At 46.5% G+C, this 114,860-nt stretch overlaps 1 protein-coding gene across 3 annotated transcripts, besides 4 other annotated features; it reads left to right on the top strand.

The window, feature by feature from the left end:
• Positions 1-5,190: 5,190 nt before the first annotated feature.
• On the top strand, positions 5,191-109,548 carry Fgfr2 (fibroblast growth factor receptor 2). Of its 3 annotated transcripts, NM_010207.2 has the most exons (18): positions 5,191-6,205; positions 9,933-10,250; positions 29,355-29,621; positions 30,722-30,799; positions 43,207-43,376; positions 52,878-53,001; positions 70,826-71,016; positions 73,436-73,580; positions 75,625-75,827; positions 86,619-86,770; positions 89,237-89,358; positions 91,524-91,634; positions 94,134-94,324; positions 99,060-99,182; positions 100,317-100,387; positions 102,123-102,260; positions 104,191-104,296; positions 107,876-109,548. In NM_010207.2, exons 2-18 carry the CDS (start codon positions 10,085-10,087, stop codon positions 108,038-108,040), a joined length of 2,523 nt encoding a protein of 840 aa, NP_034337.2. In that variant the 5' UTR covers positions 5,191-6,205; positions 9,933-10,084; the 3' UTR covers positions 108,041-109,548. The 3 variants fall into 3 exon arrangements, with proteins under 3 accessions (NP_034337.2, NP_001334567.1, NP_963895.2); NM_001347638.1 differs by lacking the exons at positions 29,355-29,621; positions 30,722-30,799 and having other exon boundaries at positions 75,625-75,821; NM_201601.2 differs by lacking the exons at positions 29,355-29,621; positions 30,722-30,799; positions 73,436-73,580 and adding an exon at positions 72,094-72,241.
• Positions 5,325-6,125: a DNAseI hypersensitive site, noted in NCBI's record as "the nucleotide coordinates are approximate for this feature". NCBI's record gives the evidence for it as "EXISTENCE:in vivo cleavage assay evidence [ECO:0001075][PMID:19047043]".
• Positions 5,633-5,858: a promoter, noted in NCBI's record as "-86 to +139 promoter fragment". NCBI's record gives its function as "strong core promoter" and the evidence as "EXISTENCE:reporter gene assay evidence [ECO:0000049][PMID:19047043]".
• Positions 5,634-5,659: a protein binding site, noted in NCBI's record as "-80 to -68". NCBI's record gives the evidence for it as "EXISTENCE:protein binding evidence [ECO:0000024][PMID:19047043]".
• Positions 5,774-5,793: a protein binding site, noted in NCBI's record as "+57 to +64". NCBI's record gives the evidence for it as "EXISTENCE:protein binding evidence [ECO:0000024][PMID:12944911]".
• Positions 109,549-114,860: the final 5,312 nt, after the last annotated feature.

The following is a 114,860-nucleotide window of genomic DNA, read 5'->3' as shown; positions in this document are numbered from 1 at the left end:
GCCCAGATGGGAATGGGTAGGAAGGAACCTGAGGTCCTCCTGGAGGAGGAGGCAGTAAACAAGGGCCTGGCCCACAATTCAGCGCAGCGTTACGTAGCAAAAGCCTCTCGCATCTGTGTTTTGTTCACCATGGTAGCACTAGCCACACATGCTAGTGCTACTAAACTGGAGCACAGGGCTCCAGGTGGGGACGGATGTTGCAGGTGGGAACTAAAGGAGGAATTGCATATGATAATTTGTTTAAATGCTGGTTACAAGCACATGCATAACTTCTCTGCAGTCTGCTGAAGGGGTGTGGGGTGGACTGCTGTAGAGGAGGTTGTTCCAATGTGCTGGGGGTGAGAAGGATGATGGTGGTGGTGGTGATGGTGATGATGATCGTGGAAGGTCCTGGAGGCTTGCAGGCCGGGAATGACATGCCATACATTGCTCCTAACCATCGATGGGCCGGGATTGGAGGTGTTTTTCTGGGAGAGGCTTATTTTGAGTAGAAGGGTCAAGAGCAGTGCTCGCAGACAGCTGTCTGTTCTTCCACACAGATGCCAAGTTCCTGTAATACATCATGCCCTTCAGTGACAGGTAAATGACAACCTCTCAGTTTCTTCGGGCCTCAAGGTGTAAGGCAGCATGTTCAGAGACCTGCCAGCGATCATCATAAGCTTATCTTTTAGACTAGAGGAGCGGGGGTGGGGGCACCTTAATTATGCAAATAGTACGGAGCACAGCGCCATACGAATCCCAGCCCATTTGACAACCATGCATGTGGACTCAAGCCAAATAGGCTAAGGGACGAGGATAGAAGAAGAAAGTCACACCCGGGTGCCTGGACCTAATGTGATTTCTGTTGTCCCATGGTCCTTGTCAACCACCAAGGGACTTATGGCATCCTAACTGTGCATGCGGCTGCCTTAACTAAGTAGCGAGCCAACTGGTTCCCTTCTCAGATTCAGGTTAGCAGATGGCAGGAATTTGTCCTTGTCCATTGGGCACAAGGCAGAAGGGGGCAGTGTTGAGATGAGAGTCCGCACCATCTACCTATGGTGTTTCCTCTACATTTTAAAATTATGAACTTATTCAAATATCCAGCAAGGGTAGGAGAATGTGCAACCCTGTTGTGTGGACTCCAGCGAGAAGAGGTACATCAGTTTTGCTGGATCTTTGTGTTTATGCTGTTTCCCCCCTTGCAGGGTGCTCCACAGGGCCAAATATATCCTTATGTGTGCCTTCTACACAGCCCCATAAAGTCCTTCCAATATCCCCAGGGATTTAGAAACAGCAGGTACTGACAGGAACAGAGCTGCCTTAGTCCCCTCTGGAAACCATGTTCTGTGTAACCAAGGCTGTGCGAAGGCCGACCTCTTGGGTGTTTCTCATTGGGCCGTTCTGCTGGGGTGGGAGGGTGTTTTGGCAGTGGTGGCTCCAGAATATATTAATGGAGGCTCTTACTAATTCTTAGTAATAGCACAGTAATGATAGGGCAGCCACAAGCTCAATCCTTGATGGTCCTGCGAGATGGGAATGGTTGGTGATTATCATAGGACACACACATGGCTTCTCCCATGTGCCAACGTTTCTGGGAACCCCTGGGAGTAGCCTGGTGTTTGTCCTGTCCTCATCTGTTCATGCTTTTTGGAGTCTGTGTGACAGCTATGACATAGAGGAGCTCCTCTGCTACCTATGGAGCAAACAGATGACTCAAGGAACTGAAGTACCAGTTCACACTGCTCCAGCTCACACTGCTCCAGCTCACACTGCTCCAGTTCACACAGCTCCAGTTCACACATGCTAGGACCTAACAGAGAAGTGGGAGCTGCCACACGGCCTCCCACTATTGAAGAGTACAACCCCTCGGCATTAAAGGGAGATGCTCCTACTCGGAGGACATTACTCTTCGTACGCCAGAGTCTCATGGAGCCCAGCTCTCTACGTGAGGCTGTCCTTGAACCTCTGACTCTCTCGTCTCTACCTCCTGAGTGCTGGGATTACAGGTATTCACCACTATGTTTGGCCATGACCCTATAGTCCCTATATCTCCTATATTCCCAGGGAAGTAGGTTCATATATATTTTAGAATCCTGGATGACATTCAGTGTGAATATGGGGAGGGACACACACACACACACACACACACACACACACACACACACACGGCATTTCACTAGGGTATATGTGTATGTGTATATGAATATATATTTGAAATGCCACAAACTGATTGGGTTCCTTTCTCATCCTGGAGCACGTTGCCTGGCTGTGGACCATGAGCTTGAACTCAGCCGTGCCTAGGACCTTATAGAGATGTCATGTAAAGACAGAAAGCCTGGAGCCAGGCCCACACTGGCAGTCCTACACAGCCTTTGTTCAACCAGCTTTTCCACAGGGTGAAGGAGACACAACCCATTAAAACACAAATGTCTAAAATTAAACATCCGAATCTCAACAGAGAGCGACCCAGCGGCCCCTTTCCTCCTCTTCTCTCCCAGGGATGCGCTGACCGTTTGCTCCTCAGGATGGATAGGATGGCTGGTTTCTGCTGCCCTCAGTTCCCTTTCATTCCACTGACATATCATTCCTAGAGGGGTGGGGGAGGGGGCGTCATGAGGCCTTCTGGGGAAAGAGAAAAGGGCGACTACTCAAGACATTTTATAAAAGGGCGAAATTGGGAAGAAAGGAGGCCCCGTAGGGGGTGGAGGGTGGAGAATGTGGCCTTGTCTGGGGTTTCTTTCAGCTGAAACCTGCCGCCTAGCTGCCTTCAGTTCAAACTGTCACCTTGAGTTCTTGCTGGCTTTTCTGCCCTCACCCCCAAAACCTCAACAGATCGGGCCCTATTTACCTATTCACACTCGGCCGTGGAAACTCATTAATAGGCTTATTAGTAACAGCATTCACGGGAGGCCATTGACAAAAGGGGTTCCAGCCACTTGAAGAAGGGAGAGGGGCTAAAAATCCTGCAAAGAGATGATTTTCTCATTCAGACGCCTGGCTGGGAGGAAAGCTTTCCTGGACCACTGAGGTCACTTGAAGTCTAAATGATGCAAAATGAATTTTTTTATTTTTCAAAAATTCAAAGCATGCTTTAAAAAAATTTTTTTTAAACTTAAAATTTTCCTATTGTGGATTTGTGGCTTTCCTAACTTGGGGGAAAAAAAAAGGTGCTCTTTGGCAATCAGGGCCTTTGGACGGTGGCTACCTTTTCATCTTCATACAGAACAAATTCTGCACGCTGCCTCTGACGTTAGTTAAAGAAGGTGTTTTTGTTTTCAGCGGAAGGGCTTCCCTCCTATTCAGCATCTATAAAGCTAGAGATGAATGGGGTGGGGGAGACAGGGACAGCGGCTTCCTGGGCCATTAATTTATGTGAGAATGTGTTAACCTCATTTTCAATGGCTGGTGGGCCCACTGCAGTAGGGAAAGAGCTCTGTCCTGAGACACGGAGTTTCTCATCAGTGGGGATCATAAAGATAGAAGTGCCAGCCTGGAGCAGGACCATTCCCTTGTGACTTCAGGTTAGGGAATGAGCACACATTGACACTGAATGGCTCAGTGTCAACCTGGCTGAGGTGTTCCCACCCAGGCCACAGAACTCATTCAAAACACACCCCTTTCCACTAGACATAAACAGATCATTTCGTTTGGAAATCCGGCTGTTATTTTTGTTGTTGTTGAGTTTTCAAATTCTAATTTCATAAGTATTTGCCTGAGGCATTGAACATGGATTTGCTACCCCTTGCTTTTTAGTGATGTGCATATAAGTTTCCCAGGCTATGCTGTGAACAAAGATGATCTGATCATGTGGGGCCTGAGGAATCGTGTGTGTAAATGGCATAAGGTAGAGTATTAGGGATTCTGGTACGTCTCCTCTTTCAAACCTGTGTCCCAGGTGGACTTTACTGTCTGGCTTTGTTTGTCTTTAGGCACCAGAGAGAGTCTAAGGCTTTTCTGAACTTAGTGACCTATTTGAGCCAGGATCTTATATAGCCCAGGGCTGACACAAACTCAGCATGTACCTGAAACCATTTTCAAGCTCCCGAACTTCTCTTTATCCTGCGAGGTCTGGGACCTCAATAATTGACCCAATAATTAAGATTCAATTTATTTAGACAAAATGTAGCTGGCTTCAAACTTACTATGTAGACCAAGTTGGCCCCCAAACACAAGGCAATCCTCCTGCCTCACACTTCTGAGTGCTAGAGTTACAATTTATATGGCCTTGACTTTAAACACAACTGCTCAAGGGATGAAAGAGAGAAAGGGAGTGCGTACTGAAAGATAAATGATCTCAAGGTAGTCTAGTGGGAGAGACAAATGGGAGATGCCAATCATTACAGCCCGGCCTGACATTTAGTTAAAGAATCCTGCTTTGCAACAGAAGAGTGTAAGAGTCAGGGAGAGAATCCAATTTGCTCACGGTCAGATGACTTGGTTTTTGGTAGAGTGAGTGTGTTTTCTGTTTCTGATTCTTTGTTTCTTTCTCTGTTTCTTTCTTAGGTGGCATGGAGATCAGGCCTTGTACATGCAAGGCAAGCGTTCTACTACTAGGCTACATCTCCAACACCTCTCTAGACTCTTTCAAGTTTCTTCCCCCTCTCATTAATTAATTAATTAATTAATTTTCATTTTATTTGATTGGTATGGATGTTTGCCTGCATGTCTGTCTGCACATTGTGCATGCAGTATCTCTGAAGGCCAGAAGAGGGCGTCGGGACTCCTGGAACTGGACTTAGAGGTGATTGTGAGCAAGCCAAGTGGATGCTGGGAATTGAACCAATCTCTGGCAGTATTCTTAAACTACGGAGCCATTTCTCCAGCCCTACTTTCTTTTAAATATTTATTTCTATTTTTAAACTATATGCCTGTATCTTTGTGTTCACGAGTGCAGTTTCCTAAGGAGACCAGAGGCTTTGGATGACTCTGCAACTGGGGTTACAGGCCATTGTGAGGGACTGATATTTAGCCAGCAACTGGCTTTTGGCCTTTAAGAAGGCAGGAAGCACTCTGAACTGCTGATCCATCTCCAGCCCTCCTTTGGATTTCTTTATGTTAACCTACATTGATACTATTAAAGATGTTTTCTGTTGTAGATTGCCTTTTCCCATGGCAGCCACATTAAAGGGCTCATCCAGCAGCCGGTTGTGTTAACCTCTCCGATCTTCAGTTTTCTTGTCAGAATCTGGTTCTGTTACTCTGCAGGCAGATGTGCGGATAAGTACAATTACCTATTCACGTGTTCCCTTCCTAAAGGAGGGTTTCCCAAACACTCGTCCCCTGTCTATTGTTCAGAGGAACAAGACAACGCAACATCTCCCACGAACATCCGCTGCTTCCACCCTCAAAGCTTCATGACATGAAATGTCTGGCCCCAGTATGCTGCAGACCTATTCTAAGGTGTCTGAAGTTGCACAGCATTCTGTCATTTGTTTCCTAACTTGACATAAAACAACGTAACGCATCCACTGTGCACCAAAGCTGGCTAGGAACTGGGGCAGTGGCGTACAGAGGCCGTTCACCAACAGGGTTCCGAGAGGTCATCTGTGCACCCCTGCGGGCAGCGCGGCGGGGCCCCTCGCCTGCCTGGCGGGTGTCTCTTTGCGGCTGCTAGGCTTCGGGGGCAGCGCGGGGCTCGGGACTGCCCCAGCGCGAGGCGCTGATTGGCAGAGCGGGCGCCGCCGTCCAGGAAACGGCTCGGGTTTCAGCGGGGGGCGTGACCCGCCCGAGGAGGCTGCGGCGGCGGCGCGGGCGGCGAGGGGAGAGAGCCGGGAGAGGCGAGCGGCGGCGGCGGCAGGCGCGGAACGGGCGCACGGACGATCGAACGCGCGGCCGCCAGAGCTCCGGCGCGGGGGCTGCCTGTGTGTTCCTGGCCCGGCGTGGCGACTGCTCTCCGGGCTGGCGGGGGCCGGGCGTGAGCCCCCGGGCCTCAGCGTTCCTGAGCGCTGCGAGTGTTCACTACTCGCCAGCAAAGTTTGGAGTAGGCAACGCCAAGCTCCAGTCCTTTCTTCTGCTGCTGCCCAGATCCGAGAGCAGCTCCGGTGTCATGTCCTAGCTGTTCTGCGATCCCCGGCGCGCGTGAAGCCTCGGAACCTTGGCGCCGGCTGCTACCCAAGGAATCGTTCTCTTTTTGGAGTTTTCCTCCGAGATCATCGCCTGCTCCATCCCGATCCACTCTGGGCTCCGGCGCAGCACCGAGCGCAGAGGAGCGCTGCCATTCAAGGTAATCGTCGTGCCGAACGCCTCTGGGAGCTTCGCCAGCCGGGAAAGTGGGTGCCGTGGGAGGATGCGGGGGCGCAGGATCCCCGGGAGGAAGGCGCGGGTAAACCTATTTGGGGGCGCACCCTGTCAGTCTCTGACTGTATTGGTGATGGAGGAGTGGATGAATGCGGATGGCTGGCTTTGGGGGAGTTCTTTCAGCACCTCCATCCCAATGCTGACATCTGCCTCTGCCGCTGGCACCCCTTTCCTGTCAGACTCCGGCGGGCACAGTCCTGCCTACTGGGCGCGTTCCTTTGAGCTCAGAGCCGGCGCGCCGTGGGGCCGCCTGCCAGTGGCACAGCCCATAGGCGGTTCGGGAAGGGCATCTTTGGGGTGCCTGGTCCTTGGATTCTGGAAGCTCCAGCCTGGTACTACACAAACCCTTATGAGAGATCCTTTCTTGGGAAGAAACTGCTGGAGTGTGGTCAGGCAACATCCCCAAAGGGATGGAGATGCCGGGACGACACCTTTAGGGAGGCAGTGGCTCTGGTCCGGGATTCCGGTGCTGGCCATCCCTCACCAGCCACAGCGGTTGGCGCAGGAGGGATCGCCGCGCGCCTGGGGCTAGGGGGCGAACTGGACCGACTTTTCCTAGTTCGCCTAGCTGCTCCGACCGCTGCCGCGCCGAGATGTTGAAAGCACAGGCGAGTTCTAACTTGCGCGCTCATTCTTTCAGCGCGGGGGAATCGGTCGAGGGCCCTGCGTGGCGCTGGCTTCCACCCTCGCGGCCAGGGGGCAGGCGCGGGAGGCCGGCTTCGGCTCCGTGCCCCTGCAAACTTCCCAAGACCTTCCTTCTCCCCCCCACCTCACCCCCCAGTTCAATAAAATCTACCCTTAAAGGCAGACTTGCTTTCAAATCCACGGCACCCATTATGTGTTTGGTGTGAAACGCTATCAACATTTAAAACTCTATTGTCCCAAGCGTCCCAAATCCCTGTAAATCTTCCACCAGCCTGGACTCATTTTCATCTGAAAAGCCTGTTTAGTTTGAATAGAAAAGCAATCAGGCGCCCCTCTCGCTCTCGTTGGAATGTCAATTAAAATGCAGATTTCTCAGAGCTCTTTAGCGCCCCAAGAAGTGGGACAAAACAGGATATTTCAGGCTGACAAATGAAAGAAATGCTACAATGAAGTGGGGTGGCGATGTGCACCCCAAACTGCTTGGAGTACCCACTGAAAGAGTAGGTCAGGGATTATGGTCTTACTTACGACAGCTTATATTTTTGGGGTTTCGTTGTGTTTAGGGCCCCCCCTTGGTGTCCCCCCCCCCCATGAGCCCATGACAGCTCCCTTCCCTATTCAGCCCCGTGGAGAAGTAAGGGAGCCTTGAACCAGGGTAGAGAGGCTACATTTAGTATTAACCTGGGAGTGTTGACTTCTCCCAGGAGTAATCCACTTGAGAACAAAATGCCAATTGCTCTGCCCGCTGAGGTATCCTGGAACTACCCTTTAAGGTAGCAGTACCCGTCGCACCGCCCCCCTCCCCCAAGGGCTTGCCTTAAATTAACCTGCCTTCTTGCAGGACAGGGGAGAGTGTGTAAACGTGTATAACACTGCGCAAGCTCACCAGCCGGGCCCTTTCGGCCGGGTCCCTTTGCCTGTCTTTGGAGGCAGACTTGTGTGGAGATGACCCCAAGGGGCGGGTGGCCGTGAAGAGCCATCCGTCAGAGTGAGGGTGAGGACTCCTCCCTCGTAGGCTGAGAAGAGAGTATCCTTTCAGGGGGAAAAATAAACACGCTGGGGCTTTCTCTGGGGTTCAGCCTCCAGGAAGGATTATGGTATTGAAGGCAGGAAGCTGGGATTGTGGCCGCCAGCAGCATGCTGGGCCTGTGTTCCCAACACGGAGCCTTGGGACCTAATTATCCTGCCTAGGAGGTCGCTCAGCACTTTTGTCCACTCCGGTGAGGAGCTGTGCAGACCTGCTGCCGTCACTTCTCGCCTTACAGAGGTTTGAGGAGGGGGCTCCTGTGGGGGCTGGGACTTCGAAGAACGAACGTTCAAGTTGAGTCAGCCTGGGGCACTGGCCATCTTCCTCATTCAGCTGGAGCTGAGGTACTCCTGGGTAGTGGCTAGTAGAGACAGTGGGCCCAGCACTCTGCTTCAAGACCTACTGGGACCTGAGATTGCAAAGTTGCTGGAGAGGGGAGTTTACCTGCATTCTGAAAGTTCTTAGGAAATCAACGAGAATGTTTGTGCACTTTCCTTTGACTGGTATGTAGAAATAGACAAGGAATTATCTTTTGTGACTCTTGGCTTTAAGAAGAAAGAAGACTTGGGGGAACAAAAATCCTTCCAGCCAACTAAAAACACTGGGCACCTAACTGCTCATATACCCCTGGCTTTTGTTGTTAGCTATACCATTCTACCTGTGCTTAAAAAAACAACCAAACAGCAGCTTCCTATTCCCCTCTTGGAGATGGTACGTCCTCTCTGCCTTAGTCTCAGTGAAGGCTGAAAGGAACAGATTTTAGGACGGAGGTTCTGGCAGTGTCGAAATCCTGTGTCATAATTGAAAGCATCAAAAGCGCACGGGATTAGAATTCTTTTTCTCTTTCTCTCTTTTTCATTAAAACGCTCACCCATCCCCAGTCTCATAAAATGGGCATCCCAGCATCCAAAGCCCATGGTTTTGTGCGATCCTTTCCTGCCATTGGTTTCAGCAGATTCTCTAAAGCTCGTGCATTCTGACTCAAAGATTAGTCACTGAAGACACTGAACAAACATAAAGTTATTTGTACTGTGGTAAGCTTTTTTTTTTGGGAAATTCTCTGCTTTGGATCTAGTAAATTGAGTGCCCCCTTGTAACTGATACTTGGGAGGTTTAGCCAATAGGTTAGCGTATTGAAAGTTCCCAGGCCAATCACATACCAGGGCAGCTTGTACGTATCATCACCATTACTAATAAAATCTTGAATTATTCATCAAGGGTTGTATCTTTACCCCTTTGACGTCGGTTGCAGATATTTAGTTAGTATGCCTGTACACTGCCTTGTAGTCAGTGGAAGGGAATTCAGGCTTTGAATCCCCCGGTTGGATTAAACTCACTCTTTGTAAGTGGCTGCTTGGCGGAAGATTGAAATACACGCCTGCATTCGAAAATGAATTCTGACAAGTGTAAACTGGTGGGAATGTTTTTGAAGCCTTCCTGAGATTCTTTGATTCTGTTGGTCTCCTTTCTTTCTGAGAACCGTTCTGAAGCGAGGACGTGCCGCTCAGCTCAGCTGAAATGCGGTTCTCAGAGCAGACCCTTCCTCCAGTCAGCGTCTTAAAGGCCAGCTGGAATAAGAGACGTTAATGAGGCTGGCCATGCCAAGCCCAGCGTTTTAAACTCAGGTTTTTCTGCAGTTGCCCTTGAAAGGAATGAAGGTCAAGTTGCTTCAGCAACCTTGCAGCTTTGATAGTGGACGGAAGGGCACGCTGCAGAGCTGGGTGGCTGGGTCCTACAGTGATGGTTTATCTTGCGTCTCTTAAAAGTAAGCTTAAAAAAAAAAAGATTAGCCTACTGCAGCTTGTGGACTAGCCTGGAAACACCTGGGACGCTGAGGTGAGGATGGAAGGCTTTTCCGATAATGAGAAAGAATGTGTTTGCGAATGTATTGAGAGGCTGAGAAATGGTTTTATCCCATCTGGGTTTAAGCAAGTTGGCACTGGGGGAAAAAACTGAATCTGGCTGAATCTCTCTCTTTCAGTGGCAGCCACAGCAGCAGCAGCAGCAGCAGTGGGAGCAGGAACAGCAGTAACAACAGCAACAGCAGCACAGCCGCCTCAGAGCTTTGGCTCCTGAGCCCCCTGTGGGCTGAAGGCATTGCAGGTAGCCCATGGTCTCAGAAGAAGTGTGCAGATGGGATTACCGTCCACGTGGAGATATGGAAGAGGACCAGGGATTGGCACTGTGACCATGGTCAGCTGGGGGCGCTTCATCTGCCTGGTCTTGGTCACCATGGCAACCTTGTCCCTGGCCCGGCCCTCCTTCAGTTTAGTTGAGGATACCACTTTAGAACCAGAAGGTAAGTTCATGCGTGCCATTTTAAGGGTACCAAGTCGTTTTGGGGATGTGTCTGGGGGAAGTGGTCTTTAAGTGGGAGGCCTGTTTCAGCCGGCTGCCATATGAGTAGTCTCTCTCCGCATCATATCGGAGCTTAGAAGGGAGGGTCTTGTCTCCCAGGCATGAGTGGAGTGGTTTGGTTTGCTCTGTTCTTTGTGCTTGGGTGAGGGAAGCAGTGGCAGTTCTTGTTTAGCCAGTGCCTTACAGCACTCTGGAGGGGACGTACCTTGGCAGGGTGACTGTGGCCTTCTGCAGTTGCTCTCTAGATTGAGGGAAAAGCCTTGAATCACACTATCTTTTGGCTAAAGGAAATAGGCAGCCTCTGAAAGCTGACTTTTTTTTTCTTTTTCCGCATTGTTTAAGAGAAAAGAAGGTTCTGAAGTTGAGCATGGAGAGCCGTGCCATGCTGGATCGGTTTTTAAGCTGGTGTAAGCTCTTTGTGCTTTCACCCGGCATCACAGAGTGGGCAGGTTTCATGTTGGGAAGATTGGAAAGTGAATTTGCCAAGAGTCTTCCCCCATCTGGGGAAAAGCCAGATTTCACTAGTGTGTTTGGCTTTGCACACTTGGTTGCAAATGTGAGAAGCTAGTTGTGAGGAGGACGTGGCTGAAATCCGGAGCTGGGCAAAGCGCTGGTCCTTCTCCCAGGTCCTTCAGAGACGTGGTCTGTGGCCAAGCCTCTCTCCTTGGTGCCGCACGGGAATCTGTCATCAGGAGGGAATATTGGTAGGCGAGTTATTTTTTGAGTGGTAATCCGAGCGTGACACTGCAGATCGCAGCACTCATCGCCACTTAATGAACGTGTTTGCTGAGGGCCCACCTGGTGCCGGCTGGCTTTGGAGTCCGTCACGGTCCTGAGTGCTGGCAGGTCAGCTGAGTTGCTGTGGCTATGCACACTGAATCAGGGTCCTGATTCATCCAGATCATCCAGAGGGGGATTGTAGGAGGGACAGGACCCCTCCCCCAAGGGTGACCTCAAGGAGGGCTATGTACCCATCTGAGAGGAGGGCTTGAGAAATGGGTCCCCAGTAAGATCCACCCAGACAGACACTCTCCCTGGCTTTGTGTGTATGTCGGGCCACACAGATGCCTGGAAATGTTATAAATTACCAGGTATCTTTGGAAAGGAAATGAGGTAGGAGTTTTGTGCATGAGGTGTGTTCAACATACAGCCTCACGTCCTTTTCCGGAACCACCTCTCTGTGACTTATCCTGTGACGTCAGGGAGAGTGTAATCTGCAACAGTGACATGTTTTCAAAGGGCTTAATGTGAGGGGGAAAGGATTGGGTTTCTGAAAGTCTGGTCTGCACTTCTTTAATTTTGTTAATAATTAAAATGGATGTCCCCCTAATTGCCGGTTGTCCCTGGAGTGTGTGGCTCAGCACTAACTAAGGAAGCTGAGCTAGGATTTCCTACAGCGTGGGCTTCAGAAACAGCCCCGGTTAGGAAAGAATTGTCATTTTTCATTTGGACTCTCGGGGCAGTGTTGCTGTGAGTTGATTTCAGTTGCAGAGTATAAAATGGTCCTGGAGGGTTTCCTGGACTGCATCTAATTACCTCAGAAAGGTTACAAGATGTTTGTACTCGCAAGGAGGAGGCAGGTGGGGGAGAGGAAGGACAGTGGGCTGGAGTCCCCCAAATGGCTCTTTGTGTAAGAACCGATATCCAACAATGCTCACATTGTTGAAAGCAGATCCCACCACCTGGGGACCTGTAGGTACATGTAAGGTTAGGGAGGGAGGCTGAGAAGTCTCCGAAGTTGTAGGTCACACTTTGCCAATGCCCCTGGGTACACTTTGCTAGGCTCAGAGTTTGCATGAGGTTCGAATCACATATAGAGTTGGGAGACGCTAAGAAAAAGAAAAGAAAAAGAAAAAAGGAAAAAAGGAAAATGTCTCAAGGTGTGGAGTTTCACCAGAGCAAGCTTGGGAAATGCAGAGAAACCCCAGAGCCTTGATTGGTGGGATCTCTTTATCAATAGTCACTGAACAGTAGTACCATCCCCAGATGCCTTCTGAGGACCAGCTCAAGAGATTTAGTTTTCACCAGTGACCTGGACAGAAAGCAGAAAGCACAGCTCCTGGCATTGATGGTGGCCTTGGCCATCCCCATCCCCAGCAAGCTGGGGACAAGGGGGTGCACAGTTCTCAGTGCAGCAAACACGGTACCCTGAGATGAATGTTGCTTTTGGATGGAGGAGGTGGTGATGCTGGATTTCGGCAGGGTCTGTGCTCACTCTCCTTGTCTGTTAGACCAACATTGCCACTGACATCCAGGCCATCAAGCTAGAGGCTAGGCTCCATGCTAGGCTCTGGTGTCTAATGTGTGCATATGTGCATCTCTCCAGCCGCCATATTTGATGCAGCCAGGACTTCAGCTAACACTGAGTTCAGCTTCTGTCTCCTGAAGCTTTACCATGGAAGGCATCCGTTTGCTAATTTAGAAGCTCAGTTTAGATAATGTCTATTGGGCCGGACAAATATGTAATCAGGAAGTTCCTAGAAAGAGCCTGTGCCTCACTACTAAGGAGCCCTTTTGACCCTCTAGGGAGATGTTATGTTCAGTCATGTAGTTCTGTGCAGTGTATGTAGCCATGCAATGTATGTCCTCACCCCGAATCCTATCCTGTCCGTGTGTCTCTGGACACTTTCTCAAGTGGCAGCAGCAGGATTGGGTCAAGTCAGTTGACCTAAGAAGGCAGTCATCTCTGTAAGATTTTCCTCGGTATTTCAGAATAGAAATGATTGTATCCAGCTGGTCATCCCTGTGACAAAGGACAACAGTATCAACAGTTGGGGACTTCGGAGGGGTGGTCCCGATTCTAAGTACTGTTCTGTTGATTCAAATCCTGAATGTTCCCAGTGTAGTCAAGCTTGATTACTGCCAGTCTCGGCTCTTACTTTCAGATTCCCCCTGACGTTGTCACCTGCTCTGGTTAATTAAGTCATTGTTGACATTAAGGGAATCTGTTTACCCCAGCCCAGTAGGAGCTAAAATAAAAGGGCTTTCCCAAACCCAAACCCTTAATTACTTTCCCACCCTCTGCTAAGTGCAAAGGGACGGCCTGGGGGTGGGGTGGGGGTGGGAGTGAGGGAGTAATTTACATGCCTTAAAAAACACCCACCATTTCTTGGGCAGTCTTCTGGGTTGATGCTGTTCCGGATTGAAGTGAGCCAGCGAAAACCTCGTGAGTGTGAGGTCTACGTGGAGACCTGCTGAAGGGTTCCCCCCCCCTCACCACCACCACCACAGGGTAGTTCAAGTCCTTTGTCAGAGAGTATCCTACATGCTGTGGTCTCAGCCCCCCACATTTAATTGCCAGTTAGAAGAAGAGAAAAGAAATATCTGCGTGGTGCAAGTGGATGATTTAACAGGAGTCTTGTGTTTCCTATTATCTGCATTTTTTGTTCCTCAGTGTGAGTGTGAATATTTAAGAGTTGACTGTAACTTGATAGTTTCGCTGAGGAACAAGGGCTTATTCTTGGTCAATTAAACCAAATGCAGGCGCATGCTGTTAAACACACAATGAAGTACACATTCTTTATTAGAATATAGTGTATTTCACAATTCATGGGCAAGGAACTGTGTTTAATATTACTTCTAGAGCAAAAATCTGGCCAGCCCAGAAAATTGGCATTTATATAACTCTTTCTTGCTGGCTTCCACTGATCTGAATAGAGCAAGTTTGTGTGTGTGTGTGTGTGTGTGTGTGTGTGTGTGTGTGTACCTGTCTGTCTATGTTGCCTGTTTATTTCAATCAGTTAAAAGACTAAATAACTTACTTAAAAAAAAATAGCCACCCCTTCTCAGATAGCCTCTAAAGACTTTATGCTGTTTTTAAGCCTTATTTTTAAATTATTTTAAATTGGGGTCTGTGTAGGCCTGTGCACATGAGTGCAGGTCCCCCTGGAGGCCAGAGGTTTTTGATGCTAGCCCGGGAGTTGGTTCTGGAAGTGAATGTGGATCCTCTGCAAGAACAATATAGACTTACAAAAACTGAGCTATCTCTTCTGCTCCAATACAGTTCAACATTTTTTCTTTTTTCTTTTTCTTTTTTTCTGTTGAGGGTGAGAATTCAAACAACCAAGCATTCCAATATGAGATGTTTCCAATATCTGATTTAATGAATAATCACATGGTTATGAAATAACTGGGGTAGTGTTTAAACAGGAAGGGGATGTTTAATGTTCACATTCTCTGTGGAGTGCGTGCAGTAGCCCCGTGCCTGCAGTAGCCCTGTGCCACACTTATAGACAGTTTGGCTACTTACATAGTTAGGGTGGTCATGAAAAGACAACTAAGTCCCTTTCATCAGGCTCCGTCTTAACTTTTCCATTTCTGATTGAATCCCTGGGATCGATCCAGCAGGGTGTCTTGTCTTGGTCAGCAGCTAGGAGTTATTTTGGGGGAAGGGATGCTGCAGGCTATTTTACAGATAATTATGGGTTTCCTGTGCAGAACTGTCCCTGTAGGGGCTGGAGCAAGTGATGATTCTGTGATTAAGAGCACTTCCTCCTTTTGCAGAGGACCAGTGTTGGGTCCCCAACACCCACAGGGAAGTACTCCTGATTGTCTTTATCTCCAGGTGCTGGGGGCCAGCGCCTCTGACCTACTGTTGCCTGCAGGTGCCCTTCTCATGTGGGCTGCCCTTGCCCTTACTGTCTTTGTGGCTTCGTAGAGAATGATGGGAAAAAATTCCAAGATGGTAGTCCCACTGGTGACTAAAGGTGTTTAGTAGTAGCTTTTTCTTAAAATACAGTTGGTGAGCAAGATAGTGGTGCACACCTTTAATCCCAACACTAGGGAGGCAGAAGCGGGTGGTTCTTTGAGATTGAGGCTAGCCTGGTCTACAGAGTGAGTGCCAGGACTACACACACACACACACGCACACACACACCCCAGAAAGCTTGAAGTTGTAGTTTTACGAAAGTGTATTTAACCGTCAGGACTAACTATGATCTTTCTTTTGGGCTGGTAGCTGATGGTTTGGTTTTTTTTTTTTTAGATGGGCATCTCCCACAGCCTGGCTTGGGATTTGCCTTGTAGCTCAGGTCGGTCTAGAACTTTCAATCCCCCTACCTCAACTTCCACTCCTAATTGTCCGGCATCCTTGAAGAGCATGTGTCTTGATTTTCTGTAATTTTGAAAAACTTGGCCTCGGATTTTATGGCTTACTTATCTTTATGTGTATCTTTATGTGTTTTGCCTGCATGTATGTATGTGTACCATGTATATGTTTAGTGCTTGCAGAGACCAGAAGAGGACTTGCGGTCCCCTGGAAATAGAGTTATCTACGTGGTTTTGAGCTAGCACCCAGTGGTCTTCACTTCCCCCGTGGCTCTCCAGCCCTTGGATTAAATGTGGAATGTGCTGTTTGCTTGCTTGAAGCCACCATAGGCAGTGACAGGCTTTGTGGACTTTCTACACTCTGAGAATAAATGAAAGTCCACTTGCTTGCTCTTGGCTGGGTCAAGTCAGGGAGCTAAACTATCACATACCTCCTCTTTAACTTCTTGTCCAACTAAAGAATCATGAATCCCAAGCCGTTTCTGGACAGAGAGAATTCCAGGTTATGGTGACCATGTTTTATGAGGATGTTAAAAATAGCTCCTAAGGAGGATGCTGACAGATTCAGGAAGGAGAACCCGGCCTCATGTTTATTTGGGTGTTATTTATGTAGCATGTTCCTGAGACATCTCAATCCTGAGCACTAAGGAAGTCAACACATTGTTTCCTAACCCTGGAACTTGTTTTTCACTTCTTATACCTGACAGTTTACAAATACTGGTTCCCCCCCCCCCCCATGTGTGGCCAAGTGTTTTAAAGGTATCTAACACCGAAAATGGCCAATTTGGTGTGCTGTTATAGATCAAAAGGAGATCTTTGAGACTAGAGATCTCTGTCAAGTTTATTCTCTTTGGAAACCCTTCAAGTTCACATTGAGAGCTGACAGTTGGCTAGCCCTAGAGTCATGTGGCTTGCTTCAAGCCGCCTCTCCCCCATTCCACCTCAACCCCTTGGACTGCCACTAAGACTGTTGCTTAGCTGATTGTAGCAGGTACCTTGCTGAATGTGTAACCTGTATAGATTATGTGTTTCAGATTTAAAACCACTCAGGTCTTTAAAGACTAAGGGATCTGATCCGACATTTGACTTAAAATTTTAAGTAGAAACTAAGTAAAGTTGTTTTGAATAGTATGTGTTGTGTTTTCTGGAGGTACAGTCTCATAGGAAATCGCCCTTGGGTGCTGAGTTTGAATGTGCCTACTATCTACTTGACCTTAGTCAAGTGAGATAACCTGGTTGAAATTCCAAGATAATATCTGTCTAAATTGCACAGATTGAATACACACTGGACTGTAGTTCCTGGCCCAGTGTAGGCGCAGGGTAAGTGCTGATTTCCTCCCACCCCACACCTTTGTCAAACTAAATAAAACCCACATCTCAAAGACCTAATATGATGCTTGCCTTGTAATCTATAATGATAAATGTCAGATTTTCAGACCTTAGGCCTTCCTTTATCCAACTCTTTTTTTGCCCTCGGGTTTTTGCAAGCCCCCTGGTGTTTAGACATGTGACCCTTTATCTGCTTACAGTCTAGGTGTTCAAGGTTGACTTTTTTTTTTTTTCTTCTGTTAAGGAAGTCAACCGTAGCCACCCAGCACATAGTGAGAATATGTCATGGTCATGGGTATATTTTGGCAGGAGAGTCCTCTGTTTGAGGTTTTCAAATAATCGATGTAGGCCAGTGAAGGGTGGTAGAGAGGTTGGTGTGAGCTTGGTTGGGTGTGTTGGGTGTGAGCTTGGTTGGGTGTGTTGGATGTGTTATAGTGTGCTGTGCCCTGTCCAAGCCAGTGAAGAACCCATCCACCATTGCAGGTGTTGCTTGTCTTTTGCCATCTTCTCCTGTAATGCCACCATCCATTTGCCTGCCAGGGGAGCTAGGTGCTGGGCTTCCGGTGGGCTGTATGGCAGGGAGTTCACAGAACTGTGCTGGGGTCCAGACTAGTGGAAGAGCTGGACATTCATGTGCATGGTTCCTCTAAGAGGGGCTTGTGATGGCAGAGGCTCAGGGTGAGATCGTGTCCTTCAACTCAGTCCTTGGGCTAATGATGGTTTCCATGAAGACACCTTAGCTCCTGCTCTTTGCTCCGTGCCTTGTGATAAGATGCTGAAGGTGCAGATGCTGAGAGCGCCAGGCCTTTATTAAGTGCCTGTAAGCGGCTCACATGTGCTAGGGATGTTGACAAATTGCCCCTTCCCAACAAACAGGCAGATCCCAGGATCCCATTTCATGAATAAAATTTTTGCAATTCTTAGAGATGCTGTGGTTTCCGGACACCTTCACAGTGACCACACACCCACCCTTTAGGTGAACTAATTGGTGGAAGATGGATTTCACAGCTCATTCCTCCTTCCTCAGCAAGAGGATAGATATTTGATGGAGTGTTAGGCACCCCTCTTGTTTTTTTTTTTTTTTTCACCCCTACTTTGGACTTTAAACTTCAGAGGACAGGCTGGTTGGTTCTGTTTCTCCTTCACCTCCCCACACCCACTTCCTTAAGTCCTTTGAAGAAGAGTTTCAGGCAATAAAAATTTTCTAGCACTTATATTCTGTAGTTCTGGTGCGATGTAGGGAGTTGGTCCATACCCTCTGCTACCGTGGGGACCAGTGGGACACAGCACAGAGTCCTAGACGCTGACTTATGCTGAGTCACTGGAGAAAAGCTCAGAACAAGAAGGGCCACCTTGCTCCTGCCTGACTGTTCCTCATCGTTAGGTCTTCCTTTCCTCGGATCCTCCAGACCTTAGCTTCATTGAGTTGCTGTTTTGATAGCATTTCAAGCTTCTCCTTTCAGCATTTCTTCCTTTTTGCAACAAGGTGGGAAATCAAAGGCCACCTGGACTGGACTACCTGGAACTCCTTCAGGCTGTGGTCATGAAAAGGACAGGTGTGGAGGCCTTTCCGGGAACTTTTTTCTCCAGAGATTAGGGACTCACCTATCTTCTCTCCATCTCTATCTCCTCCCCTCTCCCCCAGGAGGAAAAAGAAAAGAAAAAAATTCCAAGAACGAGAAGTGTGGCCCTAGGGGCAAAAGAAGCCAGGAAATGAAGCCGTTTTAAAAGCCAGCAAAGCTCACTTTGGTGACTTTAAAAAAAAAAAAAGTGACCTCTGGTCGCAGCTGGGTATGGAGGTGACAGTGACTGACTAGGATACTGATCTTTGTAGAGGTCATTTGTGAAATGGGTGGGGATGCTCAGAGACAGCAGGTATGAAGTAAGGCAAGGTCACTGCTGAAGGGAAAGACCCACCCACATCAGCTTCCCTCAGAGCTGTACAGCCTTTGCATATAACGACCACTTCCCAGGCTGGTAGAGAGAAGATGGCATCTCTAGATGTGCTTTTCTAGTCTCAGGGTAATTAGTTCCCTTTGAGTCAGTTTCCCAACTTATTGGCTGATTGGTTGACCTAGAGTCTCATGTAGCCCTTGAACGTCCAATTCTTCTGTCTCTACCTCCTGAGTGCTGGAATTACAGGCAGGCACCACTTTAGCCAGTTCCCATCTCATCTTTGTTGTAGAAAAGTGTTCACCCTTGAAGGGGTGGCCAGTCTGAGGAAGCTGCACCGCGCTGTAGCTTCCCCTTGACGTCTCTTTCCTGGCACTTCACTCTGATGGCTTTCTTGCCTAGCCATCATGGAGGCAAGGAAATGGCCAGGGCTGAGAGGCCAGAAAACCCCTGCTTCTCTTGGGCAGAGTAATGATGACTTCCCTGCCTGGCACAGTGACACACCTTGTCCTCGGGAAGCCACAATGTTTGGGCACCTCGCCTGGATCTTCCTAGACTCAGTGGCTGAGTCTGAAGGGAGCCACTTTTCAGATTTGCTTGCTTTCTGAAAGCCTTCCCTCCAGGCAAAGCTGAGGTCTGTGGGGCAGGAGAGGAAGGTTAACCATGGTGCTGCCATCTTAATTTGGAACTTCCAAGCAGATGTGGCTTTCAGTCCTCCTGGATGGCATCCCCAGGCAGAGGCAGAGAGTCCTGTGTCCATCCGTCCGTCCGTCCCCCCCAACGCAAAACACTACAGAAAAGTGATCCTTCTGGCTCTGGCCTACCTTTCTAGGTCCTGTGGTGTTAACCAGCTGGGATGGTGTGGCCCCCCGCTCCAGAACGATCCCTGCCCTCTCCTGAAAGCAGCTTTCTGTGAGGTCATTGCTGTCCAGCAACTTGCGGACCATTCCTCCAGCAGAGATTCCCTTCCAGCTTCCATGCAGGCCTGAGCTAACTGAGCCCCAGCAACAGGATCAAACCCATTCCAAGAGGAAGGCCATCTGTTCCTCAGCCTCCAGCTGCTGGCCCTTCATTTGCAATTGGCTGGGAAGCTTTGGAGGGGTCAGGTCCTGGGGACACATCTGCAGTCTCTGAATGGTGTTATAACTGGGGTCCTGCTGAGCAGAGAAAGGCCAAGCCCTTTAAATAAACTTGCTGAACAATACCCCCCCAAAGGTGTAGAGTCAGAGAAGCAGGAGGCAGCTTTGCCCTTTAGCTAACTCTTAACCTTGGTTTTGTAGCCAGGGCACTTGAAAACTATTTCTTTATTCAGAAAGTACTTACCAAGCGGAGAAGGGAGGGGCTGCTCTGAACAAGGAAAATGTCATATAGGATTTGGGCATCGATCTGCCCCTTAAGGGAATTAGAGGGCAAATATCTCCACTTGAGTGTATGCCATTTATTGAATATTTACCTCAGTGTCAAAGAGGTGAGCTTGTTCCAGATGCAGCTTGTAAAGAGCCACAGGCAGCATGAAGTCCTCTCGAACTTGCCTCTGGAATGCAGTTCAGCCTTGGGAACACCAGCCAATCTCCCTAGTTCATTGCAAGCAGGTCCCCAAGCTGTAGCTGCTTTAGGTCCTGTGGTTCTTGGGCCTGTCTGTAGTTTGGTGTTAGGGCCCTTATTTCCTGCATCCGGGGGCCTATGATAACTTAGCCTAATGCTCTAGGGACTTTCTATAGGGACCAGGCTGTAATCGGGCGTGTGACTTCATTGAGTGGATGAATGGCAGTTATGCAGGTGTTGTCCACCTTGGTTTTATTGACAGGGTCTCTCCCTGACTGGGAACTTACCACATAGGTTAAGCTGGCTGGTGAGCAGGCTCCCTGGAGATGTCTCTGTCTCATTCACTACATCTAGGTTTTTTTGTTTGTTTGTTTTTGTTTTTTTGGTTTTTTTTGTTTTTGTTTTTTTGTTTTTTTTTTTTTTTGGTGGGTTCTGAGGAATTAAAGTGATGCTTGCAAGGCAAGAACTTTATGGACTGAGCTATCTGTCAGCTATCTGTCAGCCCAGCCCCCAGAGGTACAATAACCTGTGGGCCCTTTGGCTCACTGGTTTCTTGAAGCAGGTATTAGGCCTGGTCTGTATGAGACGGAGCCTTCAGGACCTGCAGATGTTTAGTTCCACTTGAGAACTTTGCAGGAATCCTCGCTCAGGGAAGGCGTGTATATAAGATGTGACAGATTTATTCACTTGAAAGAAAGCCCTGGTTTGGAGTCAGAGGCATGCAAGTGGATATTCTCATGGGGCCATCTTAACCCTCTGCTGACTCATCTACTGACCTGTTAGAATCAGGCTGTGACCCATAAAACCAAGCCCCAGGTGGCTCCCGGCTGGGTGAATATGTCTGCAGAGCTTCAGGTAGAGCATTTGCCCTACTGTGCACAGAGTGTTTCCTCTCAGTGTGCTCCTCACATCAGGGTCAGTGAGGGACTTAACAGAAAGCCTTGGGTTCCCTCTTTGTGCCACCGTTTGCCAGTAGCTGGCCTTTCTGGTGTCTCAGGGACAGAGGGGGCCGTTCAGTACGACCACGTTCATTTTGGACAGCAGCAAGCCTTAAGCTTTGGTCTTTGGACAAAGGGTTTCTGAGCTGGCGGTGCCATCCTCAGCTGGGAGCCCAGGAGCACCCAGCCAGAGCACTCAGGCCATTCAGGAGGCTGACCCTGGGTGGAGGTCCTTATGCACGATAAACCTCGGTCATTGCGTTCATTTTCCTTCCTCCCACCTTCTCAGAATGTCTCCACGAGACAGTTGGGTGAGAATGAATATGTCTGCGTGTTCTACGTGGATAAAACATAGGCTGTGACATCATGGGGATGGGGTGACGGCATGTGTCATAATGGGAAACTGGAAATCTTATAGAAGAGACATTTAGGTTTTGAAAACTGCACAGGAGCCTCTCAGGTAGAGAAACAGTTTAGGTACAGGGAACAGGGACAGGGGACAGAGGACAGACATACCGTCTGGCTAGGCAAGCCACCATGTGAATGAACGGGGGGAAGAGGGGAAACTGGGGGAATGTGGTACTCGGTAATGATGTAAAGATTTCCTAGAGAGACACTCATTATAGGTTGGGTACATTCCATTCAGGCCTTTGCCTCTTTAGGAGCCCCTATAGCATTCCTTGATGTTGTAGCTACGAGGAGCAGCAACCTGGCCCCAAAAGAGATTCAACAGACTTTCCCAGTGGCTTTTGTCTGCCTGTGGATCCAGCCCTAGATGGCAAGGTTTGGGACTAGTGTGTCCTAAGGAGTCCTGCAGACCTTGGGGAGCCTGTGCTTTCTCTTGCAAGTGCGCCTTCAGGACGCAGGAGGCCTGGGCCTGGCTGGCCAGACCTCGGATACAGACGCCTCTTTGTGCCTCTGAGCCACGAGTGCTGGGTACTTTGACATAACTTGTAATGCCAGTTTCTACTTCCTGGGTGCTATGGAATCTAATGGCTGAGTTCTCTGGGACATGCTCTCTCAGAACAAAAGGTTCCATTTTCCAGTTCTTGCTCAAGCAAAGCATCAACAGCTAGGGGATTTGTGTAGCTGCGCAGATTTGATCTCTCCTCGCGTCTTGGTGGCCCAGTGGGAATTTCAGTCTTGGGAGTGTATGAATTGAGTGCGTATGTTGTGACCAGGCGCCTCTGTCATTTGGACACTATCGTCGCATGACAGGATTGGGGGGGAGAGAGGTGCGGGTGGGTAAGGAGCTAAGCTGCCGCCGCTTTGAGTCTAGGTACCGGGTGACACAATGATTCTTAGGCCCTTTTGCCTTTTCTGCATTTTTATTTTCTCCTGGGCTCAGGCATAATTTGTTTCAAACTGGAGGGCTGTCCACCCTGTTTCTCAAAGCCAAACCTAAATTACGAGGGGTGTGCCTAAATATGAAATATGTAATGGTTCCCATATTGAAACATTTGCTACCTTCTAGTCCTCTCCGATGGGCGGCTTGAGCCAGCCCAGAGTTTCTGGGGCTGTCCGACTACTGCAGCTGAGGTAGCTATTGGTGGGGGTGATGCTAACAGGAACGTGTCTGAAGAGATGCTCCAGCTATTGGTTGTAAACAAAGAGCCTGGGCAGCCTGCTCACCTCTCTCCTCTCCCTAGCCTCACCATCCTGCCCTCCCCCACCCCCTTTTTTTATGCAGCCGTATTTCTTGAGGTTGAAAACTTCCATCTTTGTCCTGTATGGGTGTTGGCCCCCTCCTCTCTTTCAGGATGAGTTGTACAGAGGCCTTATAAGGATGCTATCAGGATGTGCAAGTTGGCACACTGGTAAAGGGGAAACTTTGAAAGAGTAGGAGCTGCAGCAGCCAGCTCTGGGATGTCGTCTTTGTGTCTGGGGACAAGGCTAGCTAGGCCGCTCTTCTTCCTGACTCCACCAAAGGACCCCATTGTCCTTAATATCTTTTATACTGAACTCTGGTGCCAGCTCCATGCTGACAGTGCCATGCAAAAATATGTACAGGAGAGGCTCTTCCAAGGTCCCAGTCTTGCCAGGTGTCACCGGTTTCTAAAAGCCTAGGTGGACATTCCAGTACCATGTGCCCTGCATTCTGGGTGTCCTTGATTTGAAGTTACAAAGAACCTTTCAAGTTCTGTACCCTGTTCTATGGCCAGTGACCACAGCTCACCAGGCCCATGGAGTGGCAGGGCATCTTTATGGCTCGGAGGGCAGAGTGGGTCAACCCTTTGCCACTCACCTGTTATGAACCCAGTGTCCTGTGACTTTGCAGTGACATTTGGCAGCTCGATCCCCATTCTCCGTCAAGACTTTTGGCAGTCCTGTGGCTTTGCTGTTTATTTGTCTTGTATTAGATGGCACTGTCTGGGAGAACGCCGGGCCATGGTATTGTCCTCGTCCCAGGGTTCCTGTGCAGTCCTACTGGGCTAGAGGAGTGCTGGGAGGTGGGGACAGCTTAGCTGGGCAGCCCCGTCCCTTGACAGGACATGCCTGCTGAAGCTGTGCCTTCTCCTCCACCCTCCTCCTCCCCTTTCCCTCCTGCCTCCTCTCTCCTCTTCTCTCCTCATCGTCCCCTTTCTTCCTTGTACGTCCCTCTTCTGGGTGAATCTACTCTGATTCTGCTTTGTCCTTTCCAGAAGAATGTGTTTTGGGATCTGATTGTGCCCTGTGGGGAGCCCCCCTAAGTGGGGCTGTTTGAGGTACCCCACTGTATCTTTAACTCAGATCCTTTAGACGCTGACTAAAGAAGTCATTCTGGGGACACCCTAGAAGTGGCTTGGTGTGGTGCGAGGTGATTTGTTGCCCCAGAGGTGGTTGGCAGAAGTGGCTCCTTCTCCCTGCGATGGTGGGAAGCTGCCATGTGATCTGTGGGAGACGATTGGCCAGGGCAGGACTTGGACGCCCATCTGTTCTCTGTTTGCAGTTGGGCGCCATTTCAGAAACCACAGGGGAAAAGTTTATAGGCAAACATGATAAAAAGTGACAGTCTGAAGTGCTGCTATCGCTGGCTTGGCAACTTAAAGCATTACCTGAAGCAGCTTCTAACTTCCAGACGCTCTAGCTGCAACGGGAACCCCAAGATGGCCATCCTGTGGGCGCTGGGGAAGATTTCGTTTGTGCGCAGTGAGGTGTCTTAGTCTCGGCCCCATCTACTTCTTGAAGGCTCCCTTTCTAGGGTGACTTCACGAATAGCAAGGTGTCATACCCCTCCCCCCTAGCTTACAGGAAGGTAAATACAAGCTGTCACTAGTGACATCAGGTGAGGTCCCACCCAGAGGTTGTGACCTACTTGGATCTGTAGAAGGACTTGGAGAAGGGTCAGGAAGATTCTGCCTCAGTTTCCCTTTCGCCTGGGTCTGAAGCCCCTCTCATTTCTAAATCCCTATTACCTCCCAGGGAATAGTGGCTTGAGGAATCTTTGGGAAGAAAGAGGGCTCATGGCAGGGTAACAGTCAGCCACGTGTGCGGAATTTTAAAGACAGAATCTCACTACATAGCCCAGGCTGGCTTTGACTGCCCTCACTCAGTAGCTTAGTAGGCGGTAAACTCTGAAGCCGATGCAGGCTTTGAACTTATGATCTTCCTAACCCACCATGTGCCACCATACCCCACCACTGTTGATGTTTTCATTATTGGATTTGATGCTGTGAAGGAACCCCTTTATCTTTTGGTTTGTTTGTTTTCTGAGTATCAGAGTAGTCAGCTCACTGAAAATATGACCAGTATATAGGAAACTGCTGGCATGTCTCAAGGGTTTGTAACCTGTGGGTAGAAACACAGCTAAGCCTCCACACAGGAGAGCCTCTGGCCACTGTTGTGTTTGTCGCAGGTAGAAACAGCTGAGCAGAGCCTTCCCAGAAAGTAAACATGTCGCCTTGTTTGTTCAGAGAGTTTAGGTAACAATGACAGTGTATGGCCCAGCTCCCATGCATCTTTCCAAGTTTCCATTTAATTATGAAAAATGTATGAGAACAGACTTTCTGTCTGCGGAAACCCCTGAAAGAGCATTTGGTGCCTCTGCTCGTAGCTTCTGGAACTTTCTCCCCACTGTGCTGTGCAGAGTGCAGAGGGTGGAACTTGGAAGCGTGTGCTCCGGTAAGCCACGGCATCAGAAATGTTAAATCCAGGAAATGTTGATATTGCTATAAAAGAGACTGTTTGGATTTCCCAGGGAGTTCCTTGTCCTGTGTCAATTGTCACGTGTTACACAGAGCAGCTTGGCAGAGTCGGGCAAGGAGTGGCCTGTGTGGAGAGGCCATCTGAGTGGGAGAGACAGGTGGGGTGTGGCGAGCACAGTCCTTGGTGCCTTGGCCCCTTATAGGACACTATGAGGTGGTTACAATATGGAGTTGTAACACCACAGGACTCTTAAGAGCAGGCAGTGATTGGGAGGAGCCAGTCCCGAAGCCTGGTGAAGGATTTAGGCACAGAAGAGAAGCCTTTAGCTCTCAAGTCTCCAGGGCTAGGCGGGAGCAGGATGGCATCTTTTCAGCATGCCACTTGGGTTCCATGTTCTTAGTGCCCTGGTCCGTGATGTATCTCATGTGTGATCCATTTGCAGGGAGCTACCAACTGCATCTGTGTCCTGGGATGCTGTTGGGTTGGCTTTTTCTTCTCACCCCCTTATTATAATCCTGCTCTCTCCTGTTTCTTCCCCCTCTACGGTATTTGACCTTCTCCTTTCTTTCTGCCCTTTCTTTTCCTGTATTCACCCAATCTCCCTACTCCCTAGGATCACCAAGGAGGAGGTAACATTGCTTTCTGCTGACGCTGCTGACCCCTAAGTGGGGCCTCTTGAGAGAAGGTCACTAGGGAGTTGTGCATTCTGCCTATCCAAGGCAGATACCTTGGAGGAGGCCTTGGCGTTAGGATGGCTTGATTTCATAGATACTTATCTTTCTGACGTGCTTGCAGATGATACTCTATACTGTCCCCAAAGCCAGTCGTCTTCCTGGGAAACTAGAGAGTTTCCCATTTTGCCCATGCCAACCTGGCCTCACCATTGACTGAGTGAGATGGGAGCCCATCAGTGAAAGTCTTGAGATTAAAAATCCAGTTGTTTCTGAAGACAGTGGAGCACCACAGTTATAGCTTGAGAACAACGGCGGATGACTGACATTGGTTGTGGCTGGAAGATCAAGTATACAGCCGGTGGCTCCCAGGCACCTCCCGTATAATGCCTTCTTGTATGTTGGTGGTTGGGGATCTTGTGGCTGAGAGGCTATGCAGGGCAGAGAGGAAATGAGCCCAGTGTCCCTGTACCCAGGGCAGTGTCCCTTTACCAAACATCCAGTGTCCTGTCCTACCTGAGACCCCTCTTCTTCTGTGTTCCTCACAGCATGGTGATACAGTATGGTAGAATTGGTCCAGCATGGTCCAGTAGTGCAGCTAAATTTCAATGAGTCTTGGTCCTTTGTTGATGTTGGGTGGAGGAAGGGTTTCTCCGTGGATGGTGTAGACTTTAAGGCTCCATCATTCTTAACATTGTACGAATCTTTGGTTTAAAGATGTTAAGACCAGACTGGCAGATGGTATGAGACTTAGGTTCAAATGGAACCCCCCTTTCCCCTCCTTATTTCTCTTCCTCATCCTTAAAAATATGAACCCTTTGTTTTACTTGTTGTTGCTGTTGTTCATTATTCTCAGTGTTAGTGTGTGTGTGTGTGTGTGTGTGTGTGTGTGTGTGATGTGTGAGTGCATGTAGACAAATCAGCCATGCTGTGTAAAGGTCAGAGTGCAGTCTGGTAGAGTCAATTCCTTCTTCCTCTTCTACCTTTTTAAGGGTTTCTGGGAACCAAACTTGGCTTTAGGCAAGCATGCCTTCCTCCTCGGAGCCATCATTCCAGAACTGCCTCTCCCTCATTCACTTAGCCACTCAGGTCAGCTGCCTCTTGGTTTAAATGGGCAGGGAAAGGCCTGAGCTGAGACCCTTCCAACTGAATTCTCAATGTCTTTCAAACTTGGTTCTGTGTAGTGCCACAGGGTGTCTGCTACTTCTTGGAGGAGACTCCTATCCCCTCCTGCAACAGAAGCTGAAACACCTTCGGTGAGGGGCCACGCTATCAGTGTTTGGGGCTTGTAGACCATGAGATTTTTTTTTTTTTTTCAATGACTCTGGTCTGCCCGTATAACACAAAAGCAGCCCTAGACAATACATACCCAAGTATGTATTGAGTATGGCACTGCTCCAAGAAGTCTTTGTTTACAAAAGCAAGTGGCTGACTTGTCCCTCAGGCCATGCTTTGCTGGCTCCTGCTGCCCACGGGGCCTTCGCCCACCGTTTCCACATGAACGGCTACCTACCTGCCTCACCCTTAAGACTCCCTTACACACTTCCTATTTTCTCTGAGGTTTTTCTTCACTTTCATTTGCCCCACTGCAATGGAGGGTCCACCAGGGCAGGGATATGGCTACCCTCCTGTTGCTTCCTGAGTGTACAGAACAAAGCTTGGCCTGTGGTAGGTATGCAATAAACAGAGGGCACATGAGATAAACAAGCCCTTGAAACCTTACCTGGCTGTCAGTTGGGTTTGCTTTCTGCCCCTGCTTTGTGTGTGTGTGTGTGTGTGTGTGTGTGTGTGTGTGTGTGTGTGTGGTTGTGGTGGGGTTTGTGTTCCATCAACTTCTGTTTTCTTCCCTATGTGGGTTTTACTTTTGTGTTCCTGTACTGTTAACATCTGTGCCCCTCTTGGCTGTGTGCATTTGAAGTGGGGGTCCCCTGTGAGAAGCCTCAGGCCCCTTGTGTTGGCTGCTGCTGCGCTTCTTGGACCAGATGTTTATTAAATAGCAGGACTGAAACATGAATTGACTGTATTCTAGTCGTGAGAGAATTTGTTCTTTGGAGTGGGCTCTGGGCAGAATAATCGCCTTGTGATGCTGCTGCCCAGATCTGGAACCTGCCCAGTGTGGGGAAGGAAGCATTGTGTTTTCCAGGCTTGGGACTCTGGGTACCATTCACAGCTCTCACTGTGGGATGAAAGCTTATTTCATGAGCCCTCGTGGCCACCTCTGGCCCTGAGCAAGGTCAGGAGCTTCCTTCCTCTCACTTTTTTTGGGAGAAGCTGGGAGGTTGGATCATAGTTGGTTTCATTCTGCCCTGTCTTTAGAGGAAGGCAATGTCTGCCTTCTCTGTGTACAGCAAAGATATCCAGTGTAGGGATGGGCGTGGGCACAATGACCTATCAGAACTGAGCTTTCTGATGTGAAGGTTTCCTCTGGAAGTCAGGACACCCATAGGCAATGTGTCTATTTCAGTGTTTGGAGGTATAGGGTAGGCAGATGGACTTTAGAGTGGGAGAGACCCCTTTAGTTTCCAGCCAGGTGACTGATGCAGAGTGATGGATCATGGAGGGCCATGGTTGACCTGGGCATCAGAGGAGGAACTGGGCTAAACGGGAGTGAGAGGGAGGACCTTGTGTTCATAAAGAAGAGCAGGATGCTTGACGGAGATCAGGGACTCTGGGGTAGTGGTGGGTTGGTGGGCAGGATGGATCTGGCTCCACCAGTGGAATGCTGGGTAGTAGTACATGCTACTTATCCAGTACATGTAGTCTATGTGTATACATGGCTGGTTTATGGTATAGGGCCATTAAGTGCCAGTAATTCCTTACTTTTCTTTCTTTGGACGTTAAAGGACCCCCAGCATCTGTCATTTTGAGGAAGATGGAATGTCCCAGCTCGCCCAGAACAGATCTAGCTCAGTCCTGATCGGGCCCCAAGAGCACATAAAAACAATCAAGCCAATAGCTGCCTCTTCCCAAGTGGTGAAGAGTAATTTTGTAGATGGGTCTGTTTGCCCCTTGAATTTGAGACATTTTATTTATATTGAAAAGCTTGGTTCTGTGAGAACAGGCAAAGTGAAATATGAATAAGTAGCTAAGTCAGTGTGAGAACGTGTATGTACGTGTGCATGTATCACATATACAGTCATGCTGGATGGCTAGCTTGGAAATCAACTTTACAGTTTTCTTGTGGATTTTTCTTCCACTTTAGGGTTTGGTTGGTTTTTAAAGCCCTATTTCCAGTATGTGGAAATGAGCCAACCCAGGACAGCTTCCGCTGGATCGTGGACAGCTTCTATGGCCATCGTTTTCACTGCTGTCAGTCAAGTCTGGGTTCAGGTTGCTTCCTGGCTTCTGGGGTATGGGGAGAGATGGACACCTCCTGGGGCCATTTGTAAGACAAGCGCCTCCTGGGGAAGAACTGGCCTCCACTGACTGTTGTCGGACCTTCTCTCTTTTCCCTCTTTCCCATCTGCCTCTGTCTTCTCTCTCCCACCTCTTCTGCAGAGCCACCAACCAAATACCAAATCTCCCAACCAGAAGCGTACGTGGTTGCCCCCGGGGAATCGCTAGAGTTGCAGTGCATGTTGAAAGATGCCGCCGTGATCAGTTGGACTAAGGATGGGGTGCACTTGGGGCCCAACAATAGGACAGTGCTTATTGGGGAGTATCTCCAGATAAAAGGTGCCACACCTAGAGACTCCGGCCTCTATGCTTGTACTGCAGCTAGGACGGTAGACAGTGAAACTTGGTACTTCATGGTGAATGTCACAGGTGAGTTGGCTTCTGAGTGTGACCCTCTATCTCTTCTGTAGATGTTTTCTGATTGGAAATTATTACAGTTTTTTTTTCTTTTTTCTTTTTTTTTTTTTTTTTGGCCAAGTGAAGTCACTAGTGACCTGCTTTCATAGACTGCCAGGCACCAGTGTCAAGTTTGTTCTTCATTCATTTGAGACAAGGTTGCCCAGGCTGGATTTAAACTCCTGGGCTCATGTCAGTTTCCCATCCTCCTCCCAAGAGCTAGACCACAGGGCTAGGCTAGTGTACCTGGCTGATCTATTTCTGAAATTCCTCACTGGGACCTGGTGTACCACACAGTTTACAAGTGACAGAGATCTGAGGAGCAGAAGCCCACAGACTTCCCACTCCCACACTGCCCAGCATTCTTGTCTCTTACAGTAGAGAATTGAAATGCGGGGAGCCAGAGTTTAGGTCCTTTACTAAGCTCTCAAGTCTCTCTCCTCGTTCTTTCCTTCCATATAGTGAAGGAGATGATCAGCACCAGGCCTCCTATGTTGGCCAAGTCGGGAATTCTGCCTTCAGAAAGTTAGTTAGCAGTCAGAAGGCCCACATAGGAAACTGTCTTGTTAGGTTGTCATTTCTGTCTTGAAGGAAACCCTAAAAGCTAAAAAGGGGAAATAAATCAAGGTTTGGCTATTACAGAGTCAAAATTTGTCAGAGGTGGCCATGGAGAGATGGCTCAGTGGTTGGAGCACTGGCTGTTCAATTTCCAGCACCCACAGGGCAGCTCACAACTGTCCCTAACTACAGTTTCAAGGGATCTGACATGCTCACACCGAAATATGTGCAAGCAAAACACCAATGTGCATAAAGTAAAAATAAATAAGTCATTTAGAAAATTGTTGGGGACTTGAGTACTGTTTGAGGCTTAAAAAAACCCCCGAGAAAGCAGAAAACCCTGAAAATCAGAGACCGACTCCTGGTAGACGGACACTTCCTGACACTGCCCGGTCTCTGACATTCCTCCTGGGTGGTCGAGCTCACTGAGGAGGTTGATCACTCGGAGAGCTCACTCGGCCGCAGGTGACCTTTGCCTTTGCAATGCATCCACGCGTGTGTTCTTTTGAATGCAGATGCCATCTCATCTGGAGATGATGAGGACGACACAGATAGCTCCGAAGACGTTGTCAGTGAGAACAGGAGCAACCAGAGTAAGTAACCTGCCTCCGAAGGTCCCCGAGAGGAGTGACGGGGAGTCCTGCCTGTCACCTGTCTCCTGTCGACTCCCCCGTATGCAGTGCTGTGTCCTTGGCCCTCACTGTTCCCCGCTCTGTCTCCTGTCCCTATTTTCCAACTTGCAAATAAACTGTTGCTGTCCACCGTCTCGCCACTTGTCTGTTCTTCTTGTGTCAAGAGCTCTCTCTTCCAAACAAACACTACTTCTGTCCCTGGTCTTACTGTCTTCTTTGGTCTCTCCGTATTCATAGATAGACCACTACTAGAACTGTGACCATCTTGGTTTTCTTCATAAGTCCCGTCATGCCTTTCCTGACTTAGGGTTGATTGATTGCCTTCCTCCGCTCCCTGGAGTATTTCATTATTATTTGTTGATTTATTCATTTATGGAAACAAGGTGTCAACTTTGTTGCTCAGGCTGGACTTGTATTCCTAGCTCCTGGGATCCTTCCATGAGCCTCTGGAGTACTGGGCCCACAGGTGTGAACCACCTTGTTGACTGATTTATTTTGGAAAGTCCTCCATGGGCTTGTGGTTGGAGGCCAGAGTTGCTCCTTATACTCAGCATATGGCTTAACAATGAATTATCTGTTACAGAACACAAATTTCTGGGGGCGTAGGGACCCTTGCCTTTGCAATATTGCCTCTTACTGAGGGCAGAAAGTATGTCTTACTTTGAGGATGTTGGTGAGAAAGGGAGTGAATGCCAGCGTGTTGTAAGGCAGTGGGCACCAGGCGCTCACTCTTGACGTCGCTGACTTGCTGGATAAGAAATGGCTGGCTGCTGGGAGCTGCCAGCCTAAGTTCCAGTCTTGACTCACTATTTCTCAGTTGCTCATTTGCTATCTGTGCGTCAGATGGGAAGGGCAGCCGTGCCTTCTGGGAAGTTAGAGGTATTAAAGGACAGCATGCTTCGATGATTTGAGTGCTCGTGAATGCTTGTTCCACAAAGAAGCAAAACACAGAGTTAGTTATGTTCTTTAGGTAGGGCTGCACTGTTCTAGAGAGAAGCTGTATTGGTAACCGATTTTGTTTGTTTGTTAACTTTGTACATTCAGTGTTATTGTGAAAAGATTTTTTTGTCATAAGTAAATTTAAATGAGTCATAAATAATAACAGTTTGTTATTAAAATGAGCCTATGGTGGTGTACCTTGATGGGTAAATAGTGCTTTACCTAGCATGCCCAAAGCCCTGCTTTCAACCCCCAACGTTCCCTAAGCTGAGCATGGCGGCACATGCCTGTAGTCTCAGGACTCCAGAGATGGAGGCAGGAGGACTGGAAAGAAAGCAGCTCACAGTAATATTAAGAGATTTTATTCTTAAATAAAATACTTCTTTTTAAAAAGTTTATTTTATTTATACATATGCATTTGCCTCTCTGTGTGTATGAGCACTGCATACATTGCATTGCATACCCTGGAACCGGATTTATGGACAATTGTAAGCTGATTTAGGTGGGTGCTGAGATTAGAACTTTGTTCCTCTATACAGAACATCTTGAACTCTTAACCACTGAGCCATCTTGCCAGTCCATAATAGAGCACTTCTTAAATAAAATATCACATACTTTCCCCAGCCCTAAGTGCAGCATCTCCCATTGTCAACAACATCTAAGACCACTGAAGAACCCATATTGGCTCAGCCTTAGAGCCCAAAGCCTGTGGCCATTGGGGTTCACGGTAGGCCCTGGGACTTATGGAAATGAAAAAGGACATGTGTCTATCATTGTGGTACTACACGAATTTTATCATCCTAAACATTGTTGAGAATCACATTCACACACACACTTCTGGCCAACCCTTAGGCACCACAGTCTTTCTGTAGCTTTGCTTGTTCAGAAATATCATATGTTAGATTTATAGACCACGTAGGCTTTTCAGATTGGCGTCTTCCCTCTAGTGCTACACATTAGCCTTTTCTGAAGCTTCCATAGACTTCAGCTAATTTTTTCTTAGTACTGAAAAGCACCCTCTGGTTTGTGTATACATGGTTTATGCAGCCCCCCACTGGAAGATATCTCTCTTAGCTGTTGCCTAGGTTTGGCAGTCACAAGTAGCGAGATGCTGTAAACTAGGTGTGGGCTTCTCTAGCTGTACATTTCCTCTTTCCCCCCTGGAACATGACAATTAAATGCTGTGGTAAGTTCAGAGTCATTGGAAGCTTTCCAAACCACTCTTCAAAGCAGCCATGACATTCTTGGTTGCTACCATCCATGACCGGGAGTGTCCCTTGCTTGGCATCCTTGGTACCATTTTGTGATGCCAGTGCTATGGGTTTTTTTGCCATTCTAGAATGCATTTCTCCCTATGACTAAAGATGGGAAGCATCTTTTTATGTGCCTGATTGCTATCTCCACTCACTTTGGTGAGTGCCTGACAAAGGCTTTGGCTTATTTTTTAATTGGGTTGTTTGTTTTCTTATTGTTGAGTTTCAAGAGCTCATTGTATATTTTGGATAGCAGTCCTTTTTCTCTTTTCAAATCCTCTCTCCTGGTGTGTGAATACCTTTGTTCCAACAGTGTCTTGCAGAACAAGCAGTTTTGAATTCACAGGACGTTCTGCTTATCGGCTCTCACGAGTCCCCTCGTGCCATTGGTGTCGAAGTCAGGAGCAAAGCCAAGGGTGATGCGGTTGCGCCTCATGTGTTCTGTGTTTCATGTTTATTTCCCAGTTGTGCTCAGTTTGCTCTGTGTCTAGATTTATTTTCTGTTGCCTCTGAATGTTCAGTTATTCCTGTACCACTTAATGAAAGTGCCACCACTTAGCCTGTGATAACTAAGGGAGAGAATGTTGTTAGGTCTTGGGATGAATATTGTCACTCCACCGAATATTTGGCTTTGTCCTTAAGTCTCTCAACTGTTTGGGCATGAAGAGAAATAATGTGACTAGTATAATTTTTGCTCTAGGGAGAGTGAAACTCAGGAATGTGGTTTTCAAAGTGTGCCTGGACCAGCAGTGTTAGCATCACCTGGGACCTCCCTAGAGATGCACATTCTTTAAGCTTGTCCTTAGAACAAGATGTGGGATGTGTGTGTCTGTCCATCTGTCCATGTGTCCATATGAGTGTGTATTTATGTTTCATTTTATATTAAGATGTGAGAACTTCTGGGATAGGGGTACACACACACACACACAATTTGCTCCAAACAGGCACATACTACCAGCCATGTTCATAAAAATCAAGACAGTAAGGGAAAGTGTGTGCCACTGTGAGTTGGGACAGCCTTGCAAAGACTTGTTCCTGTTCTTACTGTCCTCTGATAACTGAAGACTTAGCAGAGCGTGTTGTTCATAGTTACTGTTCATTGGCTCTGCCTAAAGCAGGAGGTGGAACCTTCCCGATCCAGCTTTGGAGGCCACTGGTGCTGGCTGCTGGCTCAGGCACTGCCTTCAGGAACCCTCAATACAGTCTTGTTATAGTGACCAGAAACCTATCTCAGGGCGCAAAGGGGGATGTCCAGCCACTTGCAGCCTCGTATCCATAGGCATTCCAGGTCCCCACAGGCGTGGCATGATATGTTTGTGTAGTTGTTTATAGCTCTCAAATGATACTGCATGTAAGTGCCTCCATGTTTGATTGAGACATCATGTTCTACCCACTTGGTCTTGCTGGCACACCTGGGAACTGTTTTGTGTTGGGTCAAGTATACTACGTCACCAGGAGTCCACGGGATGTCATGCTGTGTAAGAGTGGGTATAGATTATGTAACAACCAAGGCCAAGTGATAACAATCTCCTGATGATTCATAGTTTGCCTGATGGGGACTTCCAGGGCTTCTGCTATGAACAAGTCTAGCTGCCCAGCATCTGTACAGAAGGGCCAGGCAGGAGAACACTATGTAATGGGTGCCACGCCATCGACAGGTTACCACACTTTCACCTTGCAACTCGGGTTTTGGTAATTAGCTCTGGACTGACACTAGCTCTGTCCCTGAGATGGGTGCTGTGTGGTGATTAAGGGCTGGGGTTAGCTGTACCAGGGAGATGCTGCTGCAGGGAGGGGCCTGTGAAACAGTAGATGCTATTTAAAGTGATAGCAGTTCTTAGCTGGCTACTTGGCCTCTGCCATCTGTTAGTGTGATTAGGCTGGTCTGATTCACAGGTGCAGCCTGGGGCAGCTGAGATTAAGCAGCTGTGGCCTGGGGGTGGGGGGTGGAGTGGGGTGGGGGACCGACAAAGAATGTCAGGGCTAGGAACTTGGCAAGGTGGGGAAGGGGATGTGACTGTTGGAACTTTTGTTTTGTTTCCTCCTGCCACCTCAGGTGTCAAATACCTGGGCTGACCTGATTGCTAGAGAAAATGAGGAAGTTCTGAATTCTTTGCATTTTCAGCCACCTGGAAACATCCTTGTGTCCACACAGATTCCCCTGGAGCCTCTGTTGTCTGGAGATGCCACTTAGGGTGTGTGTTCGAATATTCGCCTTAAGTAAAGTTAGCCTAAGACTGGGTGGACTGTGGTCTTGGGGCTTGTGAGCATAGGTTCCCTGCTTCCCTTTGGGACACTTCATGTGCTAAGTCTGTATCTTCTAGCTTGAAAAATGTCATATAGGTCATCCCTTCTGCCAGATTGCCAGATAGTCATTTGTCAGTGTCGGAAAGCAAGCTGCCCTGATGCGCAGAGGTTGTCAGTCCCGAGTATCATATAGAAAGCATGGTGACCAAACCTGAGCACAAAAGCAACACACGAAGAATTAAGAGGGCTGGAAGATGGTTCAGTGGGTGCCTGCCACCAAGCTTGGCGACCTGAGTTATTCCTGGAACCTATTCAGTGGAAAGAGATAAAGCACTCCTACAGTCAGTGTCTTAGGGTTACTGTTGCTGTGATAAAACAGTGGGACTAAAAGGGACGTGGGGAGGACAGAGTTTATCTGGCTCACAGTTCCCTATAGGGTCTCATCATCAACCGAAGTGAGGGCAGGAGCTGAGCCAGAGGCCATTGGAGGGCTGCTGCTTATTGGCTTGCTCCCCCATGGCTTGCTCAGCCTGCTTCCTTATAGAACCAGGAACACTAGCCTGGGGGTTGGGGGTGGGTGGGACCACACAGAATGGGTTGGGCCTTTCCCCATCAATCAACCAGTAATTAACAAAATACCCTACAGGCTTGCCCACAGCGGGGGTGGGGGAGGTGGGGAGGTGGGGGGGTGGGGGTTCTTATGGAGGCTTTTTCTTAATTGAGGTTCTCTCCTTTCAGAAGACTCAAGGTTGTGTCAAGTTGGCATAAAACTATCTAGCACTATGTGCATGAATGTACACACACACACACACACACACACACACACACACACACACACACACACACTGTGCATTCCTGCATGGGCTGACCAGATGGATAGGGCTCCCTTCCCCTTTTAAGTTAAGTCTTCCCATCCCAGGTGTGAAGGGCGTCTGTCCCCAGGTCACATTTAAGCAGCTGATTAGCTAATGACCTCACACCTTGCCATCGCCTGTTCCTGAGTGCAGGAATCCTGTGACTCCATCCTAAGCGGATGCTCAACTTGTTTTCTCTGGACCGGATGTTTGATGCAGTGGTTTGTAATGTATTCAGGTTGAGGGCATACAAGTTTCTCCATTTGTGCATCAGCATGGAATGGGTTGCTTACCTAGTTCTTGCCTTCCCTGGGGATTTAAGTATTCCCATAGATTACCTGGCAGCAGATTCGTGGAGATTTATTATTGTTATTGTTATTATTATTATTATTAAAGTATTTCCTCAAGCTTGTGTTGAAAGGGATTGCTTTCTGGAGATTCTGAGAGTTAGTTCTTGGGTAGATCATGCTTCACTAAGTTTGTCTCTCTTACTTAAGTGCAGGGGCTCCGACAGCAGGGCAAGATTCCCGTTGTTGGAGTGGTCCTTTCCAGTAGCAAGGGATTTTCCATTTCGTTTTCATCCCTGTTGAGACCTGCAAATGCCATGTGCTCCACATCAGAGAGAAAGGCAGTCTTCTTTTCTTCTTTTTCCTGGGGGAAGGCTTTGGAGGGACTAGGGATGTGGTCTGAGGTCCCGGATTCTTTGACTGGTAACCCGGTTGCTGCTAACAGTCCTGAACCATCTCTGTTCTGATGATTGTGGGTTTTTTTTTTTTTTTTAAAAAACAAAAGTGCGTAGGCTGCCGAACATTCTGGAAATTCCTCCTAACTGAAACCTCATCAGTAGGTCTGTTCGGGTGCCTTATCACAAAGGGTGCTGATGGTGAGCCTGGAACAGCTAGCTCTTCTCAGCCCCGCCTGGCCAGCTGCAGGGTTGCTGGGATGCCTTGTCTTGCAGAAGATCCTGAGAATTCCATGGAGGCAGCCTCCAGGAGACTCTAGTCATTTTCTCTTGTGAGTGATATCACACCTCTTCCCTCCCCCCAGCCCACCATGTGTTTCTGATTAACCACCTCACTGGTCAGTGAGCTATTTGATAGAGATTTCTAGAAGCCAGGCTGTGGTGGTTTGAACAGAAATGCTCCCCAAGGCTCATGTATTTGAACACTCAGTCACCAGGGAATGGCACTGTTTGAGAAGGACTAGGAGGTGTGGCTTTGTTGGAAGAGGTGTATCACTGAGATGGGCTTTGAGGCTTCAAAAGCCCATGCCTGGTTGTGTCTTTTTCTCTTTGCCTGTGGATCAGGATATAGAACTTCTGATCCACTTCTCTAGCACCATGTCTGCCTGTGTGCTACCATGCTGCTTCCCATCGTGATGATAATGGACTAACAGATCTCTGACACTGTAAGCTAGCCCTTGGTTAAATGCTTTCTCTTATAAAAGCTGCCTTGGTCATGGTGTCTCTTCACAGCAATAGAACACTCACTAAGACAGTACTCCTTTTTAAGTGACACTCCCAGTTTGACTCTGCTAGATTTGGCTTCTCTCAGTTCATATCAAACTGAAGTAGATGAATGTCGGTCTAGTGCAAGGATAGTGACATTAAAACAAAACAAAACCAAACAAACACATCAGGGGGCACAGCATTCAGATGTCCCGATTAGTGATATTTTTAAAAGCCCTAATTATAGACTTAAGGCAAGGGCCTTAGTGAGGCTTTAGGGAGTCGGAGAGACTTGATCTAAGAGCTGAAACAGCCTGTGCGCTTTAAAAATTCTGCATCAATAAAAATACAGTTGGCAGTCGTCAGCGTCCCCGGCTCACATAAATCTTGAACTTTTGACTTAATTACTGTGGGAGAGTTCACAGGGCAGCCTGCTGTGGATAAAGAGCATTGCTAAGGGAGCTGGGGACTCCGGGCTAGCCTTGGCCTGGCCTCTGGCTTTGTGACCTTGATCAAATCACTTAACCTTTCTGGTGACATTGATCCTGTTGGCCATCAAGCCAGATGGAGGAACATTGTAATATGATTCTCTGTTTTTCCTTTAAAATATTGGGCTGTGCTTGCGTTTTGGTTCTGGACAGAACAGCCAGTAAACCTTAGATGTCAGTACTTGGCCGTGTAAGTGGTTTTTACAGGGGCAGGCCCAGCAGCTTATGTTTTATCATTAAGTTTAAATTGCAGGGTCAAAAAAAAAAAAAAAACCCTGTAGTCCTACCATTTGTTGACAAAAATCAATACCTGCATAGCACACAGAAGCCTGGAAAGAATACTGGAACCTTATCAAAACAGCTTCCTTGGTTTAGAGTAAAGGTTTGCCCAGGCATCCATACTCTCGCTTTGCCTTAGAGGCTGGCAGCAACTCAAGCTGTGACCTATTTCATTCTATTCTTGCTAGCTGATGACCATCAGCAGGTGCACTGAAGAGGGACAGACACCCATTGTGGACAATGCAGCAGCCCATATAGAGGAGGAAAGATGGACCTCCATGGTAGGACAGAGTGATTAAGGATGACCATGGAGCTCTTGGGGGACTCGGAGTAGAGTTAGGGTCACTCTGTACTCAGTTGCATCTTAACAGAGTGAAAGGCTGCCTGGGCTGCCCTCCGAGAGGTGATTGGTACTGGAACAGGGGTGAATGGCTCTAAGGAGGTCAGCTGCATCTCTGTGATGGGATTTTATTTGCTTCTTATGACATATCTCTCTGTTCTATTGATTTGCTTGTTAGTATTATTTTGTGACTAACGGGACCTTTTTCTTTCGCTGTGTATGCCGTGAGAAGATAGATAGATATGGATGTCAGAGCCAAAGGGAAGTCTTGTTCACTCACAGGTGACTTGGTTCTGCTTCACTTTTGGTGCTGGGGGAGGTGTCTACCCTGCAGTCACATGACTTTGTGTGCGTTCTGTGTACCCCTAAGACGATGCCGAGGGCAGGAGAGAAAACAGCTGCTCTTGTTCCTGGTATCAGACAGCCTTGTGTGCTCTTGGCTTGCAGATTCATTTCCAGTAAGGTTGTTGAATAACCTGTGTGTGACCATCCGCTAGGTACCAGGATTGTCTCTGCTTCTGCAGGTTCCTACCCTGGTGCAGCAGTTCCTGCTCCGTGGAAGTTTTGCAATGCTCCCAAGCTTTGGGAGGGTAGAGGCTGTCTTGCCTTCTCCCAGATGCCCGGCTCTTGTGTCTCTGGTTGTCTGTTCTAGTTACTTGGTTGCTGGAAGAGTCTGCAGGGAGTCCCCAGTATTGGACCTGCAATTCCAGTATTAGGGAGGATGAAGCAGGATCTTGAGTTTGAGGCTAGCCTGGGCTACATAACAAGACAGTATGAACGGACAGGAGGCTGCTGCGGCAGGAAGCACAATAGGATGCTTGTATGGGAATATTCTTTTTCTAGATCGCGTAGCTCCTTTAAGTTCATATCTGGGAGAGTGATAAAATAAAAATAATGCTATTGTTATAAATAATAAAATAGTTTAATCTCTTCTTCAAGCATCATGTTTAGTGTTTAAAAAAATGCACTCTTGGGCTGGTGAGATGGCTCAGTGGGTAAGAGTACCCGACTGCTCTTCCAAAGGTCCTGAGTTCAATTCCCAGCAACCACATGGTGGCTCACAACCATCCGTAACAAGATCTGACGCCCTCTTCTGGTGTGTCTGAAGACAGCTACAGTGTACTTCCATATAATAAATAAATAAAAAAAAATGCACTCTTGCCATCTTAAAAGGAGGTTTGGTTGCAAAGGCCTTTGTCCTAATGTAGCTCTCAATAGAGAATTGCACTGGCCAGAAAGCCAGGTGCCCAGCAGAGCGTTGGGATGGCCCTTCCCTGGTATACAGGTATCTTGAACAATATGACCTTTCAGCTACTGGGGGGACTGTTGTGAACTTCGGTTCCAGCTACAGACTGGTTGCAATTGGATTTCATCGTGCCCCAACCCACCTTGGGTCTCTGTGACTGAGGTGAGAAGCCATGCCCACTGTGGTGTGCGGCCAGTGTCTGTCTTGTGTGAGCAGATTTTTCTAGATACAGTTCCACTCCAGGGAGGCACCTACTTGCTAGAAATCCCTGCAGCATTCTTTCATCCTATTCTCTAAGCCATTCTTTGGCTACCAGGACAAAGGCGTTGGTTGCCAGTGTGCTGTAGACACAAGTCAGGACAGTGCAGCTGGGGGGCAGTCCCCTGCGGTAGTGCAGACTTGTTGATGGCTTCGAGTGGAAAAGAACATTGCTAGTTCCTGAGGCCAGCCCCTACTTTTTGATCTCAGAGAGCATGAAAATCATGCCTTATAGTTTGTAAACACCTATTTGTTGGCTTCCTTTATGGTTTTTTTGTTTTTTGTTTTTTTTGTTTTAAAAGGGCATTCCAGAGCTCAGCCCAGCAGTAATTGATGCTATCTGAAAGAGTGACTGCATTAATATTTAGCTAATTCATGTGAATAGGCCATTGTGTTTACTTAAACAAATGACATGAGTCCAGACACCTGACAGCATGAGGTATGCTTTCCATTTAGGTCAGATTTGTTAAAGTCTTTGTGTAGGGACAAAGCTTATTATTTATTTGGGGATCTCAATGGCTGCTTTCAGTGGCTTTGGGTGGATTTTTCTAAGTAGAAGCTTTTAAAATGGAAGATGATTGAAATTGTTTCAGGGTATGCCAGGTCCTTGGGGTCTTGTGATAAGTGGGAGTCCAGTGGTCCCCCCATGGTGAACTCTCAAAAGAATAGATGTGTTTACAAGCATTCAATACCCAGGCCACAAGGTCCGCTCATAGATGCAGATCACAGTTGCATTTCACAAATGCACCGGGATTGATAAGAAATGGTACAGATTCTTTTCTTCTTTCATGGCCTCTTTCTCACCCTCTCCGTTCCCCACCCCTGCCCTCCCTCCCCTCTCCTCTCCTCCTCCTGTTTTTCTTCTGCTCTAAATGGGTAAGCAACTGTGGTTTTTTTTGCACAGTCTTGGTGTCATGAGTTTGCCACCGAAATCCCGCCACCTTGACACTTGGGAATTCGTGAAGAAGATGCCGTGTGCCCTTGATAAGAAATCTCAGCTCTGCCTCCTATAGCAGGTGTTAAGAGCAAGGCATAGGTGCAGTTATTCCAGAAAGTGATTGTAACAGGAGAGCTGTTCAGGTTGACACCCCTCTCCCCAAATATGCTCCCTGACTGTGGCCACTTTGCCTCTGGTTTGTAGAGTATGCGTGCGGCTCCTGCAGACCCTTATCATGTGGAAAGTATAATCGTTGCCCAATATTTCAGTGGAAGTTCTGGACAATACTGAAGGTTAAAGTGTTCACCCTAACTGACTATCTCAGATGTTCTAGCTTTTAGTGTCTACAAGGTGGCATAGCAGGCTTGACTTCTTGGTGAACCTGGTCTGTAACAGCTAGGAAGACTGGGATAAGGACTGAGATTCAGGCATCAGACTAATCTTGGTTATTTGTCAGTTGCAAGCCTCTTGGTGTTGCGACTATTGGCAGGTAATGTCAGTTTGCTCGACCTGCAGCAGGTATGGCAATAGCTTCCTTGGGATTGCTGTTCTGATGTTGTGAGGAGTCTGGTACATGCTAAATATGCACAAGCTCTTAGAACAGTGCTTGGCAAACAAACACTGGGTCACTAGCAGCCTCGAGCTATTAGTCCAGGCTTGAGAATTTATAGCAGCGTTCTGGATGGAGGCTGTGGCACCTGTGTATAAGGTGCACTGTGCTTGTTATTTGGTCATGGAAAGATCTACCTCTTTTTCTGGGCTTCATAAGTCACTTGTACCTGTGACTGTGAGGGTCATTTAGGGGACTTAGCTTTTGATTAGTTGCCTCTTAATAAGCCTAGGCATGGCGTTAGGATTATAGTGCTCATAACCACCACCGGAAAAAAAAAAGTTCTCTTTCATTAAATAAAAAACATTAAGATATACTTATCAATACAGTATTTTGATTTCTCACATAAGGTGCAAGGAAATTAATGATGGCTTCCTCGATATTTTACCACGTTAAGATGAGAACTTATACTATCATCAATTGCCCTTTATAAGACTGCTTGGGCTGGGCGTGGTGGCGCACGCCTTTAATCCCAGCACTCGGGAGGCAGAGGCAGGCGGATTTCTGAGTTCGAGGCCAGCCTGGTCTACAGAGTGAGTTCCAGGACAGCCAGGGCTATACAGAGAAACCCTGTCTCAAAAAAACAACAACAACAAAAAAAAAACCAACCAACCAAACAAACAAACAAAAAAGACTGCTTGGGGCGGGTTAGAATGTGAGCAAAGCGAGTCAGTGGGTGAAGAACTTGCTCTGTAAGTATGAGGGTCTGAGTGTGATCCCCAGAACCCATTAGAAAAAGCCAGATACCATGGCATGTGCTTGTCAACCCAGTGCTGGGGAAATGGAAGCGTAGAGGTCCCTGGGAGCTCAGTGGCGGGCCAGCCTCACCTACCTGGGAAGTTCCAGGCCAGTGAGAGACCCTGTCTAAAAAAAGAATGTATTTATTTATTTTTTATTTTTTGGCACTTGAGGAACAGGCACCCGCAGTTGACCTCTGACCTCACACACATGCGCATGCACCCGAACACACATGAACACCCCTCTACCCGTGCCCACACAGAAAGAGAGTTCTGATCTGTAAGCTGATATGCTCCCTGAGGACAGTTTATTTTTACAGTGTGTATATTTGACCATTTTAATAGGCGCGGTGATCTAAAATGATGTATTTTTGGAGGGCTGAGCCCTTGTTATTACATGGGCTGTTTCTGTGAATATAAAGTAGCATTTTAAAGCATGATTTGACATGGAATTATTTCTTGGCACCAGACAGGAGCAAGAGAGAAGGTGCTTCCCAAGTTTTTTTCCCTGTTAATAGGCAGAACCCAATAAGCAGCCCCCCCCCCCCCCCCCCCGGGGACCTTCTGCTAGGCCAGCTGGACCAGACTTCTGAAAATATTTTCCTAACATAAATATTATCCAAAGAGTCAAAAGAAAATCAGATCCTTCCCTGTACAGCAAAGCAGCCCCACCTTTGTGGAGTTGATGAGGCTGTTCCTTCATGGACCTGTATTTCATTGTCTTCTGACTCAGGAGCACCGTACTGGACCAACACCGAGAAGATGGAGAAGCGGCTCCACGCTGTCCCTGCCGCCAACACTGTGAAGTTCCGCTGTCCGGCTGGGGGGAATCCAACGCCCACAATGAGGTGGTTAAAAAACGGGAAGGAGTTTAAGCAGGAGCATCGCATTGGAGGCTATAAGGTAGGACTGAGCTTCTAAGCCCTGTATTTCCAAATGTTTATTTTTTTTAAAGTCCTCTGGAGTTGGCAGGACCAGAGGGAATATGTGTTTTTAAAAAGACACAATTATTGTAATTGATCACGTCACTGTCTGATACGTTTAAAAGATCGCCCTGGACGCCCCTGTAATTTTAAAGTTAGTCCCCGTTTGCATTCTTCTTTACACGAGGAGAGTTTAATAACCAGGGGGTCGAAAGTTGAGGGTCTGTTTTCTATATGCTTTATGGCCTGTAAAACCTGAACTGGTGTAGCCAGCCTGTGAGGGTGGAATTGTAGTAAGAGGCAATAGCCTGGATTAGAGGAGGGACGTATGAACTGGTATTAGTTAGCAAGGGAAATGCTGGCCAGTGACAGAAGCAGCCCCTGATTCTCCATCACCAAAGATGTTCAATGGCCCATCAGAGAACGGCCTAAAATTTAGCCTCATCCCTCACTGAGGAGCTGAGTGACAGCATCTCTGTGACATCCTGGGATGCTAAGAATGGATTTGTTCCTTCATTCAGTGTCATTGATCGAGCATCCCTAGGGGTGTTCCTTAGGCTCTTGTCCATCCATTCAGCATCTTTGATTAAGTATCCTTCTATAGGACACTGCCTAAGCACGGAGAGAGCTAAGGACTAGATGTGGCCTCGAGTCAGAGGGGACTTGGTATGGCAGAGATGGCAACTTGAGAGCTAGCAGGTAGATAAAGATAAGGATGAAGTCACAAGCACATGCTGTAAGCAATGGGCATGCAAGGAAGTGTGGTCTCAGCACAATGGGATAGCTAGGCAAGGTGGCACACACCTTTAGTGTGAGACCTCAGGAAGGGGAGGCAGGCAGATCTGTTTGGGGATTAGTTGGAAAGTTGTGGTGGTGGTGGTGGTGGTGGTGGGAGTGGCGGTGGTTTTGACTTGGTTTGGTTTGAAATGAAGAGATGGAATTTTCAATTTATTTAGTCTGGCTAGAATTACTTTACAAGTGTTTCAAGAGACCGTGTTCCTGCGCATTTGGAAGGGCGAGGCTGCTTCAGGTTGTGGCTTTACAGTCAGTGCCTCACAGTTTTGCCACCATTCCAAGCGCAGCCTAGTGGGGTCTTTCCTCTAGGTTTCTCCCAGACCGTGCCACGGTTTTAGTTAGGGCTGGGTTCTCCCTTAAAGGACTCTCTGGGGAAGGAACCGTTCATTTGTCATTAGGATTCACGCTCATGCTTCTTGCCACATGGGCCAGAGCAGAGCGGTGACACTGTAGCAGCTGTCATCTCCAGGGTGAGCAGGCAGAGGAGGGAGGTCAGAAGAATAGGTACCTCGCAGCCTCTGCGACCTCACCGTGGGAGCAGCGTTCCAGCTATTCCCCTCTTCCCTTTAATTAAACAGGTCCCCAGGGAGGAGCTGAGCCAGGGGCATGAATGCCAAGAGTATCACTAAGAGCCATCTTAGAAGCTTCCCGCGTGGGCAAAGAGAAGGCACCGATGCCCAGTTTCTAAAAGCCAGGTGGGAGAGGCGCTCTTGGAGGCAGCCTTGGGGTGTGCGGAAGAGCGGTCTCTCCCCGTGTTTAACCTGGCACTGTGGCACCCAGCCCCCGTGCCACCCTGCCGAACTTACGTGAGCTTCCTCCCACCTGTCGGATACCTGGGACTGGCTGAGCAGGCTTTCATCTTTAAAGGACTATTTGCTTCTGTAGTAACCTTTAAAAATGAATGTGTAGAGAGGCCCAAACCCAGAAGAAGACGGGGAAAGCCTGTAAGTCTTTGTCTGGGTTGGGGAAGTTGAGCGTAAGAGCAGAGAAGGACAGGTCTGCAGGACCTCAGACATGGGAACTCTTCAGTCCTCTACCGCCATTTCTCCATGTTGTTAGAAGCAGGCCCTGCTCTTCTTAGTTCAGTCCTTAGACAGTGGCATTGCAAGGTAGACTCTAAAATAAGTAAAATTAACAAATAAGCAAAGATTTCATTAGGTATGGCAGCTTAGAAAGGGGGGGGGGTCACTTAGACCTCCCCCCGCCCCCCATCTCCCAGACTGACGGACCACTCTGGCTTGCAGGGAAACTCAGAATAATGTAGTTTCAACGATTTGCTTACGTACTGTTTTACTGTGAGAATGGCGGTCAGGACCCTGGTAGTTAACTAATTCTGCTCAGGCAGACATCTCTTAAGCAGGTACCAAGCGAGCCTGCGGGTCTCCAGAGACTCCTGGTCTTAAAATAAATGGGCCATACATCATTATTATGGATAAGGAACATTTTGCAAATGTGAATGAGTGATTACAATTTCGGAGCTGTTAGACACCAGGCTTAATGAGGGAATGCCCTTGATTTTTAACAGGTGCAGGTAGCGTTAATTACCCGTGACAACGTTGTGCTAATTAAGAGTACCCAGGAGGACCTCCCACCCCACCCGGGGAAGATGGTTGTAGCCTATGAGGACACATGCTCAGGCTGTTTTGTATTTTTAAGATTTATCTGTTTGTTTTATGTGTATGAGTATCACCTGCATGTATATTTGTACACACATGTGTGCCTGGTGCCCTCAGAGGACAGAAGAAGGTGTTAGAACCCTGGAACTGGAATTGTAGTTGTGAGCCACCATGTGGAATGCTGGGGGGTCTTCTGCAAGACCAGCAAATGTTCTTAACCACGGAGCCATCTCTCCAACCCTCCCACCGACCCTGGGAGTTTTGGCTAATTCGTGTTTGAGCTGTTTCTAGAAGGAAGGAGAAAGGAATTTGGATGCCTAGGGACACAATTCTAACTCTAAAGGACATTTTGATGCTTGAGAAATGAAGGATAGAGAGATGGCTCAGTTGGTAAAGTGCTTGCTGTGACCCAAGTTCAAGACTAGAATCTGTTAAAAAAAGGGGGGGGGGGGCAGGGCAGATATCACAGTGTGTACCTAAGGTCCCAGGACTGGAGTTCAATGGCCAGCTAGTCTTGCCAAGTCAGGTTTGGTGAGAAAGAGATCTTGTCTCAGAGTAAGGTAAAGGGAGATACCCAAATTTGACCTTTGGCCTCCATTCATATGCACACAGAAACACACTCCCCAGAAAATAAAGGAAAGAGGGTGGAAAGGATGAAGGGAGAGCTGGCCTTTGGAATGTGCGGCCCTGGCCTTGGTGCTCGCCTGATCTTTTCCTAGTGCATGCAGAAGGGGGCTGTGGCCTGGTGGCCCCTGAGGTGACCTGTCCAATGCAAATGATTGTGCAATAGAGATTTTCACATCAGGGCAATAATGTTGACCCTGGTAGGACATTCATTGTGGTGATACTGGACATTTAGAAATTCTGTGGAGCCCCTGGGCTTTCTGGGAATTAGGAAAGTCATAGCTTTCAGCGTGGCAAACATAATCCATAAAGCCTAATTCCTGCTGCAGATGCATTAAACCCTCCAGGGTTCCTAGGTTGTGATGGCTTCACGTGGTTCGTGGCACAAGGTTAGGTATCTTAGTCTCTGTGTGGGGTTCTCTTTTGATATTTTCTTCATTGCTGAGTGAACTCCTAAAGAAAATGTCCCTGCAAACATTTGACCTGAGGTGCTGTGTGTAGGCTGTAGTTTTGCGTGTCTCAGCACCGGAAAGGAGAGACCTACTTGAAAAAAACAAACAAACAAACAAAAAAGCTTACTTTATTTGATTGTGTGTGTGTGTGTGTGTGTGTGTGTGTGTGTGTGTGTGTGTGTGTGTGTGTGTGATCTTGTGGAGGCCAGAGGACAACCTGTGGGAGGGAGTGGGTTTTCTCCTTTCACCAGATGGGTCCTAGGACTCATACTCAAACGATCTGTCTTGGAAGCAATTCCATGTCATAAGACAGATACCTAATTGAAGAGACCCAACTCAAGCGCCCCAGAGAGGGCCTACCAAGTCCCACCCCCCGCTCCTCTGATTTCTGTCTGTTTGCCTCTTAATGAAGCCAGGTGTCAAGTTTTCCGTGGTATGTTTTTCCAGAAAGCCAGAGACCTGGAAGTTTCCATAAAGGAACATTGGTTATTTGTGTGACTTTTCTTGTTTCTTCATAAATCCGTCATTCTGGAGCCCACACAGGGCTTTGATGGCCAGGCCAGTCCCTCAAACTCTTCTGACTTGTTTATGGCTTTGTGGCCCTTGGCCACCACACCCCAGCATGCTTTGGAATGACTTGTGCATGAGGCCACTGAAGGGGAAAACACAAAACCACTTGAAATCAGGGAATTAAGAAATGGGACCAAAACTTGAGCTGGAGGGATGGCTCAGTGGTTAAGAACATGTATTGGTTAAGCAGAGGAGCTGGGTTCAGTTCTCAGCACCCAGAGATCCTGTATGCCCCAGAGGGCACCTGCGTCTACAGGCGCATATCTAGCCCTCATAGAACATGTGATTAGAACTAAAAATAATTGTCTTTAAAAAGGAGCTCAGATTTGTTTCGGCGTAAAACACAGGTAGAAATATTTGGCATTCTGTACCTCAGTCGTGTGTATGTGTGTGTGTGTGTGTGTGTGTGTGTGTGTTTGTGTGTGTGTTGTTCATTTGTTCTTCCAACTTCTGTCACCTCTCTGGGTTAGGAAACTGAAAAACAAATCAAAATAAACCCTCCAAAACCTACCCTAGAATGCCTAGAACACCATCTTGTTTGATCTTTTTTTTTTAACCTCCAAAACTTTTTTTTTTGTTACTCCAAATAAAATGTCTGTACCCATTAAGAAAAAAAACCCTCCCCCAGCACTGAGGGTTCTCAGGTCTATTTTTATGTCTTTAAATTTGTTTTGTTTTCTTAGTCCCGCCTGTAAATGTGATCACAGGATGTTTGCCTTTTAGGTCCAGCTTATTTTACTTACTCTATTCAGGGTCCATCTATTTTACAGTGTGAATCAAAACTTGATTTAGTTCTATGATTAATCAGTATTCCATCCAGTGGCTGTGCCCAGCACCTTTTGTTATAATTTATGTGAAGGTATCTGAGTCCTAGCTTTCAGCTCTTTGGGGTATGTAGTTGGTGGAATTACTGGGTCATATATGGCAGTTTTTGAAGGTCAGTATTGTTAAAGAGCTGAGTTCAGAAGGTGCCGAGTGCCCTGCTGCCACCCGGTTTGTTGGCACCTTCATTGCCGGAAGATGGCATTTGGTGGTGTTAAGACACACCTCCTCTGCAGAGAGTCAGGGCTTCTTTACCGATCCGAGTGAAGACGTTCCAGTTCCACCTGTGGCTGTAGATCAATGGCTCTCAACCCTCCTACAGGGGCAACCCTCTAATACAGTTCCTCATGTTGTCGTGACCCCCAACCGTAACATTATTTTTGTTGCCATTTCAAAGCTGTAAATTTGTTACTGTTGTGAGTCATAGCGAATGTCTTAGGTGACCCCCCCTCGTGAAAGGGTTGTTTGACCCCCAAAGGTCAAAGGTCACAACCCACAGGTTGAGAACCACTGTGGTAGAAGGTCTGATGGTACAGTTCTCTGGACAACCCCACTGCAAAGCAAACTGCTACCCGTCAATGCCGGTTTAAGCATTAACAAGTGTTTGCCTTCACATCTGGGAGATGACAGGCAGCTAAATGCCAGTCCCTCTACACATGTGTGAGATGTGTATACAGGTGCGTTCACAAGGAGTGGCTTGACATCCTTGGGAGCCTCCTGGAAATGGGGCTCTGGGAGGGAATAGTGAGATTTCCTATATCTTCTCAGCCATGGATGTATTTATAGATTACCTTTCTGAAACCCGGACCATAGGGATTTGTATTGTGGGGAAGTCATAGGGCGTCTGATGTCACATGGACACCTCCTTCAAGCTGGCTCAGAGTACAGCTGCTGGATGTTTATTCTCCTTGTTAGCGAACACCTGGGTATTTGGAAATCTTTGAATATTTTGTTGTTTTGCAATGAGGAAGCCAAACATCCAGGTGACACTTGGGGCCTTTGACCTTTGACTTTCTGGTGATATGTTTTGATTCTGCATAAGTTAAATCTTTATTCCCTGTTGTTATTTGAGTATAGCCAAGGCTTTCAAAGGCATTTAGAGAGGTTTGGGATAGCCAAAAGAGTCTGGAAAAAAACAAAAACAAAAATAAAAAAAACCCACAAAAAAACATAAAACAATAACAATAAAAAAAACCTGTCTGGACTGCCTTCTGTCTTCGAATGGGTGGGGTGTGGAACATTTGTGGAATCTGCTTTGTGTGTGTGTGTGTGTGTGTGTGTGTGTGTGTGTGTGTGTGTGTGCGCGCTCCAAGTTAAAGAGCTCAGGGGCTTAGCTTCAGTCTGCTTTGTTTCAATACTGAAATGTTATTTCAAGAAAGACCTTGGTGAACATAGTTTTAGAACTCGGCTCGCCAGTTCTGTTCCTTGGCAGCTGGAAAATAACGATGAATTCCACACAAATTTGGCTGTGGGCAGGAATGAAAATAACGAGTTACGGGAATGTTGCTTGGTGCAGGGCTCCTCCTGTCCCTGGCCTTTTGTTCTTGGTCAGCTAGAGAGACCCAGAAGAGGAACATATCCCTAGAGCAAGATTTAGGACCCAGTGGACAGCTGAGGAGACATTCTCTTTCTGGTCATGTAGCTACGTATTTCTCTGCACGCACACACACACACACGTGTTTGGATGCCGGAGGCTGACATCAAGTGTCTTCCTCAATCACTTTTTATCTTATTTAGTGAGACAAGGTCTCTCACTGAATCTAACTTGCTGGTTGGCCTGACTGGATATTTTCTGAGGACAAGATACCCAGAAGAAGCGTTACACAGTTAAACAACAGCAACAACAAGCAAAAGTGTCATTAGTTTTAATGGGGTGCCTCCGCCTTATCCCTCAGACTGGTTTCTCTGGTTTTGTGTCGCCGTTCCCCTTTGGTGTCTGCGTTCCCTTGTATTCACTTACCGTGTTCTCTAGTGACACCGATCTTCCTAATTTCTGTTAATCAGCTGCTGAACAAGTATCTCATTATTGTTTTAATTTGCATTCCCTTGATTGCTAATGCGGACGAGCAGCTTCTCAGGTTTGGGGGGAGGTAGTCGCATTCCATGTACAAAACCAGCGTACATGCACTTGACCCGAATGACAAAATAATTGTGGCCCTGCAGCTCTGAGACACCCAGAGCACACTGAAGAGCACAGTGCATGTCACATGCTTTCTGCAAGGGTGTTTTGCTCCTGCAAAGGGTGTCCCTTCAGGTCACACAGAAGCCTGGTGTGTAAACACTGATTTAATAAATTTCCAAACTCGGTGCCTATGGTTGCTGTTTCTTACAGAGTTGCTATTGTAGTTGTTTAAGCAGCTGCTAATGGACAGTAGGCTCTCCTCTACAGAAGTGTCCAGGTCCCTTTGTTGACTGTTTAGTTTCTAAGAGTATCCCTTGGGAAATGCCATATCGTTAATATTTGGGTCTCATGATGTGTCAAGGAATTCAGTTGGGAGTAGAAGTGTCAGAGAGAAAATATTAATGTCACTGCATGTGGGAGGTTATTAATGGAGTCACAAGGTTCTAGAAAGCTGGAAATACTGAGTAACAGGGTTCTAGAAAGGGTAGAAATACCCACTTTTTGGTATATGTGCTTCTTGTTGAAAAAAAATATTTTATCCATGTTAACGTATTGATGTTTGTAGCGTGTCTCTAAGAAGTTAGTATCAGGGGCTCTTTCTTAGACTGCTGTAGACCCAAGGAAACACTTGGCTGATCATGTGCTCTGAGAGGGGGTGTGGGGGTGGTATCCAAAAAGGCAGCTGCCAGGCTGTGCTGCCCCAAGCCAAGATCTGATGTCTTGGGCAGCCAACGTCACCTCTCTTAGCAGTTCGTGGGCAAGTCCATTTGGAATATGCCATGTGCCAGAGTCTGAATCCAGGCACAAGAAAGACATTGACAGTTTGGATGGAGCCCAGAGTGAGGCACTGCCATGATTAAAGGCTCACAGGCATGACATTTGAGCGGGGGCTCAAAGAACTGAATATTTACAGCAGGGCTCAGGGCTGGATTATGAAGCGTAGACTCTGTAGCTTGGGGCTGCATCCCTAAACTACCTTCCACATGACTGGCAGGAGGAGAACCAGTTCTGATCATCCCGAAAGCCTGGGATACAGAGGGTGCCCTTGTGTCCCTGTCTGCCTTGAGTTCTGCAGAAGAGCCAGCCGGTCACTGTTTCTTCCACCCCTCAGAGAGACATTGCCAAGTAGCACCCTGGGACTGGAATTTGATAGGTTTCCATAAGACTATGGAATTGGCATGGCTTCCCCAATCAGGACACTCATATTGAATGATGTAGGGAGCTTTTACCTAATAAGAAGCCACCTGGCTTTCTCTCAGGTGGTCTTGCAGGTCCTGCAAGGGGACCAACGTGAGTCTTTTGAGTAGAACACAGACCTTCTCTGTCACCAGTCTGAAGCCCTCAGATTCATCCCTTCTCCCCAACCTCTCTGGCTTATGAGTCAGGGTTCCTTTATCACCTTCCTGTGCTGGACTCTGAGGCAACTCCATGATTGTGCAAGGGTCGGGGTCAGTGGCATCTAAGCAAGGCACCTGCCCTGCCCCATTTCTAACCCTCTGCCTGTGCTGTTAAGAGGGATCCAGCCCTCACCCCAGGGCTACCATGTGGCATCCTGGTGGAGAACAGTGATCTTGGCTCTGTTTGGCAGTTACAGCCACGGCATACCATTGCTCTTGTTCTCAGGTGCATCCAGGGACAGGTGCCCCGCCTTCTGTTCTTTAGAAGGGCATGGCTCTGAAGTGCCTTTCCCCACTGCCTAGTTAAGTTCTCATAAGATGAGAACATTAGAACCTCATGTGAGCTGACAAGCTGTGGGCGAGAGTCATAATAGCTTAGTTTTACGTGCGCTTCTTATCTTTGGAAAGTCTCAAGATATTTACAAACAAACAGCAACTTGGAGTCCTTGCTCCCATGTCTGGAATTCTGGGAATACCAGGAACACGTGCCATTTATTTATCTCCCCATCAGGGAGGGGAAGGGACAGACCCCTGGTCCCAGTGAAAACACATACTGTCCACATATCTGGGGACCCAGAGAATGAAACAAACAGCCTTAGGAACAATAATAGATCTGACCCAAGGGCTTCTTGGAGGAGTTAAATTAGCTAAGGCAGAGGGTGTGGCACAGCCAGTGATCACCACTGTTGGCTCTAGGTGATTACGTGGTGCTCTGGGGACTGCAGGCTCCTGGTGGGAGGATGGCTACCTCCCAGTGAGGTATGACATCGTGAGGCTTACTGGTTGGACTTCTTGGCCATGTAGGTTCTCCTAATGGAACCTTAAATCTAAGACAAGGACACACGTTCACAGGCTCCTGAATACCAGCCTGCCTAGGGAAAGCTTTCTGAATATTAATTGTAGGGCAGTTTACAAATCCTGTCCATTCTCTGCTTCCACCAACTTCCTGGGCATTTGAACCCAGGCTGTGTGCATGCTGAACCTGCTCATGGCCATGAGCTCAACTCCGATCCAGCCAATTCCATTCATACTGCAATGAATGGTGCTCTGTGATAAAGAGCCTCCTTCCTTTGCCTCTTTCAGGTACGAAACCAGCACTGGAGCCTTATTATGGAAAGTGTGGTCCCGTCAGACAAAGGCAACTACACCTGCCTGGTGGAGAATGAATACGGGTCCATCAACCACACCTACCACCTCGATGTCGTTGGTGAGTTTGCCTTCTGGCTTGACTCCTTTCAAACCATAGCAGCGAGATTATTTTTTACCTTACAATTAAGGAGAATTGGCTTGTCTCCTTTTTGTATCCATAAGATGTCATCTGAGAAGGTCTCGTCTGTCGTATGACTGTGTTCTGTTTCCTGGGTAGCCAGGTTTTATGGGCTTGGGGGAGATCTTCTTGGCCCCTAAGCATTACTTTTTTTTTTTTTTATCAGGTAGATGTGGTATAAAACATTTCATTTTGGAAGTTAAGATTATGTTGAATATTCTTGGTACGTGCAAGGGAAGCTTTAATTATGTTTGTGTGTGTCTGTGTGGATGTGTCTGTGTGGATTATGTGCAAGTGAGTGCAGGTGCTTTTAGTGGACAGAAGAGGGTGCTGGGTTTTCTGGAGCAAGAGTTCTAGGAAGTTGTGTACCACCAATGTGGAGGTTGGAAACAGAACTCAGGTCCTCTGGGAGAGCAATGCGTGCTCTTAGCTGCTGAACCACCTTTCCAGCCATGGGAAATGTTGTTTTTAAAAGAGAGGCAACAAACATTGGTTAAAGAAGGGCAACTTATCATACAAAGAGTAAAGAAACAGTTAATTTAATGACTGAGTCCCTGTCTGGCTGGAAGAAAAAAGTCAATGTCAGAAATGGTCCTTAGGTAGCTCAATGCTTATTCCTGGAAGACATTTCTCTGAGCCAAAGGAACCACCTATGTTTGAGACTCACAAATAGGTTTTTGTCACAGTGCACCCATAAGCGGATCATTTTTCATTTCCCATCTTAAGGTTACACAGCCTGTAGTTCCAGAACAGGACATTTCTTCCCAAGTTTTCCTGGTTATCATGAGTTTGTATCATGACTACTGATGAGATTTGATTGGCTGCTACTTAAGTTATTTTTCTCATTGTTGCACAGAATACTTAACAAAAGCAACTTATGGAAGGAAGGGTTCATTTGGGTTCCCAGTTTGAGTCCATCATAGTGGGCAAGGCACCTGGTCACACTGAATCTGCAGTCAGGAAACAGATGAATACTAGCACCCAGGTCACCTTTCTCTTCTTGTATAGTACACCTAATGGGTAACCCCCTTTTGGGGTGGGTCTCCCCACCTTTATTAATTTTATTAATTCCTGACAAACTTGCCCAGAGGGTTGTCTGGAGGGTGATTCTAGGTCCTGTCAAGTTGATAGTTAGTGTTTGCCCCACTGTTCCTGACAGGAGTCTACAGCTGGGACTCCTCTATGTCACAGAATTGGTGGGTTCGGATCTCTTCCTGTAGGAGCTTTCTGTGTTCCGACTTGTCAGGCACAGTGACACTTGGCTTCTCTCTCCTTGGTCATTTCTTTGGGTTACTCTTAGGTGTGCAGATTGATGACTGAGGAGTCAATCCATTTTGATTTCTCTCGGGTGACAAGGTGACAAACAGATCCACCCACTGTAAACACAGACTCTGCTACATCATTTTGTCTGCATGCATGGCCCCGAGTATTCTCTTACTTATGGATATTTCTGTCTCTTTCATAAGATGCAAACTGTTTGAAGGGAAATTCTGCAAATGCTTGAATTACCCAAGAACCAATAAAAGCCTCCCTCAATACAGGATTAACCAAACCGCATAGATTGGTTGAATTGAAGATTTAGGTTGACTAAAAGTTAAACATTTTACTGTCTGGTTAAGTGAGGTTACACTCACAAAACTTCCTTTCAAAGCATAGCATGTAGTCTTAACTTACGTATGGGTGTAAACCTCCAATGTCAAGAGTATGAGTTATTCAGGAGCCTTAGTGTGCAATTTGATAGGGCACTGTGTAATATTTATCCTATAACTATTCATAACAGAGTATCAGAGCCTTCTTTTATTTCTTACTTTTTTTTTTTTTTTTTTTTTTTTGGTTTTTCGAGACAGGGTTTCTCTGTATAGCCCCTGGCTGTCCTGGAACTCACTTTGTAGACCAGGCTGGCCTCGAACTCAGAAATCCACTTGATCCACTTGCCTCTGCCTCTGGGATTAAAGGCATGCGCCACCACCACCCAGCTTATTTCTTACTTTTTATTTATTTTTATGTTTTTTTTGTTTTTTTTTTTTTTTTTTTTTTTTTGAGATAGAGTCTTTCTTATGTAGCCCAGGCTAGCCTTGAGCTTGTGGTGTAGTTGAGGATGAACTTGAACATTCCTGGCCCACATGCCCTCATCCCTGGTTTGTGTCCCCCACTTTCCCATCCTCAGATACTGAGGGCTGACATTAGGCAGCTACTCTATCACTGAGCCATCTTCCAGACATTTTTGAAAATATGTATATTATCAGTTGAGATGAGATCTTGTTAAGTTGCCCAGTCTCAGGTCAACGTTTCCATCTTCTTTCTGCCTCAGCATCCTGACTGGTACCTCCTCTTAAGACCTGCATCACCAGACCTTTGGTCTTGTTTCTTATAGAGACATTTGTGGTATGCTAGACTCAGATATTTTAGTAAACACACACACAGAGGAGTGACGTGTGAGAGGATTTCTTTTGTCACAAATGGCTCTAAATCCGTTCATCAAAGGGCACATGACTGGGATTTACTTCAGTCTGCGGGGACAAAAATCTGACATGGACTGTTTGCATTAAGAATGCCAGATTTGGGGCTAAAAGTTCTGAATACTTAATTTTAAAATTAAGTAATTTATTACAGAGAGAAAAAAAAATTGTTCTGTAGGAGTCCTTTGAGATTGAAGCCTAACACAGGTCTACAAATTATTCATGGTTGGGGCCATTCCAAGAATTGAGGAGTCAAGGCAGGGCCGCTGTCGCCCCAGGGTCTTGCTTACAGCAGGTTTTAGCTTGAGTTGTTGTGTTAAACATTCAAAAGCCCCCGTGCCCCACCTCCCCTTTGAGCTCTCTGGCAGCTCGTCCCTGTGAAAGCTCTGAAGTCTCTCTCCGAGTTTAGGGCTGGGATTTGAATGGACCTGCTGAATAATGGAGCTGGGCTGTCTAATGTTAATCCCCTGGCAATCAGTCTTGCTGAAAAGAGCATATGATTCAGTGGTGTGATGTGGAGGGAGCGTGGAGTGTATGGAGTAATGCAGAGAGAGGCCTGATTATGTCACAAGTTTGGGAGATCGCCCAGCTCAACCCGGGCCAATAATGACACAATGCTGGTTGGGAATATCCATCAAAGCACAACTCTAGTGATTTTTTTTTCTAAGTCTTAAGCCTTCTTTATAAATACTCAAAAGTCAGTGGAATATAAGACATTTTCAGTAAAGTTCGAGGTGTGAAATTTTCTCTCTCTCTCCCTCTCTCCCTCTCTCTCTCTCTCTCTCTCTCTCTCTCTCTCTCAAAACCTCAGCGTGCTTTGGAGAGCTTCTAATAAAACGAGAAGTGAGTCAGCCAGAGTCTCGTAGAGACTTACAGGGCTGGCAGTCGCTCTGAACATCTTGGCAAGTGGAAACAGAAAAGATTCAGGCGTAGGCAACAAACTCCTGGTGGCCCTGGAGCCCAAATGCTCTACTTTGCTATGTGGTAACAGGGTCTCAGTTGCCGCTGTACTTCACAGAAAACTAGAAACGGTTGCCAGAGAACGGAAGGCCTGGCTCTTGCCGCACTGCCTCTGTGCTCGCTCCGTCTGGGGTTCAGGTATTGGTAGGAAGCATCAAGACTGAACGCTCCACTCCTGCACCCCCACAAAAAAGCCGTGAAGCTGTATGATTTAAGTGATGCTCTTGTGTCCTGGAATAAAACAGCGGGCCATTGTTGTGTGCGAGGGGATAGCTCTAGCCTCATTAAAATTGACACTATTACTTTGCAGCCATTTACAGCAAAGGAAAATTAGCAAGAAGCTCCAGGCCTTGGTGACTGTGGCAATAATAAAACAGCCCGCCAGGTAAATGGCTACAGGAGGCAGTGAGCCTTCAGTGTGATAGCTCAGTGGGGATGCTAAAGCCCTTGATCTGACGGATGGCCCACCACCACCAACTGGCGCCTAGAAGTCATTAACTCTTTTCAACATCTCTTGGGTCTGACCCAAGAACCGAGGCCCTGGCATGTTAGGAACAAATACAGCTTGGTGCAGCGATAAGAGTAGCCAGCCTAATGTCAGAAACATCTGGGCACCAGGAGAGCTGTCAGGCTCTCCTGAACCTGCAACATTGGAAAGAAGATGTTTGTCTCACTTGTTTGATGGCCGTGTTAGTGCCTTAAAACTGCTGTAACAAGTGTCCCCACATGGATTACTCTTTAATAACTTTTGGTAGTCTTAACTGGAAGAAGTGTGTCTGTGTGCGTTTGTGTGTGTGTGTGTGTGTGTGTTTGTGTGTGTGTGTGTGTGTGTTTATGTGTCTAGGAGTGTATGGATGTTAGAGGTCAACTTTGGTGCTAGTCCATAGGAGTCTTTCGCTCCTCCTCCTCCTCCTCCTCCTCCTCCTCCTCCTTTTCTTCACAAGGTCTATCACTGCGACCTTGAGCTGAGCAATTAGGCTAGTCTGACTGGTCAGTGTGTCTGTGCCATCTCAGCTCTGGGACTGCAAGCATACATCGTTCTGTTTGGCTGTTTTACATGGATTTGGGGGAACCCAACCCAGATTCTCATACTTGAAAAGCAGGTGTTTTCCTGATTGTGCCATCTCCTGAGCCCCACAAATCTTAATTAGGCAAACTGAGTGCCATCTGGGGACCAGTGGGTGAAGTTCTCTTTCCTGCTGACTTGGCATCTTTGGGTAATGCTGTCATCTTAGACTGGTTTGGTTGCTTGGCTTGCAGAGCATCACAGAGCCTCCTTACTCCTCCTTCCACCCCTCACCCCATCTCAAGGCTGAGGAGATCTGGGTCCAGCAGGAGTTGGTGATACGTACAAGGACTTGGAGAAGACGCTCCTGTAGGCCTCTCAGACCTGGTCCCCTTGCCTCTACTTCAGATGATTAGTTTCAGGCAAGGGGGAGATGGCTCAGTGGGTAAAGCACTTGCCAAGCAAATGGACTTGAGAACTAGAGGACAGGAGTTTGGATCCTTAGAACCCAGGCACATGCTGGGTCATTTCCAGCCCTGGAGGGCGGAGACAGGCTCCTGTGAGTAGGCTAGCTAGTGAGATTGGCTATGTCTGGGAGTTCCCTGTTAGAAAGACCCTGCCACAAAGAATATGGTAGAAAAATAAATCAAGGAAATTCCTGATATGAACCTCAGTCTGCCATAGGTATGTACACGCTTGGACACCCCCCCACACGCAAGGATACATACATGCATACATACATGCATATATATGAAGAAGTGAGGGTTAGTATCCTTCTTCACTCAGGTAGGCCCTTCAGCTCTGAATTATGAGCCTTTTTTCTTGCTAACCGCTATACTTCTGTGTTCCCAGAGACTATTAAATACTTACTGGTGACTCCTGATATTTGGTATGGTGGGGTGGGGTAGGGGGGCAGTGCAGTGGAGGTATGAACAACATGTCTGATCCCTTACTAGTTTAAATACACTCTCTGGAATCTCATCTCCCACCCCAGGTGTGGTATGCTTAGGGCTGCCATTTGTTGTCCTTCACTTCTGGCAGGGTGGAGGTGGCTCAGCCTTTACCACCAGTCCTGCCCTGGCTTGTCACTGGCAGGCCAGAAAGACACTGTTGGCTAGCCCTTGACACAAATCCTCCACGGCTCAGCTCTAGACATGATGCGACACAGCCTGGCAGCGTGTGCCGGGTACCTCAGGTGTGGATTTAAGAAGAATGAAGTCTTGCTTCTTCTAGGCACAGACTGTTCAGCCCTGCTGTGTGGCTGACCCCTGGCCTGGAGCCTCTGGCAGTCTCTAGTGAGAGGAAGAAATTGCACAAAGCATCGGTTTGCTACTTGGAAGATGGAATTACAGAGGCTTCTATGTGATCTCATAGCAGTGAGGAAGGGATTGGAGGAGCCTGGTTATCCAATGTGGGACCTGGAATAGTGTTCAAGTCCTTGATGCGATAGTAGGGGCCAGGACAGGGGTGTGGCTCAGTTGATAGAGAGCTTGCCTAGAATACATGATGAAGTCTGACCCCTCCCTCCACCCACCCCACATTGCATATAACCAAGTGTAGTATGGCATATCTGTAATCTTAGTCATTGTGGAAAGGATTAGAAGTCCATGGTTATCTTTGGCTACAGAGTCTGGGGCCAGCCTGGGCTATATGGCTATATGGATAAAAATAAAGATGCGGTGCTAGGATGTTTGGTATTGAATCATTTAGCCATTGAGTTCATTATAGAAACTTCCACTAGCAGGATCTCCTTGATTTCTGCTGAGAAAGATCTTATACAAGTCTTGGTTTCCATCTCATTGGCTTCTTAGAGCTTGATGTGACCGGAGTGGGGGTGGGGGGAATCTTGGGTACAGAATTTAAATGACTCAGAGGTTTTACCACTGAATGCTGATTTTCCTTCCATTCTTGCTTGTAAGCCTTGTGTTCCTCCGGCACCAGCCAGGCTTCAGCACGGGGACCCTCAGAGACCCTCCAGTGGTTTCCTGGGCTTCAGGCCTCACCTAGATCTCTCTGCGTTTCTGATCTGGCTGCCAGCAGACACTATCCCACTTCTGGTTGTAGCTTGACACCATGCTGGAGCTGTCTCTCTCTGCCAGCTCTGGACTTAGGAAACCTAGCCTCATCACTGTGGATGAGCTGAGGGTGAAGGTTGTACGCAGGTGAGAGTTCACAGAGGGAGCCTTTGCGAAAGAACTCAGAACCCTAGTCTCAGAGTAGCAGTGTGCAGGAAACACGTCCCCGATTGATCTGTAGCCAAGTCTACCTTCCAAAGGCCCACTCTTAGGGACTTACTTTTGGCAGCCAGGCCACAACCCCTAATGGCCCTTTCCAGCCCTCAAAATAGTGCCACCAGCTGAGATTCAAGCATTCAAAACCGGAACCTTTAGGGGCCATTCCTGATTCAAACCATGATGGGCGACAACCTGCTTTGCTTGTTGCACCCAGCCAAGAAAGAGTTGCTACGAGAACAGGGCTCTAAATCATGGCACCGGGCGATCTGCACGCTTATCCTGTGCTTCTTCACCAGTCTCCAGGCTGAGACACACACTCAGGCTAGTCCTCATTACAGGGGTGCTGAGGCTTAGTACTTTCTTGATGGGGATTTCAAAACTCCCTGGGGTCAAAGCCGGTTAATGAGATTTCATTACTCCAGAGAGGTTCTACATTCCTGCCTTACCACAGGGCTTCCAGGGGCAAAGACTGGTCGGCGATCAACTGCTTCAAAGGAGTTGCTTCCCGGGAAGAAGTTAGCCCTCATAGATAGCGGCTTATAGGCACCAATCTGGTAGGGATCTCTCAGTGCTTGGTTAATAGTCTATTTTTGCTCTGTTCCTGAGGACCTTCAGAAGCCCTTTGACCTACAGTTGAGGAAGGAAAGTTATTGATTCCCCTCAGTTCTGGCAAGAGTGCTGGTAAAGGTGACCAAAGAGGGCTAATGTTTGGTTGGCTGTCTGATCTTTGGCATGGAATCTGCAATAGGAGCTTAGGAGGATGTAGAGGTGTCCTGGTTAGGTTAATGCCCCACAGTTCTGTGCGAAGATGATCTTTTCCTGGGACTGTGCATAGAAAGTGCAGATGGGAGCAGGTAGATAGAAAGCTACTTAGCCGCAGGAAACCTGGGAGCAAGCTTAGCTTGAGGATGCGTTCGTGGATCGCAGCAACAGTGTGTGGTAATGGGCCCCTTGGGTTGAACATGGCTAATCTGCAAATCCAGTCTCCAAAAATGTCTTAATTCTCTGATTTATTGTATTGTCAGTCAAGGATTGTCCTGTTACAAGTTTCAGATTTTGGAGAACTCAGGATTTCAAGGTTTTAGAATTACAGATGGCCAACAAGTAAAACAGATGCACGCATAGCCTGACATCCAAGAAATGCTCTAACTTGAAGCACTTCTGGCCCCAAGCATTTTAGATAAAAAGCATTTACCCTGGAGCAGAGAAACTAGTTCATGTGTAATTTAGATTTGAGTTTAGGGCATCTTAACATATTTCAAATTCTGAAACAGAAAAACTAGAGTTTTTAAACACATGTGTTCATACATCTTGATTAGCATCTGCCTTTTTGAACTAAAGGGCCAGGTGAATTGAGTCTGATACCAGCTCTTCTTAGGAGTGAGTATGGCCGTGGCACCATCTCCTTCCCCTTGTAAGTGATCCATGTAAGTTTTTGCTCATAGACTCCCTTCCCCTCAGAGCACCCTGCTGTTGTGACTGAGTTCATCATCTTCCTGTTTGGTTTTTATGTCCACAGAGCAGGAGAAGGGAGAGTGAGGCCAGGGTGTGCTGCTAACATAGGAGATTTGATTTAGAAGGTTGTTTCACTAGTGTAGGTTTTACATAGCTGTGGGAGGAGGTGACCAAGGACATTGATGTTGTCACATGGGGATGGTGTTCTGTTCTTCTGTGAAGAAAGAGGAGGCAGTGAGGAAGTCCCTGTCCTGATTTGGAGGGAGAGGTTAGAACATCGTCTGTGTTGTGTTGTGTTGTGTTGTGTTGTGTTGTGAGGGTGAGCTCTGTCTTGTTGGTGCAGTGTTTGGGGTCTGGGTGATGGTTCTGAGCCTTTCTGCTACTTGAGTGCACCGTGAGCTACAAGTAGTCTTGAGCGTCTCCCATTTTGGCTCTAGGAAAACAAAGAGTCTATCCTTTAGCTTCTTGCGTTGTCTGTACCTGAGGGAGACATTTCTTGTTTGCTCAGATGTGCTGAGAGTTTTTCCTTCTGCTTGATCCACCCCAGGAGCAAACCCAGGCATCCGAGGGATTAGCATGAAGCTTTCCGGACTTCCTCCAAGGAAGGCTTTTTTAAATGGTGAAAGTTGATAATGAGAGCCAAGTTGTCCTGTGTCTACACATACCGGTCTATTTCAGTTCATCCTTGTGGCCCATATGCTGCTGACAGAGCCATAGTATGTCATCATATTTAGGCTGTGCATACCCTCTTTTTCCATTACAACATGACCATGACAAGCTTGGTGTACATCTCTTTATTGGGCACCTGTGTGAGTACTCTTCTAGGATGTATTTCTCAAAATAGGCTAGCTTGATCCTTTGAAACCCACATGGCATAAAATTTTGGCTTTGGGGGGGGGGGTTTCCCAGTGATTCCCATTTTGTTTCTTTGCAAATCCCACGAGTCTAATCTGGAATTCAGCCTTTCTGACAAGAGGATGTGTTTAATGCCTGAGCAATTTAAAAAGAACAAAACCTTGTCCAGCACATTTTTCCTGTGAGGGCAGCCCGGCACTGCACACACCAGCTAAAATCACACATTCCTTTAGGCTAGTGGGGTGCAGGGCTGTATGGTGTCCTGCCCAGTGGGGTGGATCTCAGCTGTGTTTACCTCTGCTCCTCAGGAGGGAGATTGTGGACATCTGACGTCTGAATTGACATCAGCATCCAAAGGCCAGTGTGGCGGGGACCTTGGGTAGACTTGGTATTGAAAGAACAACTGTCATTTAGTAAATGGAACAAGGTAGTACACTTCACTGAGAGGGTGGGTTTGTCACGATCCTAGGAGCAAATCACATGGATTCAACAATATTGTCACATTTCCTGTGTCTCCTTAAAACAAAACAAAACAAGCCCCCCACCCTCCCCACCCCCCCAAAAATCCAAAGCCATGGTTGGGCTGGAGGTGTAGCTCAGATGTAGCGTGCTTCCCTTGCATGCATGAAGCCCCAGGTTTCACCCCCAATACCACAGGAACTGAGTGTGCCAGTATACGCCTGTAATCCCAGGAGGAGGCAGAAGGATCAGAAATCTAATGGTCAGCCTTAAGGCCAGTTTGAAGCCAGCCTGGGCTACATAAAACTGGCCATTTTAAACTGTTTTTGAAGATCTAGTTTAGTGATATTTAACACACGCAAAACGTCACTCTCGTCTGTCTCCTGAATCTTGTTTACCTCCCAAGAGTCAAGTCCCCTGTAAAGAAAAGCAGAGGCCCTTTCGAATCAAAACATGACAGACGAGTTGACAGTGCCGTCGTACCCCTGAAGCCAGGGAGCTCGAGGGTGTCTTAAAACATTTGGGGTATAAATGACACCAAGCTCAGCTCCTATAATTTGCCTAAGAAGATCTAAATTGACAACCCAGCAGGTAGAAGGAGCTCAATTCCAAGCCAGTCATCCTCTGTGACATTCATTAGGGTATTTTGCCTTCACATGTTTGGGTCTTCCCAGGCCTGAGCCGGGCCAGCCCTTTGCTCTGTCTATCCACGCCAGTGAGCAAGCACAAAGGAATCAGTGCTGTTGTGCTTCGAGCATTCTGCATGGTGTACCCTTCATAAGTCATTTTGGGACTTCGGCACTGGAGGAGAGACACTCTTCTCTTCCTAAACAACCTTGCTCTTTAGACTCTGCAAAGGTGTGGGAGAGGGCCTGGGGTGGGGTTGGTTGGAGGCAGCCAGAGCCCCAGACAGATTCTGCAAGACTTTGCATAGGCAGGTGTTCCAACAGGAGGGATGGCTACCCGCTGCAACAGGACTGAAGATCAGAAGAGGGAAAGACAGTAAGCCAGGCACTGCTCAGTGGTTAAAAGTGCATGCTCTTCTTGCAGAGGACCCCAGTTTGGTTCCTAGCACCCATATCAGGTGGCTCACAGCTGCCTGAACCCCAGCTCTGGAAGTACTAATGTCTCTGAGCTCTTAAGTGCCTATACTCCGCACCTCCCTAACACACATTATTAAGAAAAATAACAAACATAAGTCTTTTTAAAAAAAGGAATGCAGAAGAGGTCAGGCAGAGGTCAGGGAGACAGCTCAATGGGCATGGTGCTTAGTGTGTAAACATGAGACCATGGGCCCGTGGGCAAAAGCTGGGGAGGCAGAGACTGGAGGACCTCTTGGTTTTGTTGACTAGCTAACCAAGTCAGCTGATAAGTTCCCCCATCTGTAAGATCTCAAAATGAAAGGGCTGGGGGGCGGGGCTGGTGAGATGGTTCAGTGGTTACAGGCTTTACCTTTGTGGAAGGCGAGCACCAGCTCTACACAGAGCCATGGCAAGCATTCCTCACATACAGTGCACATACAGTAATAAATAAAATAAAACTAAGGGAGAGAGCAGCCAAGGGAGACACACCCAGGATTGACCTGGCCTCCACACAAGAGGTGTGAACCTGCACACACGGGCATGTGTGCACACAAACGAAGACAGAGGAAAAGAGAAGAAAGGGAAAAGCCATAAAGAACCCTAGGTCTAGTGGTGCATACCTGTCACCCAACACTGGAGAAGCCAAGGAAGGAGGATCATGAGTTCAAGCCCAGCTCAGGCCACAGAGCAAGACCCTGCATTTCCAAAGTAAATAACTCAGGAAGCAGAGACAGACAGATCTCTGAGTTCAAGGCCAACTTAGTCTATATAACAAGTTTCAGAGCTAAGGGTATAAGGGGTGTGGGGGTAGAGGAAGGAGTAGGAGAGAAAGACAGAAGACCTGGTTGGGGCAGATTGACTAAGCACTAATATCCTTGTCCTGGCACCAACAGTCCTTCTGAAAGTACAGTGCTCCCTTGATCCTTGCTCTGCCTTCTCTACTGATCATTTTCAGTTCTGACCGTCTTTTGTGCCGATATGTAGAGGTTGGGAAAAGGTTAGGGGAAACAAAACAAAACTCACAATCCAACTGGCTTGAGCCTGGCCAGTGCGAATACGTCCGCAGAGGCCTGACAGGGCAATGAACTCATTTTGCTAATTGTATAATGAGCATGAGGCCTTTAGCAGGTTATTGGGCCCTGAACATCAGTGGCTTTGATGGCTGCCTCTCCTAATAGCTATGCCTCACCAACTGGTTTAGTGCGTTCTTGTTGAGAGAAAAGTCAGGCTGGCTTAAAAAAGACTTCTCTCTTGTTTTTACTTGTCTTGCAAATCGCAGAATGTTCTTTCTCTCTTCAGCCCATTGCAGTTGCTAAGAAACCACCATTTTGGAAGAAGGGCAATTAAATTTTGATTTCAATTTAAGGATAGAGCAGGCAAGGTTATCCTTCAATGAATGGGTTGTCCAAGAGGACACTGGCTGCTTCCAGGGCCTTCCTGGGAACTCGGCACGGTTTCAGTCTCGCTGCCAGAAAAAGTAGCTTTCAACTTTTGGGAGCAGGGTAAGGAGTCTTAAGTGCTGCTTAACTTTTGAGAAGAAAAACTCAGGAGACTGAGGCACCAGTCTGGAAACCAGGGCCCTTGGCTTGATTAATTTATAGGTGCGATTCAAGAGTCCTGCCCTCTGTCTGATCCCTGGGATACCTGGTTACCCGCATCTGTCCATCAGAGGCTGCTGCTCTGTTACAGCAAAAGTTGTAGGTCTATCTTATGCAAACACATCATTATATCCAGAGGAGTCCTGACATGTTATAAAGTTCCAGTGGTCAATTAACAAAGACTTAGTCTCCATCACTCAGGTAGTCCCCCTCCCCCTCCCCCAGCTCCATAATAACCTTGGAATGAAGCGAGCTCTTGTCCTTTTCCCCTCTTTGGCTGGGTCTTGGCTCCCGGCTACAGTGCAAGGCTGGAGAGTTAATGTGTCTATGTAGTCTCTCAGCAGTGGAGGAGTAGACACTTGAGGCAAGGGGGCCAGAGGGGGAGAGGAGAGAGAGAGAGAGAGAGAGAGAGAGGAGGCAGGAGGGCATTTTTTTAAAAAGCACTTCAGGCTGTATTTACTAAGCATTTATTCAAAGGAACCTCATTCCAGAGCTGCGGGCCAACTGTCCCATCGGCCATGGCCCCACCCTTTGGACTGCTTTTCCACAGTGTCTTAATTTGAAATTCACACAGGGGCCTCAAAAGGCTATTTGAAAGCCCCTCCCCCTTCCTTCCCCGCCTTTTGGGTTCACGGATCAGCAGCCTCTAAGTCCAAATTGTAACCATTTTCAAATCGCAGTGCAGAAGCAGAGGTAAGCTGTCCGTGGGCTTAGCCCCTTCCTCGTATTTATTTCACTCATTTCCCTGGAAAAGGAAAAAATGTGTTTTCTATAATATCTGAGAGTTCACCATGCTATAAGAGGAGCTCACCTCTCTGTAAATCCTTCCTGCTGGAGGAGATGAGATTTTTGTTGTCACGTAGAGGAGCTGAGCCAGCAGTGGGCTTCAGTCTCTCATCCAAAAATAATTCACAGGCCTAATCCCTTTACTTCAGTGTGCTGTGAGAAGCTGTGAGAAGCTGTGAGAAGCTTCAAACCTGTGAGCTTTGATGTGCCTGGGGCTAGATGAGGTTCAGGGGAGCTTTTTGGAGGAAGTCATTCTGGGGTCTCACCCTCTTCTCCGGTGCCCACTGGGAAGGCTGTACGGGCTCCCCTGTTGCCAGCGTCTCCTCACCAAGCATCTGAATTACTTACACCCCAGCTTTCCAGGAGTTTTCCATGCACTTCCACCAACTTCCTGGTGACCGCTTTTTTTATCCGCACCCCCCCACCCCGACCCTGCCCCCCCCCCCCATGACAAGGTCTCACTATGTAGCCCATGTTGACATTGAACTTCTGTCCCTCTTGTCTCGGGGTTCTGAGTGCTGAGGTGCTGTGGTCATGGGTGCTGCACCCCAGCCCTGCTGTTGTTCAGGGTCTGTTGACACCAGATCGATGGCTGAAGACAAGATGGCAGATGCCGGCATCCTGGGGCCTTTTCCAAGACGTTTCAGGCCTCATTCTTCAACTTGTTGAAGGGCAGAGACTAAGGTTGCAAAGGAAATCAAAGCCTGATGTGGAGAAATGAAACATGAGGCCTACTGACTTTTTAAAAACATTTTAAATAACATTCTCTGAGGTTTCATTTTATACTGAGCGCAGCTGTAAGAAGTTTTGGAAGATGGTGTAAGGGTTCTATTACACAGTAACTGTACTTGCAGTTTTTCTGCCCAAAGTGAGAAAGAGCCGACAGGGGAGAGCGGGTAGTTTGGAGGTTATTTTGTATAAGGTGAGAAAATTTGAAAAGATGAATTCAAGACTGCGAGCTGTAACGTAGTTCAGTATGCCGTAATTTGCAAACGCAGTAACACTGAACCATTGCAAAGGTCTCCTTTTTCCCTTTGGGTGAAAATAGTCCGGATAGCTTGGAATAACTTAATAACCGGAGCTCAGCAGCCCTTTGACCACGAGCAAGCTCTGGACCAGGCCCTGCCAGTATTACCCCCGCAACAGATTCCCTGTCCAAGGCTGGTGCTTGTGGTAGACGCTGTGTTCTGAAAGCACTCCTTGTTCATGGGCAGTGTTATGACGTGTGTAGTGTTTGCGTGTGAGATGGTTTATTAGAAACAAGTATGGCTAATAAAAAAAAAGGCTTGCAATGAAATTCCATAGATCTGGCTCAGAACCTTAGAGATTTTGTAGTACTTCTGTTTCCAAGGAAGGTTACACTGTCCATGCATGCACACGCGCACACGTGCACTTGCATGCATACATATGTAAAAGCATGTGTGTGAGTGCAAAATTGGAAAAACCAAAGCAGGGAATGAACTGATAACTAAGATTCCTTCCCTCGGGCTGGAGAGAGAGCCTCGTGGCAAAAAGAGTGTTTTGTTCTTGCAGAGGACCCAAGTTCAGTTCCTAGAACTCATGGTGGGTTCTCAGAACTGCATGTAACTCCATTCTCAGGGGATCTAGTACCCTCCTCTGGCCTTCAAGACCTGCATTCATACGCACACACATGAACAGACATGTGCAAACACACAGGCGTGCACATGCACACGTGTGGAAGCTAGAGGCAGATGTGCTTAGTCACCCTCAACTTTATTATTTCTTTTTTTTTAGGCTAGAACTCAATGATTTGTCTAGGCTGGCCTGTGAGTTCCAAGGGCCTCCCTTCTCCACTTCTCCAGTTTAGGTTTCAGCCATGTGCTGTCCCGCCTTGCTTTTTAAATACATGGTCTAGAGAACTGAACTCAGGACTGCAAGCTTATGCAGAAGGTTCTAGATCAACAGAGCCATCCGTCTGTTGAGCCCTGCAACTCCTTCTTTTATGAGAAGGAAATGACCTTCTTGGTATTTGACAGGTAGAAATGAGCATTTTGGTGAGTTTGGCTGGCAGTAACCAGCCCAGAGGTCAGCTTCTATCCTGCTGGTAGCTTTCCTGGTATATATGCTTGGTAGAGACAGAGGAGACATGAATACAGGGACTTCCTTCCCATTTTAAAGGACCCAGCTGGGATTAAAGCAAATCTTGATCATTCTCTGTGGTACCCAAGTCCCTATGACCCATTCTAGAGGGTCATGGTCATCATCCCAGAGAGTAGTGGGTTTCCTGTGATGTCTTAAGAAATGAAGCTTTGAGATTTTTTTTTTTTCAGTTACAAAAATGACCAGTCCAACTTCTCTGTTCCACATGGTTGATAAAGGAGGAGATGGATGACTCTATAAGGGGCTCTGAAATCTTTATTGCGTGGCAATGTAGGTGTCTATGAAGTGATGGAAGATTCCAGAATGAAATGTGCTCCAATCTTTTCTCTTTTTTAAAAAAAAGTTTCTTAAGGGCCAGTGATGATCTTATAGAGTCAGTTTGTATATGGTCTGGCTCTGGTTCAGCAAATTTCACAGTATGATATTTTAATTGGAAAGGCCCCAATACAGAAAGGCGTAGAGACCTATCATTCTAATTTGCTGCTTTAAGCCCAGTGTGCAGGACTCACAAACAGAGGGCCATCCTTGATATGGTGAGCTGGTTTGGTGGTAGTGGTGCTGGTGTGTAGGGTTCTTTTTATTTCTCTTAGCTATTTTTTGTTGTTGTTATAAGACAATCTTAGTACTATGTTAGCCTTGTCTAGAATTCACTGTTTAGACCAGGATGGCCTCGAACTCAGAGAGAATCACTTGACTCTGCCTCCAAGTACTGAGATGAAAGATGTGTGCCCTCGTGCTCTGCTCTGCCTGGATTGTATATGTTAAGCTAGGACAGTGTAACTCTCTGTTGGAGAAAGAAGAAAAGAGAAGGGTTTGGGTATATAAGCATGTATTTGGGAATGGGTTGGTAACCAGGGTGCATGTGGCTATTGATAGAGCTGCTGCGAAGAAGGTTCCAGTAACTTAGTAATCACAGTGTTTTTGTATTTGAGATTAAACAGCAGCCTACTCTGTTAGTTAATTCTTTCATGCTCTCAATCATTCATTCATTTTACTGTTGTAAGAGCAGTAACATGTATTGTACCCCTAGTATAGCTTTCAGTGTAGAGACCCTTACCGTCCACCATAGGTAGACCAGATCTCTAGGATATATTTACCTTATGTAACTGCAAGTTTCTATGCTGTGACTAGCCACTCCCTTTCTACTCTTCTTCACTCCTGCCCACCACAGTTCTATTCTTCTGATATAGCAATTGAGAGTTTTAGATCCTTCCTTATAAGTGGGATCACACAGTACTTGTCCCATGACTGACATATTTTGTCTAGCATAATGTCCTCCAGGTCCACTCCCACTGTCAGTTGGCATCAAATTGCATGCTTTTCTTCTTTTTAAAGCTGGTTCGTTTTCCCATTGTATATAGAGAGCAGAGTTTTTATGAGTGAAAACTCATTCTCCTGTTGATGGGCATTGAGGGTGTTGACTAACTTAAAATCTTAGTTTTTGTGAAGAGCTCTGTGATGACTGCATCTCAGATCTTCACTGAAGTGAGAGTTGCTGGATCAGATGAACTGCTTTGTTATTTTGGAAGGTGAACTCCAGTTTCCTGTCCTTACCCTAACAATTGTATTCCCACCAGCAGTGGAACAGGGGTTCACTCCCCAGGCCCTCAACCGCACTTGTCTTATTATCTCTTTAATGATAGTTTTGATTTGCATTTTCCTAACGATTACTGATGATACACATCTTTTCAGCTGCTTGTTAGCCATGTCTATGTCTTTGGAGAAACTCCTTAGCCCACTTCTAATTGGGCATTACCTAGTTCTTTAGGGACCTCATGTGTAGGTGCAAGCAGACCTTGACCTGGTCCCTCTATGGGTTTCTGCCGAGAACACCTCTCATCGGCAGTGGACCCTTCTGATCTAAGATAAGGAGAAATGTGCTTTATTGAGAATCTTCTCAGTGAGCTAGAAAGGAATGACCAAGCATCCCTCCTGTGGGGCCTCCTTTGACACTGTGAAACTTACCCTGGGAACTGGTATCTGTCCCTGTGTTTCTTGAGTGCCATATCAGAATATGCTAAGGAATATCTACTTCTATACATCTGGTGCCTGGCGCACAGTGACACTTGGTTCTTGTCAAATGGATCAATGATTAAAGAAAGAACCACTGAATGAAGTCTGTGTCATGATTAAAAAGCAGGATCCAGTAGGTTTGGTTTCAGCCCGCTTGGAGCTTTGCTTTCCAATTTGCTTTTTAAAGCAGGGGACACAAGACTTCCCAGAGCATCTTAGCAACTGACTGGAAGAGATCATGCATAGGAGAACCTCTCTCGATATGCAACACTACCTTAAGAGTTAGCTGTGTCCCTTGCCTGTGTTCTCTAACACTACCTTAAGAGTTAGCTGTGTCCCTTGCCTGTGTTCTCTACCTCATGTTTAAAGTGAATCTGGGCATCATCTCAAGCTAAATAAGTGAATAAGTGGCCTTCTACCAGCTCCATCTGTCTCTCGGGTTGCAGCAATAAAGAATTTCCCCTTGTTTGTTAGGTAGTCCATAACTCGGAGTGTAACGTGTTCTTTTTCTGATTCTCTAAATAAGTTATCCTTTACAAGGGTTGTGCTTCAGTGACTCACTTTGAAGTCATTTGTGTTGTGCATGGGGCCCCTGTGTTATTCCAATGGAGTCAGCCAGCAGACAGAGGCCTTTTTGGCTTGAGTTCCCCCCCACCCCCCACCCCCACACAGCCTTCTGGACAACACAACTTATTTATTGCTCTCTCTCCCCCCTCCCATTGCCTTTCTCCATCAGAACGGTCACCACACCGGCCCATCCTCCAAGCTGGACTGCCTGCAAATGCCTCCACGGTGGTCGGAGGGGATGTGGAGTTTGTCTGCAAGGTTTACAGCGATGCCCAGCCCCACATCCAGTGGATCAAGCACGTGGAAAAGAACGGCAGTAAATACGGGCCTGATGGGCTGCCCTACCTCAAGGTCCTGAAGGTGAGAACTTTCTGAATCCTCAGGAGCCCGCAGTGAGGGCTCCCTTGGAGATTTGGCCAGGGTCTTTGATTTCCTGTTGGATTTCAGAGATGGTTTTCTTTATGGAGCAGCCAGTAGAGTATATTAAAGAATGAGTAGCCATTAGGCCTGCTAATAATGTTTCTGGAGGCTGTGGAGTAGGGGAGGTGCTGATACACTTGGAACCAGAGAATTCTGCTATTTATTAGCCCCAAGGAGACGCTAAAGCTGGGGTGGGGTACTGCTCCCAAGGCGATGTAGAGAGTCAACGGGATGGGGTAGATGGAAATAACTGGAACGCTCTAGACAATGTACTAACGTTTTTCTGATGTTGTTTTATGATATTTAATGCTATGTGGATAATAACATTTGAATCAAATTTTAGTAGTTAGAAACAATTCAACTTTCTTTTTCAAAAAACTTCTCTTTCACCTTTTATGATGTATGTGTAGTCTAGAGAGTAAATGGTGTGTGTGGGGGAGGGCTGTTTTTTACATCTATAAAAAAAATGAGCGAATTTCCTTCCCTTTGTATTAAAAGAAATACTTTTTTTTCATGTACTCTTTTTTTTTTTTTTTTTTTTTTTTTTTTTTGTGGCTCCAACCTCTTTAGTTTTTGGGTCTAGCTTCCTCTTCAGCGTGCTGAGCTAAGTCTGTTTTGTCAATTCTAAGCCACTGTCTGCCTGTCTCCCGTGCTCCCAGGGAGTGGAGTATACAGCAGTCAGTCTTCCTGTTCGACTATAGGAGCAACAGGCGGCTCATGAAGAACTCTCAACCTATAGTCTTCTCTCTAGCCAGCCATACCCAGGATCCACAGTGCTGGAGAAAGACGGCCAGCCCGGAGAGCTGCTCACCCGTCCCACTGACTGGTCGCCTCTTGCACCCTGCTCTCATCACTACTGTTCTCCACCACTTGACTTACTTTGTTCTCCTCCCTCCCACAGCTCTTTAGATGTAATCAGTGGAGATTGTTTTCTTGTGGTGTGTTGGTGGTGGGACCATAGGCAGCACCGAGTCCTTCCTGGTTGGCCGTTATATTGTTTTCCTATGTCTGTTCTAGCACTCGGGGATAAATAGCTCCAATGCAGAAGTGCTGGCTCTGTTCAATGTGACGGAGATGGATGCTGGGGAATATATATGTAAGGTCTCCAATTATATAGGGCAGGCCAACCAGTCTGCCTGGCTCACTGTCCTGCCCAAACAGCAAGGTAACAACGTTTTTTGTGTTTGTGTTTTTTTGTTTTTTGTTTTTGTTTTTGTTTTTAAGAAAACTGGATATAGGAGTTTAAAAGACTCGGTGCTTTGGGAGGCAGCAGGCAGCTTCTAGAGTAACTCTCATGGCCTTGGTTTATTTATAATGATCTTTCTTTGGTGATGCAGCTGGCGTCATGCCAGTGGCCATGGAAAAATGCCCACAATGTTCAAAGTGCTTGAAGATTATCCTCCGTCCCTAACCCTGTTTTCAAGCGCTTCTTTCTGGTCTGTCTTGATTGGACTGCACACTTCCCATGATCACTGTGTCTGAGTGCTCAGGGACCTTGCATTTGCATGCCTGTTGAGTCTGCACTATCTGATTATGAAGCAGGACTCACATTTCTTTTTACGCTGGTTATGTAGAGAAGTGCTAGCATGATAGGATTCACCTAATGAAAGTTTTGTTCTTTGGTTTGGTTCCACACCGGATCCTATCCAATATTGGAGATTGATTATCTTCCAGTGACTGTGACACTGGAGGATGGTGAAGGCAGACGGTGGAGTTTTCAGTTATTTTTCACATGCAGACATTCATATTAGAAAACAAAAAAACTATAAAAGTTCAGTTTTTCTGTTACCAGTATTATGCTTTCTGCCATGTTCTTTCAATGATATGTAAAGCAAGATGATTTTAGCTTGAGCAAAATTAACCAGAATCTGGTAACCAAGATGACATCCCACCCTGGTTCCCATGGTGCCCAAGGGATGTGTGAGATGTCCACCTAATCTGCCATGTTTTGTTCCATCATACAGAAGATGGAACCTCCCCTTTTCTCACAGTGGGGGAGTCTGCATCCAACAGGACCAGAACCCAAATTAGCCCTCTGGATATTGAACTTTTTGTTAACCCACCCCCAAATCCAAATGAAAATGAATTCAAAGAGAACGAACTCTGTGGGCCAATTTTTCCATGTGTTCAATTGCATGCATGTCTAGGTGGTGACGCCGGTGTGGTGACGGGCCTGCAGAGGTGAGCTGGCCGGTGTCTCTTCGTGTCTCTCGGTTGTGGGCTTTGTGGATGGGCTGCAGTTGGAATCTCCTGATGGCCAGCACGCCCTGGACCCGCTGGGACGAGGCCTCTTGGTTCCAAGGCTCCCTCCACACTCATTCCTATGTCTAGCCCTTCTCTTGCTTCGTTTGTTTTCTAGGCCGCCGGTGTTAACACCACGGACAAAGAGATTGAGGTTCTCTATATTCGGAATGTAACTTTTGAGGATGCTGGGGAATATACGTGCTTGGCGGGTAATTCTATCGGGATATCCTTTCACTCTGCATGGTTGACAGTTCTGCCAGGTACATACTGCTCTTTCTCTCTATGGGTTGGTTTCTTTTCTTGGTTGATTGCTATAAAATCAACACAGCTTCTGTTCTTAGAAATAGCCCCGTTTATCCATTGCATAAAGATGCCCCCCCAAATGTTCCAAATGACCCCTCCCCCCGGAACAAGAAACAACCTTAGACATTCATGCACGAAGAGATCCCATACTAGAATTGATGGTTAAATAAAATGCCACCTTTTAAACCCAAAGGGATCTTATAATCTTAGTGAATTGCTGAATTGTTGACTCAGTGGGCCCATTTCCCACCCCAGCCCCCAAGAAGAAAGTCAAAATTACTTTGTGAAATTCAAAGTAATTTTTTCCCCATTGTAAATCCCACTTTGGTAAAAGCCCATATGTGGTTTGATGCCTCTCCATCCGACTTGCTGACATCTCATTTGAGTGCAGATGTATTTGTATTGGGGTACCCAGGAAGCACCTCTGAAGGGAGGTGTGCAGAAGCAGTGTGTTACCTTGGGAATCGGGTGGCTTGCTGCATGCCTTGATAGAGTGGCCTCTCGTTGCTTTTCCTGCAAAAGCATGTGTGTGCTGTCTTGGGCTCGATGTTATTTCTGCCTCATCGAGAAATAAACATCAGCAAAGCCCATCACTGTCTAAGTCTTTAACCCATGCCTCTGTTCTAGTCCAACTTTCTCGGTACATGCTGCTCTCTCTCGTGCATTGCCTAGCATTTCCTTTGGAAAACTGCATAGACTGGGTTGCAGCTCATGACGCTCTTCTGCTCCAGTTATGAGTGCCTTGTTTCTAGAGTACCATGCTGACTGCATGCTTGTTTTATAGCTCGTAAAAATAAATGGATCATTTCGTTTTTGTGCTGTGCTGCTGAGAGTTTTGACTATCTTTGCAAATGTTTGTTTTTCTGATTAAAATGTATAAGCTTGAGAATAATACCCGTTGCATCCACCTTCCCCTTTGGTTATGTTATGAGTCCGCTCTGTGAGTAGTTGGTCTTGAAACAGAGATGCCTCTCCTGTTGAGCTTGCTTGTACTTACAGTGCCACGCTCTCAGGTGCCTACCTGGCACTTCTTAACCAATTTGCCTGACAGCACTACCCCTTAAGGAGATGCAGCTTGAGAATAATCATGTTTGGAAATACACTGCTTGTAGATTGACCAGTTGAGGAAGAACCAATATAGTTGACAGAAGAATATGCTAAATTAATCACAGTTCTGCTCACATGCAGTACCATCATACATTTAAAGGTTCAGTAACAAGTCAGGATAACTGGATATACAAACATTTTATTGGTTCTTAAGTATTATATATATATATATATATATATATATATATATATATATATACATACATACATACATATCTACACATACACATACATATATATCATATATTATATATGTGACTATCTCAAGATTGATACATCTGTTTGTTTAACTGAATAAATATTCTGGACCATATGAAGGGACTTGCCAAAACATTTTGGGCCAGCCTACTAGTTGAGTGTGAGCCCTTTGGAGCTACCATCCTCTGGGGTCCTGTTGAACCTTCCCCTGGAGGCACCTCCCTAGCTAGCAAGCATCATCCCTGTCTCCTTAGAAGCAACAGTGGATGAGGTCCCTTTTAATAATTCTGTTTGGTTTATGTCGAGCCGCCATCATGACAGACAGTCCTCCTGTGGTGGGTGTCCTGGGTGTCCTGCTATGACCAGGGGCTTAGCAGAATGAGGCCTTGTAGTCCCCCATTACAGTCTGGTATCAGCTGCTCACTGGTGGCAGATGCCCATTGAGGCTGGAGAAGGCAGCTGCCTGGGCTGTAGTGATAAACCGAGGAACCCTTGGCTCTTTGTTAGCATTTGGAGAGGCCCAGGCAGGAGGCCCATGGCTGCTCTGCATCTGGGTATCTCTGTGCATTGACCTGTAGATAGGGAAGCCCTTGATGTCTTTGGCGTCATTCCTTGAAGTGTGCTTCGATACATCCCTCTGGTATCCTAACTCTGTGGCCTGCTTATTTGTCCCTCTCCCGCGGATCTGCAACCCAGCGCCTGTGAGAGAGAAGGAGATCACGGCTTCCCCAGATTATCTGGAGATAGCTATTTACTGCATAGGGGTCTTCTTAATCGCCTGCATGGTGGTGACAGTCATCTTTTGCCGAATGAAGACCACGACCAAGAAGCCAGACTTCAGCAGCCAGCCAGCTGTGCACAAGCTGACCAAGCGCATCCCCCTGCGGAGACAGGTAACAGAAAGTAGATAAAGAGTTTGAAGAAATTTACTCCCCTCCCCCACCCAGCCAGCTCTTGGATCTTCTTCCCTCTGATTTTCCCCCTAACTTCTGTGAGCTCCAGAACTGCAGGCAATTCTAATCTGCCACTGTGTGGAGGTTCAGTCAGCGGTTGGGACTAAAGAGCATTAAGTCACAATGCTGCTCTGGGCTTGGTAGGCTGGCTCTGGTTTTAAAGGACAAGAGTGTGAAGACTGGAGCTGCCCAGTGGGATGGGCAGAGGAGGCCATGCCCTCTGCGCCCCTCAAGCTCACGGCTCCTTTGGGAGAACAAGCATTTGGTCTGGCTCCATTGCTTCTGTATGAGGCCAGATGTTCGGGTTCAAGTTTTACCCTTCATAGGAAAGAGAGTTTAATTTTCTTTGATTTACTATTTTAAGTAGAGATCAGAAACAGAGGATGGAGGTATACCTGAACTAATGCTTGCATAAAAGTGGTCTGTGATGTCTTCTAAACTGGGTTTTGGCTGATTTTGTCTGGTTTTTAAAACGCTGTATGCGTATAGTTTATTGTTACAGGTTTGGCTAGGGATTCAGTGATAGGATGATTGTGTGTGTGTGTGTGTGTGTGTGTGTGTGTGTGTGTGTGTGTGTGTGTGTGTGTGTGTTTGTATTTAGGTTATAAGTACATGTGTGCAGGTGCCTGTGGAGACCAAAAGAGAGTGTCAGGTCCACTAGTGCTAGAGTTTATCAGCATAGGTGGTAGGAATTGAACTCTGGTCTTCTAGAAGTGCAGCAAGCACTCTTTAACCACTGAGCCAGTTCTCCAGCCCCCAGATACGATGATTGCTATGTAGAACAGGGAGAAAATTACCTTTAACCTTGAGCTTGATCTTTGATGGCTGGCTTTGGGGGAGGTAAGGCAATAGAACCTTCCCTGTGCCATAAAACAAAGCCCTTCAAAGGTGGATAAGGAAAAAATGCTTGACTTCTGTACTTGCTCCTGGATTCCAAGAGCCAGGCATGTGTGGGTGTAAATCTTTATGATAAGATTCGGAACTTGATTCTGATAAGATTGTCACTATTTTTTTTAAATTAGCAATGGAAATGAACAACCTGGCCTGTGCTATGGGGAGGTGCATCTTAGTGTTTGTTAAAACTGCATATTCATTAGTTTCAACCCTAGAAATTCTTATTTAGTACTTCTTGAATGGATCTGTAAGAGTCTGCATTTTAAACACTTTCTCGGGTGATACTGTGTAATACCTTAAGAATCTCTGGGTTCAACCCAACCCTGCCTTTCCTGGGCCCTTTCTGTGGACAAGGTGGGAACTAGCAGGTCAGTAGTGGCTTGGACACAGGGCCTTGGCTGTTCTCAACCTAGCTTCACACTACAGGCTGAGCAGGTCCTTGTCAACGTCCTTGAAGCCTCGTTTCCAACAGGTGTTTCTTGCAGAGGGTTAAGATATAATTTGGAGCATATGTCAGATGCAGCCTTTGGCCAGCTGTTGAATGTGGAGTCAAAAAGGCTCAGTTGGGTTCCTTTTAATCCTGAGAATGCTGTGCTACTTTGAGTGACACCACTGTCATTTGTGGGACCATAGAAGCTAGATGGTGCTGAAGTTAAAGTTGGTTGCCTGAATGAGTTGCTGGAAGAGTCCTTAATAAAACTCTTACCTGGCTAGATAGTGTTAAGGCTTCAGGCTGAATGGCCACTCCTTTGGCCACTCCTTTGGCTACTCCTTCACAGCCTCTCCTGATCTCTTAGCCCTGGGCCATTCTTAACATCTGGACTCTGGTCTAGGGAGTTTAAGTAAAGGGAGCAATGTCCTGTCTCATTTGTTTTTATAATAGAGAAAAGAAGTAAAATCCATAAGTTGAGGTAGATAGGCCATTGACCCTTAATTATTTCATCATTTAAAAAACTGATGTGTGTGTGTGTGTGTTTATACATGTGTGCTGGAGCTCTTGGAAAGCTGGAAGAGAGCACTGGATCCCTCAGAGCTGGAGGGCCGGTAGTTGTGAGCTCTCTGATGTGGTGCTGGGACTAGAACTCGGGTCCTCTGCAAGAGCAGCAAGCGCTCCTAATCACTGAGCCATCTATCTCTCCAGCCTGCATCACTTTTAAAGAAAACTCTTTCTATTTCTCCATTTTCCATTTCCATTTCCATCTTTTTACATTTATATATTACATTTATATATTTATGTAGCTTGGGCACGTGTGCGTTTGTGTGGGGGCATGCACATGGCATAGCAAGGTTAGTGAAGGTCCTTTTGAAATGGTGGCCAGGGGACAACTTACATGGGAGCCAGCACCTTTCTCTACCACGTGATTCCCAGGAATCAAACAGGTCAGGTTCAGTCAGGTCATCGTATCTGATGACCGATTTTGTTGACTCCATCGCTTTTAAAGAAAAAAAGAATTAACACCTATTACAGCGCTCTTCCTTTTGCTTCATGTGAAAAAGACAGAGGCCCTGGAGTTCCCAGGCACATGGATTCAGCATGTCTTCCTTTCTGTTTGTCCAACTGAGTTTCTTCATTTTCTGTCCACCTAAGCTGTCCATTTTGTTTGTTTTTATATTCCCTGTGTGACCGGAGGGAAAAGTTGTTTTTTTTTTTTTTCATTTACCTCCCTTTCTTCTTGTATTCATTGTTATTTACTGAGTGCACAGTTTCTTTTAGTGCATGGGCCTAAATCAGGACTCTTGGGCTGGGAGTGTGGCTCAGTGCTGGCATGCTCGCCTAGCTTGTCCAAGCCTCAGTATCACCAAAGAAAATAATTAAGCCAGTTTCGTGTCAGAGAAAGCCTGCCCATTTGCCACTGGCTGCAAGGTTAGTGAAGGTCCTTTTGAAATGTTTCTTCATGCTGACGCTGGATAACAAATGTGTGAGGCCCAGGCTCTCTGCATGAGGAAGCCTCTGGGAGATAAATGGGTTGAAAAGGTACTGATAATACCCCAGCATTTCCTAGAAGTCATGGGGAAGTATGGTACTAACTGCCTCTTCCCAAAGGATTTCCCAAAGCTTAGGCCACTGGGAGGAGGAGGAGGAGGAAAAGGAGGAGAAGGAGGAGGGGAGATGCTTATCATGAGTCTGGATAAAGAGGGTTTTGGGCTGTAGCTGGAGGCCTGCAGATAGGTTAATGACAGAGTGAATTCCTCAGGGATGCCAAGCATGCCTTACCTGGCGACAGATGAGCCTGTAATCAGATGTCTGGAGGACGGGTGCTCCCAGGCACTAAGAGGCTAGGCTTTATTTTGTGTAGGCCCAAGCTTCTATATGATGCAGCATCCATGCCCTGGCCCTTGCCCAGGACGGCGAGGAGGCGCATAGCCTCTCTCCATTCACTCCATCTTTGTCTTTGTTTTAGAACGAGAAAAGTTGGTTTGTTTATTCATGCTGTTTTTTTCCATGTGCACAAGCGCGTGCTCGGAAAGTGTGTAGGTGTGTACAGAAAGTGTGCTGAGGCCAAATGATAACCTTGGGTGTCATTCCTCAGGTGCCGTCCACTCCTTACTCTTTGTGTGTGTATGTGTGTGTGTGTGTGTGTGTGTGTGTGCTAAGTTTCTCACCTGCTTGCCTGAACTAGCCAAGTAAGCTAGGTTATCTGGTCTGTGAGCCCCAGGGTCCCAATTGCTCCTCCTTCTCCTCCTCTCTGTTAGGATTCCAAGTGTCGGCTCCCAAGCCTGACTCTTCTTTTTTTTTCTGAGACAGGGTTCCTCTGTGTAGCCCTGGCTGTCCTGGAACTCACTCTGTAGACCAGGCTGGCCTTGAACTCAGAAATCCGCCTGCCTCTGCCTCCAAGTGCTGGGATTAAAGGCATGGACCACCACCGCCCGGCTTTTTTTTTTTTTTTTTTTTTTTTTTTTTAATATAGCTCCTAGGGATTGCTCTCAGGTCAAGGAAGGCAGGCGTTTTGATCCTTCTTTCTCCTTGAGGTTTGCTTCCCTGCCCTGAACTTGTTTAAAACAGGCATTTCACTTTAAAAAGGTAGGGTCTTTTTTTTTGTGGGTGGAGGGGGTGGGGGGTGTTTTCTGTATCAAATAAATTCTTTATAGTCTTTCTAGTAAACATTAATTTTGGGAGACATTGTGCTTGGAGTAAGATACGCAACTTTTTGGTGGGACAGCCTGGTAGGTAGCCTGTGGGATCTCTAAGGAGGAGTCATCTCTCTCACCCAAGGCTAGGACTGGGCACTTTGTAAGCGCTTGCGCACTTGCCTCTACTTCTTGGTACCTAGTGTTAAATGGCAATAGTCAGTCTAGAGAAGGGCACCTTGTGACCCAACTGGACCATCAGTGGTCACTGGGCAGTGGTCTTTGTGTACTTCTGAGTCCAAGTGGAAAGATTTGCCTTCTGTGATTTCCACAAGTCCCTTGTTGGGGAGGTGGGCCGTATGTGAGTGCAGAGCGGGGTGGAGGAAGCCTTGTTCTGTGGAGTGCTTGTTTGTGGAGGAGCTTTCCTGGGTAGGTTCAGCTTCTTTCTGGAGCCAGAAGTTTGCTTAGGGCAAGATGGAGATCCATCTGTCTGTGTCCAGATGAGTGCATAGCCTACCCGATCCCCCAGTCTCACACAGGACTGTAGTGAGTTTGTTCCCAGCCTCAGCCATTGACATGGGTAGCTGAGAAAACCAGAGAGCAATTTCATAATGCGTTTGAGACCCATGGTTATTCAGGGTGGGCTGGGGGGAACACTTAATTCCAGAGCTGTTCTCAGGGCAATGTATTCGTGGTCTTAGAGTATATGAAACTCAGTGAAAGTGAGTGCTGACTGCTTAGCATCCCAGCACCGTGACCTGGAATCTCCATCGTACGAGGTGTAGTCGATCCAGAGTTGCAGTGTACCGGTTCTGGGAAACATTTGGGCAGCTGGATAGTTGTGGATGACCCGAGTGGAGTCTTCGCTTTCCTAGGGATCGATCGCTTTCCTTGTCCCCAGTTTGGCCTGTCTTTTCTCTCAGCCCCTGAAAGACATGCTGCCTTGGCTGAGATCCACCCTAGACTTTTGCTGATGAGCTATAAGTAGGTTCAGAACACCTGAGTCAGGTACTTTTACTGTTGTGACAGGGCATTCAAGAGTCCAGAGGAGGTAGAAGCTGTCTAAGGGGCAGTGTGAGCAATTACCTAGATTTTGTTATGGAAGGAAAAACAAAACAAAACAAAACAAAACCAAAAAACTCCACTCCCAGAAACTCTCTGAAGCTTGGTGTGGTGCAGGTTTTTCTGTTGTCCATAGAGGTGTGTGGGGCTAGACTTAAGATAGAACACACTGGCCCTCTGTTCTGATGTGGAAGGCTCCATCTGCTGCCTGGGAGTCGGAGGGTGTCTCAAGTCTGCTGTAGTCCAAGGGCATGTGTCAATTCTCAGGAATAAAGACAAACTTGACTCACCCTTCCCCGTACTGTCTTTGCTTCCGCCTGCGCTGTTGTCTGTGAGGTCCCCTCTGAATGTTCAGCTTCATCCAGCATAAAGGGAGACGGCTATGACTTGGTGGCTCTTTAAAAAGAAAAGGGGAGAAAACCCACTTCCTCCGTTAATCTCCCATATGTACCGTGGAAATATATGAAAAGCACATTTAGTTAAAAGCTTGATTTATGGCACGTGGTAAAGAGATCCCGGCATGTAAGGCTGCCGAATTGGAGACTGTGAAGAGTGTGCGGCTTTCTAAAAACCGCCTGCCAAGATTTGGGGTGGGGAATGGGGGTGGGGCGGAGCAACAGTTTACTACAGTGTTAGCGTTTATTGTTTATAAGTGAACTTCTAACAGTGGGATGTTTTTAAGTGCGTTGAAAGGGAAACTCCAAAATGGAAGTTTCTAGATTAAGGATTGAGAACTATCTGAGGAGGGAAGTTATAAGTACAAGAGAAAGAGAAGAAAGGAAGTCTGTAATACAGTGGTGTGAGGAACCTTCCAAGGTGGGCGGTGGGGCCACAATTCAGAGGGAAGGAGCCCCTGAAAAGCCAGGCTCCTCCAGGGACCCCTGCTGGGGATTTTGCCAAGCCCTCCAGACAGGTTGCCTTTCTGAGGAGAGGCGAGTGAAGAGAAAGCCAGTCATGCTTTATAGCCCCAGAGAGGATTTTAAAAGTATAGTAAAACGCATGGAGGTAGAATTAAGATGGACCTCTGTAGACAGGGAGAGCAGAGTGTATGCTCAGAGACTTTGCGTATTTTCTTACCCTTTCCCACTCTGGGTGTTTTTTACAAAGGTATTTTCCAGGCTTGTACATTGAACCTGAATCTGCACTGTGTATTGAACAAAATTCCCACACATGAAGGCAGTTTTACATTTTGATACCAATGTGCAGCAACGACTGCCAAGGTTTTTTTTTTTTTTCTTCCGTATTAGTTTAGTTTTTTTTTTTTTTTTTTTCTCCCCGTTTTCCATTTTGAAAATGTTGCCCTTAAAACCTTGTGGAGGTGCTCTGTTGTGGGGTGGGTATGCGTATGGGAAACTTGCACCCCAGGCCTGTGCTGTGCATTCTGTTTGGGTCAAAGGTCCTCCACAGAGTAGTTGATGTCAGACTGGATGGTAAATCTCTCTGTTTTGAGGTAACCCCTAAGTCATGGTCACCAGCGGGACCTTGCTGCTCTATGGTTTTCTTCTTCTCCTCTAATTCCTACATTAAAAATATATATAGTCTTGCTTACTGGAACTCCAGGCTATCCTGGCTGGCAGTTTAGGGTCCCATTTTGTAAATCAGACTCGCAATTCAGGTGTATGCCATCTAAAATCAGAACAAACTCACCTTGTAGAGCAGACTGGTGAGCTATGGCTGTCCCAGCTCAGCAATAAGCACTTGATGCTGTCTTCATTCTGTCCTGCTAACTCTGAGACCACCTGAGACTCACATAGACCCCCGGAATCTGACCTTGACTTCACGGTACCATTGACCAGGATGTAGCCTGCCAGGGCATCTTGGCCCTGGGTGATCACCAGGTCACACATTGAAGGATGCGGAAACATCACAAAACAGCCTGGGGTGGGGGGGACAAAAAAGAAGTGCCATCGGGCGTCTTGCTAGTTTCTAAACTGAAGTCTGCATAATTCAACCCTGTGCCTTCTTTTCCTGCTGTTCATATTTATTTTATTCCAAATGCTATTTTGGCTAAAGAAAGAATGTCTACTAAAACACAAAGGAAACACAAGACCAGGGTAATAAAATCTATATGATGTAGAAAGTTCTAGAATAAGACCTGTTTCCTACCTTGCTCCCTATTCTTGATCTCTCACTCTCTCTCCGAAGGTGACCACTGCTAAATCCTTAGATATCTTTCCAGAAAACATTTCCTGCTTTGCTTCCCAAGTCTTGATCTCTCTCCCCAAAGGGGACCATGGCTAAACCCTTAGATATCCTTCCAGAAAATGCCTGTGGTCACAACCCATCCTGTAAGCCTCTATGTGCTGAGTACTGACTCCCAAGGACAGGCCACAGAAGCTGCGATGTGCCACTAGCCTCTGGCCATTACCATCATTCAGAACTGTGGTCTTCTGAGATTTCTCAGCATCCCCTCCTCACTGGTCTTAGCACACAGTGGGTCCTAACAACTAAGCTAGGAACTTTAGGGTCCAGTGATGCAGAGGCAAGCTGATGATGGCCCTATAAAGAGTATCCTGGCTACACACAGTCTCTGTTGGCTCTTTGCTCCCTGGGGTCTGTGTTGTCTCATTACTGGGCAGACTTTTACTTGTTTGGCTGTAGCTTCTTGCCTCTGATTATCTGGTGTGAATTTTTACTATATTTCTACTGGGAGATGATTTTTGCCTATTTGTGTGGAAAGACTGCCAGAAAGATCTTAAAAATTAAAAAAAATTACATGCCTTTTGCAAGCATAACTTGTGAGCCTGATTCAGAATGAGTCAGGTGGGTGGTTCCACAGAAGCACTATGGACCAGCTCCATTCCAGAATCTTCTGAGTCCCTTGTCTGTAGATGGAGCTCACGATGTTTTTGTGGCCAGTGGAAAATGGACATCTTGATGTTGTCAGGAAACTTCTGGTTTCTGATGCAGCCTGCTCACCACAGTTAGGCTGGACACCATGCGGACAGTGGAAGGGGCTTGGGAGTTATCTTTTGTCCTGCTGGGATGGAATGCCTATTCTGGAACAAGGCAAGTGGGTTCTAGAGGCACTCGCGTGTTCCCTGCTCACCTTCCCCTGCTTGCTTCTGCGTTTGCCTTAGAGATTGGGATCCTTGAATGTATGGCTCTCTATTACAGAATTACCAGGTTCCTTCTTCTTCTTCTTCTTTTTTTTTAATTAAAAAAAAAGCATCAATTTTTGTTGTGGCACAAGGAGTAAATGTCCTGTCTGCATAGTATAATGTATATACAGCTTCTTCTTGGGTACGGGTGAGATGGCTCAATGGACAAAGGCACTTACGCTGATGACCAAGCCTGACGCTCTGTAGTCAATCTTCAGAGCCTATGTGGTAGGAAAAGAGAACTGACCCTCAGAAGTTGTCCTCTGACCTCCACACTGATATGCACACAAACACATGCACACAGATACATTTTTTTTCATTTAAAAAGAAAATCACCTTTCTCCTTCCCAAAAGATACTTAGAAGGTTCAGAAAAGTCCTTATGTGTATTTTAAATAATAAGATTTCATATCAAAATTTGCTTACTGATTTTAACATTTCTTTGTGGGGTTTTTTTTCTTTTGAGGGGGGGAGGATAGGGTCTCTGGGATTGAGCTCAGTGGGTAGCCAAGGATAACCATCACTGACTTTAATACTGCAAACACTTTTCTTCAATTCTATTAAGGGTAGTTGGGTTTCCAAAGAGCAGAAGGGCTTGCCAATGGGACAGTCAGTCCTGGGAACAACATAGGACCTTGGGTTCCTCTGATGAGAGTCTAGGATCCACATGGGAGAGTTCCTTTGGCTTTATCTTTGCCAGCTGGATTGAGGAGTTTGTATACTCAGCAGGGGATTGTCACCCATGTGGGAGCTGGAAGCCTGGTGTGCTTGCTGAGTGGCTCTTGTCTAACCTCACACCCATGTCTCCGGGACCAAAGCCTCCGTTGTGGTCTGAGTTGAAAGCAGTATCCAGCAGCCCACCATCACACCAAGATTGTGTAGTCATACCCAGGCACAGGCTTTGTGTGGGCTCTGGGTATATTTTCTTTCGCAGAAATCAGCCAAGGAGAGACGGTGTGTTTCAGAGATAGACACTGGGTCTGACACAGTCTGCTATACATCAAGGCAAACTTGGTGAAGCCCTGTGTGCTGCTGGGTGAGAGAGGACCCTTCCCGTGTGGCTCTGAGTGAAAGTATCTTTTCCTTAACCCTTGGTCTCCTGTATTCACTGCTCTGCTTTCTGAAGCTAAAGTGACAAGAGTCAGCCCATTTTCACTATATGGTCTGGGCATCATCAAGTTTCAGAAGGACTGGGGAGAGATGGAGAATAGCCTCCCCGTGCCTGGAACTCTGGATTTCTTGAATAAAAGACCTTTGAGTTACCAGAATGCCCTTTCCCTGTGTCTTAGTTAGGATTTTATTGCTGCAAAGAGACAACACAATGTAACTTAAAAAAATTATTTATTTGTTTTATGTATATGAGTGCACCATGACTCTCTTCAGAGACACTAGAAGAGGGCATCAGATCCCATTACAGATGGTTGTGAGCCACCATGTGGTTGCTGGGAATTGAACTGAGGACTTCTCAAAGAGCAGTTGGTGCTCTTAACTACTGAGTCATCTCTCCAGCCCCCAGTGCAACTCTTATAAAGAAACACACTTAATTGGGGCTTGCTTACAGTTTCAGAGGTTTAGTTCATTATTGTCATGGTGGAAAGCATGGCAGCTTCCTGGCAGACACAGTGCTGGAGAGAGAAGAAGCTGAGAGTTCTACATCTTGATCCACAGGCAGCAGAAGGGGATTGTGTGCCATACTCTTTGAGGTTTGAGCAAAGGAAACCTCAAAGCCCGCCCCCACAGTGAGAAACTCCCTCCAACAAGGCCACATGTTCTCTAGCAAGGCCACACCTCCTAATAGCGCCTATGGGCCAGGTATTCAAACCACCACACCATACATATCTTACAGCTCTTTCCTTGAGATCTTTCTTTATACTTTGGAGGCAATGGCAGCACGGATGACCTCACTTGTTAGATGTTTGTGAATCCCTCCCTGCTGACTTGATTTTGGATGTGTTTTTATTTTATGGTGCTGGACATTGTACATGAGACAAGCATCCTGTAATTGAGCCCAGCCTTTGAGTTAGTGATCTATAGGCTGAGCAAAAAACTATAATGAAGTCAGTAGAGTCTGTCTGCACATTCTTAAGTGGCTGTCTTAAAACAATTAAGGTAAGGGGCTGGAGAGATGCTTCCTCGGCTAAGAGCACTGGCTGCTCTTCCAGAGGACCTGGGTTCAGTTCCCAGCACCCATATGGCAGCTCACAACTGTCTATACCTCCAGTTCCAGTCTGACATCCTCACATAGACATACATGCAGGCAAAACACCAATGTACATTAAAAAAAACACCTAATTTTTAAAAAGTTCAGATGAAAAGAAGAAATACTATGATTAAACTTCTAGAAACATTTCTATTTGTAAACTTGACCTCCCAAGGTCAAGGATCCTGTGACTTCTCATTTTTGCCCCTGTATTTTGTTGTTGTTGTTGTTTTTGTTTGTTTGTTTTGTGTTTTGTTTGTTGTTTAGTTTAGTTTCTCGTTGTTTGTTTTGTCCTTTCCTGGTTCCTTCCCCTTTCTTTGTAAGCACTCCTGCTCTGGCTGGGTCCCAGCTCACTTCCAGCCTCCTCTGATGGAGCCAGCATTACATCTGCTGTTTTGCATTTTGTATACAGGTTTCGGCCGAGTCCAGCTCCTCCATGAACTCCAACACCCCGCTGGTGAGGATAACAACGCGTCTGTCCTCAACAGCGGACACCCCGATGCTAGCAGGGGTCTCCGAGTATGAGTTGCCAGAGGATCCAAAGTGGGAATTCCCCAGAGATAAGTAAGTACTCTCCCTCTGGGAGGGTCGTTGTCTGCACCTCCTGGGACTGAGCGCAGGTCTTGGTTGTGGGAGTCTCCACCTGTGTCTTGGTAATCAGGGACCTGTGTCTTGGTAATCAGGGACCTTCGAACTGTAAACTGTAAACTGTAAACTGCAGCAAGATGGTGCAATTAACAGAGCTGCTGGTGCACAGGGTAGGCTACCAGCCTGTGCCCTTGAGGTGGAAGACCAACCTTAGCTCTGGGAAGTGAGGATCCTGGAAGGCTGGCAGCTTCCTTCTTGTAGGATTAGCGTCTAAACAGCTTGAGAGTAACAGAAGGTGGAAAAATGGGCTCTTTCTGCATCAAAGACACAGGAATACGCTCCCAGCTTGCTTGAAGACAACTCGTCTGCCTATCTTGACATTTTTTCAGTGTCTTCCTAAGATTGTTAGTGATATGTTTAACACACACAGCGTGTGTGTGTGTGTGTGTGTGTGTGTGTGTGTGTGTGTGTGTATACAGAGATTCAGAAACACAAAGACAAGCTTTCCCAAGTCTGGGTATGGCCAGCTCTAGTTGAAAGTTGAAGGAAGCTTAGGCCCCCTTGGAGCTTCGTGTCACACTATTCCAGGTATTTTGGTTCCCAACTTAGAGATCTTTACATATATCCTAATCCAGGGCCGAGGAACTGTCTGTGTAGTCATCTTATGTCAGTGGAAAGAATTTCCAGTTTCTTTATATACTGCAGTGAAAAGAGCATTCATTCATTCCTTCATTCATTCCGGGAATGTTTAGTGGACATTTTTGGGGTGAGGTATGAAAGAAAACACAAAGAATGGCTTCTTTACCTATAGAATTTTGAGAAAGGAAGGTATGTTTCTCTTGACCCTTGCCAGCCTCCTAGCTGGGTGTGATTATAGAAATAGCTGGGTTCGTGTGCACATTCCTATGTCTACAAGGCTGGACTGGGGAGTTGTGCTCATATGCTAAAAACTTGCAGCTTTCGGGTTGAGCCTGTGCTTTGGGCCACCTGTGACACCACAGTCAACAGTGTGAGTCTGTGTTGCCCAGCAGCTCCCACCCGGGGGTACCCAAGTGTGGAAAATCTGAGCGCTATGCATTTCCAAGCAGTGTTTAGCACAAATGTAGGTGGAGCACATTCCCAATGAATGAAGGCTATTTAGAAATGGTTTATTAGGTTGGAGGCAGGAGTTACACAAAGAGAGGTTTGTTATGGTTGTAGTAACAGGGGCAATAGGACATAAATTAGCCATTTTCCAACGCAAATGTTTATTTTCTGCCAAGATGTTCAATTTAATTTTAGTTCTTGACTGGAAAGGGGGCGCCTTCAGCAGAGCAAGTGCTGGTATCCATTTTCTTTTCCTTTTTTGAGCTTTTAAAAGCGTTGCGTGCTTACTGCAAATGCTGTTTACTGAGGACAGCTCAATACTTGCCTGTACTGGGCTTATGGTTTTTTGGTTTTTGTTTTTTTTAAAACAAAACAAAACAAAACAAAACAAAACACCCCGAAAAGCATACTCAGGCTGGAGAGGTATCTCTCTGGTCTAAAGCAGACACTGCCCTGTAAAGGACCAGAGTTCGGTTCCCAGCACCCATGATGTGTAGCTCACAACCTCTGTAACTACAGATCTGGGGAATCTGTCTGGGCTCCTTAGGTGCCTGTGCTCACATGCCCATACCCTCTCCCCAGAAACACACATACACATAATCAAGAATAAATTGAAAAAAAATAAAAATAAAAAACACACTCCTAAGTATTAATTCCAAAGACTTCCCTGTTCCTTTGGCTTCTGGAACATCTAAAATAATGTCAGGTCATTTGTCTGTTGTGTATAAAACTTACATGCTTAGAAATGTAACTTGTGCTGTTTTCTATTTTTTTTTTTCCTTGTTTACTTTGGGTAGTGATAAGGAATCCTAAACTTATGTCAAAAAGGTATCGTGCCTGATTTCTAGAAGTTTTTCTTAATGAGACACGATAAATTATTTGAAACGTGCTGAAGATTCCTACCCTGCAACTGGGCAATCGATGTAACCATAAAATCTACCGGTATTGAATAATAGTGATTTGAGAGTTGCCACTTTACAGGGACAGAAAATAAGAACAGACTTTCACTTTTTTTTTCACCTCTGCGACATTTTAAATTATAAATATTTAATTGGCTCAAGACCAAAAGCTCCCTATGGCTGGCATGCAGGGAGCCTGACCACCGCGCTAGCAAGGACACCTTCCATAAAGAAAAAGAAAATAAATCGAGAGGACAAATGTGAAATTTAATAGTCCCTCCAACAGTAATTGACGTTCTGGAAAAACATCACTAAGAAAATAGCCTGCGTGTGTATCGGAGGCTCATTGGTTCCATATGCATGCCTCTGGAAGATTTTTATATTTAGTTCTGGAATTTCCCTCCCTGTGCCCCTCGGCCAGACTCGCGGTGTGCTAATCCCGTATTTACACATTTAGGCTGACGCTGGGCAAACCCCTGGGGGAAGGTTGCTTCGGGCAAGTAGTCATGGCTGAAGCAGTGGGAATCGATAAAGACAAACCCAAGGAGGCGGTCACCGTGGCAGTGAAGATGTTGAAAGGTGAGTGGGCGGATGGGCGGTCGGGGAGGAGAGGGTCTTATCAGGAGCGAGCGTTCCTTTTGTGACATGTGAACTCTGCAGGGACGTGGGGTCAGAGAGCACATACTTGACCTGGCGGTTGAGGGGGTTTTCAGGATAAATGAGCAAATGAGATGGAGGATTTACCTTGAGCTGTGTGTACTTAAAAAGAAAAGCCAGTTTAGCAGCAAGTTGTAGCTTGCTGGGCTGAACCGGTCTCTAACTCCTTAGAAAAGGGTCCCGATTCTCTTCTTTTCTGTGTGTTCATGGGTTTAGAAAGTTTAGGGGGTTTATTTAGCTGGTTAAATTTTGGACCCAGACTTTTAACATACAAATAAGGAGAGGTAGGTGTTGGAGTGGCAACTGGAGACAGAATGTCAAAATGTGGATTCAAAGAGTCGCTTAGAAGCCAAAAAGGAGCAAACAATTGGAACTGATGCAGAATCCCAGGGACATGTAAACAATAATGCCACGCTATAAATGCCCGCTTTGTTCTTTTCTTTTCTTTTCTTTTCTTTTCTTTTTTTTTTTTTTAGGGGAGGGGAGGGGAGGGGGTCTGGGAATTTATCCACAACCTTTCTAACACAGCTTGATGATGACGCCCAAGGAGCTTAAATTGCTTTCAACTATTAACTTATCCTTGCATGGGTATTCTTTTATCGAAGAGATAAAGGGAAAGGTCACATTATAAATCCTGTTGTTGGGGAATCTCAGAAAGGAGAAAGGAGCCATGTTCAATGTTTCCCTGGCTTGTGGGCAGAGAAGTCTGTCCCGGGCCTGTGGGATGTGGCATGTTCTCAGGAGTCCGACCTTTTCTCTCTTTGATAGGACACTTACCACATCCCTCCCTGATGCAGACAACAAAGGGCCAGGACATGGTTCATTTTGTCAGTTTTAGTTATTGACCTGAGACTCCCAGTGAAATCTGGGATGTTCCTTTCTTTGGAGACTGATACCAGGAAGGAGATAGCAAGTATCGGGGCACCAGGGCAGAGGCAGCCCTTGGTACCTACTGGAAGCTGTGGGTTGGGAAGGATCAGGCATCATACTGCTTTCCACAGAACCTCTGGTTTTGAGATCCCTGGAGCTAGTGCAAAAGGGAGGTTTAGGGGTTGGCCCTTCCCTTTAAGCAAGATCACCCACCATCCTTTTCATCGTGGTCAGAGGACATGCCTTTTCAACATTCTTTGTGACAGCCAGAGGATGGCTGAGGTGTAAGGAAGACAAGTGTACTGAGCCATGTGTCTGTCCATAGTCCTCTCTTCCCTCTTCTCTGTATTGGTCAGGATAGATTTTTGGATACCTGTGCCTCTATTTCATTTTTAACCCTTTTGCTTTTCTTTTAGCTCAGATTTTTCTTTTCTAAGTATTTCTGTATTGAATTAGCTTAGTGACAGAACACTTGCGTGGTGTGCACATGGTACTGGGTTTGCATCCTAGCATTACAAGAATCCAAACGACAGCAGAACTAACTGAGAGGAGAGCACAGTACCCTGGAAATGCTCTTCCTCTTGTTTGAAGCTCTCTGTGAATCCATGTTGTGTTGGGCCTCTGCCACGTATGTGCCATGTATGTGAGATGTGACTTGTATCTCTGGTAAGGTGGTAGTTGGAGCTTTAGAGAGGTCTCTTTTGCTCACTCGACTGTTTCTGTGTACACACACATTTGTAGATGTGCTTATGGGCCTGGACCTAACTTTGAATAAGCTAAAGGCTCTGGAATTTTTGCTGTGTAAAAAACAAATTTTCTAGTGGTTCCCAATGTTTTTCCTATGGCTTTCTCCCCATTGTTCTTGGAGTTTTTTGGGGGTGCATCAGGAAGTTTGACATGCTTTCTAGAAGGTACCTTGGATACATCAGAGGGTGGGGTTAATTCACAATCAAGTACTTCACTTCGAAAGACTTGGCCTTGGTCTTGTGGCCTAGATTTGGTCCCAACGTTTGCCCATGTGCCCTCTGGTGATCTCTTTGTTACTGAGCATGGCACTCACCGGCTTCAGCTTTTATCTCTTCACTGATTAGATGGGGAAGTGTTTCTGGCTCTAAAATTCAACTCCACGGTATTCTAAGAGTTTGATGGTCAAGAGTGATAGCTTGGGAGTTGGGAGAAACCAGCTGATTAATGGCTTGTCTAATTCGTGTTCACAGATGATGCCACAGAGAAGGACCTGTCTGATCTGGTATCAGAGATGGAGATGATGAAGATGATTGGGAAACATAAGAACATTATCAACCTCCTGGGGGCCTGCACGCAGGATGGTGAGTACGAGAAGGGTGTGTTTTCTGTCCACACCACACCGCTGACTGCCAGGCTTCAACTAGAAACAACTGGGCTCTTGGCTTTCTGCTTTTAGAGCATCTCAAGAATGCATTTTCCCGGGCTGGTGAGATGGCTCAGTGGGTAAGAGCACCCGACTGCTCTTCCAAAGGTCCAGAGTTCAAATCCCAGCAACCACATGGTGGCTCACAACCATCCGTAATGAGATCTGATGCCCTCTTCTGGTGTGTCTGAAGACAGCTACAGTGTATAATAAATAATAAATAAATTAAAAAAAAAATTAACTTCATGTTTAAAAAAAAAAAAAAAAAAAAAAAAAAGAATGCATTTTCCCATCACACCTATCCCAGGCACTCAAGATGCTGAGACAGAAGAGTTACAAGTTTGATACCAGTCTGGGATACCTAGGAAGACTCTCTCAAAAATACACAAAAGTAGAGGCTGGGAGACAGCTCAATCAATAGAGGGCTGGCCTTGCACCATGAGGACTTGAAGTGGATTTTTAGAATCCATATTTAAAATTGAGCTCTTGCCAGGAGTGGTGGTGCACGCCTTTAATCCCAGTACTCGGGAGGCAAGAGGCAGGCGGATTTCTGAGTTCAAAGCCAGCCTGGTCTACAGAGTGAGTTCCAGGACAGCCAGGGCTACACAGAGAAACCATGTCTCGAAAAACCAAAAAAAAAAAAAAAAAAAAAAAAAAAAAAGAGTTGGGCGTGGTGGTGCACGCCTTTAATCCCAGCACTTGGGAGGCAGAGGCTGGCGGATTTCTGAGTTCGAGGCCAGCCTGGTCTAAAAAGTGAGTTCTAGGACAGCCAGGGCTATACAGAGAAACCCTGTCTCGAAAAAAAACAAAAACAAACAAACAAAAAAAAGAGCTCTTAAGGAGGAGACAGAGGGAGGTGGATCCTGGGACTCACTGGCCCCCTAGCTTAGCCTTCTCAGTGAGTTCCTGGTCAGTGAGAGACTGTCTAAAAAACAAGGCTGTCTTCTGGCTGCCACATAGACACATACATACCTGCACGTGTATCTGCATATACAAATCCAAACATATCCACACATACAGACACAACTTTTAAAAGTCACTTTAACTCTACCCTTAGGAAGATATTACCAGCCATGGGTACACAGCAGGTCTGTGTCTGCCCTCTAGGGGGCGTGGAAAGTTGGAAGTGGGGACTTTGGAAAGGAATTTCTGCTGACGCTCTTGCTGTGTATGGGGCTAAGAGAGATTTCTTAAAATAAGAGAAGAGCAGTATGCTTTAGTTGAGAAGTTCTCTCAAAATGGGGACTGAGGAATCCTGTCTTGCTTTAGGCAGCAGATGGCTGAGCAGAATAGCTTCACAGAGAGAGTGGAAGAAAAGTGCAGTCTCCCCTCCCTCCCCCATCTCCCACCCCCTGGGGAGTGAGCTCCTGGCTGCTCTCAGGAGTGCCTACTGGTACTTTAGAAATCAGCTTGACAGTGATGAGTAGATTTGAAAAATGCTTGCGCAGCTTCTCTTTAGGTGTGCAGAGACTGGAACCTTCTTCCAGTATTATTTACTGTAGGTATTTTAGACTTTTGTGGACCTGTGGTCTCTGTTACAGGTACTTGTCACTGCCATTGTATTGAACAAACAGCTTATATGATAGAGAAATGAATGGGTGTGACTGTGTGACAATAAAATGTGATGACCCTGACCAGTATCGGGCAGGATGTGGGGATGTGGCCTGGGGACCATTCTCTCCAACCCTTGGACCAACCCCTTGCTCTGGCTGTTTGAAGCCATTTAAATTCTCTCTTTTATTTCATCCTATAGATTTAGTATTTACTTATCCTTACAATATATGTATATGCACATGCATGTACGTACACACACAAAGGAGCTCAAGGGACTTAGAATGGCCATGCTTCTGATGGACATTGCTTTTCCAGGAAGACAGCAGTGTTTCTCAACCTGTGAGTCGTTCTACCCCCATAGGGGGTCCCCTAAGACCATCAGACAACACAGATATTTACATTATGATTCGTAACAGTAGCAAATTTGCAGTTATGAAGTAGAAATGGAATAATTTAATGGCTGGGGTCACCACAACGTGAAGAACTGTATTAACGGACTGCAGCATTAGGAAGGTTGAGAATCACTGCTCTAGAGGGAAGAAGGGCATTCAAAGGAAAGTTGTTACAACTATGTCTTTTATTTCTTTAAGCCTTTGGAAGTTATTGTGTTGATCATCATTTTGGAAAGATTAGAAATGGAGGTGCTCCCAGTTATCCGTGCCTTTCTGAGTGGTAAAACCTTAAAAAAGAAAAAGGTTGGGGCTACCTCAAGTGATGGTATACTTATTTAGCGTTTACTACCGTGTTGTGTTCGAGGCTCTGGGTTTACTCCTCAGCACCACAAATCCACTCTAGGTTGTAATGACCAAAGCCTTTGCTGAGTCACCCCGGAATAGTTCCTCCAGCCTTCCCTGCTTTAAGGAGCCTCTCCCCTCTGCCACAGGACCTCTCTACGTCATAGTTGAATATGCATCGAAAGGCAACCTCCGGGAATACCTCCGAGCCCGGAGGCCACCTGGCATGGAGTACTCCTATGACATTAACCGTGTCCCCGAGGAGCAGATGACCTTCAAGGACTTGGTGTCCTGCACCTACCAGCTGGCTAGAGGCATGGAGTACTTGGCTTCCCAAAAAGTGAGTCCTTCCCATTCCACTTGGTTGGATGCAAATGCCGGTTAAGTGTCTTTGAGGAAGCTGGGTGGTTCAGACGTGCTCACTTGCTTGATCTAGTCCTCACTTGTCTTATACAACCTGGAAAATATTTGTGGTGTTATTCACGTTCTGGTTTAATGGACTCTTGAGAGGCCAGAGGCAGCCTCACAAACTCATAACAACTGCCGGAGAGCGGACCCTGCTTTGAGGCAGGGCAGGTGAGATGCTCCTGGATGACCTGGCTTCGATCGAGTGAGCTTAGACCACAGTTAAGGGTGTTAAATTTAGACCGTTGAGCTCGATGTGGAATTAAATGATCTGAGAATGGAGATTGAGCACAGAAGTATTTTTGACATCAAGAGTCTGGGATATCTGTTTATTTTGTCTCCTTCGGTGACTCTGTGGTCAGAAGTTGGCCAGGTCCCCTGAGGTAAATGGCTGGCATTCCAAGCCAGCCACTTACAATGGAACGCTAAGCATTCCAGCTATTCTGGAAGCTGTGAGGCAGGTGCTCAGACTTTTCATGGGGATTTCAGAGGACCTAAGATACCTTTCCTCACTTCCATACTTATGCTCTTCCCATAGAGATGCTTGGCTCCTACCTGGAGTGGAGCTTGCTGCAGTTCCATTGTCTCTAACTCCTCAGGTTGCCAAAGACAAAGGATCCCCTGGAGGGGCGCTTCTCTATGACTTGGAGCCTGGCCTACTAGAAGGGTCATTAATCTGGATTCCCCCAGGGGCTTCATTAGTGTTAAGAGTGAGTGAGGTGACCTGGTCAGATGGCACAGGTGCCACATACTGCTTCTCAGCCTGCTCTCCATCACCTGGGAACATGGCTTAGAGTTAGTATGTGCTCCAAGTTGTGCTTTGTTTTATTTACTTTTTTCTTTTTCTATTTTCTTGAGAGTTTACAGCTTATAGCTTATACGTTTTCCTTCTTTTATCTTTTCTTTCTTTCTTTTTTTTTTTTTTGAAACCACTATAAAACTTTCTGATATAGAGGGTTTAAGAAGCCAAATTTGAAGAGTTTTGAGTTCTGATTTTATACATGCATGGTGTGTGTGCACATAGTGGGAGCAGGGTGCCCCTGAGAAAATCTTTATCAAGGAGAAACAGACATTTGTTGGCCAGTGGTGGTGCATGCACTCGGGAGGCAGAGATAGTTTGAGGCCAGTCTGCTCTACAAAGTGAGCTTCAGGATAGCCATAGTATCCTTCATAATTTTATGCATAAAACAAAGGTTTATGATCTGAAACTTTCCACTCATGACATCTCACCAACACTGCAAATGTTTTGGGTTTTAGGTTAGGAAATGTTGAGGAACCAAGATGTCTGCATTTTATGTATATGTATACATGCATGTGCATATATATATATATGTATGTGTGTATGTGCATGTTTGTATATGTGTTTATATGTGTACACGCACATATATGTGTATTTGATTTAATGTCTGGCAGATGTGGATAGCTGTGGCATGATTTCCTCTTGACATGTTTGAACTATTGCACATGGAACCCTGGGCCGGGCAGTCAGCCGTAGGCAGCCTGTCAGCTCCAGGCTTGGTTGCTGCTGTGTGTCCTTCTTGGTAGGAGATGGGGGATGCTTGCATGCAGTGGGCTTGCTGCTGATGGGGCAGTGGTAGAACTGGCTCTTCGTTTTCCTTAGTCCTCTTTAGTCCTCAAGACTCCCCAGGAACTTGTTCTCTGGGCCAGGCTGTCCAGTGAGGTGTCATTCTTGATTTCTCAAAACAGGAGTCATGAGTAACAGTGGGGGGGGGGGGATGCCAGTAAATGTGGAATTAAAGAGTAAGTGTATAAACTATCAGAGACATTTCAATAAAGCCCCTCTTCATTTGGGGCCTTACAGTGCAAGGCTGGGACCCTGAGCTTGGCCCTTGGGGCTATGTAGAGCTATCAAAGGTGAGTCTCAGGGTCCTGTATGCTTTACAGTTTGCTCTTGTGTGTGGTACATTGCAATCACTGAGCTCCTCTTTGGGTCAAACTTTATCAGGTCCCAAGACACTGAAAGAAGTTGGTAGTTGGAATCTGGGCAAGTTCTGCTGTCATGGTAGTAGTTTGATTAGGGGAAGCAGAGTGATCAAAGACAAGAATGTCTGACTGGAGAAACTGAACAGTGGTGAACCTTCCCAATGGGAGGAAGACCTAGGAGCCAGGAAGCAGGGCAGGGAGTAATTTCTGTAGGAAATGCAGAGCTTGCATTGAACATCTCTGAGAGCCAGTTAAGAGAAGTTGTCAACAGCAAGCCAGAGGATGAAGCTCAACCATGAAGGGCCACACATCGTTATGAGGCCAAAGAGGAGGGTGTGACTTCCATATGGTGGGAATTAGGGAGAAGCTGAGATGAAGGAGGCAGAGAGTGTCACCCCTGGTGCCACTAAAAGGGTTTCTGGGCTGAAGTTGAGATCAGCTGTCTGTCCCTGTTCAGAGTCGGGGAAGGAGCGTGCTGGTCCACAACTATGTTCATGGTTCTGACCCACCCCAGTGTTGTGGACTTTTTAGGTTGCAGCCAGTAGGTAAAGTGGAGCAAGGGCTGTCACATGAACTTTGCAAAGAGAGAATGAGTACATTTGGGGGTTGCAGAAACAGCGAGGCATAGACGTGTCCTTACAAATAACATGGTGATCATTGACTGCCAGCCACCTTTCGAGAGCCTACATTGGCCAGACACCGTGTAGTTGTTTAGCTCTTGGTATTTTCCAGCTTCCTGGGATAGAGAGTGAGCAAGATGGTAGGTAGCAGTGGCTTATGGCAGCCTCTCTGTCCCAGCTGAGCCTCTGTGTGGTCGGAGCCCCCTGCAGGGGAAGCTAGATTCTTCTGACCACTCAGACTGCCAAACTCAGAGAGCACATGTCAGCAGGAACACACTACCAGGAGAACTTGGCCAGGGCCTTGGAAGTTGAATTTGAAGAGGCCTCCAAACCGGCGTTGCACTCCAGCCCAGGCAGAACTAGCTGCAGGCAGCCCCGGGAGCTCTCAGATTTCCTGCTCCTAGTCTGGCTGGGGACACGAAGACTTGGGTGGCTTGCCTGCTTCCTCGTCTCTGAGTTTTGGCCCACCCACACATGCAAGGGAACACAGGGGATGCTTGGGCGTGGGTGAGGGCAGAGTTAAAATAATTCTTTATTCATGTTTCAAACACAGTTAGGCTGGTTTCGTTTTTTTACTTGGTCGTTTCATGGAGAGCTTACAATAAGGCGTTCCTAGTTTGCTCATCCAGTAGAGGAAGTCTCTCTGCTTCATGTGACAGTTAACCTTGGTTTGTAACTTATATAAAGGCATTTGAGGGTGATGCACTTCTAAAACACAGAGGTAGATCCATGTGAAGGAAAGCCTGGCCTTTGGAAACAAACAGTAATGACCAGACCTTCCTGAGACCGTAGTTCCTATTGGCACAAAACATCCTCCCATCAGATGTATCCTAGCAAACATAGCAGTAGCGGGTCCTGATGTATGTACAGACACAGTTTCACCCCTGCACAGGCTGGCTGTTATAACAAACTGCACCTAAGAATGTGGACCGATGAGTACTGGCTGGGCAGGGAGCCAGGAGAGGACATGCTGGGCTGTGTCGCAAGCACATCATGTAAAAGATGGAAAGGGGGAATCAAGAAAGTTTCTGGGCAGCAGTCCACAGAGGTAGGGGAAGGACAGTGACCACAGCCTGGCCGAAGGGATGAGCAGTAGAGGACAGACATTGGAGCCATCTAGGAGTTGGAATGGTCAGGACTCGAGTCTAGAGCACGATCCTTTCTGATTAAAAATCAAACAGAAAAGAATCAGAGGAGTAGAAGCATTGGCTTTAAGATGTCAAGAGGGCACAACTGTCTGTGGAAACATCCTGAGTCTCAGCAGGGGCCAGGATGGAGGTAGGGGTTTGCAGCTGCTTTCTGCATCTAAGAATTGATGCTACAGGATCGAAGAAACACGCAAACCGCATGTCACAGTTTCTTTGCTTTAAGGGATTTGGGAAGAGAAGAGTCAGCCTGAATCTGCAAGAGAGTGAAGCAAGAGGAAGATTTGGGGAGGCTGCTACGAAGGAACCATTTCTAGAAACAGACCTCTGCAGTGTCCAGAGCTGCAGAGATGGCAGACATGGGGCAACAGAAGAGATCAGTTGGGTCTAACAGTGAAGAGGGTCTTTGTATAGCCTAGAGGCCAGACTAGACACCACGTAGGGAAAGGAAAGGCAGAAATGATAGAGCTAGGCTTCGCTGTTTGTAGAACATCAGGTCACATTGTTAGAGAAGTGGCCATGAAATGAAGACTGTTGGAGTTTATCTTTGTCATCTGAAAGTCAGGCTTTCCTGGGTAGAGAGAGCAAGTGTGAGCTCAAAGACTTTAGCATGGTATCTGATGTCAAGTTTGTGTGAAGCTACCGGAGATACAGCAGTGTTGTAGACACTTGAAGATAAAAGAGAAAGTGGTTATATAATCAACTGTTACTTTCTGAGATGACCAGGGCCTTTGTTTGTTTATTTAGATTACAATGAATGATTACCATGCCTTGTGGGAGCCTCTTGTCGATGCTAGTCAGCTGGTTGAGTTTGCAGCCCAGGATGGCTCTTGCAGTAGTCTGCACCCAATTTTTGACTTGGGGTTTATTTTCTGTCTTGCATTTTTTTCCAAGAGTGTTTTTCTTTTGGTTCTCAAAACATGTTGGGATTATATCTCTCTTTCTTCTTCTTTGATTGCAGTGTATCCATCGAGATTTGGCTGCCAGAAACGTGTTGGTAACAGAAAACAATGTGATGAAGATAGCAGACTTTGGCCTGGCCAGGGATATCAACAACATAGACTACTATAAAAAGACCACAAATGTGAGTATATGATGTAACACTGGGGAGAGGCGTGGCAAAGGTTACAGAATGAATGACACAGGTTTATTGGTGGAAGAACTGAGGGGATTTCCCCCTCTGTGTTACATTCTGTTGTTTTGCTTAACTCTTGATCAGCAAATCTAGGCTATATCTCTAAGATAGGTTTAGGATATACAGAGTGCTATTTTATACAGAATAACAAGCAAAAGCCTCCAGGGCTCCGTGTGGCTCTCTTAAGAGCCTTCATAAGCAGGAGATGGCGAGATGGCTCAGCTCTCATAGCAATCACTAGAACTTGGACATTTGCTGGGTTCATTTTTGCCTCCAGGCTGATTGGAGTTTATTTGTGTGCTAGGGAGGTAGATGATAATGAGCATATAAAGAAATGTCACTTTGATACTTTATTCAAAGAACCAAATCTATGCATCTTAGCCATTATGTACAGAGCTAGCTGGAGCTTATTCCTACCCTAGTGGTAAATTGGTGAAACCCATTAGAAAGGGGTGTCTTCATTTAGTTTAGACTGTAATGTGGATACCCAGAAGTGGTGTGCAAGGGAGCCAGGAATGCCTACCACTGGGTGCTGGATGAGTGCTCAGGTTTGGAGCTCAAACTCAAGACAGGCTGGAGTAGAGAAATGAGAAAGAGACAGAAGTAAGAAGTCTACTTTCCAGACCTGGCTCTTGGAACCAGCCCGGAAGTCCTGGGACTTGATCTGGGGCCTCAGTTTTTTTGTTTGTTTGTTTGTTTGTTTGTTTTCTTCCTGGGGCCCTGTGCATGTCAACACAGTCATTTTCATCTGCATTCACTTGCCTTCCAGGCAATGCACAGGCTTGTCTTCCATGGCTCAGCGTCTCTTTCCATATGTTTCAGGAAGATGCTATAGGACCTAACCAACCCATGTGGTTCTGAAGTCCTTTATTTTAATTTTTGGCAAGATTAGGTAGCCAGGTATGGGAGCTCAAAAGCTGAGGCAGGAGGACTGCCAAGAGTTTGGGCCTACCCTGGGCTAATTGTAAGTTGTGGGCCTCTGTGGGCTACAAAAATGAGTCGGTACAATTACATAGGGCGTGGTTCTGTTGGGCCCACAGCAGTACTCTTGTAAAACCTACAGGCTTTTCCATTTTCTTACAGGGGCGACTTCCAGTCAAGTGGATGGCTCCTGAAGCCCTTTTTGATAGAGTTTACACTCATCAGAGCGATGTGTAAGTAACTCTGTCCTTGGCTTATACATGGGTTGAGTTGCAGAAATATTACAGATCTCACTTGTCCATAGAAGGCATGGGCGTCGGGGATCTCAGATGGCAGGAGTCTATGGTAGACTGGTGCCCAGTGTTTGGTTACTGATCTGCCTACCTTTGGAAGGTGGAGATACCAGCCTTCTGCTGCCAGAGTGGAAGTACCTCCAGTGATCACTCACCACTCCATCTCCTCTCTTGAGTGGGTGGCATGCTCTTCACTCCCTTAAAGAAACACTCTTAGCTGGGCCTGGAAGTGCACATGTACACCCTAGCACTCAGGAGGACCGTAAATTCAAGACCAACCTAGACCACATGTAGTAAGTGCAAGGCTAGACAGGGATATGTAGTGTGTACGTATCTTTATAAAAATGAGAATAAAGAAAAGACTGAAACCCTTCTGATTTAGGAGTGTGTGATTCTTCTCTGGCCCAGGCTTGTCCTGATAGGTTGATGCTGGATAAGACACGATCAGTTGGGATGACCACCACATCTGCTAGCTGTGGCTACTACAATATCTTAAGTCTTCTCTTAACCTTTGATAACATCCTAGAAATACAGTAGAAATTACATAATATTTCTCTGATGACTCATATAAACTACTGTTAGAGCCAGGCTCCAACTGATATTATAGATTGGGGAATTTAGCTGAAAGATGTTATTGGGAGAAACTGGGCCAAAGATGCTCCTTTTTGCCAGTTCCTGTGGGTCTAGAATTATTCCAAAAGACAACAGTGTTGTTGTTGTTGTTTTGTTTTTGTTTTTGTTTTTGTTTTTAATTTGGATGTGCTGGGATTTTGTTTGTGTATTTGGTTGGGTTTTTTAAGATTTTTGATGCAGGTATTGAATCTACACCACCAGCCTTCCTAGGAGGAATAAGTCACAGTTTTTAACTTGTGTGGGAATACACTGAGGCTCTGAGCTGGTTTTGTTTACATTGTGGCCCTTGCTTGGTAGAAAACCAGGGACAGTGTCAGTGATGAAGCTGACCTTACAGAGTCGGTGTGCAGGACATACCTAACCTCTGAGTCTCTGCTTGATTGTATCATAGACTTAGTGCTCCAAACTCGGTTGGGGAAATCCAGATGTGGTTCTCTGTGAAATCAAGTACGGAGAGTGCCCTGAGAGCTCTTCTCACTCTCTGCTATCTGATGCTCTTTTCTTGGAGCATGCAATTCCTCTATGCTAATCCCAGCCCTGTGCTGGGTCCCTTCACATCACACCAAGTCGCAGCGTCTGCCCTGCGAGTGCTCCACCCGCCATCTAGGACAGGCATCCTCTCACAGAGTCATCTTTTCTGGCCTTATTCTGTCATCTGTAGATCCAGGTTCTTGTGTCAGCCACACAGCGAGATGGCTGATTTAGAGAGGAGAAGTCTGAAGTCAAGGAGTCAAGACCCTCCCACCTCCACCCCCACCCCCCCCACCGCATGACTATCACCACAGAAAAGACAAAGAACTTTAAGAGATGGCCGTGGGGCTCTTTGTCTATCTATGGAAAATTCCATCAGACCATCCACATGTCGTCCTCATTTAGGGAGGCTCCTTGGGGGTCAGGAAAGGGCATGTAGGATGGATTGCGGGAGGGCTCATTTATCTATGGATGTAAGAAGTGAGTGGGTGTTTATTTTTTTTAACTGACATGTTTAGGTTTCTGCAATCTGGACGCATTACTAATGCTATGTTTTCTCTTTTCTTTGCAGCTGGTCCTTCGGGGTGTTAATGTGGGAGATCTTTACTTTAGGGGGCTCACCCTACCCAGGGATTCCCGTGGAGGAACTTTTTAAGCTGCTCAAAGAGGGACACAGGATGGACAAGCCCACCAACTGCACCAATGAACTGTAAGGGCTGTAGCCACCCCTGCTGACAGTGCAGTGGGCTCATCCCATCTGTCCTCTCTCCAGACATGTCTTGGGTTCCTCAGGCTCCCATTTTCTAAGCATGCTAAGAAGAATGGCTGGAGTTGCCTGGGTTCAATCCCAGTACTGAGATAGATACTTACACAGACAACTGTGGCTTATCCAAAAGAATGAGCAGCATCCTGCCAAAGTGTGTGGAGTGGGCCTTAAATCTGGCTGCCATGGGAAGGGAAAGCCACACACTGACAGGAGTACTCCATAGGTCAGGCATGCTAGGATGCTTTGGGGCTGCCCCTGTAAAATAGACATGGTTGTTCACAGTGCTGGCAATCCCAAGTAGGAAATGGGCTCCTTCCAAAGCACCCTTAACCACGGATGATCGTCACGACAGCTAAGCACGGTGGCTCATACTATAATCCCAGCATTATGGAGGCTGGAGCAGGAAGGCAAAGTTGAGGCCAGCCTGGGCCACAAAATGAGACCCTTTTTTCGATAAAATAAAGTGAAAAAAAGTTAATTTTTTACAAAGTGATGGGGATGGGAAGGTAGCTTATTTGGTAAAGTGATTACCACACAAGCATAAGGACCTGAATTCATTCCTAACATCTACATCAAAAGCTGAGGGCAGTGGTGTACGCACCTGTAATCCCACAGACAGCAGAGGTAGAGCCAAGCATCCTTGGGGCTTGCTAGGCAAGCAGCCTAGCCTAAACCATCAAACTTCAAGTCTCAGCGAGGGACTCTGTTTCGAAGCATAAGATAGATGGTTTTTGAAGAACAGTATCCATGGTTGACCTCCAACTCCCAAATGCGCATGCAGGCCAGCATGTGTGTGCGCGCACACACACATACATACACACACACACACACACACACACACACACACACACACACACACGAGAGTGGGCAAGAACAAAAAATATGAAAAGAAAGTTGCCATTCCATCAACCACACTTCCTCAGATTGAATGGGTTGCTGTGTTTGCTTACCCATATTTGAGAGCTGGGAACTCCAAGTTTACCTGGATGCCATCATTGGGGTACCATTTCTGAGTATGAAAGTGTGGGCTGGTTTCTAGGAATGCCTCCCTCACACTGTAAGAGAAATTGTGTTGTGTTAATGACGCGTGCCTTGGGCAGTGAGGTGCTGCCCCCTCCTCTGGGGCAAACTAAGAAAGCGATTGTCCCTGAGACCGCCTTCTATTGTGTGTTTCTTCATGGGGATTTTAGAGCAGTAATCCCATGAGCGCTTTCTGGTGTACAGTGGAAGGCTAATGAATGGCCACTTTTTATAGCGTATTATATAAAGGCATTTATTGTGTGCCTCGTGTTCCTGTCGCTTTTTCTAACATAGAGGGTCTGTCGAAACTCATAATCAAGATAAGGCGGGAAGCTCGGACTGCCCCGAGAGTTGATCAGGAAGTTAGTGCAAAGCTCCTTGGTGGCAGATTAGTTGGCACAAACCTTCAAGTGGTAGTTTCTGATTTTTTTTTTTTTTTAAAAAAACTGAGGAACTTTTGTCAACAGACTTTTTAAAACAAAACCCAAAGTGTAGTTCAAGAGGGAGCATTTGGGGAAGGAGAAGGGAGGCAGGCTGTAAACCTGTCCCCTTCCACTCTCTAGAGGATTCTGAAAAGTATCCAATGCTGTGGTAGGTCACACTGTCACAGAGATAGAGGTGAAGCCTCTATCACACACACACACACACACACACACACACACACCTACCTCTGTCTGGGTACAGAGCCACCCTCCTATAACATTCTGTCTACAGAGAAGTTTCTGTAATGGTAGTGTTTGTGTAGTTACATTTTCTTATCTAGGGCTTGTCTCCATGCCACCTGTTAGAAGTAACCACATCTGTATGTCACATGCTTGGTGACACCAGTTGACCAGAGAAATCCTTTCTGCAGGTACATGATGATGAGGGATTGCTGGCATGCTGTACCCTCACAGAGACCCACATTCAAGCAGTTGGTCGAAGACTTGGATCGAATTCTGACTCTCACAACCAATGAGGTAAAAGCGTCCCTCCAGAAGCTCAGAGCCCCTGCTTAGCTCAGGAATTGCCTGTTTGTTGAATACAAGCTCCAGTGTTGGAGTTGGGAGCCCCCACCATTTTTAGGGTCAGGCAGAGTTAAACTGTGTGCTCCTTTTCAGTCAGGGTTTTTTTTTTTCCTTCTCAGAACGGAACTTTGAGAATTCTGACTCACAAGACTGGAGGCTGAGGCCCAGGGTGTCTGTGTAGGCAGAGGGAGAGGTGGAAATGTTTTGTGGTAGTGTTTTGGTATGCGTGGGAAGGTGCTGGCATGTAACATGCGCCCCGGATCCCATGTCCTGTTGGTTAGTGTGAATGCTGCTTGTGCTCAGCGGCTGACCAACTTGATGGAAGGCAGTGACATTCTGTCCTTTCCACATGTCACTTGCCTTATGTGATCCTGTCTGGGAAGGCATGTGGCTTGGATCTTTCTGTGTGGCATGTGTGTCATACATATCATGTGTGACTTACATTGTATAATTCTAAGTGACAGAATTTTTAAGTGACAGTTGGTGTCTGTAGTTAAAATATTGATCATAGGGGTGGGGTTGAGGGGTGGGGAGCTAGCTGCCAGCAGTGTGCTTACCACACAAACATGGGTTTGATACCCAGCACTCATACGGAAAGCCTGGTGTGGTGGGGTTTTCTTGTTATCCCAGCACTGGGGAGGCGGAGACTGGTGGACCCCTAGAACGCAATAGTCTGCTGACCTAGCCTAGAAGGAAAGCTTCAAGTCCCAAGAGAGCTCCTGTCTCATAAAACAAGGCTTCCGCATGCATGAACACCCAAATCCATATGAATACACACATAAAATATTTTATTTTCTCTATAATTTATGCCCACCAAAGATAGCATTTTCTGTTACTCTTTGCCTATATAAAGCCCTGTCTCTGGCTTCAACATAAATTGAACAATCTTTAGGGTTTTAGAAGGAATATTCTATGAGCAGTTAGGCCCACACAGTCCAGGGAAACTCTACATGAATTTTGAGATATTCTCTGAACCAAACAATATTTCCTCCCAAAGAAAAGGTAGATGCAGCTGTTTTCACACCAATAAAGAAAAGGTTTTGAATCTCCCAGATCCTTAAAAGGAAAAGAAAGAATACAGCTGATTTCTGATTTAAAAAACAAATAGATCGCATAAAAAGACAAAGAAAACCGGCCCAATGTAGAGATATAAAGCTTTAACGTGGCAGCCCTTTCTTGTGCTCTTGGCTGTGGCTTGTACTGGATAAAGGGAGAGCTTGCATTTAAATGAACACAGCTGACCTTCAGAAGTTGAAAGGAAAGGAATAGTTCAAGGGGGGGAGGGAAAAAAAAGCCAACTTTCTTCTCCTGCCAAAACTGTTGTTTCTAGCCTAAGTTCCTTTAACCCTAGGCTTGGAATCCAGTGATACTTGCCCCCCACCCCCAGTCAGATCTGAAGGTTACAGCTTCATTTAGAAACTAGAAGGGCATTAGGCTTTCATTTAATGATCCCAGGTCCGTACTCAAAGTTACGTATTGATATATTTATGCTTAAAGGGGGACCCATTCCTACTGAACTTTATATGCTTTTTCTAAAATAAGAAAGCAGAATGCCATATTGTCTAACGGATATAAAAATCGAAGTTTCTTTCCTTCTTAAAATCATTACCACATGCTTAAGAAAAATGGTTCTATTTAGGACAAAATTTCATTTTTATCATTGTAAGCAAAAAGTCCTCTTTTGATGTGGTGGGTGTGTTTGTTTCTGGTTGTACAGTTAATGCTGATGTTGTTGGAGCCGATACATCCCCCTTCTTGGATGGCGACTCTTTCTCTTGCCAACCCTAGTGATGAATTATAGTGGGTTTTTGTCTTTTAAACCCTATGATCGCCAACATTCCATGGGCTCTCTGCTGATAATGCTGAGGCTGTTTGTGCTGTAGTCTGCGCTTTTTGCCCCCTCTCAGAAAAACTGTATGTCATAGGAGTTGCTGGCTATTGGGTACATAAGCAAAGCCACCCTATTGTGCCAGTGCCTTAGACAGTGAGACAAGAAAGGCCCCTGGTTAGAAATCTTATCAGGACTGGGAATGTAACTCAGTTGATAAGAGTGCTTGCTTAGCGTGCACACAGCCCTGGGTTCAACCGCCTAGTACTACAGAAACTGAGTGTGGCTTCACACACCTGTAATCCCAGCACTTGGAGAGATAGATGCAGGAGGATTAGAAGTTCAAGGTTATCTTTAGTCACATAGTATTGGTAGCCAGCCAGCCTGGAATACTTGAGATACTTACAGGAAGGAAGGAAGGAAGGAAAGAAGGAGGGAGAGAGGACAGGAGGAAGGAGATAGATATACACAGAAAGAGACAGAGAAACAGAGATTCAGGAGACACAAAGACATACGGAGACACAGTGAGAGAAACAGAAAGACACAGAGAGAGACAGAGAGACATAAAGAGAAATCCCTTCTAGTTTTGTCCAGGGTCAGTTAGTAAGTACTTTCTGTAAGGCCCAAAGAGTAAACATTTTCAGCTTCAAGGCCATATGGTCTCTGTCGAAGCTGCCATTCTAGCATGAAAGCAGCCACAGCTCTATGTAAATAAAGAGGGTCTGTGTTCCACTAAACTTTATGGACTCTGAAACTGGGAAATTTATATAATTTCATATAAATTTATATCATTTCATGTCATTGGCTGCCAAAAGATATGACTCAATTTGATTTTTCTACTAGCCATGTACAAATGTTGAGAAGTCGCCTTAGTTCATGGACCAAACAGAAACACACATGGGTTTGAGCCTTGTCCTGAGCTGGAGGAAGAGAGTGACCCAAAGGGACCTTGGTAGCAGCCAGGGATGTGTTGGGGAGCAGAGAAACTTTTATGAACTTCAGTTTCAGTACTGAAACTTCCCTTTCCCTAGACTTCCTTTGACAGCCCATTACGGGCTTAACATCCATGAGGGTAGCCACACCTTTCCCTAACCCGTTTCTGTTGCTTACTCTGGAGCTCCTGAGGGTAATGGATTATATCTGTTAAACTGTGCAACAAACGGAGATGACTTCTCCCCTAAATGATCCTAGAAATGACAACTGTAGAATGTGATTCCGAAAATACATATTCATGTCCTGGCTTTGTAAAGGGTCCTGCTGGGTTTACTTCACTGGGTCTTAAACTCCGATTGTGAGCCGTAGTGAAGAGGGCTGTATATAGTGGGTCACCGAGGTCCTGTAGCAGAGTGGGCAAGCTCACTGCCTGCTACCAGCAGTTCACTATGTTTTATGGTCTGCTGCCTGCTGGTGGTTTATAGATGCTGTGTCGTAAGAGAAAAGTTCAGGGTAGCCTGGAGTGAATGGAGTTGGGGTATCAGGGAGGTCTTTGTACACTGGGGTGAGCTAGGCCTCTGGAAAGCTTCCTGGGGGTTCCCCGTCCCTTCCCAAATCTGATAGAGATTTTTCAGGAGCTTCTGTTTAAAATGAGATTCTTCTCTTCCCTTCTTGCAGGAATACTTGGACCTCAGTCAGCCTCTCGAACCGTATTCACCTTGTTATCCTGACCCAAGGTGAAATAAAACGTCTCTCTTCCCTTCTTGCAGGAATACTTGGATCTCACCCAGCCTCTCGAACAGTATTCTCCTAGTTACCCCGACACAAGGAGCTCTTGTTCTTCAGGGGACGATTCTGTGTTTTCTCCAGACCCCATGCCTTATGAACCCTGTCTGCCTCAGTATCCACACATAAACGGCAGTGTTAAAACATGAGTGAATGTGTCTTCCTGTCCCCAAACAGGACAGCACCAGGAACCTACTTACACTGAGCAGAGAGGCTGTGCCTCCAGAGCCTGTGACACGCCTCCACTTGTATATATGGATCAGAGGAGTAAATAGTGGGAAGCATATTTGTCACGTGTGTAAAGATTTATACAGTTGGAAACATGTTACCTAACCAGGAAAGGAAGACTGTTTCCTGATAAGTGGACAGCCGCAAGCCACCATGCCACCCTCTCTGACCCACCATGTATGCTGGCTGTGCCCCAGTTGGACTCAAGGCAGACAGGTGTTCTGCCTTCCTTGTTAATTTTGTAATAATTGGAGAAGATATATGTCAGCACACACTTACAGAGCACAAACGCAGTATATAGGTGCTGGATGTATGTAAATATATTCAAATTATGTATAAATATATATTATATATTTACAAGGAATTATTTTTTGTATTGATTTTAAATGGATGTCCTGATGCACCTAGAAAATTGGTCTCTCTTTTTTTTAAATAGATATTTGCTAAATGCTGTTCTTAGAGTTTCTTAATTTTCACCGAGCAGAGGTGGGAAAATACTTTTGCTTTCAGGGAAAATGGTGTCACATTAATTTATTAACGAATTGGTAATATACGAAACGATTAATCATCTATAGTTTTTTTTTTTTTGTAATTTAAGTGGCATTTCTATGCAGGCAGCACGGAGGACTAGTTAATCTATTGCTTGGACTTAACTGGTTATTGGATCCTTTGAGAAGAGAAATATTTACGATATATGACTAATTTGGGGGGAAATGGTGTTTTGATTTATTTGTGTTTCAACTCTGCTGTCCGATGAGCATGTCTAGACACCCTAATGCCCATGTTTCAAGAAACCTGTTAAACTCTGTCACCCCAGGGTAACAATTAACCAGACTTCCCAAGACAAATGGTACCAGCATCCTCATCCCAAGATGCCTTAATCCACTTCTCTGGAGAACAGACTTCCATGGGAATGATAGCAGGGTCCTCTCGTCCGGCAGCTGGCCTTCTGCCCGGGTTACACATTCATCACGTTTGCCTTGCTTCTCAGTGAGTTTTAATAACAGCTTCAGATTCTTCAGCACCAAGAGCCCTTTGGGGAATCTCCATCCTCTCGAAGGATGGCAAAAGCCCAGCATCATTCGGTTGAGAGTCTGGGACCTCCTTCCATCTTCTTAAGGGTTTGCTTCTGGCTTCTACCCACTTCTGACAAGACCTCACCTCACAAAAAGATCTGGCCTAATAGCTACATCCGACAAGATAACGCTTATTGTTGATTTCCGTATTCAAGTATTGTTTTGCTTTGGATACGCCCACTCACTTTGCTACAGTCATGCGACATGTATGCAGATTACACTGATTTTATGTGTTTTGGAATTGGAGAAAGTATTTAATAAAACCTGTTAATTTTTATACTGACAATAAAAATGTTTCTACAGATATTAATGTTAACAAGACAAAATAAATGTCACGCAGCTTATTTTTTTAATACTCGTGTCTTACCAAATGGTTTCCTGCGCTTGGAGGTGTGGACAGTAGTTGGTGGTGTGGATGCACAAGAGGCAAAGCTGGTAGGCCACACATGGGGATGATTTACCAGAGGGGTTGCCTAGGAACAGCAGCGCCTGGAACAGGTTAATCAGTGAGGAACCAGAAGTTGATTCAACCCTGGATCGATCGGCTACTTGCCGTCATCTCAACAGAAGAAGACATCATTTCTTCCTGGGTCCTTCAGACTTTCCAGAGGAGCAGCACAGAGGAGACCTTAAAGATGACTTAAGGATGGGGAGGTATCAATGACAAGACTCAGATTGGCTGGGTGCTGGGACCTGCCACTTTCCAGGCTACCGTCCTTGTAATGCACACAGAATTCATTTCCTGCCACTAAAAACTGAGCATTTTTCTTGTCTGCACATGCAGATCTAGGACCTATAAGCTCTCATTATATTTACTTAGGAACAGCTTCTTCACCTAGACAGGGAGATGATGCAAAGATGGAGCTGCAGTGGTGCGGGGCTGATGGTCACTAAACAGGGCTGTCCTGCTGTCCCTGTTGGACTTGGGTCATGGGTGAAGCAAAGGCACCAGGAGAGTGGCATTTGGTTCTGGCCTGTGCTTCTGTTTCTTATTAGCAGAGCAAGGTAATGACCCCACCAAAAGAATGTGAGTAAAAAAATAAAGTATGTGGGCTGGGCTGGAGCTCAGCTGTCTGTCCTGTGTTTGCTTTACAAGCTCGAGGCACTGGGCTCCATCTCCAGCAGTGCATTAAGAAAGGTGTGAAAACAGTCCCTGGGTGCAGGCCGCTTATGCTGCTGGCCGCCTATCCCCATCACTGGATGCCCTCGGCATGGGGTGGAGTGCACCTACTGCTGATGTAGGTGTTTTAAAGCCCAGGTTCAGGATCTAATGCACATTTATCTCCAGCGGATCAGCCTTACACATCTTCCAGGACGCTGGCTTCAACCCTGGAGACTACAGTGGAAACTGCTCTACTTCCTATCTGTTTCAGGGAGCTGGGTCAGCAGGAATCCTAAAGCAGTTATTGGCGATTTTAGTTCTAGAATTACTTTGAAAGATTTGTCACAGAGGGAAAGAAAACAGGGCATTCGTGAAAACGATAGGAAACACCTTCTTTTCTTTTTCTTTTTTAAAATCTGCCCGAAAGAAATATACACAGAGCTTGTTGAGGATCCTGGAGTTTAGGGCCACCCCCCCCCCCCCAATATTGAAGGAAAGCTTTGGGAGGTAGATGGTTGTCAGTGAACCAGGAAACCAGTTTATCTGTGAAGAACTGAAAGATGGCAGGTATTTGAGGTGTGTCCTGGGCCCTGTTGTTTCCAGGTGGAAAGGGCACATTCAGAAGGGTCTCTTGAAGTCCTGTGATAATTGTGGCCTGCGGTGGTGATGGGAAGATGGACAGTTGGGCTACAAAGACAGCTCTTTGGGAGAGCTCAGTGGGTCCCTTGGGTATGAGGGGGTCCCCTTGTCCATAGCCTCTTCCCTGGGGAACGTCTCACCATCTGATGTTGGAGAATGCTCCTGAACTTCACACTCAGGGAATGAAAACAAGTTCACGGTACAGTGTCATTACAGATGTGTGCAGCTGTGGATCAAGGCCCCAACACCGTTCTGAAGTGGTGCTGCCAGCTTGTCCTGGCTAATAAAGGTTTCTAGAACATTCCAGAGAGCTTAGCTAGTGCAGATAGAAACTTGAAACTGAACTGCAGGCTTCTAAGAGTCACCCAAATGGGAAATAGCCTAAACAACTAAGACCATGGTTCTTCCTGGTGCCATAGAAAGGCCTGGCAAGCAATCTGGAGTAGAATCAATTGGCATGCTTCGTACACCTTGGTTGTGCTGGGCAAGTCCCAGGTTCTATCTGGACATCCATAGATCTCATCATAAGGATTACCTATAGGCGCTTATCTCCAGCAGATGGTCTCTCTCTTCCTGGAGAATTTTTTTTACGCATGCTAGTGGTTTTTGTAAAGTATATTCACAGTGTCACATGGCCATCATTACCCTAATACCTAAATGTCTTCAGATTTAATTTCAAGTTTCCAAGGAGAAACCCAGTACCCATTAGCAGCTTTTCCAAACTCTCTTCCTAGCAATTTTCATCTGTTCTCTGATGAGATACTTCACACACATTGAGTCCTACAGTAGGTGACCTTTGTGTCTTGTTTCGCTTGTTTAGCATAAGGTTCATTTGTATTGCAGCATGTCTCAGTGTGCCATCTTTATTTCTAAATTATATTATGTTACATGGATATATTGCATTATTTGTCCACCTACTGATGGATTTTATGAATAACAGTGCTTTTTAATATCCATCTATAGTTGTTTGGGTTGTTTTGTTTTGTTTTTTTGTTTCCTGTTTTTTGGTTTTGGTTTTGGTGGTAGTGATGGCTGAGGGCAGTTCATGTGTTTTTCTTTCTCTTGGGCATAGATAGGCCTAGGGGTAGAATTGCTTGGTCACAGGCAATGAACTCCATGTCTGAACTTTTGAGGACTTATCATCTCAATTCCTAAGCAGCTGTCCTGTTTTATGTTCCCACTAACATTTGCCAATTTTTCCACATCCTTGATAATACTTGCTATTGTCTATGTTTTTATTATTGTACCCTTGTAGACATGAAGTGTTTGCTTTCTGGACTTCATAGTTGAGGAAGTGGGTACCATTCAGATCACGGAACAAAGGCATATACTATCTTACTGGGCTTTTCAGAAAAGGTTATTGCCTTCCAAATGGTTTGGTCTGCCTACAGCACTTACAAATTAGATTCGGTAATTGGGAGGTCTTGTGGCTTCTCATGGAAAGGAAAGGCTGAGTGTTGCTGATCCTGTCTTCTGACATAGGAGCCATCACCACCTTAACCAGAGTGGTTGTGGCTTACCCTCTTCCCCAGAGACACTCACTTGAGTTTCCAGCTCTTCTTTTCCTCCTGTATTTGTCTCCCAGCTGTATGTAGTTCTGCCCCGGCTGCACATGGTCTTGGGAGAGTATGGAAGGTTAACTGAAGGGGCTATTCTGCAGATTTGAGGAAGCCGTTATCCATGCTGGGTGACTTTGGTGATGTGGCCGGCTGATGGAGTTCACTCAAACTCCTGTAAGGAATCCTTCACCCATGTTCCTATAAGTGAGCCCGGTAGATCGTGGTTAACCAAGCCAGGCTTGGGTGAGAATGTTTCATTGGTCTGTTGTTGGTGTAGTCTCTGGGGTGAGGAGGCATTTGGCTGTGTCATCCCAGGAAAGTCACGCAATACTGAGATGTCAAATAACTCCATCCTTCCCCTCCTGGCTGAGAGATGAAGGAAGAAGCCAGCACTTGACAGTAAGAGACTCTGGTTCATCTCTACCTCAAATCCCCAGTTTTCTTCCAAATATAGCCTGGCAACCTTGAGCAGCCTGTGGGGACTGATAAATGTGCCGTTGCTTATGCATGCACATGGGAGTCCTCCAGCCTGTGTTTTGATGTTATTTATTTATTATTTTGATGTTTTTAAGAGATGAAAGCAGGGCTTATCTCCTCTCGCAGTTCATCCTAGGAAGCCTTGAAGGGACTTGGCAGACTTCTGGGCAAGGTCAGGAGAAGCCTTTCACATCTTACATATCATTCGGAACAGGGCCCCTTTAGCTCCTGTTTTCCTGTTTTGGGGGAAGTTTTGAATAGGCACCTTAAAATTACTTTGTAGTGTGGACTCAGGAGTCATGAGAGGCACAGTACAGACAGTGGACATACAGACAGTGCCAAATATTACCTAAGTGGAGCCTTAGGCCACGGAGTAGTTCAGAGATAAAGTTTAGTTTAAAATATATATGTGGACAAGTGACTTTGCTTCTCCACAAAGAACCCTGTGTCCTCCTGGGTATGTCTATTCAGGTTCTTGGTCCTCTTGCAGTTCCTTTGTTGGGAGTACTTGAGTGAATTTTGCCTGTATCAGTTGTAAGTCAAACTCTATAGCATGATGGACTTGGAACTAGAACACATCAGTAGATAAACCAAGAAGAAAGGAGGAGCTTAGAATGGCGATGTGATGTAATGACCCCAGCATTCCAGAGGTAAGGACTGAGGTAGGACTATCTCAAGGCTGAGGTCAGTCTACCCTGTCTCAAAAACCAACAAACAAAAGCCCCAAGCTTGGCAAGATGGCTTAGCAGGTAAACAAATGTGCTTGCCCCCAAGCCTGCCAGCCTGAGTTCAGTTGCCAGGACCCACGTGGTAAAAGGAGAGAGCTGATTTCTTCAAGTTGTCCTCTGACTTACAGATGTGTGACACATATACGTGTGCACACATACACTCACACATACATGCATGCAATAAAAAGTTAGAAACACCAAGCCAATTAAAAAAAGAGAACCCTGGGGCTGGAGAGATGGCTCAGTGGTTACAAGCACTGACTGCTCTACCGAAGGTCCTGAGTTCAAATCCCAGCAACCTCATGGTGGCTCACAACCATCCGTAATGAGATCTGACGCCCTCTTCTGGTTCATCTGAAGACAGCTACAGTGTACTTAGATATAATAATAAATAAATCTTTTTTAAAAAGAGAGAATGATAATGTTTTTTTGATCCCTAAATAGGATAAATAGTGGTCCCCATGTTAAATGAAATTTGGGTTAAATGAGATTTTATCTGAGATGAACCAAACTGTCCCTGCTACGTGACACTCAAATATTAGTGTGCTCTCTCTCTCTCTCTCTCTCTCTCTCTCTCTCTCTCTCTCTCTCTCTCGCTCTCTCTCTCTCCCTCGCTGTATGTATGTATCGAGATAAATATAAAGATAAAATAAGCACTCTCTCTCCTCTCCCCCCCCCCCAACACGCACACAACATCCTTACTGCTATTTGATTGTGAGTATGACCAGGACCATGTCCCTCTCCCATGTCTAAAGGGACTCTAAGACACTGCATATGGCTCTGGCAGGCCTTGTCCTTCTCCCTGATTTCCTCTGCCTTACTAAAAACCTAAAGTTAGCTACCAGGATCTATTCCCTTATTTGGCCACTTCTGCCTCCTGAGACTGACTACCAAGGTCTAGCTATCAAAGTATTGAAGTTCTACAATCAAAAGCCCCCTTTGGATCACCTAGTTAATATTCCCAATCAAAATGTAAAATCCCATCCTAACACAGGGCTTCCCCTTTTATCTTTATAAACTGCCATTTCCCTATGGGCCATGTTTGTCTCCGGACTATCCAAGGAGAGTCCTTTGGTCACCGTCATCTCCCCACTCCATGCTGGGACAAATACCCCTTCCCCCCCCTTACTCCTCCTCCTTGCCCCTCCCCCTTGCTCCCT

Source organism: Mus musculus, chromosome 7, assembly GCF_000001635.26.
Source record: "Mus musculus strain C57BL/6J chromosome 7, GRCm38.p6 C57BL/6J".
Lineage (NCBI taxonomy): Eukaryota > Metazoa > Chordata > Mammalia > Rodentia > Muridae > Mus > Mus musculus.
The sequence above is the reverse complement of the archived record's forward strand: the minus strand, read 5'-3'. Positions and strand labels throughout refer to the sequence as shown.

Excerpts from the sequence above, each read along its gene's own strand:
- Fgfr2 (NM_010207.2), top strand. The coding sequence starts at position 10,085 with ATGGGATTACCGTCCACGTGGAGATATGGAAGAGGACCAGGGATTGGC. Across the intron at positions 43,377-52,877 it reads ATCGCATTGGAGGCTATAAG|GTACGAAACCAGCACTGGAG; the intron begins GTAGGACTGAGC and ends TGCCTCTTTCAG. Across the intron at positions 94,325-99,059 it reads AGTACTTGGCTTCCCAAAAA|TGTATCCATCGAGATTTGGC; the intron begins GTGAGTCCTTCC and ends CTTTGATTGCAG.